General features: G+C 41.0%; 2 protein-coding genes across 2 annotated transcripts; both read left to right on the plus strand.

Moving 5' to 3' along the window:
- Window positions 1-11,888: 11,888 nt before the first annotated feature.
- On the plus strand, window positions 11,889-25,039 carry Rap2c (RAP2C, member of RAS oncogene family). Its single transcript, XM_051178811.1, has 3 exons — window positions 11,889-12,338; window positions 14,541-14,855; window positions 22,569-25,039. The coding sequence occupies exons 1-2, from the start codon at window positions 12,066-12,068 to the stop codon at window positions 14,817-14,819; spliced, it is 552 nt and encodes a 183-aa protein (XP_051034768.1). The 5' UTR covers window positions 11,889-12,065; the 3' UTR covers window positions 14,820-14,855; window positions 22,569-25,039.
- Window positions 25,040-26,266: 1,227 nt separating this feature from the next.
- Frmd7 (FERM domain containing 7) lies at window positions 26,267-121,522 on the plus strand. Its single transcript, XM_051178814.1, has 21 exons — window positions 26,267-26,380; window positions 29,734-29,865; window positions 30,031-30,155; window positions 37,782-37,863; window positions 79,625-79,726; window positions 85,379-85,497; window positions 88,879-89,008; window positions 90,058-90,106; window positions 92,405-92,531; window positions 93,686-93,815; window positions 104,089-104,193; window positions 104,981-105,023; window positions 106,738-106,816; window positions 109,883-109,980; window positions 115,363-115,477; window positions 115,677-115,824; window positions 116,976-117,071; window positions 118,354-118,517; window positions 119,125-119,193; window positions 119,279-119,354; window positions 120,369-121,522. The coding sequence occupies exons 1-21, from the start codon at window positions 26,267-26,269 to the stop codon at window positions 121,449-121,451; spliced, it is 3,186 nt and encodes a 1,061-aa protein (XP_051034771.1). The 3' UTR covers window positions 121,452-121,522.
- Window positions 121,523-123,291: the final 1,769 nt, after the last annotated feature.

Raw genomic sequence — 123,291 nt, forward strand, 5'->3', positions numbered from 1 at the left:
TTTTCAACAGAATAAACTTTCTTCATGAAAGTATAAAGGAAAAATTGGAGACATCCATACCATTTAAGAGGCTATTACAAAGTTTAAGATGTCACAGAAGTGTTTCTGAACATTATATGTACATATATTAGAGCCCACATACAATGGGACAGGATTAAGAAATAGGAAAGAGGATTTGCAAGACTTAATCGTTTTTGATTGTGGAAACTGAGGATAAAGGCAGACAGACTTGAAGTTGGTTTCCTAAGTTCTATTTTCAATACATAGGAGGGAACATAAAATGCAGTGGTGGAAACTGGGCAATAAAAGAAAAAGCTAGATATATGAATATAGATTGAGTATCCCTTATCTGAAATACTACGGCCAGAAGTATTTCAGGCTTCTAACTGGTTTTGGACCTTGAGATATTTATACAGACATAATGAGACATCTGCAAGACACAATCCAACTCAATGGGAAATTAATTTGTTTCATATACATCTTCTTCATCATGCCTGAAGGGATTTTATAGTTTTAGTGTACCTGCATTTTGGCTACAACTCTAGCAAGGGGCCAGGCATGGAATTTTCCATTTGTGCTATGTTGACACTGAAAAAGTTTGGCTTGTGACCATTTCAGATTTTCAATATGTTCAACTTGTAGCAAGGTTGAGGTGTCCTTGGGATCAGTTCTAAGTGCAGTCATTCCATCCACATGGGAAGTAAGTGCACTGGTTAATCAGCACTAGCACTATGATTGGTGTGAACATTGTACTACTGTGTATAAGGTAATTAGATGGTTAGTTTCCACACTCTTTCATAACTGATGCCAATGTTGTCTATAATTCCTTAAGCTATGGCAGTCTCCCTAAGGTGCCTGCTCTGAACAGCAGCAATCCAACTTTCTTCACATCAATATCATTATCGCCGTAAGCAAATACGCTGTGTCTTTGTTACAAAATCCAGGAAATGCATTGTTTTTATTCTTCTAAGAGCTTTGAAAAACTGAAGTTGACATTTTAATTCAATCTTCTGCTGACACCTAGTGCCAGAATTCTGCATATTCTGCTAACTGCCCCACAAAAAGGGTGTATGGGGAGGTAATCGGGATTTTCAAGTTACCTTTAATTTGAAACTAAAACGATGATCTATTTTACTGACTAATCCTATCTGGGTCTGGCTATATGGCTGAGGGAATAAAGGCACTAACTTGCCCGGCAAGCATAATGACTCGAGGTCCATCACCTAATGTGGTGGTGAACACCTGTACTCCCACTATTCTTAAAGCACAGTGGGAGGCACAGACAGTAGGGTCAGTCAAAAGCTCATTTGGTCAGCTAGCCTGTAATACACAGCACATCACCAAAAGCAAGAAAGACCTTAAATCTAAAACAAGATGTGGACAGAACCAATACATGGATGTTGTCCTCACACACACACACACACACACACACACACACACACACACACACACACACACGCACATACACACACCGTTTTAAAACAACAGACATACTAGCATACTGCCATGTCTTTACATCACTTTTCTAACATTAAATAACAGCCAGTAAAAGCAATTAGACATTCATCTTTTTGAATGCGCAAAAAATTCAGACTTCGGGTAATTTCCATTCTTAGTTTGGTTATCTACACCTAGAGACATTCAGAGTCCATGGAGTCCTACATCACAATTACACCTGCAAGTTTTGAAGCAGTTAATGTTAAAGTCTCCTTGGAAGTAATGTTGCCTGGGTTTGGAGTCCACAATATTTCCATAACTATACTTCTCAACAATTGAAGACCCCTCAAGTTCATAGTAAGAGTTCATACTAAGCAACAAAACTTTAGCCTGACACGTAATTATTATAAATATTAATTTACAAGGGAGAATGAAGATGGATGAGGAGGGGCAGAACAACTCCTGGAGAATGATGAGGCTTGATCTGTGCATACATTATTGAAATGGAGTTTGAAGTATTTGTAGCAATTAAATCATGTTGTCAGTAGAAACATTCAAGAGGATTATATTTGTGCTTGGTAATGTTATAGCCATAGAGGCAAAGAAAGAAACTAATGCTCTAAGGTATACACAAAATGAGTGTACCAGCCCTTTAATCTACCTAAACTCTGATACTGTTTCCTTATCTCTAAACTTGAGATAATGATAATATTACTTGCCTTGTGATGTTGTTGGAAGGACTGAAATGTTACACAAAACTACAGACAAATGGATAGTATCCAGTGAACATCCATTTGTAATAACAATATTGAAAATGGTGAAGCATGCCCCTGCTTCTACCCATGCAGTCAAATGCTATCCCAGGAGCTACAGGAGGAGACACTTTGCAAGAAAGCTTCCAGAGAACTTTGGAAGGGAATTGTGACTACCCCCAGCATTTCAGCACAAGGTGACACAGACCCAAGGTCAAGTGTCCTATGGCAGGTCATGGTGCCATGTTCCCTGAGGAGATTTGAAATTATTCCAAAGAACTAACCTTGTTCAAGGTTAGAGAAAGGGGATAACAAAATACAAATTATTTTACACTGTTTCACTGGCACGTAGGACCTCTGCTCCATTGGCACAGAACTGGCTGGTGTGGAGTGAGGTGGTGAATAAATACAGTGTAGGCTCTAGGGTCTGACTGAACTGAGTTGCAATATAAGGTCTACCCAGACAACCTGTGCAACTTTGTGCAAGTAAACTTCTCTGAGCATTCACTCCTTGCTTCATAAAATTGGGAGTGTAGAACTTGTAGGTGATTTTTTTTTACCCTTTGGTATTTGGGGACCCAAATGATTACACAGAGACTTATTCTTACTTAAGAATTCCCCAGACATAGTTTGGCTTGTTTCTAGCCAGCTTTTCTTAAATTAAATTATCCCATCTACCTTTTGCCTCTGTGCCTTTACCTTTCTCTATTCTCTATTCCTTTTTTACTTCCTACTCCATAGGTGCCTGGGTGGCTGGGTGAGTGGCACCTGATGTCCTCTCTCTTCCTTTCCCACTCCTGCCTCTTTTCTATTTATTCTCTCTGCCTAGCAGCCTTGCCTATCCCTCTCCTGCCTAGCCATTGACCATTCAGCTCTTTATTAGACCATCAAGTGTTTTAGATGGGCAAAGTAACAGAGTTAAGCAAATGTAACATAAAAGAGTGCAACACATCATGGCATCATTAAACAAATATTCTACAGCATAAATGAATGTAACACATTAAAATAATATTCCATAACAACAACTCTTAAGGGAATTGCAAGAATTAAATGTATATAAATCACTTTGCTGAATGCCTAGTATCTAATTTGTAGTCAATAGATGATTTCATATTATTTCATATTACTTTAAATCATGCTACTTGCTGCCACATATAATCTGGCCTTTATATTTGAAATATCCTGAAGTGTCCAATAAATTGTAATAATCAGTTTTTGAGGTTGTGTATTTTGTATGTGTGTGTGGAGCATGAACATATGTGTGAATGTTCATACATCTATGTATGTAGGAGAAGGCCAGGAGAAGACATTGGGTGCCCTGTTCTATCCCCTTTTACTTTATTGTTCAGAAACAGGGTCTCTCCCCAACCAGTCCTGATGTATGGATGAGTATAGATGTACACACACAGCTACAACAAGCCTGGGTGCTGGGGATTTGAACTCCAATTTGAACAGTGAGTGCTGTTATGCATAGAATCAGCTCCTCATGCCCTGAATTATAAAAATCTGGGAGTATGTCTTTAGTTTTTTAATGCTCATATCTACCCATTATTACCACGTGTTAAGCACCTACCAAATGTCAGATATTTAGGTAACGAGGATATCATTTGACCTTTACACCTATAGAAATGGAAGCTCAGAGAAGATAAGTAATCTCTTTTCAAGTACCACCATCAAATACTGAACCTTGGCCAGTGATGTAGCCCATCAACCTATCCTTAATGTAATGTATTCCCTGACCTTTGAAAAGATGTCTTTCATCACTTCCTACAGTATCCAGGGGAAGGGTCAAAACCTTAATATACAAGGCTACTTTTTTGTTTGTTTGTAGCTCCTATTAACCGCCCCCCACCCCGCTCTCCTCACTAGTAGTCTGACAACTTTCTCAAAGAAACTCCTCTAGAGCTCTCTGGTCATATCCCCATTATAGTACTTGCCAGTTTTCTCTGTAAATGTTGATTTCATTGTCTGTCTCCCTAACAATGCTAACAAAATGCTCAACCCAAGGTAGGGATTCATCAGATACATGTATGAAAATTAACAAATGAATCAACTAGGGAGGGCCCAGATATAAAGTTCCACCATATTCTAGAAAAAAAAAATTAAACTAGTTTAAATTGTGTAAGGTAATCTGTGTTTAAGGGTACTATGACAGTTTGAATGTAATTGGCCCCCATAATCTCACAGGGATTGTCACTATTAAGAGGCATGACTTCGTTGGAGTAGGTGTGACTTTGATAAAGGAAGTGTGTCACTGTAGTGGCGGGCTTTGAGGTTTCCTATGCTTAAGATACTGCCTAGAGTCTCGGTCCATTTCCTGTTGCCTGCAAGATGGAGCACTCTGGGCTCCAGCTCTGCGTCTATCTGCCTGCATGCTGCCATGCTTGCCATGATGGTAATGGACGGAACCTCCGAAACTGTAAGTGAGCCACCACAATTAAGTGTTTTCTTTATAAGTTTGCCATGGTTATGGTGCCTCTTCACAGCAATAAAACCCTAAGACAGGTACATACCCCGAGTTCTAAGAAATTAATTTTCCAACTGTCACACTTGGCAAACAAGGTCTGTGTCAATATAAGAATGTTTGCCTGAACAGGCTTGGATTGTGGATTATGTATTAGTCAGTCCCTCTCATGAAATCCCAGGGGATGGGTGAAGAATTCCAGGTGGGCAAGGTTGAATGGGATTAAACAGCAACTGGAAAGAAGACTTACTTAGGTAACCAGGAGGAACTATTCTTAGTGCTTTGTACAAACATAATATTAAAGCAAGAAATGTTTATCAAAGAATGGAATTATCTTCTGTGTGTGTGTGATCAGGGCTGTTGGGTGCATAATCATTAAACTTATTCATCACAGAAACAATTCGTGAACTGATGGTAAAATATTAATAGTGATTTTCTGTTACTAACATGACTACACATTTAACTTATTTTTTGCAGAGTATTAATCTTTATAATGAGAAAAAGATAAGGAAAATAAAAAAAATGTTCTGCACATCTGAGAAAAGTGAAGAGGAAACCCAGGAGACAGAAATCAAAAGGGAAGATTCTGGGACTGGAGAAGCTAGCAGGTGCTGCTAAGATCTTTGGACAGTACAGCCATTCTGGAGATCAGTATGGCGGTTCCTCAAGAGAATGGGAATCAGTCTACCACAGGACCCGGGCAATCCCACTCTTAAGCATATACCCAAATGATCCACATCCATGCAACAAAGACATCTACTCAATTATGTTCATAGCAGCATTATTTGTAATAGCAAGAACCTGGAAGCAACCTAGATGCCCCTCAACTGAAGAATGGATAAAGAAGGTGTGGCACGTCTACACAATGGAATACTACTCTGCGAGGGAAGAAAAAAAAAAAAAAAAAAAAAAAAAGAACAACAGAATCTTGAAATTTGCAGGCAAATGGAACTTAAAGAAACAATCCTAAGTGAGGTAACCAGGCACAAAAAGAGGAACATGGTATGTACTCACTCACTCATATATGGATTTTAGACGTAGAACAAAGGATCACCGGCCTATAATTCACACTGCCAGAGAAGCTAGGATACAATTTATGTCCTAAGAGAGACATACATTGTCCCTCTAAAAGGGACAAGATCTCCTGAGCATATTGGGGGGGGTCAGTGAGTGGAGAGAGAGTTAGGAGAGAGAAAGGAAGAAGAGGAGGGGAGAGGAGAACACGAGGGAGCAGGAAGATTGAGGCGGGAGAAGAATAGAGGAGAGCAAGAAAAGAGATAACCTTAATAGGTTTGAAAAGAAATCTGGCACTAGGGAAATGTCAGAGATCTACAAGGATGACCCCAATTAACAATCTGAAAAATAATGGAGAGGCTACCTTAAATGCCCTTCCCTGATAATGAGATTGATGACTACCTTAAATGCCATCATAGAGCCTTCATCTAGTAGCTGATGGAAACAGAAGCAAACACCCACAGCTAAGCACTGAATCGAACTCCTAGAATCCAGTTGCAGAAAGGGAGAAGTGATGAGCAAAGGGGTCAAGACCAGGCTGGAGAACCCCACAGAGACAGCTGACCTGAACAAGGGGGAGCTCATGGACCCCAGACTGATAGCTAGGAAACCAGCATAGGACCAACCCAGACCCCCTGAATGTGGGTATCAGTTAGGAGGCTTGAGCAGTCGATGGGACCTCTGACAGTGGATGTATCTTTGGTGCATGAAAGGACTTTGGGAGCACATTCCCCATGGAGGGACACTCCCTTAGCCTAGAGACAGGAGGGAGGGCCTAGGCCCTAAGCCAAATGACTTGACAGATTTTGATGATCCCTCCTGGAAGGCCTCACCCTCCCTGGGGAGTGGTTAGTAAATGGTAAGGGGATTGGGGGACATGGGAGGGAGAGGAAGCTGGGATCTATAAGTAAAATAAAAAAATAAAATTAAAATTAAAAGATCTTTGAACAGTCTCGATGATATAGTGTGGGAGGGAGGCTCCTGAAGCACTGAAAGGAAGAGAGACACCCTTCAGAATACAGCTCTAGGTGAACACTGAGGACACAATTGACTCATTCGTCCTAGTAACTCAACAATTTGAGGCCAAAAAGAAGGATGTCCCTGGGACATAGCTTTTCCTCAAGACCTCAAAGTACGTTATTTTTCACAGTTAAAGGCCCTAAGGACTGCAAGTGACAGAGGTATGGACTTGAAAAGGAGACAGGAGAGTTAACAGAAGTGAGTCACTTGTGCCTTAAGAAGACTGTTCCATAGATACTCTAGCAAGTAACAATAGCCATAGAATGCTAAAATTAGTAATACCTAGGATGGATTTACAAAGAAAGTAACATGGCCATACTTCAATGGTGAGATTATAAACCAGATGACCTTTCTGAAGAGCAACTTAGCAGTATTTTCCTAAAGAATTTTATGTGCAAGGACTCTTTGCTTCCATTATTGAACAAATAGAAGTTCTCCCTAAAGATTAAGCAGCAATGACATGTGCACGAACCATTCAGTGCAAGGAACTGGAAACAAAGATTGCCCTTCATTGGTACCTGACCCACAGATCCAAAGTTGCAGGATCTCCACAACATAGGACAACAACAGGATATCCAAGAAGAATTCCAGTGAGGGCCCAGCATCAATAGTGTAGCAGAAGCCACTGGCCTTGAGCCAGACCAATGACTCTTTGCAATGAACACTTGCAAATAAAGACATATGAGAAAAGGAGGTTACCACCTGACTCACTTTGCCACACTGCAGATTCCACTATCAGACTTTTAATTCCCCCCTTGTAATCTTCAGTTTTGTTTTATTGGGGGGGGGTGGCAAGGGCAAAAGGCAGGTGCAAAGAGACAGGGAGATGAATGGGATCAAAACATGTGATAGAAAAGAGGCATAGAATTAATAAAAGGAAAAAAATGATTGTCCCTCAGTAGGAAGGCAGTTTATTTAACACAGCAATGGAGGGGAAAAGAAACGGAAAGGAAAAGGTAAACTTGTATGCTCTGAAAAGGGAAAGAACTATCAAGATGTATCCAATGCAAAAAAAAAAAAAAAAAAAAAAAAAAAAAAAAAACAGGAGCAAGGTGTGGAATAGTGTAAATACTGTGTAAGAAGAGGACTGACAGACAAACTGGCGTGCAAATAATGTTTTAACCTGAAACAAAACCCAAGAAGCTTTTTAGCAGTATATGCCAGAGAACTAATTGGTGTGTGTGCGTGTGTGTGTGCGCGCACGCGTGCGCACGCACGTGTTTTCACTCATGCCATTTGGACACATTAGGCTTTTTAAATTTTTGTTTTCCAGCCCTACAGACTACAGCTAGGATATCTGAATCTTCTTCGAATCCCCCAAGACAGCGCCCCTTACCAGCAGGAAGTAGTTTGGAAAGAACGACGCCCAAATTCCCAAATATTGTGTATAAATGTTTGTTTTCATTTAATTGGACTTTGTTATATAAAATTAAATAAAAAACACTCTATATGCATAAAAAAATAAAAATAAAATAAAGTTAAAAAAAATTTTTTTGTTTTCGTCCCTAACATTTCATTTTTTCACTTTGTACTTTTTAGCAGGTTTTTGCTGTTGTTGTTTTGTTCTGTTCTGTTTTGTTTTTGAGACAGGGTCTTGTGTGCTTGAAGCTGGATTCAAACTCAACTGTGTAGGTCAGAATGACCTGGAACTTCTGATCCTCTGGCTTCCACTTCCCAGGGGCTGGTATTTCAGGAATGTGTCACTATGCCTGGTTGTATGAGGTGCTGGTGATCCAGATCAGGGCTTCTGCATGGTGGGCAATTTCCCTGCCACCTGAGCCACATCCCCAGCACCATCGAAGTTTTATACATACATCAAATGTGGGTGTTGACGTCCCATAATGTTCAAGGGGACTGCACACTGTTCGTTACCTCTAATTCCCATGTCAAACTCTTATCTCCCTTTTACAGGTGAGGAGCTCCAGGCTCAGAGCTTCAAAAATCACTTAAGGTTGTACAGCTAGATGGCTGCAGAGCTACAATGTGAATTTACCAGTGAGAGCACTGATCCTCAACTGCTAGTCCAAGCCCTTTTAAATTGTCTTTTTCCCCTCACTGCCTACTGAGAGTATGTTGGTGAACAACTGGGATCTTATCAGACAATTCATGAGAAATGCTTTCCTAAGGAGAGAGCCAACCAGAGAGGCAGACAGAAGGTTGGAGTTTTGTTGAAATTGGATAGACTGGTTCCAAAATGGTTGGGAGACTGTATTTTGAAACAGTGGTAATTAACAGTCTTATTTAGTTCCTCCTTTCAAAACATTCCAAGCATTAGGGCCAGCAAGATGGCTCGGTGGGTAAGGGCATTTGCTGACCAGCCTGGCAACCTGAGTTTGATCTCAGAGATCCAAGTGGAAGAAGAGATCCAGTGTTCCTAAGAGCTGTCCTCTAACCGCCACTTACACAATCACACATTCATATACACACAATAGTAATAATAAAATAATTTAAATAAAATAAAAAATTAAATACAAAAATTTCAGGGTTTGTAAATAAAATTAGTTGGAAAATCAAAGTGTACCCAATGATACTCTAAAGCCACAATTAATGGCTTTGTTTCCAAGCCAAAGGCTGTAGTGCACTCATATTTTACAAAGTGAGCGCAACTATATATTTGTTCATTATTTTTCTGTTTTTGTCTCCCACAGGCCATCTTTTCATACCAAAATGTACTCGTGCCTATAAACTACATAGTGTCCCATTTTTAAACATAGGCAATTCTTACAAATTACCTGAAATAACTTGGAATTGAAGTTCCTTCCGAGTCTAATTTCCTAATGTGTGGTGTAACTGATGAGCAAACATCCTTCCTGACAAGATTTGAGCCTCTCTTCAGACTGGGTGGAACACTTGTCAGTCCTGAAGTGATGAGATTTGGGAGTGAATCAATAGGTTCCTACTGCAAGGAGGAGTGTGTTTCTATATAAGCAAAAGCAGACCTCTTTCTCCCCAATGAGGCCAACACAGACACGTTAAAGTTGCCAACAGGTGAGATGGCCTCAAAATGAACGGTTTTGACGGTTTAGTGAAAGAGCACACACAACCTTGCTTTGATTGCTCATGGCTGGCTGGATCGTGGATCAAAAGAGGAATGTCCACACTCAGTTATAAGCGTGGCTCTTGGAGGGCTGTGGATTCCACCAGACAGTCTGGAGACAGCCAGACTGGGAGACAGCAGCAGAGCTCCAAATCTGGCAATAGCAAGTGTGGAAGGAACAGTGACCTGTGTGTAGGGAGACTCAGACCTCAAAGGCCAAAGCTCTTCCAGCAGAGGGCAGTGCCTTGGATAACAGGCAGGACCCAGGCTAGCTGGAGGCAGAGCTGGAGACTTCCCTAGAGAGGTTGCACCAGCTTGAGACTGAGGTGAAATTGAACTAAACTGTCCTTTGACCACTGTTAAGTCACCTTGGGGAATACTGACCAGGGACAATGGGACTTCACACTTCTGTGATTTGCCTATTTTCTAATGCCTAACTCTTTAGATTGGGTAATACTTCTCTTTATCCAGCTTGGACATTAGTGCTTGCAAATAGGGAAATGTGGAGTGACTTTAACTAGGCTGGCCCTCGATTCTCTCGGGTTTCTGAGTGTGCTTGAATAAAGAAGCAAGTGAAAAGCCTAAAATACTGCCCAGCCTTGTGGCCCCGTGGATCTGACACGAAGTATACAAATAGAAAGTTAGCAGTAACAATTTTCTCTAAAAATAGAACTCAGTTCAACACAAGATTATTATTTGCTTTTGAATTTCAAGGCTATGAAAGATGGCTTTTAAAACAGTTTCGTTGTGGAACAGCCAGCCGGGCAATTTGTTAGACACGCAGATGATAAAAAGATTTAATAAAATTATTCCACAGGCCTAAACATTTGCAACCAACTTTGTTGAATACTGGTTACCATTTCCGCTATGCGAAACAAAATAGAACAGCCCACCATACAGTGTACTTGCAATGCTGACTGACCCTTTAGACTTTTTAAAAAGAGTTTTGTGTTTGCTGAGGGAGGTGAGGCCGATACGGCAACTGATAAAACACAAAGTGGCATAGATGACTAAAACACCAGCTTAAAAAAAAAATTAGAGCCCCAACCAACTCTGAGGGTCGTTGGCATACAGTGCTCAGGAAAAATATGAAGTTGCAGAAATAGCAGCAACGAAAATCAACTTCCTCAATCGTTTTCTTTTCCTAGCAACTTCCAGCCTAGGGATGTTTGGTGTTCTCTGGGCCGCTAGACTATTGGCTGGCGAGGGCCAAGGAGGGAACTGGTCCTCAGAATCAGCCGCCGAACGCCTAGAAGCCAAGGGGACTCCGGCGGTGCAGAGGTCGAGAAAGATCGGCCAGTCGCTGCTAGTGTGAAAGCCCGGGAGCCTTCGGTTTCACTGAAGCGCCCTCCCTCAAGGCCATTGCCCCGACCTGCACCCCTGCCAGGCAGCCCGGCTAGCTCAGCAGGGCGCGGCCCCAGCGCCACCCGGCTCGCCCCGAAGAAGAGGTGGGACTTTCCCCACCGGAAGTGAACGCGTCCAGTCTCGGGGAACTGGGGCACCTCAGCCAATGTGTCAGGGAAACCCTTCCGGGTTTATGCTGGGGGTTGGGGGGGGGGTGGGGGTGGGCGAAGGAAAAAAAAAAGAAGAGGAGGAGGAGGTGGGTTGGGCTGGAGTCCCTGCGGCCGCCGCCGCCGCCGGTCGGCCCCCGCCCCCTTCCCGTCCCCTAGCATCAAGGCCAGGGCGGCCGGGTGGCCATGGCCTTGGCTTGACGGAGGAGCCTCCCCGGAGGCTGGGGGCGTGCGGACGGCAGGGTAAGCGCAGGCGGCGGCTCCGGGGGAGGCGGCGGCGCGGAGGTCGGGCGAGATCCTAACGATCGCCCCCCTCCCCGTCCTCCCCATCGCAGGCCCGGCGACCCCCGCGGGAAGCGGGGACCCAGAGACCCCGCCCCGGCGGCGGGCAGCACAGCCGGGGGCCCCGAGACTTGGGGCCGAGCGGCGCCAGCAGGAAGCGGGGGTCCCCGGGCCCCTTTGTGTGCAGGCCGGAGCAGGGGTGGCGGGCAGCCCCCGGCCGCGAGGCCCCCGCCCCTGCCCGCGTGGGGGGTGCTCCCCACCCTCGCTCGGCTGATCGCGGCCGCGCACGCCTCTCCCCACGCCCCCCGGGCCGGCCTCGGGTTCCTATAGGAAGGGCCTTACCCTCCCGTCCCCACCCACCCGACACCGGGCTCTTTCCCCTCCCCCTCCTGGAACTTCCTCCTCGTCCCCGGTTGGGCCCTCGGCTTCTCGGCGCTCTCCTCCCCAGTTCGCACATTTCCGCCCACCTTCCGCCTCGCCTGGCCGCAGCGCAGCTAGCGGGGTGTTATTTTCTCCCCCTTGGGTAGGACTTGCCGAAGGTGAGACTCATGAGGGAATACAAGGTAGTGGTGTTAGGGAGCGGAGGGGTTGGCAAATCTGCCCTCACGGTGCAGTTTGTCACGGGGACTTTCATTGAGAAATATGACCCCACCATTGAAGATTTCTACCGCAAAGAGATCGAAGTGGACTCTTCCCCCTCAGTACTGGAAATTCTGGACACCGCAGGAACCGAGCAGTTTGCCTCCATGAGAGATCTGTACATCAAAAACGGCCAAGGCTTCATCCTGGTGTATAGTTTGGTTAATCAACAGTCTTTTCAGGTAATCAAACCGAGTCTTGTAATTTCTTCGAAGGGGGTGTGGTAATCCTCCATGTACTTTTGATTTGCCGGGGCTGTGCGTTAATAAGTGTGTTTGGCTTCTGAAAGTTTGTCACGGCGTGGAAAGCACTGGATTGTTTCTGTAGAGAGTGCTAAACTAACAGGCATCGACAAATATTGTAAAGTTATTTTTAAGGGAAAGAAAAGTGAAAACGAAGTAGGTCAGCCTAGTATATTTAGCCTTCGCTATACGCTGAAGTTGCTTATTCAATTCAACAAGTCTCGATTAAAACGTGCCCAACAAAACATTTCATACACAGTCTCCAGTAAATGGAGCACGGAGAAAGAAATTGTTAAGTCCATTATCTCTTACACATAGATAAAAACCTGTGTGCCTGCTTTTCCTTCCTCCACTTCTCTGTTTGCTTCGAAGTTCCTCAACTGGAATCCTAAATCTCGGTGCTGCAAAATGAGTACAAGTCCTGTTTTCGTGGTTCTTGTACTTGGGGGAACGCAGCCGCAAAGGAAGTTACTCGTCTAAAAGACTAGGACCTAGGATTCATAACCAACAGAAAGTGAGAGTGACCCTCCTTTTCTGCCCTTGATCCAAATCGTTTCTGCCATCGTAGCCTATACTTACAGAAAATATGTGGGACTGGGAACGCTGAGCACGGGCAGATTTCTTATCCCAGTGGGGTAGCCAACCTGGATCTGGTCCAGTTGCTTGAGAAAATCCGTCCTGTCTTTTACTGGGAAACAGACTGAAGTTAGCGTTATTTTAAGAGATGCAGTAATTGTGCTATTTATTCTTTGAAAATAAATGACCTTATATTGACCCGTTAATATTGACCACCATTGATTTAGGAAACGGATATTTTTTCCCCCTGCATTTAAAGGTATGCACTCAATGTTGCTTACTTAGGAAATCTTAAGTGCTAGTTTCACATTCTTTAGGAGTTGAGGGTAAAGTGCTATATCGAGATTTTTCCGGTAACCTTGTAACCACTTTAAGAACTTCTTTGTAAAGATAGTAAGTTCTGGGTAAATGAATTCAAGTATGTTTTTGGTAGATCTAAATTCCAAACAAAAGTACCCTACAATCGTTTCCCCCAGGAAATACTAAGGATCTTTTCTATCTAGGGGATCCTCAGGAGATTTGTTTGTTATCAGCAGACTCTCCTGAGGCTGGGAGTCTTTGCAAGGGTGTTTCCGAAGGCTTCCACTGAAGCCACTTCTGTTAGACATAAATGTGGAATATGGAACTGTGGCATTTGTTCAACAGACTCAGATTCTTTTGAGGCAAAAGTTGGTATTCTTAGCTAAACTTGTTCCATCAGGGAGCCCAGAAAAGCAGTTTAACGATTCAGAGACCTGTGTGTGAGTATTCTTTTTACTGTAATCACTCAAATATATATTTATGTGTAAGTGCCCAGCCTAAACCTATAATATTGTCTGATATCAATACAGTTCTCTCCAAAAATTGATATTACTGGGAAGCAGCTGAGATTCTATTCCTTATGTGAAAAATCGGTAGGGAGGCAATAGGAAAAGAAATACATGACTTCTCATCCAGAGCCCACATGCATTGTCCTCGGGACATGTTCACTGTTACCACAGTTGTTTGACAGACCAATTTCAAGTGAAATATTTATGTGTATATCTGTTTTTAAAACTGGATTTCTAAGCATTACAAAATGGTTTGTTTTGGGGGGTGCTTTTTGGGTGTTTTTGTTGTTATTCCTTCATAAAACACTTTCTCTTAAGTCCTCTTGCTAAATGACTAGGAGTTACATAGACGCTGCCATCCTGTGCTGGGTTAACAGGTGTTACGAGGAATGATGACAATTAGGCAGGTTTAGGGAGCTGGCCTAACAGTGTGTGTACAAATGGATTAATCATATTTGGGGACTTGGTTCTTTAATTGAAATAGACAGAGGGTGGGGGCAGTGGTTAGATGAATTTTAAGGTCAGTGTGTAACTTGCATTTTATATTCCTGATGCAAAAAAGCACAGCTAGTTAGTGCCTGTGGAGATTATCTAATTCTCACTTCCGTGGGGGGGGGGATGACATTGTTGCCTTTCTGTCAGTGTGTGGTTTTAGGTTATATAATCACCAAGGAATGATTTTTATGATATTGTAACACGTCTGCTCTGGAATGCAAACATATAATTTTGTTCTTTTCCTTTGTGATTGTTTGAATAGGATATCAAGCCAATGAGAGATCAGATTGTGAGAGTGAAGAGATATGAAAAAGTTCCACTAATCCTAGTTGGAAACAAAGTGGATCTGGAACCAGAAAGAGAGGTTATGTCTTCAGAAGGCAGAGCTCTGGCTCAAGAATGGGGCTGTCCTTTCATGGAAACATCAGCAAAAAGTAAATCAATGGTGGATGAACTTTTTGCTGAGATCGTCAGGCAAATGAACTATTCATCCCTGCCGGAGAAGCAAGATCAGTGTTGTACAACTTGTGTTGTCCAGTAAAAAAAAGAAAACCTCAATCATGGCCATACCGAGCAGGTTAGTTGTTGGTGGAATTGTATGGGCCAGCTGGCCTTATGGTTTTGATCAAGTACAAAATAAACAACTGGTTAATAGTAATAATCCATACATTTGATGCCACCTTAAATTTATGTATTTTTAAAATAACATTTTTTCCCTCAGCATAAAACCATCATCATTCATTGCAGAAAACCTTTTTAAACTGCAGATAAGCAGAAGAAAGGTAAGAAGTTATGTGTATTGCTAGTGATGCAACTTAATGTTTTAAGGAGTGGCTTCCCAGTCTTCCTTCTCAGCCTTACTCGATCACATTTGGAGGGGAGGGGATGATTCATCCCATGGTATATCTTTCCCCTGTTCGGCAGTCTTAGTGTCCATGATGCACAGCAGAACATTCAAAAATACTATCACAAGATGATTAATAATTTCTGATGTTAATACTTTTATATTCTGGGCAAGAGAGCCACTATAATTGAAACCACCAATTTTCTAATCACTCGAGTACTTCATTTAACAGAATGATTATTTAATCAAGTTCATCTGTATCTTGCACTCGTAAAGACTTAAGTGACCTCTGGTAATAACAGATTGCACAGCCACAAAGTCCCTTCACTTCATTCCGAATACCTGATGAAATGAAAATCTGCTTAATTCATCTGTGGTGTGTCAGAAGGAACCGTCCTGTGCACCTGAGGCATTCTACTCAGCTTAATAAATAATGCAGCTAAGAACAATAAGAAACCCTCACACCTTATGTTAAATGATAGTAGGGTTTTTAAGAACTTTTGAGAAAATAAGGTTGTTATGCAAAACTTTCTCGAGCATTTAAAGATGAGATGATTGGATATGTGTGTTGATTTTTCAGCTGGATTGTAATCGGGCAAATAATCTCACTGAGAGTAGCACATAAATAATCATATAAACCACCAATCCTGTGGAAGACTAAGAAAACCATAGTAAATGCCAGAGTAGCAAGACAGTATCAGGAATGTAACTGACCTTTCTGAGCCAGGGCTGACCTCCAGTCTAGGAAGCAGCTTTGCAAATGGCACCAGGCATATCAGATGCAGACACGATTCCTAACCAAAGGTCTGCCTTTATTTGGGCTGCCCAGAGAAAGGACTCATGGTCCCTAATTTCTGTCTTTAGACAAGGACTCTTGTCAGGTAGTATCATCTTTGAAAATGAAGGATGACAATAGTGCTTTATTCAAAATGCTTTCACTCATCAGCCTTTAACTATTAAAAACATTGATGAAAACTCATTTATTATGTCTAGCTAAATCGGTTTTTTACAAACTCAGTGTTGGGAGCGTAGTGTAGCTTATGTATCACTGATAGTGTCGCCCATCCAGTGTAGTTTCCGAGGTGGGAACAGGCAGATATGTAGATGATTGAGTCCCACATTCTTGATTCTATAATCTGGCTTTTGAATTGTAAACCAGCTTCAGGTTTCAACAAGTTCTATATACTGATAGCATCTTTGCCATTAAGTTCTACTTTTCTCACACTTTTAAACAGAAGGCTTTTGATTGGATGCACTTTTACCATCTTTACACCAAATTAAGCAAATTTTATGGGATACCAAATCCCATAAAATATTTCTTCTTGCTATCAATGTAGGAAAGGAGGGTAAAAGCAAAATTAGTTTCATATCCATATAGGGTCAATTGTTACCCCTGTTGGAAATTGGATCAATCGTACAGATATCATTAAATTTTTTATTGTAAATTATGTCTGAGTTTGTTTCACGTTATGTGTTCTCATGAATTTAGTTATCCCACTACTTACAGGGATATGTACATAAGTGGGATTGACTATACCAAACCTACTATGTACCAAGCCTACTATGCTCATGTTTCTTGAGGAGTGACATATTAAACTCACATGTTATTGATACCAGTAATTACACATTTTTATTAAATGACTTTGTAATGATGTGTAGCTTTCTGCTTAATTTTTTTTTTTTTTTGTTCTTGTTCTTGTAAACAGTGCATGGCTGAAGGGGTGGCCCCTAAAATAAAACCTTAATCAGCTGGATTTCTGAAGGCTCCTTTAAAACTGTGCACTATATGCAGGGTTTTTTTTTTTTTTTTCAAACACCAAAATCAGATAGAACTGAGCGGTATGCAGGTCTGTAACCCGAGGACAGTGGAGGTTGTGGTTGTCCTTCCTCACTGTTACCTGAACAAGTATGTGATGGATTGTGAGTCCCTGTGAGTCATGGAGCCCTGAAGGCTGTCAGTTCTAGATCTAGATTGATGATCAAACTTTGATTAGTAAAGGTGGCTTGAGAAGTGTTTGTCCTTCATCTTAGAAAAATACTTTGTATGAAGTTAGAGGTAATAGTACTTAAGACAGAAAGACCATAGTTGCTGCTGTGTTTAGCTGAGGAGGGGCGATTTTATTAGTGCTCTAAGAATGGTTCCTGATAATCCCTCATTTATTTCCTAACACCCTTTAATTTGGGTCGCCGATCTGTTGCCCAACACCTGCTTCAGAGCCAGGCTCCCATGATTGTTTCTTCCCCTTTCTCCCTCTCATTGGCACACGCTTTATTGTAAATTAGGAAGTGTGGCAGATTCTTTCGTCCCAGCCAGCCGTCATCCTGATTTCCTTACTGACCCACAGTGGTTTTTAGCAAGCACTTTGAAGAACTGCCTCACCAGGCAGCCATAGTTTGATAAAAGCCTAGGTCTGTGTTGGAACACTTGTTTTAGTCCTTAAGACAGTAACTCCTCCATCTGGTGGCTTTTATTTCGGTTTCCAGTGTGCCGTTTGGACATAATGGTATTGAGAAGGAGGCCTGTTTTGTCAGTAACATGCTATAAAAGAAGAAAAGGAGAGCAGTGTGGACATTGAGAGGAAGGTGAAAGCAGAAATGCTGGGTACTCTGGGCTTTTGTTTTTGAGGGCTGCCCTATGTGAAGGGCATCAAAATGTTCAACAGTATCCCCGGCAGTTACCCAGTAGCTTTGATATTATGCTCCACTTTTGACAAAACATATTATCTCTGGAAATTGCAAAATATCCCCATGGGTGTGGGGATAGAAGGACCCCTGGTTAAGAACCAGTGAGCCTAAGTAGCTTGGAAACAGTAGCATTTGAGTTAGGCCTTGAAAAATGGATATGGTGCAGCAGATGGAAGGTAGAGTTTTTCCCTAAACATAAGGAATCTGAAGCAAGGCCATAATACTACTCTTAAATATTCCATCCATTTCCCCAAAAGAAGGGAGATGTGCACTAAATTATCCCTTATGTGATGATTTGGACTAACCTTTTGGCAAATAGAGTGTTTTAAAATGACACTTGAAGCAATCTTATGTGAGAGTCCAGTACTGATGAACGTTACAGAGGACAACTTAAAATACAAGGAGGAAAATGTATTCTTTACTGTGGCCTAAAGGTCTGAAAAATTTTCTACCGTTTCCCTCAGCATGATATGGAATAGGTTCTCCCAAGTACAGTAAACGGTGCAGCACAGTACCAAACACCAGGAAGCAAAGTGAAAGAACAAAGATCATTATTTATGTCAGCCCCAGTTCATTAGATATGTCAGTCTGAAGAAAAGGGAGATTCTTGATTCAAGACTAGCACGTCATTTCACGTGGCAGCAGAATGCCTGGGATGGTAACAAAGGCTCCTGGGTGGCTAAACCATCTATGAATGGGATTTTCTTCTAGCTGGGCTTAGCATTTCTTAAATGGAGTAGGATGGATTCAGATTCCCAGGGTTTTTAATAAAAATGTAGACTGATAACAGTTTCATCATACCTTTTGCTTTTTTCACTAAATATGGTAGTTTAGCAAATGTGAAAGGAAAATCCTGAAGATTGCATCACATGTACCTGAAAAGGCTGGCAGTTCATGTCCAAGGTAAATATTCCTCGGATGAGATGCCTAGGGCGGATCTCTGTTGCAGAAAGTGCAGTGCTGTCAAGGGGCATCTTCTTTCCCCTGCCCTATTGAGCATGCCACTTGAAGTGGGGAAACAGTCCCTTCTTCATGGTGTGAGCCAAAGGAGAGGATTTGCATTGGGGAAAAGTATGCTTTGGAGCCTATAGTAGACCTGGGGTACTAGGGATGCACAGAGCTGTTTTCCTTCCCTATCTCCCTTGATTATTCCCAGCCCTATTCACCCCACAAGGCTCTCAGTTTGACACTTATTTCAGAGGAGATGGGTGTCCAATTACACGTACGGTATGGGGCTGCCTGATTAGAAAGAGACTGTATACCTCTTTAATTACTTCCTCTCACCTCAACATTAGACTTTTATTGTAGAATGAAATGTATGTGAGCCTCTAAGTTTTAATCCATTACCTCCCTGACTTAGAATGAACTGTCAGTAGAATTAACAAAAATTGCATCATGAAGTTGGAGACTTGCCACTGAGAAAGCATTCTAGCCTTACTACTGAACAATTCTCCTCATGGGATTATTTCTCAGTGGAGTTGTACAAATCAGAATATATGCAACTAAGAAAAATTGAAGTCCTGTCAGTTGTTGGAAAATTGTATCCAATCAAAACCGTATGCACACATTCGTTGGATTAGCTACAGTATTGGAAATAGTGCTTTCAGAAAGTACTATTTACAGTCTTGGGGAACCGTACTTGGTCTGATTCAAAGTTAGCAATTGGAATTGTGTTGTTGGCCTCACACTATTACCAGTGGATGTGGTGACAGTATTCGAGATGTTAGAATGGAATTCATCATGTGAAAACATTTGGCAATTTTAGTTCTAGGCAATAAGAACAATATCCAAGCCCTTCCCTTTGACCCTGGGTTTATCGTACACACTCAGCACGTGTACTTCCCTTCCAGCATGATTCCACCTCCTTTTGCTGTCTGTTTAATCAGAGGCAATGAATACTTTTAATGATCTTTTAATGATTTGGCCTTCCTATTCCAGTGCCAATAAGCTTCATGTAAATTAGAGTAAAGAAATAAAACAAGATAGGTAGCAACAACAATAAAAAATATGCCGCTATGACGTAGCAGTTCCATCGATATAACTAATATTTAGCTCAAATATGAAAATGTCAAGTAAAGCTATAAAGAGAACTTTATCTTTTAGGATTGTTCCTTGCTTAAATCTTTAGCATTTCTTTTCAAATGTCTGAAACTAGGGGGGGGAAAGAAAAAAAAGTAACTGTGGTTGCACATCTATATTTGCCACGATTATGAAAATTATGGTAGTCAAAACCATTGTGTTTAAAAATGGAAAATCTATTAAGCTAAAAAAGACATTCATGAACTACTAGCCCCTCACAATCCTTTGTTACCATCCCGGGCATTCTGCTGCCTCGTGAAATGATGTGTGTTGTCCCGGATCAAGAATCTCCCTTTTTTTTTTTCAGGCTGACATAAATAATGATCTTTGTTCTTTCAGGTCTGTTTGGTACATTTGTGTACCAGTTTACTCTACTTGGGAGATCCTTTCTCATTTTCTGAGAAAGTATTTGAACTATTATTTCCTTTTATTCTTTTACTCTTAGTATTTTAAGAGAAAAAAGTACTAAATAAAACTAAACACTTTAGTGAGCATTTGAGTAGAAGCTGTCAGAACTAACATTTGTTTGCTGGCTGGTAGCTTAAGTATTATTTTATGGCATGTGGGACAAGGAAAGCAGCAAGGGTGTCTCAGGTGATAGCCTGAGAGTGAACATATACTATTCTGCCTGGGTGCCTTTAAAGAGTCTGAAGTGATTTTCTTTTAAGTGAATGAGAGTGTTAATAAACTAAACAGTTGGTTGTCATTTACAGCAAGGATATTTACATTTTCCATCTTGAACGTTCCTAATAAGAGAGACGCTGTTCTTTTGGCTTAATGAAAGAAGTTGACACAGAATTTATTGCTGCAGAGGATTATAATGTATTGCTCTCTTGAAAAGTGACCCTTATTACTTTGTTTAAGGGTATGCTCAATGTTAATATTGTTGATTGTGACTCAGATTTTCTCTGTGTGGCTGGATTTCATTGGAAGTGTGCAGATAGACCAAATGTAACTCACAGTTTTTTGGGTGGAAAGTTATGGACATTTAGTTTAGTTTTTATTTCATGTACAATGTGATTAATAAGCTGTTTGGTGGTATGTATTTTGTCACTTTGATGTTTGAGTATTAAACCGTCACATTTTATAACTTAAATATGATGTTATAATCATATCTGAAAAATTCAAGCTCTTGTATATTTATTTTGAAATATGCAAATTAGAGTTTATATTACACTGTTTTGAATTAATTAGGGGAAGTCTAATACTAATTAGTGAAAAGTCTAATATCGTATATAAATAATCAAATACTTTTTGGTGTAAAAAATATATGCGTCCTAACAGCTTGAAAAGTATGAATGTCCTTAGTGTAGATATCAAAAAACTGATGATCTGATCCTAGTGCTTTAAAAATCAATAACACAGTTGGGAAATAAAAGCAATTCCTCATGTTATGTACTCAGTTTATGGAGTGCCTTCACACACTGCCTTGTATGACATATATAGCAACCTGTGAGAATTTTTCTCGGTATTTTAATGATAAGGAAACTGAACTTTCTCAAACGTAATCCATATTCTAATCTAATATTTAGCTTTCCACATTTAAGTCTGACTTTCAAGAAGACTAAGTTTTTAAGATAGTTTTTAAAGAGATAGAATTTCCTAATACGTTTAGGTGGCAGATTTCAATAATGATGAGTGGGAAATTCTTTCAAAGTATCATGTTTATGATACAGCTAATTAGAACACATTCTCTCAGGCTATTTGAACACTAATAAAAGTATAGTTGTCAAATGAATTTAAAAGTATGCATTTGTAGACTTTACTAGAGCCTGTGGAGATCTTCCACCACATCTTACACCAACTTCACTTGGCTCTCTTTCATAGTTGCTTTTCTTTTGTTTCTGACTGTATGAACATTTTTTTTTACCTTCTACATTAAACAACAAACAAAATTTCATTCCTCTAGAAATCGATTGGTGACTCAGCCCAACTGAAAGACATACTGTTTGTCTGAGTGATTTTTTTCCCCCAGTATTAAATGGAAGGTAGAAATGTGTCAGCTATAAGGATAGAAACTGAGGAGTCTTTATTACAGAAACTCTTGTGACTGGGAGGGTGTCCATAGAAAGAGTAGATCAGAATAGGGTATGTGACCTGCTGCATGTCACTGTCAAGGTTTAAGTATCTACACTCAGAATCATACTAAATTTTCCACAAATCCAAACTTTGGAAGAAGTAGTGTAGTAACAGGTTAAGTCATAATGAGCATTGAAGTCTATCACCATTTCCAGTTATAATAAAAACAGATCGAGTTCAATGCAGAATTACCATTTGACCCAACTTGTGTATTGTAAGATCATTTTATCAGAAGTACCATTTGACCCAATTTGTGTATTGTAAGATCATTTTAATCAGTTCAAATGTCTTTAGTATCACATACGTATAAGGAGGAAGTGTCATGGTATCATAAGAACAAGTAACAGAGACACAGTGGGTGTATTTGATCTGGTACAGCCTTACTACACATCTGCTTTTTTGGTGATTCTTCTGGATCTGTTCAGAAAATTATTTTGTTACTTAAACTGATGGAGAACACAGTGAAATTACACCCTAAGATCCCATACTAGTGACCTTCAGCATGCATGCATACACACATGTGGAACTGTTGTCAGGGTAGTTTCTGGATAGTCTACTGTATAGCTTTAGGTTTTCATGAAATCTCTTTCATCTCACTTGCAGATAAAACTCAGAGGAAATTTGCACAGATGCTGCTTTGGAGAACTTTACAACCTGGGTTGCAGAACTGAGCCTTGGTAAACCTGTCTCTATTACAGCATGTTGCCATACATCTAATGAAGTGCATAAGGTCTTTGGCCCTCAAGATCCAAGGACCTTAACAGTAATGCTTAGCACGTTTACCATACATTTAAAATCGGTTCTTTATCAATCTGTCCTTTTCTAGCTTTTTAAGTTCTTATTGATGGCTAATATGAAAGGATTAATTTTTAATATGTTGATTTCTTTAATCAGTTTCTCACCTTGTATTTATTACTCAAACTCAGTATTACCTACTCAATGCCTTTTAAAAGAAAGATATAATGGAGAAAAAATTGAGCCTTAAACAATGGTTACTTCTGTATATTACCTCGTACCAATGCTTCATCCTATTTGTAAAATCTTTCTCCTTTAAATGGTTGGTTAATACTTTGAGACTTTGTTTACGTGTGGCAGTGTTGTAAAAAGAAACTAAAGATCACATTTTACCTGTATGGATGAATTTCCCTTTTCTTCAAGTGCAGTTTGTGAAGTGTTTTGTAGTTCCCAATCTAAAAGTTACAGGTGATATTGGGAGTTGACTGACTGTACAGCATTTACTTGAAGAGTTTATTCGATTCCATTAGGCCTTCACGTGTGTTAATCTCATTTGCAGCATTGAATTGAGGCAGTAACATTTTCCTTTCTGTGAAGTTCTAAACTTAGTTATGACCTATTTAGCAATGCCTTTGAAAAGGGATATTGTGTCCATGGTAAATTAATTGTATACCTAAACAGAGATAGCTCAGCTTTGCCTGGCAGGCTTGTCATTGACATCTGGTTGACTTCTGCACATGTAAAATTGAATTCAAATAAAATCATACACACTTTCTAGTTCTTACTATTTGTCTTTCTGAACAATAGTTTAAAGCAATATTTGTTAATGTTTTCTTGCACTATCACAACTGCTTTTTAGTCATTTTTCAAGAAGCATGTTCGTAGTCGAGACAAAAATCTGTCAGGAGGGAGAATAGCGCCGAGTCTCCAGCTGTTTTTTGTTTTCACGTTTGCAAATGTGCTTTCTAATAGCCATTGCCTTCCATGTTGTTTACCTAATCAGCACATTTTGTCTGAATACTTGAACATTTTACTAGTAACACAGGTATAGAAACAGAAGAAAACTTACAATGCGTAACCTTTTTGTTCGGTTTTAACATCATGAGCAGTGCTTTTTCTAGCAGTGATTTTTCAATTGTGTAAGTTTGACAGTATTTCGTTCTTGGGCTTTTATTTGGTTTTATTTGTGTGCTTTTAATTTGCAGAAGTTAGTAACTGCAGCTCACCTACTGCACCAAAGTTCTCCATTTTAGGAGCCCAGCTTTAGTCATTTGAACATGCTTCTAAATAAAAGAAAACCAAAACTATACTTTTGATCTATACTAATAGCTCAATAACTTTGTCAAGAAAAGTTCTACTATATGCAGTGATGGTTTGTGGAAGGGTGTGGCAGTTTTAAATTTGTATTGTGTGTGGTGTTCAAATAAAGTGATATCTACATTCATGTGATTTATTGGTCAGCATGGCCACTGATTAATGAGTAGAAAATGATTAAGCTTTGATTTCCTTTTTTTAAATCGTGTTGCATTTGATTCCTGATCAGATTCCCTCAAAGTGAGCTCTTGTTCTTCAATCTGGGATTGGATGGTAAGATTATAAGGGTAGAGGAGATTGAAACGTTGTTCCTTATTTACAAACTGCTTGAAATGAATCCTTTTAAGTTTGCACTTTAAAAACACACACTCATTTCAGAGTAGCTTAAGTGATGTGGCTCATCATTACTAGTTCCGTGAAATCCTAAAGGAATCAAATCTTTCATGATGACTTCAATTTTCTGCAGATTGATTTTTAGACAGTATTTCTTTCCTATGGAGATTCTTCCCTACTTCCCTTCTTCACCTTCTGTCACCTCTATCTCTATCACAGTGTTCATTGTCATTGACCTCAGCAGCAAATTTCATGTGGATTCACTTAGGATCACAGGAATCAGGGGAAAAATGACTTTAAAGGTGGTTTCTCCAGCACATTTTAAGAAAAGGGACCAAAAGTTATTTTAGCTTCCTCAATAGATTGCATGTTGCTTATTAGGGTAAGAAATGAATATTAAATGCAATATATGTCTTGTCTTTACTATGGCATTTGTTTAGGAGTTGTTCAAATCACTGCAGTAGGGCTCTGCAAATAAAATCATGTAACCTATTATCATGGGTCTAATGTACTGTAACTTTATCAGTGAATGGTAAAATCTCGAATAACAAGTACAAACGTTGAACAATTACCTATGAAAATTTGTAAAAGTTAAATTTTTCCAATAGATTTCATTCTTGTCATTTTGTAAGACGACCCTGCAGTCCACCTGTTTGTAACTTTTTTAATAAAATAGATATCTGTATTACTGAGATTTGTCTTCTCTTTAATTATTTAATTATTGATACATTGCTTCCTGTTCTAGATTTGCTAACTTGCATTTTCTTAGCAGAAAGTCATTATATGCAGTAGGTATTTAAAAAAATTAAAACTGTATTTACTTGTTCCCTTTTGACATTGTAGGGGGAATATTAAAATATGTCCTAAATTATAATGCGTAATCAATTTGAATAACTCAGAAATGATAAATAATGAGTAGAAAGTGCATACAACTTAGTCCATATGCAGAAAGTGGTCCAAATACAAATTTGTTGATTGAAAACTATCCAAAGAATAAAAATTTCAGACAATATTATGCATGAAGTTAAGTTTTGATATATCAAATTAGGAAAATTAAAACACATTAAGTTGTAGTTCTGCATTTGGGGTGCCATTCGTTTTGTTTTGTTTTGGCAATGCTTGGAATTGAACCCAGGGCCTTGTACACACTGGGCAAACTCAGCTGGATTGCTACTTTGTCTTATCTGTTTGAAATTTTTGCCAGCCAGTTAATTCTGTTGAGACCAGTATTTTTAACTTGAACTGTGTAGGTGTTTTAACCTTACTTTTTAAACTTAGATCAACTTTTTAAATTGGACAGACCTGAGTAGATAGATGCACGTGGACTACATTTGGGAATTTGGAAGAAATTGGCATATATGTATTCCTGCATCACAACATAGAGAAAAGGTTTATTGTTTAGTACTGTTATTATTGTTTATTACTGTCAGTCACCACGCTTCTGTTGGGCTCCAGCATCCCATGTATATGCTGTGTTAGACGTGCACCCCAGTCTTCTAGGGTTTGTTCAGCTTTCTTTGGCCAAAGGAATAGAGTAAGATCCACATTTCTAACCCAGTGAGCAGAAGAAAGAGGATGAGTGGTACAAGAAAGCTAAGAAAAAGTAACCAGATGAGCCAGAAGTAACATCAGGGATGACAAGGGGAGTATATCCCAGATCACCTTTACCTCCTCCAGGTGGTCCTGGGAGGCCATTCTTACCTAGGAAGACAGTTCATCTAGTCTTTACATTGCTTCAGGATGTAACATTAGGGTCGAGATACAAAGCTTTAAGACTTACTTAGGGTTGAAGTAGGGGCAGTTTTTCTTTTATGAAAAGTCATGTCTTAGGTGCATAAAGGAAAAATCAAAGGACAGCAAAACTGATTCTTTTGGACATGAATTCACCTTTGGCCCTACATCTTGTAGGGTCTAGAGAGATGACTGGACAGGTCATCTTACACCAGGCAAGTGTGTCATCGTCAGCACCCGCATCAGGTGGCAGCGATGCTGTAACTCCAGTCCCACCCTCTTCTGTTCCCTGTGGGTACCAGGTACACATATATAGTCTTCATAATTCAGGCACACATTCTTCACAGACATTACAGTTTTGAGGTTATGTTTTTTATAGAAACATTGAAGAAGCAAGATTTTTTTTCTTGAAGAAGAAATGGCAGTTTTAACTCAGTGTGACAGTCTATGTGCAATAAAGTACTAGGGGTCCTATTTAATATGTGTGTGATACTGCTAAGAGTTTATGTAAGACATAAGCTATTTTCATTATACCTATTTTTCATTGGAAAGGCAATGTCGTAAATCAGGAATTTGGCAGCCTTTGACTGCCAGACAGAATCCAGCCCCGTTAGTGCCAAAAAGAAGTGAAGTTTGATTTACCAGCTGTATCCAGAATCCATCTCAGAAATCAGCTGCATCCCCCCACCCCAGTACTTAAGCTTACAGCATTCATGGAGAACCAGAAATGCCGCTGGTCCCAGTTGCATCTTTCTTTAGTAGAGAGCACTACTTTCATGATTTTCAGATACTTTTCAGCCTCCAGGTTACCCTATTCAGAAATGAGATGCTTTCTGCCTTTGTATTTTAATTTGAGCTGCTTCCTTGGAGTGTGAACTCCAGGAAGTTTGATTAAGTCACCTGTTTCTCCTTGGTGCATATCCCTAGTTTGTTCCGAGTATCCAATAAATGTTTTATGAAATAGGCACTCACAGAGGTGTTTGCCCTTTAGGACCCAACTGCTATATTATTACACATTATATTGCATATATTATTCTGCTAAATAAATAGACACAGTATCAAACTTCCCCCAAAATTTGTATCTCTCAGACCTCATCAGACACAATTCTTTGTGCGGTGGACAGTGGTTTACATCGAAATCAACTGGTCAAAGTGCAGAGTGCTCAAACACAACTAGCTTCTCCCCAAGGCTGAGGGACCATCCCAAGAAGAGGGGGTGGAAAATGTTAAGAGCCAGAAGTGCTGCTGTCATTAAGTTACAGCAGCTGTGGCTGTGTGCACAAATTCAAGCCAGCCAACATTCAAGTATGGAATGGCAGGGAGGTTACAAGCCACCCTGCCCAGAAGGAGCTATTGACGGTTCATGGCTTCTAGGGGAGAGAGAGTCAGTTTTCTTTAAGGGTGTGGCTCTTGGAAAGTCAACCAATCCTCAGAGGTTGGCCCCGCACTCATGATTATTTGGGCAGCACAAATTGGAGTTGGTGGGTTACTTTTTATTTGTTTTTCAAAAGGAGAGCAGGTTTGGTGGGGGGGGGGGGGAGGAATGGGGGATGGGTGTGACTCTGGAAGGTGTTAGGGTGTGAATGGGGCATAAATATTAAACTATGGTCAAAAGACATTGTATGAAATTCTCAAATTTTTCCTTTAAAAAGTATAACCAGGAAAGCATTTGCTGCCCATCCTTGGGGTTCCTTTCCCCTCTGCCCCCAACTGCACTCAAGTCTTATGTCCAGAGAAATGTTCACATAAAGATACCCAAACTGTCAAATGTTTCCTTTTTAACGAGGTAACGATTTCCACTTTCCCTCTAAACTGTCAAATGATCTCCCACCTAGCCTGCTATAGTCAACTCCTCTGCCTTTCCTTTGTCCCTACCCCCATTTTCCCACAGTACTTGTCAGCTAACTTGTGCCTCGTTTAACTGAACTACTCACCCCACCCCCGTTGCCCTTTTCTGTATGAATCACTTTAATGAGTGATGAAACTCTAAAACTCAGTTCCCAACGCCTTTCACAACAATGGTTTTTTGAAACAGTTTGCTGCTTGTCCTTCAAACAGGCTAAGATTATCCTGGGGATATCAGTATGTACTCCAGTATTAGTGCTCTGTGCAGTCTGTCATATAAGCAGTCTCCCAGATGCCCCAGGAAGTCCTCCAGGACCTGGCTACTGAAGTTTTAGGTATTCCATACTCTGCAGTGAACACCATGGAATGTCCTGGTGTTTAAAACCTCTAGTTGAAAGCTCCAACAGGCTGCTAAGAATGTTTAAAAGTTGAGGATGGTGAGGTACAAGGCCGAGCCCATGGTACTCTTTCCTTAGAACTTAAAAGTGGACAGGTGTAATTATATTATTATCTCAAAAATTTAAAAAAAAATTGAGCTTGAAACTGCAAATTTACTCTGCATGAAAGAATATTAAGAAATACTAATGGAAACCTAGAGCCAAAGGAATTCATGAGTGTGATGATTCTGACTAAAATCATGTGGGCACTTGATTTTTAAAAAAGTGAACAGATGTGAATTCCACAGTTGAGAAATAGAAGTATGGCTGATGGTTCGAACACTTTATGGGAGAAGAGTATAGTGCTCTGTGGTTTCTCTTTTAGACATACTGGCTATCTTTAGAGGGAAAAAAAATCCCCACTTTAAGTATAGAAATAGTGTACCCTAAGATCACTCCCTCTAAGTGTGTTTTTAGTACTTTGCTTAGGTCCCAATATGTACAGAAGTGAAGGGGGAGGACATTTAAAGCACATGCCGGGCTTTATATGCTAATTGTTGGCCAGTCTAGTCTAAATATGTGCTTGAGTCCCTCTGGTGACTGTGGCGCAGCTGTTCCTGAGCCATAGATCTTTAAAATCTCCAGCTGGGTAAAGATAGCAGTTACCTTGATGCAGGAACGGAAACCTGGCCCAGAAAAGTGGTTTGCTAAAAGAGCAATGTCTTCATTTACCATCCATTGAGATTTTAACATGTGCCAAATATGGTGCTGCAAGCTGAGTATAAATGATATACAATATGGCCTCATGCTCCGATAGAGCTTGCATTCTAACCTGGGAGACAGGCTTCTGAACAACCATCACCAGGCAGTGTCATGTGTATTCTAATGATATCGGCATAAACCAGATGCCAGGGAGTCCAGGAAAAGGATTTCATCTCATTTTTGTGTCAAGGGAAGGTCAGAGGAACTTGCATTGTGAGTGGTTTCTTGAAGGCTGAGAGCAATTTACAAAACGGGCATTTCCAGTGGGCTTTGAAAGAGGGCTGTGAGCAAAGATGTCCTGGGAGTCCATGGTAGACTTGGGGGATGTACAACTAACAGATAACCACTAAAGCACTCTGGCTTGAAAAGTGGGACAGAAGGATGGAACAGGAGCCTACAAGCTTCAACAGATCGGAATGCCATGCTCTTTCCTGGGACAGTAAATTCTGGAAAATAGGCTACTATGATCCTGTAAGTGATACAGAGCAAGTACCTTGACTGGACACCGTTAGAGAAAATGATAGCAATACATTAAAATGGCCTTATGCGTCTATCACCTTTTTTCCAGCTTAAATATCTTTTGTAACTCTGGAACCCATCATACTAAGCAAGGACTTTCGCATTTCAGCATGGCCCATCTCTCCCAGTTCATCTTCCATGCCTTCTCCTAGAACGTAGGCTGTATTAACAATGAGAAAGCTGGGACAGAGCAGTGCAAAGGCTCTGTTCTGCTCTTCACTCAGCTCTGGACCTTAGCCCATTGGACAGTGCCGCCTGAGTTCATGGTGGCTCTCCTTGCTCAGGTAAATATCTTTGGAAATGCTCCTGTAGACACAGACTTCTAGGTATGCTTCCATGGTGACTTTAAGTCTAGTAATGCTGCTAATTCTTGCCATCCCAAGGTAGAAGTGGAAAACTGTGTCTTTTAGTCTGGACATTGGCCCTAAATTGTTTTTGTTTCTTTGTAGGTTCCTCTGTTTGGTCTCCGCTTTTTATTGGAAAAGGTTGGGTCCAGTGTCTTGCCATGGAGTCTAGTTTTGCCAAGAACCCTTCATCCTTCTGTCTTGGCTAGACCCATCCTAGAATTCAACAAGTGAGCCACCTCTCACACTCCCTCACCTGCCAGAACCCCTGCTTTCACTCTGGATATGTTGAAACCCTTACTGTGAGGCAACCAGACTAATCTTTTACAAAAATGTAAATACAACCCCAGCCTGATTTTCCCAGGTCAAAAGCTCCCTGGAGACTACTGGCTTATCAGGATCAAATTTGACTCAGGCTTCCTGGAAGGATTTGTCCCCTGCTGATTTGTCCTTTTTTTGTTTTGTTTTGTTTTCCACCCTTTACTCTTGATGACCCTTTCCCCCATTAGCAAATGGCTTTGTAGACTCTAGAAAATGTGCTTTGTCCTGCAAGTCCTTTCCCTTATTACATCTTACTTAGACACTGACTTTGTTTGCCTAACTGCCTCATCATGTACTAGTAACTTCTTGGACTAAGCAAAGAACTGAAATCAAGTAGCAGAAAATGGTTGTATTTTTGTACAGGACTTTTGTACAGAACGAGGAAGCTCCTGGCTAGGTAGGAGCAAGGGTATGTGTTGTAATTTTAACCTGGGGCCTGGTGAACCCTTGACAGGTGCTGAGGTTTATGATCCTCTCCAGGCACAAGCTCCTGTCTTCCATCCTTTCTTGGAATGACACTCTTAAAGCAGAGCCAGAGACTGTTTTCAGCCCAGTGAGATAGCTGTCAACCTCCCAGTTCACATCAGTGCAAATCTGGCTGCATGGGGCGGTAACACTAGTAGTTCCAGACAATTGGGGGGCTGAGATAGCAAGAGCTTGAACCCAGGACAACACAGTCACTCTCTCAAACAACTACAGCAACTATGCAAAAGTACAATCAATAGACAAAAGAAAGTCAGTGGAGCTAAATTTCTAGTCTCTTTGCTTCCGGCTCTGTGCCTAGAGATGGAGACTGGACTAGGGCAAAATAGATATGTTTATCTCTGTTGCCTTGAAGTGCAGTTGTAGCCCAAGTCAAGTGACACTATTAAAGGCATCCTCATCCCTGCAGCCCATGCAATTGAACTGAGAGAATGTCTATCCTCCTTTCCTTTCTTCAACCCAAGTAAATCTCTGTGCTTTAATCTGTTCTGAGCAAATGAAACACTCTGCTATCTTTTCCTTTGGGTGTGTATGTCAAGGCAAAAGTACCTTTTACTAATAGAAACAGAATTAAAGACTTCAGTTTTCTATGCAAGTTTTCTTGGGAGCATTAGAAACAAACATATCCATTCCCTTTGGCAAATAATTCCATTTCTGATACGTTTCTTTATCTGTCACTATAAAAGAATACCAAGAGGTGTAATGGAATCCAAGCAGAGATCCCTCCCTTACCCTATTGAGGACAGTCATTGAATAGTATGCAAGCTTACTGTCTTACACAAGTATATTCATTCTGTCAGATACTGCTTCCAAATGGGAGACCTGGTGATATATACTGCATAAATACATTTTTTTGTGTTCAAGTTTTTTTTTCTTCAGTGCTGGGGATGGAACCTGGGGTCTTCTTCCTCTTATTAGGAAAAGTGCCTTTCCATACCATTACAACCCCAGGCCTAAGCAGCTTTCTTTCATTCAAAGTGGAGGACTCACAGGGGTCATATGCATTGAGAGTGATGCACTTGTGTCATGAAAACAGAAGGAAGGGTAGGAAGGGGGCCAGCAAGGAGGGATAAGGTGAGAAGAACAAAGTGTAATAACATCTCTAACAATGTCATAGTGAAACCACTAGTTTGTATACTACATTCTGATATTGGATGAGAGCATATGGTGGCAAGCAGCGGCCATGCTAGCAAATAGCAGGAACCCGAGAACTCACATCTTCAAATGCAACAAGGAAGCAGAGAGGCCAAATTGGAAATGGCATGAGGCCTTTATCCTCCAAGTCTGCCTTACTTAATCCAGCAACTGCATTGTGTCCTTGTAAAATGCCACCAACTGGAGAACAAGTGATCAAATGCTGGAGATGGGAGTTGGGGAGGCAATTATCTTTCAGACCACTACAGTGGGTGTTATTATTAAAGGGTGAAAGCATGTACACCCAAGGCCCTTCAGTTGCAACAGATACCTTTCTGTTGTAGTTCAGTAGCACTTCGGATCCCGGGGGCCTAAATTCTATAGTCCAACTAACATCCCAGAAAGCCCTTTCTGCCTAGCAAAAGCAATGGGTATTCTTTTACTTGGGAGAAAAAAAGAAATACAACTGTTCCCGCTGTCCAAGCATATAAAAGTTCTGCCTCTACATGCTGGACTTCCCCTTTGCTATGACATGTGAAGAGAAGCCATGCTATGTTGGCCCTTGCCTCCTCTCTCAGCTCACTGAGAGGAGGCTCCCATCATCAACATTTCTCTGAATGGTTTTAGGGGGAATCTCATATGTGCTCATGAATAAATACTGACATTTTGTTTCCACATTGCTTTTGTGCTTTCTCTTTTTCCTATTCTTTGGGTCCAGCTTCTATCCTCTGAGGGCTGTTGTGTGATCTAAGCACAGCTATATTTTCTGGGCATAGTTGACACTTATATTGTATAATGAAGCATTTGGAGAATACTGTGCTATGTCTACTGAGCCTCAGCTGCTTCTCCTGGCTACTACAATTCACACTGGAGGCCACAGCTTACGTCTATGTTCCTGATAATAGCTTTTTGTAGATACCACCAAAGAGGCTTGGTTATCACTAACCAGCCTGTGCTTAGAGACAATAGAGTTTGGCTCCTTGGAGCCAAGGTCAACACAGACAATTATGAAGGCTATACAAGACACAAGGCATGCTTAGCTGAAAAGATAAAGAAACTAAAATCCAGCCAGTGTTTCCCTACCTTGCAGCATAGATGCAACATTGAATCCATCCCACAGGAGGTGATAACTACTTGATTCTATTGCTCTGACTCAGCTTTGGAGATACCTAGAGCATAGCAACACTGTCAGCTTGGTATGGAGTCCAGAAATGTCCGACCCTTGTAAGTTCATACCTCAATGAGAACTCCATCACATTAGTCACTGCAGTCTCCCTAGCCCCTCACTTAAAATCGGCAACAAAGCAGGGCTGAGTGTTTGTTGACTGAAAATGATGAATGAAGTAGTGGAGGTTCAAGACAGGCATGCATGTGCCATAACGATAACATGTTTATGCAAAACAACTTTAACTTCAATTTCTTTGGGGCCCATAAGGCCAAAACACTGAACCCATGAGACTGTACCAAGAGAAAAATTCAAGTGAAAAGTAGCCCCTGTTCATCAAGGCCTCTCTCTTCATATAGTAACAAAAGCTTTTTTCCTGGGCCAAGTATGCACTGTGCCTCTTTCTTCCCTAGGATAAATGCTCTCCCAGAAGCTCCTGAAAATTTCAATACAACCACACTTCTGCCAGGCCTGCCTAACCTGTTTTCCAGCCATGCCTGGGCATGTGTGGATGCCAGCATTGACCCAGCTTCCTCTCTAGTAAAGACCCTCCCTCCCGCAACTACGTATGCATACACAGCCACCTTGAAAGCATTCCTAAGCAGAACCAGGCACACACGCGCCTGTTCATGCAGAGGTACAGCCACCCACTTCTCCATTCACATACATGTCATCACACAGATCTATAGAAACAAGCATGCATGTGCATGTTTACAGACACACCATGCACATGCCCACACAGAAGCACATGCCCAGAACACCATTCTGACAGACTCATAATTAGATGTAGTCCTTTGTCAAGGAGTTTGATTTCACTGTTCAGTCCTGGGCTTTGAACTCAACTCTACCAAACTACATTGACACATTGGACCATCTATAGGGTGGATGGATGGTAATTCATCTCAGTTATCCTGGGAGAGCATGTATTGACGCTTGGGCTTCTCCCTTCTGTCATAACCACCCTCTTTCCCTGCTAATACGTTCTTTCTCTGCTTTCTCGTTGAAGTTTCAGTCAGGAATTTGTGGTTAAACCTCAAGTATCTCACAGCCGAGGCAGACAGATACATCCTGGCCTTGACAAATGAAACAAGAAAGCACAAGACAAGGGACAATGTATAATGAGCTTGATAAAAGCCAGAACACAGTGCTCCTCAGCTTCTGGAGATCTGTTGAAAGCAATACCACTTAAATTAGGCCTTGAAGGGTGTGGGACGTAGCTATGCTAGGCCAGAGGTAGTAAATTCCAGAAAGAAAAGAGGTTAACAGAAGTCCGGCGTTGGGACAGAGGAATAAACACAGAAACTGTAGTATTTTAGATATCTGCAGTAAGGGGACTGCCTGCATGGTAGGAGTGTGGAAGGTCATGTAACCCTGCTAAGAAGTTTGATCTCTAACTTTAGAAAACCCAGGAGGCAAAATAGGCATTGCTGAACTTCCAGGTATGATCGCAAACAGGAAGCGGCCTGTGTGAGGCAGTGAAAGAGCCAGAAAGTGAGCAGACAGACTTTGTCCCTAAAAGAGGGAAAGGAAGAGCTTATAGAAATCCTCTAAGGAAGTAAACCAATATGGAAGAAGTTGACTGAAGTGCGGAGAACTGCCAAGTTCACCGATAGAGGGAATGGCCAAAGCCAGGGAGGCCTGCCTGTTAGCAGTTTGTGCATGAGCCCTGGCACCATGTCATGACAGAGTGGGTGGAGTGCATAGAGACGGAAAGAGAGAAATGATATTACAAGAGTAGGTAGGGGACAGGGGGCACTAAGAGACAAGACTGGAGGGAGGGGGGAAGACCCAGGGTAGACATGACAAGGTATTGGGAAGCACTGGAAGGCATTTGTACAAGACGGACAGCTGGGAGGACATTGGCACTTTCCCGTGAGGGCTGTGACTGCAGTGTAAAAAAGATTGGGAGGGGAAGAAGAGAGGCAGGCCAGGAAGATGTTGCAATCATTGTGCAAGACATGCTGGAGGCCTGGCCTAGGTGGTGCCTGTGGAAATTGGTGTAAGCGATGTTGTAGACTGGATTCTGATGGCTTTGGATGGCAAACACATTATGAAAGGTTAAGAGTATGCCAGTCAATCTCACTGAAGGCTAATGTTTGGTTTGTATCAGGTTCGACAGGATAGGGGCGGGGGTATCATATTCCCTTAGAGAACAAGGATACTTGTTCCTTACTCATAGGAAGAAAACTGACTTTATGAGGAGACAGAGACCGAACGAACATTCATTAAGCTGATGTTTCTCCTAACCCCCTCCAATGCTCCCCAGCGGAGTGCAGCTGCTGCCTGCTGAACGAGCTTTGGGCTCTGAAGGCCATGATGATAAACCTGTACACATATTTTCATTTGCTTTCTGTACAAAAAGCCCTCTCCAGGCCTAGGAGAAACCAGCTATTCTCCTCAATGGAAAAATGAAGTCTCAGCTGGGTCAGCTAATGACCTGGTCCTTTGATTCAGTCTGGGTCACTTCAAGTGCATGCTCTATCAACTGGATGAGTGGCACTGCAAGCTCAGCTGCACACTCTAATCATGCGGTGAGTGTTTACTCCTTTAAAACAGCTTGATTGAGATGTGATCCATACAAGCTTCCCATTTCAACTGTCTCATTTCAGGACTCTAACACACTCACAGATTTGTGCAACCATCACCACAGTCCATGTCAGAGCATCCCATCACCTCCAAAAGGAATACCGAGCAATTCTCAGTATGCTATCAACATCCCAGTCCCATCCAACTCTCAGACTCACTCACTGGTTAAATTCCCGACTCCAAGAAATGAACAAGAAGCCAGAAGTGATTTCAGTACCCATTCACCAGCCATGCCATCTCTCCTGGTGATACATGGTTCTGGGAAGAGAAGGTTTGACTAGAATGTTCAAGGCTTGGAGCGCTTTTTATGATTTTCACAGCCGGAAACCAAGATGACAAATAGCAGGTTAGGTCATCAGTATCCTCCAAAGGGATCGCTTCCACACACTGTCACATTTCCTAGAATGATGCCATCCATGTTTTCTTCACCAGAATCTGGACAGACTGTGTGTTATATATAGTTCCTTCTGCGAAGGCAAAGCCTGTAGAGAGGAAGTTATCAGGCAGAAGGAACCAGGTGGAGATGCAACCTGGGTTTTGGCAAAATGTGTAGGGAGGGGAAATTGGCAGGAAGGAGTGTTTGCTTCTCTCAGCCCCCTTGTGCCCTCAGGCAGTTCCTCCACTTTCCTGCATGGCTAGAGCGTGAGGTATGTCTGCCTCTGCTGGTAGGGGACACTGGGGGTGGAGACTGCAGGGTGGGGGTGGAGGGTTATGAGGGAGGTCAAAAAGACACATCCTGGATTACATCATCCCACCCCAAGAGAACCCTCTGTGTTTGGCAGGACTCAGTGCCTAGAGGTTTACAGCTGAGGATCCTCAGAATATTGCCAGGAGTATGTTCACAACGAAAACCCATTGAATTCATTGCTAATTATGAATTCTCCACCCACATCATATTGCTTCCAGGTGTTCTCTCTGGTGACTGGTCTTCTTAATACGTTTTAAAAGAACGGCCACACCTACACCTTTGAAATTCCAGCCATTTCAATTTTCAGCATGTGGCATATAGTTTAGATATGCACGAAATTAATTTGTATACGAACATCACTATTTTAACCTTGAAAACGAATTGGAGATATTATTTTCTCTAGTTACATATGAGGAAGCAACGGTGGCTAGATGGTTTGTCTAGACATGCACCACTGGTTTGCAGCAGAGAAAGCACTAGAACTGGGGTCTTCTGAAGATATGCTCTTTCTGAGGTTAATGTCTACTGTACTCTGAAAAACATCTATTTTTGTGATTAGATTTATTTTCAAATGTCTCCATCTATGACTATATGACTATTAACAAGGGCAAAGAGTAAAGCAAATTAGTAAGATTCAGAAACCTGTTGAGTTAAAGACATGATTTGCAATGGAAGTAATTGTAACTGTTGTTCATGAAACCCATTTTAAAAAATAATCCTTATTGTTAGAGAAATTCTTACATGCTCACAATTAATTTTATCATACGGACCTCCAGCTCTCCACTTCCATTCCTTCTGGATCCTCCCTCAACGTGCCCCCAATATATTTATGTCCACTTAAAACAATTAGTCAGTGAGTCCAATTAGGGCCGCTCATCTACACACAGACATAGAGCCATCCACTACAGTGTGCTCACACTACCAGGGACCACAACCACAAAGGAAATGGATTCTTCCCCCTCAAGCAGCCATCAACTGCCAATGGCTCCTTAGCTAATTGTAGGGTCTTGGTATTCCCTCCTGTCTCCATTCTGAACTTTTTAAGTTGTTTAATAGTGTGCAGGTCTTAAGCATGTACCAAAAGCTGCCGGGAGTTCAGGGGTACCATGACCATGCCAGGTCCAGAGGACAGCATTTCTCAGCAATTCTCTGCATCCTCTGGCTCTAACATTTTTTCCAGCCCCTCTTCTGAGATGTTCTTTAAGCCCTGAGGGCTGAGCACTCATCCATTCTCAATATCTTAAGCAGTTTTGAGTCACTTTACCAATCATTGTCATTGCAAAAGCAAAAAAGGCCTCTCTGACCAGAGTTGAGAATAGCACAAATCTGTGGGTATGAATATAAATATTTAGAAGACAGTTTGACAACATAACCCTGTAGCAAACAAGAGTGGGTTCACCCCTAGGGCCTATGATCTCTACAGCCATGGGATTTTGATCAGGTTTATAGAACCAGACACAAATTCTTTCCATGGAACAGCCCTCATATCCAAAAGAAAGCAGTTGGCTACCCTCAGAATAGTCGCGATGCTATTACACCAGTGGACAGGAGTAACTGGCAGGTTAGTACAGTAGCATGCATAGGTCAGTGTTTAATAGGACCACCCAAGTTTTTCTCCCACAGTGACCTGAAAGCTAACCAGCAAGGAGGAAGTTCCCTAGTCAGTTCCAGCTTAATTTCTTCATGTCTTGCCATATGTAGTCTTACCATCTAATTATGGTGGGCAACCAAGAGCAATAGTGATAGTTTTCATTGTTTAGGGTCCTTGAGGTTTCCCTGACCAATTTTAGGGATGTATTCCATGGCTGAGATTTTTAAAATTAGCCCCTGTCTTCTGGAAACACCCACCATCACAGGGTATTTCTGTTCAAACTCCATTATTAACTAAAATTCCTTTTAAATAGCTTACCAAGTAGTGGGTCTCCATTGGGTTTTTTCATGCATTCTTAGTTTTGGTTAATTCAGAGCCTCCTCTCCCCATCTCCCTGCCCTAATCTCACTTTAATTCTCAGTAAATCTCTCCCCCACTTTCATATAATGTGTTCTACTAACTCTTCTGGTGTTGGTTTACTCTTTGTGGGGGGAGGAGGAGGTAGCAGCCACCCAGTTCTCAAATAAATACATAAGTCTTATTCTTGCTTATGAATGCCTGGCCTTATCTTGGCTTGTTTCTTACCATATTTCCTTAAATTATCCCATCTACCTTTTGCCTCTTGGCTTTTATCATTCTCTATTCTGTATACCTTTCTTTAATTCTTTCTCTGTTGCTTGCTGTGTAGATGGGTGGACGGCCCCTGGAATCTTCCTCTCCTCTTCCTTCTCTCCATCCTAGAACTTTTCCTGCCAGATTTCTCCTCCTATTTATTTCTTTGCTTGCCAGCCCCACCCATCCTTTATTGTGCCTTGCTATTGGCCATTCAGCTCTTTATTAGACCAATCAGGTGGTTTAGACAGGCAAAGTATTACAGCATCACAGGGATGCTCCCAGGAACCCACAAGATGACACCAGCTAAGACTCCAAACAATATTGTAGAGGGTGCCTGAACTGGTCATATCCTGTCATCAGATTGGCGACTTTCCTAACTATCATCATAGGGCCTTCATCCAGTACCTGATGGAAACAGATACAGAGATCCATAACCAAGCACTGGCCAAACTCCAGTAGTCCAGTTGAAGAGAGGGTAGAAAGATTGTACAAGCAAGGAGGGGTCAAGGATGAGGCGGGGAAACCAACAGAGACAGCTGATCTGAGCTTGTGGGAGCTCATGAACTCTGCACAGATAGCTAAGGACTCAGTATGGGACCAACCTAGGCCCTCTACATCTGGGTGACAGTTGTGTCTTTTGTGAGGCCCCTAGCAGTGGGACCAGGACCTGCTCCTGATGCATGAGCTGGCTCTTTCAAATCTATTCCCTATGGTGAGATGCCTTGTTCAGACTAAATGCATGGGGGAGGGGCTTGGTCCAACCTCAGCTTAATGTGCTATATTTTGTTGATTGCCATGGGAAGTATTACTCCATCTGAGTGGAGACAGAGGAGGAGTGGAATGGAGGGATGGTAGGGGAGAAATGAGGGAGGGAGCAGGAGGAGAGAAGGGAGGAGAAACTGCATTTGGTATGTAAAATAAATAAAAAGTAAAAAAAAAAAGATACAAATAAATAATTGACATTTTTTTTCTTTAAAAGTTCCCATTTTCCAACATCCTTGCCAGCATTATCATCCATATTCTTCTTGATAATAGCTATTCTGATTAAGATGAGGTGAACTCTCTAAGTAGTTTTAATTAGAATTTTCCTGATGGCTAGTGATGTTGAATACTTTCAAAAATACTTACTAGATATTTGTAATTCTTCTTTTCAGAATTCTCTGTCAGTGGCAAAGTCTGTTTTTGATTGGGCTCTTTTCTTGTCTGTAGGGAGCCGTCCCTGCATTCTCCATTACAAGATGGCGCCTGTATCGGGCTGGCGTTGAGAGTAAACAAGTCAGTGCGCAGGTGCAGGGTGATTTTCCCTCCCTTGGCCTCTGCCTCTCCCGTGGCGTCATATGGGCCGATGGGCTGCAGCCAATCAGGAGGTGACACGTCCGAGGCGAAGGTTGTAAACCTATATAAGGGTTGGGTTTTAGATGTTTGGGGTCTCTGCTCTGTAAGCTTATGCTCTCCCTCTCAAGATGCATTAAAGCTTTACTGCAGAAGGATCCTGAGTGTGCCGTGTTGTTCTTACTGGCGGGACGGTAGCGCGGGATACTTGGCGTTTGGTTTCTTAAGTGCATTGCATAGTCTAGGTGCTAATCCTCAGTTGGATGTATAGCAGAAAAGGGTTTCTCCCATTCTACAGGCTACCTCTTTATTTAAGTGATAGTTTCTTGTGTTGTATGGAGGCCTTTTAACTTCACAGGGCCTTGTTTGTTAATTATTGGCCTTACTTCTTGGCCAGTTGGATTTCTTTTAGAAAGTATTTACCTATGCCTATGCCCTGAAGTGCATCCCATAGATTTTTGTGCAGCGGCTTCAGTTTCATACCTTATGTTGAGGTCCTTTATCCATTTGACATGAGTTTTGTGCAGGAAGAGTGATAAGGATCTAGTTCCATTCTTCTGCATGCATATTATTTACCCAACACCATTTATTGAAGAAGTCTCTTCTCTAATTTTTGGGGGGGTATCCTTATTACAAAGCAAGTGGATATGTAATAGGGTTCTCTATTCTTTCATTAATGTATGTATCTACTTTGGGGGACAGTACAATGCTGTTATTATTAGAGGGTCTGTCCGATAACTTGAAATCAAGGATAGTGATTTCTACAGCAAGACTTTTTATTGTTTTGGCTAGTTGTTTAGTTTGTTTGCTTGTTGTTGTTGTATGTGGGTTTCACTATAGAATTTAATTTTTTCAAACTATGCAAAGAATTGCATTGGAAGTTTGAAGGTGATTGTATTGAATTAATAAATTGGTTTTGGTAGGCTGGTTATTTTTACAATGTTAATCCTACCAGTTCATCAGCATGAGAGGTCTTTCAATCTTCTATTATCCTCTTTAATATCTTTCTTCAGTTCCTTAACCTTTGCACTGTACAAGCCTTCCGGCTCCTTGGTTAAATTTATTCCAAGATACTTTAAGCTTTTTAGGCTATTGTGAATGAAATTGCCTCCCTGATTGATTTCTTGGTGTATTTGGCATTAGTGTATAGTATATAAAAGCCACTAATTTTGTGCATTAAATTTGTATCTTAATATAAATTCCTTTAGTCTAGTTCTATCACAGAAAGTTTTAATCTTCAGTTATGACAGATAACTTTGCTGGGTATAGTAGTTGTTTATCTTTCAGCACTTCATTGCAAACTCTTCTGGCTTTAAACATTTTAGTTGAATAATTTGGCATGATTTTGATGGGCCTGCCTTATATGTGTTTGGTGATTCCCTCTTGCTGCTTTCAAAGTTCTTTATTCTGTGTATTTATCTTTGAATTACAATATGATGAAGGTTATTCCTTTCTGGTCTTGTCTGTTTGGTCTTATCTAAATATCCCATTTCTAAATGCCATTTTTTCCCCTTAGGGCTGGAAAATTTTGATATCATTCCTTTGAAAATCTTTTCTATGCCCTTAGAATGAAATTCTCCTACTTTTATTTCTTTAATTTGTAAATTTTGTCTTTTAAGAGTGTCACATATATATTATCATTCCCCTAGTATCTTCTTATATCTTATCTTTGTTCTTGTTGAATGTTCCTATTTCTCCAACTTGTCTTCCAAGTCAGATACTCCGTGTTCTCTCTGTTAAATTCTGTTGCTAAAACTTTTCATTGAGATTTTTATTTGAATCACAGTGTTCTTTATGTCAGTGGTTTTCTATCAGTATTTCTATCCTGTTGTTAGAATCCTCTTCCATGTCACCCATCACCTTCCTTATTTCATTCAGTTGTTTATATCTTTGAGCATATATATACTCATGCTTTCCAGTTCTCTGGGATTTCATCTAACTTCCTTGCATTAGATGACATTCCTTAAGGTTAGTAAGTTTTTAGGGGTTACATTGTCTTGGCTTTTCATGGTTCTTAAGTCATTGCATTGGATTTATACATCTGTTGTTATTTCAGTTTGGGATTATCTTTTGTCAGCTATATTCTTTCAGTTGTGGTATTTGCAACATTCAAGTAGGATTCAGATGTAGCATAGTTGATTGTGCAGTTTATAAAATTATTTTTCAGTCCAGGAGCTTAGAGTGCCTGGTGTGAGTTTTTGTACTACCCTGAATGGAATATTAACTAGGAGAGGAACCACAGATTTCTGAAATTACCACTATGAAACTGTTATACCAGCTACCTAAAAACAGTGGTCTTCTGACTTAGGTAACTGTTGGAAGTCAAACATATAAGGGTAATGTCTTACTTACTTTCCTAGTGCTATAAGATACTATGACCAAGGCAATGTATAAAACAAAGTGTTTGACTTGGTATTGTAGCTTCAGAGGGTTAGAGTCCATGATGTTGGAGCAAAGGAACAACTGAAAGGTGCACATCATGATCCACAAGCATCACACACACACACACACACACACACACACACACACACACACACACTGGAATGGCATGGGTCTTTTGAGACCTCAAAGTCTTGGGGATACATCTCCTCCAACAAGGCCACGATACTTAGTACTTTCCAAACAGTTTCATCACCTGGGAACTAATTATTGAACTACTTGAGCCTATGAGATCATTCTCCTTCAAGACATTACAGACAGTATGGACTATACTAAAATTTTAGTTAATAAGATTAGGATTGGGAGGAAGTTGGTTGATAAGGATTACGTATTAGATCCACATTAAGAAAGAGGTGGGTAAAGAAGCTGGGAAAGGAATGTTGGTATACTATTAGAGCTCAAAGTTTCTAGAGCCTGTTGAAACTATGGAAGATGACAATTACAAATAAAAGAGGAAGGGCTACGTGTAAGAGAAGGAAAGAAGTAAGATTGAAGGGAGTTATATGAGGTGTGGGTAAAATGTATAGTGGAGAATTCCTTATAGTGAGCATTTGCAGAAACTTAAACAACAGCTCTAAACCTGATCAAGCAATATACGAACAAAAGGAAAATCATCATGTCCAATAGTGTAAGTTAAATAATAGAAAATAAGAACTGTAAAGAAAGAGCTGCAGGAGATTAATGACTACTGAAGGAGGGCTCCAGAGACAGGCCTCCTCATACATAACCTAATCTCAAGAGGTCATCTGTATACATGATCCATATGAGCAACACTAGATGAACTCAGCAGATTGTGTTTATAAATTCATATGTTTAACAAAAACATTTAAAGAATAAGAGGCCATGAATTTGAAGAGTGAAGAGGACATGGTAGGATTTGGATTAAGAAGGATGAATATGTGAATACAGTACTCATATTAAATTCTAAAAATTAATATTAAATATAAATACAAATTATATTTGTGAGTGAATTTCTGATTTGAAAGGTGAAGTTCTCAGATCCCTCTAGCTCTAGCAGGTTCCACATGGTTCCATGTCTTGGTGGAGTCAATGGGAGCTCTTGGTCTCTTCAGCCTCATTGTTCCTGGGGTTCTGGAATGTGAGAAAGGGGTGTTTGGAAATCCTTTTTCTGTAGTTCCCATGGACACCTACAGTGACTGTAGCCTCTTCCCAGGTCTAGCATGTGTGAAGAGCAGTAGGTCTCTTGCAGATTCTTCTCCACTTGGGCAGTTTTATTCTTGACAAGCAGGCCAAGGAATGGAGATGGGCTTTTATTCCCAGTATCTCTTTCTGCCTGCTTCCCTGCAGACATACATCTCCCATAGCTTGAGGCCCACCCATGAAAGCTGAACTATAAACCTATAAAAAGAAGAGAAAAGGTAAGAAACAGGAACTGTACTCTCCCTTTACTCTCACATACATGGATACATACATACATACATACATACATACATACATACATACATATTAGAAGCTAGGGTTCATTTGTAGATCTGAGAGAACATGATTACCTCATTTAATATATTTTTGAATTTCCTAACTTCATTTTCTTAACTGCTGAATGAAAGCCCATTGTGTATTTGTATCACATTTCTAGATATCTGTGCTGATTCTATTCCTTTATTATTGAGAATGGAGCACCATGGCAAAGGACATGGATGTGTGAGTACTTCTTTCACAGAATATAGCATCCTTTGGGTCAATGGCCAAGAGCAGTATAGCTGGATCTCATGGAAGATCTGCATCTACCTTTCTGAGGAATCTCTACACTGATTTCCACACCAGTGTACACTCCTACCAACTGTGAATAAATGCTCCCCTTTCCTCCCGTCCATGTCAGCTTTTTGTTGGTTGTCATTTTTGTTTATCTTAACCATTCCAACTGGGGTGAGGTGGCATCTCAAATAATATTAATGTTCATTTGAAGACTTAAGAATATTTATTGGTTATGTGTGTTTCTTATCAGAGTACTGCCTATTATGTTCACTGGCATATAATGCTATTGGCATATGTTTGTTATCTGGAAGTTTCAGTTCTTTGTATATTCTGGGAATTAGTCCCAGAATTTTCTCCTCTCTGGTAAGCTGTCTGCTCACTTTGGTCATGAATATAGAAAGAGAACATGGTTGTGGGAGGGTGCTTTGAGAAAACAGGGGGTGGAGTAGGTTGGAAGTGGGGATGGGTAATAAAACACATATTACATGAAAGTGGAATGGGAATAGTGGGGGTTGAATGGTACAGGTGGCAAGAAGGTCAGGGAACTGGAAGAGTAGCTATATGGGGGAAGTCAACATATGAAGTGCCATAATAAAATCCATTACTTTGTTTGTTACTTGAAACATAAATGAGTGGATGGGAAGTGAGATCCGTTGGCAATTGTATGCCATGGAATGTTTGATCTTCAGCAACCTTGTGAAACAGCAGGCTGCAGGATCTTGCTCCTGTCTTTCCAGTGCTGACAAGGTGGAGGCAGAAGGGTCCCTAGGACATACCGACCAGCCAGCAGAGCTTAATTTCTGAGTTCCAGGTTCAGTAATAGGCTCTATTTCAAAACATAAGAAGGAAAGTGATAGAAGGAATGAATATTGTGGACCTCTGACATCCATATACATACATATATATTTGCACACATGTGCATACAAATACACTCTTGAACATGTACACACACAATTCATAGGTAAATAATCAAATAGATAAAATTAATTCATTAGAAAATAATAGACATGATGGAGTTTATACAGGAGTGTGGATTCACAAGGTAGGTGGGACACACATTTTAAATAGAGCAGATTTTGTATATGTATATTTAAGTGCCTACCTACTACCAGTACTTGAAGATGTCATAAAGTCAAAATTTGGAGGCCTCCATTTCCTCTTCCTACTCCAATAGGTCTTTGTTTTTTCATATCTCAGCTCTTAGCACTGCATAATTGCTGAAGTCAAACTGCTAGTCATTCTAGATTCTTCTTTCTCTTTCATATCCTGTCGAATTTGCCTCCATCATATATCCTGCAGTTATCAGATTCTCTTCATCACCCTTGCTATTGGTCTAGCCCATGCTATGTGAAAGGGTTAGGGAAATTCACCATGAGGACATGACATTTAAACTGACCTTTGAAAAGGTGAAGCATTGTGATGTCATCTATGTCAATATCAGTGTTTCGTTTTCCTTCCCTTTCTGAACAACTGCATGCCCAAGTCATTAGTAGTCAGGGGCAAGGTCCATGGAAGGCACCCTAGAGAGTGGAGCCAGTGGCTCCTTGGGGAGCTCTAGCGAGACAGACACTCTGACAAGCGGGTGCACGGCATCAGAATCTGAAAAGGGTTGGCCATGGAGTGGTCAAGAGCCTGGAAAATGTGGCAATATTGCCCATACTTGAATGAGGGAAGAATCCATGAAGAGCAGCCTGTTTTCAGTTATGAAAAAGGAGTCCCAGCAGGATGAAGGAGTCCACAGAGTACTTATTACAACAAAGAAGAAAAGAGTAACTTTGAAGTGGAGAGGGCTGGCAGATGCACCTTACAGAGCAGATAAGGATCATCTTTGATGGGATACACTGAAGTCACGTGTTCCCTGTCAGAATTCAGCAAAGAAGCTAGAGCACTTCTATAGTGACCACAAGAAAAATCTACCACCTAGACTGGATAAAGTGACTCAACAACCATTAAAAGAGACGGAGATTGCTTCTGTTCTCGGGGGGGGGGGTGTGAGAGAAGGGAAAGCTGTGGGCTGGAATATAAAATAAATAGATGAATAAAAAAGTGACTAAAATGGGAGAAATTATATGTAATGACAGATTACCTTAGATTCTTCAGATATAACTGGAATCCACAATGTACTAGAATTTTGATTTTATTAATGTCTAGGAACTCATACAAACCTTAAGAAAGGTGGCACTCATGTTTAATCCCAGCACTCTGGAGGCAGAGACAGATGAACCTCTGTGAGTTCAAGGCCAGCCTGGTCTACAGAGAGAGTTCATAGACATCCAGGGCTACACAGAGAAACCCTGTCTCAGAAACCAAGAAAAAAACCTGAGTTGTACACTTCCGGAGGGTTCTTTTCATTCCTTTCACTTCCCAGAACCCTGTAGCCTCCCTTCATTGCCTGTTATCCTTCACAATCAATTAAATGTCTGTTGTTCGATGAAACAGGCCGTGCTGGTATTGTCTTTTTGTACCTGTTTTGTGCATTGCTGAATTTTTAGTATTTAATAGACAGCCTGACACACAGTTGTCACTCAAAAGAATATTGGTTAATTGCATAGTTGGAAGAAGAGGAAGAGAGGGTAGAGATGGGAAAAGGAGGAGAGAGGTGGGGAAAAGAATGGGAGAGAGCAAGTGAACTATTTGTTATGGATCAGGGACTGAGAACCCTGCCAGGATCCAGGAATGATGAAAACCATCCGGTCCACCCACCTGTTTTAGAGTCTGGCCCTAAAACACAACCTGGACCCTCAGCAGAATCCTTTTCAGTGCTGGCACTCAGAACAGGAGAAACTGGAAGACTGCCAGCAGGGAGAGCCAGCCTGAGAACTTGGCAGCCCTGTAGCAATCTCTCTGAACTAACATGTATCCGGAAGGGTCCGTGCCTACAGAAGGTACATTTGCTTTGCAGCTCTTGGCAGTGAGTGAGATGTTGGAACATCCCCCAGGGTGTGAACTACCATTGAGGTGCATCTCTCTCATCTTACCTTCAGAGAGGAGGTCATGACTGAGCCTTTGGAATCATTGTGGGGTGGAGAGAAGGTGTAGGGGGATGCACTCCAGGTAGCAAGTAAAGGTTAAGTAACCCTCCACCCCAATATTGAACATTGGGACCATCTAAGTATTTTGCTACTGTAGTTGGTAGAACATCCTGGAAGATTAAAGTTGAAAATGCTAAAGACTCTTCGCTCATTAGGGAATGTGGATATCACCAAGAGGCAATAGAAATCCACTGCAACAGTCATTTTCCTGTGGTGACATTTTCCCTCTGAGTGCTACTGGGAAATAGTAGGGGGTGGGAAGTAGACCACATGGAATGATTTTAGAAGTTCTTAGTATAAGAAGGGCTCTATCTAGTAAGAATCAAGACTCAAAGCAAGGCCAGGTAAGAGGCAGAGCTGTGGGCTAACTGAAGGGTAGATAATGTAGGCACATCTGCCAGATGGTGTTTTCATTGAGCTGGGCATAAATGAGATTTGTTCGGACAGGTTACATTTGAGAAGTCCACATGCATCACCCTTGTGAAACTTCCAGTCAGTAATTAGACACTTGTAACATGAGTTCTAATAGGTCTTAATATTAAAAGCCTGGAGTCAGATATAGGGGAAAATGCTGAGAGATCAGAGAGAAGGAACAAGCCAAAGCAACCTGTACCTCACCAGCTCCCCACCAGAAAACAGCAAATTTCTGTTTCCTCTCACGTATATTCCTTTCTTAGCTCAGCCACCTCACTTTCTGTGTGCCCGTACATACTCGAACCATAGAAGTACAGACTTCTATGGTTAGCTAGTGGCAAGCTCCACCATCTGATATTCAAACGCACTTTAGTTGTATAAACAAGATATCACCACAGATACTGGCTGTGGAGTTCAGGAAAAAGTCAAAACTATAGACAGACTTGGAAATCATTAGCCTGTAGAAGAATTCGTGACAGCAAATGGGATCGTCCATATTCTGTGGAAATCTCCAATGCTTAAAGGGTGGTCTTAGGGTGCACAACTGTTCCTTAAATCAAGGAAGGGCAGACTTTTTACACGTGCACATGCTAAATTGTATCGACTAGCCCTGTCCTGTGAATGGTTTAAAACTTAGTGGAGTGCATGGATTAAGAGGCAGTTGAGAGCTTTTGCCCTGGCTATGGGTATTGATCCCACAGCATCCCACATACTAGGCAAGTGCTCTACCACTGAGCAGCACACTCCATCCACCCTCACCGAGTGCCTTTCTGAGAATTCCCCAGGGGAAGTGGCAAAGCAAAATCGGACACCACTAAGATTCCAAAGGACATTTCAGTGGCCTTAACCCATTCTTTTGTAAATATGTAAAACCTTCAGAATTTGATGGGCAAATGTTTCCTAGTTTCAAATCCATGTTTCTCTATGGAGGTGTCCATTATAAAGAGACTCCGATTAAGACTGATGGCCTGAGTAGCCCGTAGTGTGAAGTCATTATTCTGTTAGCTGTGTTAGGTCCCCCAGAGATATGTATTGAAGGCCTAGCACCCAAGTCTCTCAGAATATGATTTTATTTGGAAATGAATTTGTGATAGATGGAATCAAGTCAGAATGGAGTCATACTAGAGGAGTCTCATAAAGCAAAAGTGATAGTGTCCTCGTGAGAAGTAAAGGAAGACACAGAGAAAGTGGGGGGGGAGACAATGTGCAAGCTAAGATTAGAATAATGCAGAGACTTCAAGCCAAGGTATGCCCCAAAACTAGCAGCCACCAGCAGAAGCCAGGCAGGGGCAAGGAAGTAATCCACCTAGTCTGTAAATTTCTGTTATTTTAAGCCACCCTTGTCACAATACAGTTCTTCTGTGCTCAAAGGTACGATACCCACAATTTCCATCTATCACACATTGAACATCTCAAAAAACAATTTTATCTGTACTGAATGGGGATGGATATTTTCTATTGCAGCTATTGCCTAAATGGTGCAGCATAAAGTTACTTAAAATGAATTTACATTGTGTTGTGGATTAGAAAACAGCTAGAGATGATGGATCTGGTGGTTTCAATGAAAAATGTTCCCCATAGGCTTGTGTAGTTGATCACATGGTCTCCAGTAGGTGGTGCTGTTTGGTGAGGTTATGGAAACTTTAGAGGTGGCCTTATTGGAGGAAGTATGCCACTAGAATTTAAAGCCTTGCCCTACTTTCAGTTAGCTCTCTTTCCTTTGTGCTTGTGATTGGTATGTGATTTCTCAGCTTCCTGCTCTGGCTGTCAAGCCTTCTTGCCACCATGTCTCCCATCTGGGACTATTATCCCTTTGAAAGTCAGAGCCAAAATATGCCCTTCTTCTGTAAGTTGTCTTGGCTATGGTGCTTTATATAACAATGGAAAACTAATACAGATGGTTTGAGCTCTATGGATACGCACAGGTTATACATGAATGCTATGCTATTTTATACAAAGGACTTGAGAATTCATGGGTTTGAGTATCCAAGGAGGATACTGGAACAGATGTTCTGTGAACACTTCGAGACTACTTTCATTTCTTATAGTCCATGCTAAGATGCTCCTACAGTTGTCAAGTACAAAACAGTGACATTGCTGTAACTATTGCCAATAGAAATAAAATGTCACAAAGATGACTACTGTAAAGGTCTCACTCGGACACAAACATCTGGTTGCTGGATAGAGCTGACAAGCTGAGGAGTGACAGAAGTGTGGTGGTGCTCTGAAGCTTTTAGGCAAGCTTTGGTCTTTGAGTGATTTAAACTGCTCAAGACTATATGTCTTAAAACTTGAACTGCAAATCAAAATTTGTATCTTTGATTTTTTCACAACAAATCAAAAATCATACAATTCTTCCAGAGATAATAAACAGCAGCAAGCACAAAATAATTAGAGGGAAAGTGCGATGGGGATGATGGCAAGTTTTTTTTCTTTTACTTCATTCTTCTGAGTAGACGTCATTTTTTTTTTACAGCACCTTTAGGTTTGCAACAAATCTGAGTGCAAACATAGCCTGTAAAATCACAGTATCTACTCTTCTAGTCCCTTATTGGGCACAGTTTCCTGTGTGTGTATGTGTGTGCACATGCATGTATGTTATATGCACAAATGTGTGTGTGTAGATGTCTGAGCCTATGTATACACATGGAAACCCAACTCTCTTGAGACAGATAGTTCTACTGAATTTGGTGCTGAGCTGGCAGCCAGGAAATCCAAATCATCCACCCCTCCCCCCCACACACAAACACACACGCCATAGTGCTGGTATTACAAGGGCACATATGACCAAGCCAGGCTTTTTACATGGGCTGTGGAAATTTGAACTCACGTCTTCAGGATTATGCAGGAAGTAATCTCATAAACTGAGTCATCCCCTCAGCCTGCTTGCCCTATTACTAACATCATGCATTAGTATGGCACAAGCTTTACAATTGATGAATCAATATTGTACATTATTACTAATCAGTTCTTAGTTGGCATTACTGTTTACTTTGTGTTGCACAGATCTATGGGGTTTCCTATATGCACAGCACCATGTATCCTCCACTGTGCTATCATTAAGAATAGATTTATTGCATGGAAAAATTCTGGTGCTTTACTCATTCATCTTCCCTCCCCTTCCCTTGGGATCCCTGATAACCACTTACCATTCACTGCATCTGTATGTTTTCCTTGTCTAGAGTACCAAAAAGTTGGAATAGTCTGTAGCCTTTTTGGATTGATGTCTTTCACTTCCCAATATTCATGCAAGGTATCCATGTCTTCATGTGGAGTTATATTTTTCTCCTCTTGGCTGAAGAGTATTCTATTGTGCCAAGGTTTATTACTATTGAAGGGCGTTTTGATTGCTTCTGAATTTTGGAGTAAAGCATCTGTAAACATTTCTTTGCATGTTTTTATGTGAGCATAAAGTTTCAACTCATTTGAGTAAATACCAAACAATGCAATTACTGGCTTGTGTGGTAAGAGCCTGTTCAGCTGTGTAGAACCTGCCATTCTCTCAAAGCTTTGAATGTTAATCCACGATGTTTTTAATACATGGGTTTAACAGTGGTTTGGGTTTTAGATATTCTGATAGTGGTATAGTCATATCTTGTTTTAGAAAAATAAACCTTTCAGGGATGAAGATTTTAAAGCTAGAAATTGACATCTCCAATATTCTGAAGATTACCACATGCTGTGATTTTCTTTCATAAATATGTAAAGCCTTCAGAATGTTACAAATAAGGTTACTTCAAAAATAGTTTCAGTTTGAGAAGAAATGTGAAAGTATGTTCTGAGCAGAGCAGTGATAATGGCTAGACCATTGCAGAGTTAGAGCCATCGTCCCATTTGCTGAGGTCAAATGATTACCTAGATTGGGCTTTGCAGTATCTAACCCATGTTCATCTCTAGTCACATTTTCCTTACACACTCAGCCTTCCACAACATCAATATGGAACTTTCCCAGTTTTTTTTCCTTGTCTCTGTCCATGTTTTAAAATCTCTGTGTTTGCTGGGCATGTCAGATCATACCCATGATGGTAGCACTTAGGAGTCTGAGGCAGGAGAATCTTTATGAGTTTGAGGACAACATGGGGTACAGTGACTCCAACACATCATTATTGCCTCTCTTACTACCTACTACTTGATGGGAGATGTCATTCTGTAAATATATTCTTTTACTCGTTAATGAATAAAGCACTTTTGGCCAATAGGAAAGAAAAATAGGCGGAACTAGGAGACAAGGAGGATTCTGGAAGTAGTAGGGAGGAGTTCCAAGATGGAGGACAGAGAGTGAAGAATGCCAGGCCTTCTCTCTGGTAAGATAAGACCACGGGGAAATACTTAGATTAATAGAAATGGGTTAATATTTAAGACAGAGCTAGCCGATAAGAAACTAGTAACTGGCCAACAGAAATATACCTAATGCAGAGTCTCTTGTGTGTTATTTGGGGCTGGCACGGCTCTGGTCCCAGGCTGGCAGGGAAAACCTGCTCCTAACATAATGGTGCTGCAATGTGGCTAATAAGAACTTCCACTTAAAACTTGAGAAAAGCTTAAGAAAAGGTTTTAGAAACAAAAGAACAAAGACAAGCAAGACTTCTTGGTAACAGCATTTTTCTCGGTTGGATTCTGTTTTGCTACAGACAAGCAAAGACTTACGCAGCTCCTTTAAGGGAGATTTCCTGACTCAACATAAGCGGCAAAAAACCACAGGGCTTTTAAAGAGCTCTGCTAACAATTTATTGGTGTGTACGAGAGCTGGCAATGGCAGTGACCACATCTCCAAGCTGGCAGCATGCTGCTGGATGGCAGCATAGACCAAGGCAGTGAGCACAGCTCTCAGTGCTGGCGGTAAAATAGCCGCCACCATCTTGGATATACCATGGCTAACACAGCTATGACTTTCATTTTAGCAGTGTTGTTGTTTACCAGATAAAAGACTTGTGGGCAGAAAAAGATAAAGATTTACAGTAAAGACAGATCCAGATTAAGAAAAACTGCTAAAGTGTGTTTTAAAATATACTTAGGCTTGAGAGAGAAAAAGAAACAGGATACATTGGTTTAAAAAAGAAAAAAAAGGAGTAGCTGGGTGTGGTGGCACACACCTTTAATTCCAGCACTCGGGAGACAGAGGCAAAGCAGATCTCTGTGATTTCAAAGTAAACCTGGTATACAGAGTTAATTCCAGGACAGATAAAAGTTACACAGAGAAATCCTGTCTCAAAAAATGAAAAAAGAAAAATAAAAGAAACAGAGTAATAAAGAAGTTACATAAAGATGGAAAGCACAGAGAGAATCTGGGTATTATAGTCTTGGTATCTTTTGACTGCTGAGGAAATAACAACTGTTAAAAGAAATACTGATGGATTAATTCAATTTATATATTTTTAAAATGTTTTGACTCCAAAATTTAAGTTCAAGGACAGGTTACTGGGGAAAAAAATTTCTATTTTTGTTTCCACAGATAATGAAAAGCTGTGGATTCCTTCCAGACTAACATGGTTTGATCAAGCCAGACCCCCTGAAGCAGTGTCCCAGGTGATCCAACATTCAAAACAGCTGGGACAAGGCAGCCTTGCACACTACAGCCAAGATTTCTGCATCTTCTTAGGATCCCCATGACAGCGCCCCCTACCAGCAGGAAGCAGTTTGGAAAAAACGACACCCAAATTCCTAAATACTGTTTATAAATGTTTGTTTTCACTTATGTGGGGTTGATTATAAATGGTTAATGATCACAACCAATATTTTTAAATGTAAAAAGGGGATTATAGTATAGATATGAATACTTTGTTTTGGAATGGATTTTCATTTATTGATACAATTTAAGGTCAATTTTGTGATATGTATATTTCTCCTCTTGTTTAGATATTGTGTTTATATAGCTCATTTAGAAATGTAATTTATAATTTAGTACAGATTATAGTTACCTATGATAGTCAAAACTTAGAGTTAAGTTACTTAGGTTTTCAAGATGTATTTGAGATGGATAGGCATTCTTCAAACCTTTCAAAGACCTACAGAATATGGCATTTAAAATGGTTTAGGGTTTTTCTTGACAGTGAGGCACAACTGCTGCTGGCAACACTACCTGCGTCAGAAAGGAAGATGGACATTGAAGAAACTCGTTATGGAGTTTACTTCCAATATGGCAAGATCAATCATTTAGACAAGATACTGCTCTTGTCTGGACTGTTCGCCGTTATGCTATATAAACTGGACACACAGGACCCATGGGAAAATGACTGCTTATACAAGATGGACATTTGCTACAGGGTTCCTGCTTCATGGAAGAGTCTGCCAGACAGTCTACAGGACACAGAGAAAAGTGACTGACAAACTACCAATACAGGTAGACAGTTTTGCTGAGGAGTCTGCCAGACACGCTATGGCTTATGGGCTGAAGATGGAACATTACAGAAGACCTTCGGGTGACTAACCAGGCAAGTTGTCTCTGTCAATTCTAGAGTTTATATATTTATCCTTCTGTGGTCTTTGATTCTAGAGTTTATATATTTATTCTTCTGTGGTCTTTGATGGACCCAAGAACCCAATAAAGCAACACATTTGTCTTAGGGTTTTTGCTGTGAAGAGACACCATGGCCATCTCGACTTTACAAAAGAAAACATTTAATTAGGGCTGGCTCACAGGTTCAGAGATTTAGTCCAGGGCTGTCAGGGTAGGAAAAACTGGCGGCATGGAGGCAGAGACATGGTTCTAGAGAACGCCCTGAGAATTCTACATTGGTATCAGTAGGCAGCAGGAATAGCGAATGGCACGGGGCCTGGTGCAGTATTTTTCAAATCCAACCCCCTTCCCCCCAGTGACACACTTCCTCCAACAAGACCACATCTACTCCAATAAGACCCCACTAATAGTGCCACTCCCTATGAGCCTATGGGGCCGTCTTCAATAAAGCCACAACATTTGTGCTGTATAGTATGTTTTTTGTCAACTTGAAATAAGCTTGAGTCATCTGAGAAGAAGGAATCTCAATTGAGCAAATTCCTCCATTACTCTGGTTTGCAGGCAAGCCTGTGAGGCATTTTCTTTACTGATCATTGATGTGAGAGGTCCCAGTCCATTGTGGTCGGTGCCATCCCTGGGTAGGTATCCCTGGGTATATTAGAAAGCAGGGGAGCAAGCCAGTATAAGGAGTGATCCTCCAATGCCTTTACTGTAGTTCCTGCTTCCAGGTTCCTGTCTTGAGTACCTGCTCTTACTTCTGTCATTGATGTATTGTGACCTGAGAATGGTAAGATGAAATATGTCATCTCCTCCCTATGTGTTGGTAAGGATTTCTTTGAATCCTAACACTCCCTGAGTTGCTTTTGGCTAAGGTGTTTAGCATAGCAATAGAAACTCCAAGAAGACAGCTTTCTACTCATTTCAATTTCCATGCCTCTTTTCTTGCTTCTCCATCTATCTCAAATGCCCTTTGGCATGGTATTGTATTACATGCCTGTAATCACCAGTACTCAAGAAACTGAGGCAGAAGGATTAAGAGTTCTAGGCTAGCCTGTGCTATGAAGTGAAGCACTATTTTTAAAAAGATATAAACAGACAAATATAAATCCCCAATATAAACAAAAATAATCATAAAACCATTTCTGCCACAGCAAAATAATTCTCATGCTTCCAAGCCTGTATTGGTTATCTACTTCCCCATGGAGTTTTTCTTGATCTCTTAACTAAATAATGTCCTTGACTCATTTGGAATTTTGGGGAACTTTCCTTATATCAGAAGTACCATGTTTATAGCTGAGAATACATGTTGCTATACCAGTACTCCCCCCGTTCCTTAACAGTAATTGATGTTTTAACACTAGGCACATGATCACCTTAAATTACCTATGCTTTCTAGCATCTTTTGGGGGTAGTTCTGACCAATTAGACTATAAGCAAAAGTTAATCCATATAGCTCAAGGGAAGTATTCTTAAAGGTAAAAGGGCATGCAATTCTTTCCTTATTCCTTTGACTTTGAAAATGAACCATGTGCATGACAAAACCATCACAAAGAAAAGAGTAGGGCTGGAAAGTAATCACTCATCAGTGGTTACTGCTCTTCTGGAGGGTGAGAGTTAGGTTCCCAGCACCCAGGTCAAGAGGCTCACAAGCTCCTGGAAGTCCTCTTCTGGACTCTGAGTATACTGGCTCTACATGTGTGCACATGTACCTCCCCCACCCCCCACAAATCTTTAAACACTGTTCATTTATTTAGAAAAAAAAGGAGCTTGATCTGTAACATGCAGACATATGGTTACCACCTCAATGATAGAGATTTTGTGTTTGAGTATCCTGCCTAGGCTTCTTTCCTGAGCCAAAAATCACTTATTTCTCACCTCTGGGCATACATCTTTATCCACTACCACAGTCATTATAAAGTGCCATTGTACCGCTTTTGTTTTTAAGAGTTATGAGGGTGAAATAGAAATGAAGTTCTGTGGTCTGGGGATTTTCTGCTGGTGGTGAGCTCAGCTAGCCTCATCTCACATAATCCCATATAGCTCAGCTCTTTCTGCTTTTTTTCCCTCTTGCAATGGTTTCTTTTATTTTGATGTATTTACTTATTTGCTTATTTTTGAGACAGTCTCACTCTATAACACAAGCTTCCCTTGAACCCAGTCTATAGATCTCACTGGCTACGTACTTGCAAACATCTGCCTTGCCTCTGTGTCCTATGTGCTGTGATTATCAGTTGAAGATTCCTGCATTCTCTTACAGCTGAAGTCTTGCCTCAATTCTCAAAAGCTACGCCAAAGCGTGAGAAAATGGATGGATTGATACATATTAACTGGTAGGATAATAAATGACATGTATCAGTGCCCCTTAGTAGCACACTTCGTTCTTCACCACACTACATTCTAGCTGGGAAGATAGACACAAGTCCAGAAAGGGCATCATGAACACAAAGAACATCTATCCTAGTTCGAGGAATCAGGCTAGACAATTGTACAGTAGGGACACCTACACCAAGGCATGGGGATTGAGTAATTTTGCCTGATGAAGAGTACTGGAGAAATGGGAGGAGGGTGAAAAAGCCCAGGTGTTCCGGTGGTCTCTGGCAGGGCTCAGATGCGCAACCTGTTGGACAACATTCCTTGGTGATACTGCAGCTGCCTGCATGGCAGAACAGCATGTGCTTGTCAACTGATAAAGAAGGGCCTGGAGGGCCAGGGACAGGAAAATACCAAGGGCTTGGCCTTTGGAAACAAATCTAATCCCTTGGGGAATTGCAGAATAGAGTGGCACTGACCAGAGGGAAACTGACCACCACAACCTTCATTGTGTCCTGGCAGGTTATGGCATCCTGGGTGACATTCTGGCAAGAAAAGTCAAGCAAGGCTCATGTAGAAATGGCCAAATTGCTTTTGCAGTTACATTTTCAAAGGTCCTTGAATACTTAAGAATTCATATTTGCTGTGTTATGTGAAGGGCTGAGTTAAGAGACCTCAACTGCTCCAGTGTATTCCTGGCATGTACAACCTTAAATTAGAGGGGCTAAATAAAGCTGTGGCCTGCCCTTTCTGAAAGTTTGCCAGCCACTGATACAGATCGTGTAGGACATGGGGCCTCATGTGGACTGATCTCCCGTCAGACACTAGGACTTACTTTGTGGCTCAAATCTCTGACATCAGCCCTCCATTTTAGTCATGTAGCTCATTTTCAAAGCCATAAAGGGCCAGGGGCCTTCAGGTTATGTGGATTTAGTCCTAAGCATGCCAAAGGGTTTCTTATGCAAAGAATAAATGATTGATTCCTGGCTCCAAGCAGCCTGCCCTACATTGTTCTTTTGTTTTGCATAGCCTGGTAATCTTCATGGCTTGTAGAGGTGCCCTTTGACTCTAGAGCAACATCTGAAGCCTTCTTGGAGTTTAGCATCAGTAAACACTTCAGACCTCCCAGGCAGCTCCAAGTCATGCTCCACATCACCTTGTTTGGAAACATCACCATCTGCTGGATTTCACTGCTTGTGCTTTCAAAGACTTGCCTGTGTTCTGCCAATTGAGGGCATCCATGACTTGCTGTTTCTGCTGTGCAGTGACTTGGGGATGGGTATTTGAGGAAACCAGAACTGGGGTGGGGGTGGGCAAATACGATGAAAGCCATGATGCCTGGAATTCCTAAGCTGAAGTGTTGGGTTGGCTGTCATCAGCAGCACACTGGGACTGCCTAAATTTCTTCTTCTAGGTCATAGCCTATGCCCCAAGTTAGATCTAGCCATAAATTCTCAAAAGGGCCAAATTAAAGGAGAAAAGCAGGGACAGGAGATTTGTTCAATGTGGCCACTGGGAAGAGGGACCAAGGGATCCAGCAACCCTTCCACCCTGAGGCCCAAGTCCTTCTTTAGGACTGTGAAGTGAAATGACAGTTTACATAGAAAGCCACAGACATAAACATTTAAGTAGTCTCAATCAAGGTAAGGTGTGGTCCTGCCAGCCAGGGAGTGACCTACCTATCCTTGTCTGGGGTTCATGTGCATCCACTAAGGTGGTCTGACAAGTTGTTAGAACGGTGTGAAATCTCATTCCTCCTTGGCTGGAGGCATTTTCTTCTCCCAGCTTGAGATTCCTAGGTGTGCATTGTTTTCAATATTGTGATTCTCATATTGAGAGACATGAGTATGTCTTTAGAATGTCTTCATTTTCTGTCAAGACCAGCGCACTAAACAGTCTCGTCTGTACTACTGGCAGCCTGGATTGCCTCTGCAGGGACCACGGGGAATTGTCAAAGGGTGGAATCACTACCCTTTGCTTCACAAGGAGACTGAAATTCAATCTCTGGAATCTGACAAGAGACTGAACCGTCTTCTAAGCAGTCTCCATCCTAGGAACTGAGTGGACAGCATAGCTGTGAATCTTGTCACCCTCACTTTAGCTAAGGCACGTACAATGTATCTTAAATACAGCCTTTGTTGGTAGCAGCATAAACAGCAGTACACCACATATTCTATCCTCTGGGGAACAAAATGTCTGGACTTTTGAGTCCAGACTTAGACTCAAATCCCTGCTTTGCCACACCCACCCACCTGTGCTTCAGCTCTACTTGTCTGTTTCTGACATTCCACCCCCCTGGTTGTACAAGGGAGCCATCACAGCAATGACGCAAGAAGGTAATTTTGGTATAATCAACCCCTTCTTACTAATTGTAAAAGGCAACTTTTAAATTTATTTGGGGCTTTGTCCCAAATATGCTGGCCTCGAACGTAACTTGCTTTATAGCTGAATATGACTTTCAATATCTGAACCTTTGCCTCTGCCTCCTGAGAACTGAGATTATAGGTAAAACAACACACCCTGATTATTCTCTGCTGGGTATTAAACCCAAGGCCTTGTGCAAGTTAGCTTTATGCTTGGTAGCAACGAAGCTACATACCCAGTCCTAGCTGGATTTTACCCAGTCCTAGCTGAATTTTTTTTTTTTAATTTGGTGATTTCATACACGTATACAATGTGTTCTGATTAATCTCTCTCTGCCTAACTTCTTTTATCTCCCTCCCATTCTTATCATCCCTTCCCTGCTACTCGTCCCTGGTATGTTTCCCAGATTTATGATTTGTGCTTTGGAACATCCCTAGTCAAGTAGCACAGCCTGCAAGAATGACACTGAGCTCTCAGTGAAAAACAAATACGCACCACAATTGAACAAGCCTCCTCTTCAAGAATAACATCTCAGCAAAGACAGAAGCAACATGCTTACTCCATTGCCAGCAAGTCATACTGGAGATTTGGATGGGTAACGTTAACAGGCAGCTTGATGGAAATGCACAGAGAAAGCTTTCCATCACCTGGGCCCAGATTCCACGGCATTTTGAGGAAGGTGCGCCTGTGTTTCTGCTTGTTCTTTTGCAAACCCACCTTTCCATAGTATTTTTCTTTTTTGTTTATTCTCTCATATATTTCATCCCAACCACAGTTTCCCCTCCCTCCTCTCTTTCCTGTCCTTTCTTCCTCCTCTTCTCTCTCCCAGATCCACTCTTCCGGTTCACTTCAGAAAAGAACAGACCTCCCAGGGATATCAACCAAACATGGCATATCAAGTTATAATAAGACTAGGCATAAACTCTCATATCGAGGCTGGACAGGGCAACACAGTAGGAGCAAAAGGGTCCCAAACTCAAGCTAAAGAGTCAGAGATAGCCCCCACTTCCACTGTTAGGCACAAGGACACCAAGCTGCACAACCATAGCATATATGTAAGATGCCCTAGGTCAATCCCATATAGGCTCTCCAATTGTCTGTTTAGTCTCCATGACCCCCTATGATGCCTGGTTAGTTGCCTTAGTGGGCCATTTTCTTGTGTCCTTGATACATTTGGATCCAACAATACTTCTTCCAACTTTCCTCTGTATTCTCTGAACTCCACCTATTGTTTGACTGTGAGTCTCTGCATCTGCTCCTATTGGTTACTAGATGAAGCCTCTCTGATGATGGTTATGCTAGGCTCCTGTCTACAATTATAGCAAAGTATCATCAGAAATTATTTCATTGACTTGTTTTGTTTTTCTTGCCAAGTGTGTTTGGATCTATCCCAGGTCTCTGGGCTAGGAAGTCTCTGGCTCTGTCCTTCCAGACTGTGTTGGGTGTGAGCTCCCTGTCTTGTCATGGGTCTTGAGTTGGACCAGTCATTGGTCGGCCACTCCCACAAGTTCTGTACCACTTTTATACCAGCACATTTTGCAGACAGGACAAATTGTGGATTGAAGGTTTTATGACTGGGTTGGTGTTCCAGTCTATCCACTGTAAGCCTTGTCTGGTGACAGAAGATGGCCAGTTTGGGTTTCATATCCCCCATTACTAGTTTCCTCTGGAGTTATCCTCACAGATTCCTGGGAGTTTCCATTGTACTAGGTTCTACCTTGCCCTCAATTTGCCCTCCAATTTCATTTTCTTTCCCAGTATTCTCTCCCCCAACACCCCTCATCTATTCCCTCCTATTCCTATCCCCGCCTACCCCCAGTCAACCAGAGAAATCTATTAACAACAGCTTATAAAATAGAAAAAAGATTTTTACTAACTCCATGTCTGACAGAGGGCTAATATCGAAAACATATAAAGAACTCAAGAAACTAGACATCAACAAACCAAATAGCCAAATTTAAAAATGTGGTACAGATATAAACAGAGAATTGTCAACAGAAGAATCCCAAATGGCTGACAAACACAAAAAAAAATGTTCAACATCCTTAGCTAATAGAGAAATGCAAACCAAAACAACCTAGAGGTCCATCTTACACATGTCAGAATGACTTAGAACAGTAACACAAGTAACAGCTCATGTTGGCAAGGGCGTAGAGTGAGGGGAACACTCTTCCATTGCTGGTGGGAGTGCCAACTTGTACAGCCACTTTGGAAATCAATATTGTAGTTTCTACCCTATGATCCAGCTATACCACTCTCGGGCATGTACCCAAAGGATGCTCCATCCTACCACAAAGACACTTGCTCAACCATGTTCATAGCAGATTTATTTACAATAGCCAGAATCTTGAAGAAATCTAGATGTCCCTTAACCAAAAAATGGATAAATAAAATATAGTACATTTATACAATGGAGTATTACTAGGCTTTTAAAAATGACATAAGGAAATTTGAAGACAAATGGATGGAACTAGAAAATAATCATCCTTAATGAGGTAACTCAGACCCACAAAACCAAACACAGTGTGTATTCACTTATAAGTGGATGTTAACTGTAAATTAAAAAATAATCATCTACAATCCACAGTCCCAGTGGGGCTCAGTAACAAGGAGGGCTTAAGGTGGGGTGTATAGACCTTATCTTCTAAGAGTCGTGCCAGTACTGTCGGGGTGTAGAAAGGAAGTGGATTTATTATATAGGCAATCAACAGAGTAGCTGAAAAATGGCAAACAGCCAAAGCTCATCTTTTTTTTAAAATTGTTGTTGTTCCTGCAAAAGTCCAAGTCCAAGACCAGTCATTAAAAGAGAAGCTATTCTCTTGAGAAAAGTAAAAATAGACTACCAGCTACACCACTGCTGGTATATACTTGCAGGGCTCTAAGTCATCACAGCACTGAAATAATTGCACATCTGTGATTATTATAACACTGTTATCAACATCTAAATGTGGAACTGGCTTAAGTAGCCTAACAACATATGCATGGATGAAGGAAGTATAGAATGTATGCAGAGTGAACTATTATTCAGTCACTAAAAAGAACAAAATCCTCGATGTGTAAGAAAATAAAAAGAATACACTCACAGAGGAAGTTATCACATGATTTCTTCCATATGTAGAAGCTTTTAGAAAAGACATAAACCAGTTAATGAACAAAGAGGCCATGAGTTTGAAGGAGAGCAGGAAGAACCAGTGGGAGGGTTTGTAGGGAGGGAAGGATATGATGTAATTAGAGTATAATCTCAAAAACTAAAAGAAGTAATTGTTTAAAAGACAAAAAAGTAGAAGGAGGATTATCAGAGAACAAGAAGGGCACCAGTAGGAGTAGAGTCAGGAGTAGGGATAATAAGCAGTACATGTAACAAACTATATGTATGTATAAAAAATCATAATGAAAATAATTAGTTCACACAATAAACAGACTAATAAAAATATACATTGTCCTCCATAGAAGCTCCAAAGCAATGGTCAAAAATGACCTCAGTACTTCCCCATGAACTCAGGGGCAAATATTAGTAGTAAATGAAGGCATGTTTTCAGTGATGTTTTTCAGAAGCACAGAGTGGGAGCTGAGAGAAGGACCAGACAAGGGTTGCAGAATTCCCTGGGAGGTAGGTAAACCGGGAGAGATGACAGAGTGCAGAGGTCAGAGTTAGTCAGCAGAGTCCTGCACGTGTGATCTGAACTAGTGCTGCCACTTACTGATACTTTATCTGTCTCAACGTCCATTTCCTCACGAGTAAAAATGGAATCATGAGAATTCTGGCACCACGGGACTGTAGGGAAGAGGAATGGAATGCCCTTGACTATGGAAAGAGTGCAGTGCAGTAGTGGCATGATTATTAGCGTCCCTAGGATTAACAGGCCAGCACAGACCGAGTGGGTTAGAAACAGTGGTAGGTCTAGTCTCAGTGGGAATGAGAAATTCACTTCTTGCTAAGTGGTTCCACATGTGCCTTGAAAGTCAGTCCATGAAGAGCCCACCCTTCAAGCAGGAAGCAGAAGAAAGTTCACTGGAGAGTCCAAGATTTAGCCAGGATCACACTTTCTGCTTTCTTGACTTACCGTGCTAACAGCGTGTGAGGGAAACAGCTGGCCTCAGCCCAGATGCCCCACTATAAACAGACCATAGGATCAAACTATGACTTAGTACACAATGCTGCAGGAAGAACTGGGTAAGGGCATGGATAGTTGGTAAGGGTGTGGACAGGAGAAGAAAGAAAAGTGTGGGGTTTCTAGTTAAGTCCCAGCCTCCTCTGTATCCTTCAGGGAAGCTGAGGTATGTAAATGGCACATGAGTGCTGAACTTCACTATTCCTGCAGCAGCCACTCATTGGCTAAGGACTTCCTCTCAGGCTCTTCTGGTTTCCTGTCCTTTCAAGAGAGGGGGCTTTAATCATTCCAAGGCAGACTTCCTAACAGAGTTGCAAATACTGGCCATTAAAAGCAAAACACACTGGAGAAGTTTGTCAGTTTCTTACCAAAGAAAACAAACCTTTTCCTTAGGACTTGGCCACCACACTTGTAGCTATTATCCAAAGGTATTGAAAACATACGTCTACACACAAATCAACACAAACGTTTGCAGCAACTTCGTTTATAATGGTCCAAACTTAAAAGCTCCCTAGTTGTTCTTGAGCAGTAGACAGAAAAATTAGCTAGTGTATATCCAAACGATAGAATATTATTCAGTTTAGAAGAGTCATCAAGCCAGGCGGTGGTGGCACAGACCTTTAATTCCAGAACTCCAGAACTCAGGAAATAGAGATAAGTGGATCTCTGTGGGTTCGAGACCAGCCTGGTCTACAAGAGCTAGTTCCAGGACAGCCTCCAAAGCCACAGAGAAACCCTGTCTCAAAAAAACAAAAACAAAAACAATACAAAACAAAACAAACAAACAAAAAAAAACAAAATAAAATCCATAGCCATCGAAGTGGTCATATCATTATATCATTTAACATTTTGGAGTGTGTTGTGGAACAACTTTGTGAGACTTCCACTTGCTTTACAGCATTGACCACTTGATGGAGTATTTATCATTTTACCCATTCTATGGGATCTGACGTATCATATCTTGGTGATTTGAATTTGCATTGTTTTGATGATTGGACTATAGTGAACATTTCTTCATGTGCTCATTGGTCGTTTCTATACTCATTATGAATATTTGACCTATATCTTATTAGGTTGTTTTACTTTTTTATTTCATTCTAAGACCTCTTTATATATTGTGCATAAAAGTCTTTCGTGGGCTATATGTGCTGTAATTAATTTCTCCTAGTCTCTTTATTCAATTTGACCTTTTGAATGGTACATTTGAGTGAATTTTAAAATTATTTTAAGGCTATCATAATCTCCTTTAGTAATTCATGTTTTTGTGATGTATCTATAATTACCTATAAAAATTTTTGATCCTCCAAATCGGGAATATTTTCCTCAAGGCATTAATTTTTGCATATGATTTGAGGTAAAGCTATGAGTTTGTTTTCTATATGAGTTTGTTTAAAAATGACTGCCATTCCTTACTGCATTCTTATTTTGCTTTGTACAAAGGTAAGTAAGGAAAGTGATTATTCATGAATGTGCGCTTCTTTTCGTTCTCCATTCTTCCCTTCATTTGTGCTTATAATATATGAAAACTTTTATCTTGATTAATATGATGTCATAGTAAGCTCTATAGTCAGGTAGTATAAGTCCTGGAAAATCATTCTTTAAAAAAAATAGTTTAAAAATCTCTATTGAGTCTTGTCTATTTGAGAAGGGGCTTCATGTACCCTAAGGCAGCCTCATATATGGTATGTGGTAGAGACTGGCCTTGAACTCTTAATTTTCCTGTTTCACCTTCCCAAGTGCAAAAATGGTGACATGAAAAGCATTTATTTTCTTATTTTTGAACTCTTCATCTTCCTGTCTTCACCTCCGAAGTACTGGGATTAGAGGCATAAACTGCCACACCATAATTTCTTTGCATTTCAATAGAAAGGGCAAGTTTATATTATTTATTTCTTTAAAAGTTCAGCCAGGAGTTTGAATATGGGTATCAATCCACAAGTGCAATACTGCATCTTATCATTCAGAGACACAAAATATCTCTCCACTTATTTACAAGTGTTGTTTTGCTCTTTAACATACTCTAATCCCTACTGTGCAAATATGACAATTGCTAAGCTTATTTCCGTGTATTGTTACTAATTTTCATTGAATTGTATTCTTAATTTCATTTTTCACTGTTGGTGTATAAAGACTGAATTTGTTTGTATATGATGTTATTTTATCCTGCAAATTAGCTTGAGTTCTTATGCCTAATAGTTTCATCCTTGGGTTCTCAAAAGGACTTTTGGTGTAGATAACAGCCATCTGTGCATGAAAAGAATTTTAGTTATTTCTTTCCAATCTGGATTCTGATATCTCCTTCCCTCCCTCCCTTCCTCCTCCATCCCTTCCTCCGTCCTTTTCTCCCTCCTTCCCTCCCTCCCTTCCTCCTCTCTCCCTTCCTTTTAATTTTCCCTCATTATACTGGCTAGAACCCCAGTACCATGTTGCATAGAGATGGGGAGAGCAGACATTTTTGTCTTGTTCCTGACTTTACAGGTGAAGGCATCACTACCACAGTTATCCCTACGATATAGAAAAATCCAATTTATATCCATAATAAAGTCAAGGTAATAATAAAAAAACAAAAGTAGTTTCTCATCTTGATTCAAGGTATTTATACAACACAGTTAATAATTATCTTTAAATTTTTAGGGTATCTATTTTTATGTGTATAAATATTTTGCTTGCATATATGTATGTGTACCATGTGTGTGCCTGGTTCTTGTGGATGTCAGAAGAGGGCATCATATTCCCTGGAACTAGAATTAGGGATTTTCATGAACTATTAGGTTAGTACTGGGAACAGAACCTGGGTCCCCTGCAGGAATAACATGCACTCATAACCACTGAGCAATCTCCACTGTTCCAACAATGCTAATGGTGAAGTACTCACTGTTTTTCTTTTTAAGGTCAGGAATAAAGAATAGGCTAGAATTGCAAGTAAAATGTTTCTATGCTTGTGTTTAGTGTTTCTGCATTACTGCTGTAACAACTAACCATAAACCTAGTGCCTTGAAACAGCAGATGTTAATTATGTTGTAACTCTGCACATCAGGTGCCCAACATAGGTCTCATTGGGTTGTAACCATGCTGCAACAAGATTGTTTCCCTCTCCAAGGTTTTGCTTTTGAAATCTGCTGCATGCTTTGGTCTGTGAACTCCTTCATCCTTTCTCCATCTTCAGAGCCAGAAATGGGAGGTACAGCTCTCTCACGTAGCATTTTTCTAGCTCACTTCTCTTTTGTCTTCTTTTTCCACTTTTAAGGATGCTTACGGTTACAGTGGACCAACCTGGATAATAGACAATCTCCCTATTTGAGGATTTGCCGGTCATCACCTGTAATTTCATCTGTAGCTTTGATTTTTCTCTTGACTTGTAACATATTTGTAGGTTATAGGGATGGGAAGACGAATACGCTGGAGAGAATGTAATTGGGCTGTCCATACAGCTCTCATAGGCGTGTCTCACATACAAGATGCATTCATCCCATCTACAGGTCCCAAATGCCTCATCCAGTTTATAGCAGTATCTACAAAGAATCAGCAGTACCCAAAGTTTGTCAGTTCTAAAATCTTAAATTTCATCATTTATATCAAGTGTGGACAAGGCTTTGGATATAATCCCTTTTTAGGACACGATGCCTCTCCAGCCAGCATACCTCTGAAAGTCATGAGACTTGTACTGGCTCACAAACTATGATGATGATCTTGAAAAATGGCAATATGCATTCCTATTCATGAATGGAGAATGTCGAATTAAATCAAGGCATCATTTTTTCCAAGCAATTTTAAAATCAAGGAAAGCAAATTCTGTTCATTTTCAAGACCTAGAAATAACAAGGCTAGTAGCTTTACTCTGTTGACCAGCTCTGAACTCTGGGTTCATGCTCCCATCTTAGTTACCCTTAGACATCCAGGAAAGGCACTCTTATATTTCCAGGTTATTATTTCTTCAGCCTTTGGATGCCTTCTGCATGCTGATATTTGGGCACCAGACAGTCATTTTTTTTCCACATAATACTCTGTGTCCTATTTAGTCTGAACCAGCAGTGTTTGTGCTCTCAGAGAGTTGTCAAGAACTGCATGCACCCTGCATTTGTCATGGAGGTCCACTCCTTTTGATGCAGGCCACCCCCACAATGATCTTTCTCAAGTGATAACTGACTTTAAAGATGCTATGATAACTGACTTTCCATACAAGTCCCAGATTAGCAGACTCCATGCTATCAGTAGCTAGTGATGACAAACACAGGTATGATGGATACACATTAACTAAATGGGTCCCTCTTCCCCTTCCCCTCCATTCTAAAGTCCACCATTCACTCCTCAAAATGTAAAGTCCTCTTTCCCTCCCTGGCCACCTGGGAGTTAAAGATAGCCTGATTGCCAGCATGTACCATGGACTGCTCAACAATTGCCTGGCATAGAACCAACCTCTTCTTTTTGGCTGAAATGTATAGACAGGGACCACCTCACCCTCCACAAGGGGCCAAAATACCTACACGGCCTACATTCTGATGTCTCTAGATTGTGTTATTATTATCTCTTCTGATAAATTTCTTAATGCAAAGACATCCAACTTGGTATCCTGCTTTGAGCTTCTATCCCAAAAGCTTTGACATCTAAATGACAGCATGATCACTGCAAAGAGCCGTCCACGTGTCTGAATACATCTTTCTCCTTTTATCCATGGGGGCTGCTATTCAATGCCCCTGGTGAATGCCAGAAACAGTGGAGTGTACCAAGTCCTACAGACACTGTCTACCTCTTTTCATACTGTTGAGGCCGGAAGAGGTTCATATTTTGGTGTTTGGAACATTTGCATGTGTATAATAAAACATCATAGGAAGGAGACTCTAGCCTAAGCAGAGATTCAGTTCTGGTTCATATATCATATACACTGAAGTGAATTTTGTGTCTGGAACAAAGTTTTGCAGCATGGACTTTTCCCCTTAAGTATGGTAGTGTTGCAAAGGTTTGGGTTGTGGATTTTCCATTTCCAGATGAGGATAAGTCAATGTATACTTTGTATCCCTTCTACTTAAACATAGTACAAGATTGTGGAGGTCAGGCTATGCCCTACTCCAAGTTACTCTGTGTTGTGTAAAAACGTTTTTATTTTCAGGTTATGTCCCATATCATAAGGAGTTTTGGAAGCTATTCTGAAGGTGGAGGATGGTTTTATGCCTGGGTAGGTGCTGTCTAACTTACCCTTGTAGCACTAACAACTCAAATGAAAGACTTTAAGAAAATAGAAATGGTCATCTCAGATTTCATAATAACAACAAAATATTTCCATATAAAACAGGCTTTTTGTTACTGGGTTGAAGTTAGTGCCAAAACTGTGTTCTTTTATAGGCTCTATAGGTGAGCCCATTTCATGGCTTTCCATCACTTCATGACTGTCTGTGAACTTTGGTTCACCACTCCCTATTTTGAAAGACAACAATGGCAGGTCCAGTCTTTGTTGTGGGGCATCACTCTGACTATTTTCATCCCCTGCACCACCTCTCTTCATTTTCTAAGAACTCTTTTGATTACATTGGGCGTACTTAGATAATCCAGAGAAACCTCTCCATTGTGGTTAGATTAGCAATTTTCATACCATCTATACCTTTAATGTCCCTTGGCCACATACTGTCACGTATTCATAGTTGTTGTGAATTAGAGCATGGACATATGAAGAGCCATTATTCTGCCAGCCACATGCATCACATTAATTGAGCTTAAATGTTAAACCAATGTTGCGTTCCTGGGATAAATAACACTCAGCCAGCTTGCATAATATGTTTCATACATTGTTGATTTCTGTTTGTTCTTCTTCAAAAAGATTGCTCTGTGATCCCCCCCCCCTTTTGCTGTCTTTTATTTATTTCCATATCAGGGTTCTACTGGGTTTTTTCCCTTCATCTAGTGGCTTCCTCGTCCTCTCCCCCTCACCTTCTTCTTACCCTCTTCTTCCATTCTTTAGACTGAGGCTGGATCTTGAATCACTCTGTAGCCTAGAGTCTCTGGTTTTCCTGCCTCTGCCAACAGAGCAATAGGAGTCCAAATGTTCACCTCTGTTCCCAGCTTTACACTAGGGAGAGCAGGCAAAATAGTTCCCACACTGTTTTCTGAAGGTATTTGTGAAGGACTGAGTGTTAGAATTTGCCAAATGACCACCCCCCCATTCGGGGCCTTTTTCAGTGAAAGATATTGAGTCTCTGATTAAAATTTTAAAATAAGGCAAATATGTGGGTAATCTCAGCATTTGGGAGGTTGAAGCAGGACGTTTGACTTCCTAGGCTACATAATGAGTTTCTGGCCTACCTAAGCTATGGAGTGAAACCTGGTCTTAATCCTACAAATAAAGTAAAAAATTTTATGAAGTAGTTATAGGTCTATTCAGATTTAAATTTTTCTTAAATTAGTTTTGGCTTTCTCAGGGTCATATTATTTCATCTAAACTATCGAATTCCTTTGAAATAAACTAGTTTCCAGTAAGACATCACAAGCATTTAAAGTCTAGACATTAGTAGCAATGGTTTCTCTTCCATTTCTCCTCTCTCTTCTTCATCAATCTAGCAAGGATTCTGTCAATGGGACCACATTTTCCCTTCAAAAGTCAACTTTCGCTTGCTGAGATTTCTGGATTTTTTTATTTTTTATATTTCATTTACTACTGGTAGGATACTATCTGTGTCCTGATTGGGTTTTTAAATTTCTTCCAGCTTTAAGCTTGAAGTTTGTTATTGATTTGGATCCATTATTTTTCTACAAAGATTTAAAGTTGTGTATTTTCCCCCAAGGAGTGCTTTAATTCAATCCCATACATTCATATAGATTGTGTCAAATTTATTCATGTAAAAATATTTTGACTAAGGAGGGTGTGGTGGTGTCCAAGTGTAATCTCAGCATTTTGGAAGCAGAGACTGCAAGATTTAGAGTCCAAGGCCAGCAGTGGCTACACAGTAAGTGAAAGGGCAGTCTGGGCTACATAACTCTGCCTCAAACAAAACAAAAAACAAATCAACAACAATAAACCAAAACCATGCATATGTTTGAGCTACAGAGCAGGTGGGTCTCTGTGAGTTCGAGGCTAGCCTGTTCTGCATAGTGAGTTCAAGACAGCCAGGACTACACAGTGAGACTTTGTCTAGCTATACTTTTAAGTCTTGCTTTGTCGCCAGTGTTATATAGAAGTATCTTGCTTAATTTCTCAACATTTGTATATTCTCAGATAACTTTCTGCTATAAATAGCTGATTTAATTAAAGTCATAATTACATAATTGACTTGAATCTTATTCAATGTAATTGTGACTTCTTTCATGGCTCAGTGCATGCAGAAAATGTTCTGTATATAATTTTTAAAATGTGTATTCTGTAATCACTGAGTGGAAAAATAGAAAGCCAGTTCAATTTGGCTGTAACAGTGCTATACAATCTATGCATTCTTGCTTCTTTTCTATAAGTTATTGGAGGTGAGATATTAACATGTCTAATCACTATCATTGATTCATCTATTATTCATTTTCTTCTGTCAGGTTTTAGTTTATGTTCTTTGGAGTTTTGCTGTCCAGTTCAAGTATTATTACAAATGTTTATCCCTCTATAGATGGCGAGCTTTTATGTACATTGTTCCATTTTGTTTCAAGGATCATTTATTATCTTAAAATTATTTTCTCTTGTGTCAATACAGAAAATGCCATTCTTACATGGTCAATATGTCCACGAGATAGGTATATGTTTCCTTGCTTACTTTCATCTTATGAGTGTGTTTACCCCTGAAGTGTGTGTCTTTTGTGGGGCTAACGTGTGCTTACCTAGTCTGATGATTTAGCCCTTTTAGTGGAGTGTTTGCATTCCCTCATTCAATGTACTTACTGATAGTTTGAATCTGGGTCTACCACTGTGTCGTATGTTTTTATTTTTCTCTTTGTAATTATGTGCATGCTGCTCCTTATCTGCCCTATGTGGACTAAACATTTTTACCTGCATAATTGTCATTCCTCTATTACTTCACTTTTAACATATTCTTTTCAGTGTTTTTAATGCTCTTTCTAGTGTTTACACAATATGTGTCTTGACTTACTATAATTTATTTCAATACCATAGTCACTAATTATTAAGATATGGAACTTTTCTCAAACATTCCTTCTTTGCTTCTCTCTCCTAGGCGACCCTGCTGTCATACAGCTTTACAAGTTACAAGCATGGTACAGTGTTACATTTATTGGGTGTACAACCATGTGGCTCTGTTAATTTTATATTTCATTCATACTTTCCCTGTTCGTCAAGATAGGTATTCAATACTATATTTTCAAATTCATTGATTGACTTGCTCATTTAAATCCTCTGCTGAGGCACTAGCATGAATTTTTTATTTTTTATTATTTTCTAATTCTCAGACTCATGGGTAGCTTTTTGGTGTATGACTTATATGTCAAGTGTCAGAGTCTCTATTCTCTGTGTCATTTTCATCATTTTTTTAATTCTTTACAAGTGAATGTTCCCTTCACTTTTAAAACATATTCATGATAGTTGCCTCAAAGACCTTCTCTATTCAATTCATCATCTGGAAATAGTAAGGAAAAGTTACTATCACCTATTTCACCTCATCTCCATGGGTATAAGTCACACCGTCTTCTTTGTGTGAATCTCTCCTAACTTTTTTTTTTCCTGTGTTGTACCTTTCCAGTAATGTAGTACAGCACTTCCAGATCCTGACTACTCTGCCAATGATGGCTGATGCTTGGTTTGATTTTGCTTGGTCACTTATTAGCCAGGTTAGAATAATTACATCAAATCCTTAAGGATCATTAGTGGACCTTTATAGTGTAGTTATCAACCAAATATTGGTCAGAGATTGCATTATAACATGTTGCACCTTGAAGACTTCCTCTGATGGTGACTCTGTGTGCATGGGAAACTATGGCCTGTTTTCAAGATTTCCCCAGATTTTGCTTCTTTCTAGGTTTTCTTAGAACTTCTTAGTAGGCATGTGCTGCCTCTGTGACATGTGAGTATGTGTAGGTCAGGGAACAATTTGAATTAATCAGAACTCTGCTTCCACTATGTGGGTTCAGGTAATTGAAATTAGGTAGTCAGACTTGGTAGCAAGCATATTTATACTCTTACCTATCTTTATAACCCTCAAACTTATTATATCTTATATGTACCTTATCAATCTTCTTATGATATCAAACAACAAAGGGCAGAGTTACTTGGTTTGCCCCATGATCTAGCTATCCAACTTTTGGATATACTTCCAAGGAGAATAAACGTGCCATATCAAGGAAACACATACACATATCTATCCGCTCACAATAGATAATATGTAGAAATAGTTGAGGTGTCCACTAGGCAGGTGAATGGAGAAGGCAAACGTGGTGTATATACACAATGGATATTCATTTAGCTCGAAAAATCTTATTATTTGTGGCAAAATGGATGGAGCTGGAGGAGATTATGTTAAATAAAATAAGTCAAACACAGAAAGACAAGTGGGGCACATTCCTTTTCTACGTATGAGGAAGCTCTAATAAACAAACCGAGTTCACAGGGTGTGTTGTGGCATGCTTGCAATGCCAGCATTCAGAAGTCAGAGTCAGAAGGATTGCCCGAAGTTTGAAGTCAGGTAAGTGACACCATAAATTCTATACTGTGGGAACTTAGCTAAACAAAACAACTCACAGAAGGTTCAACCAAAGGTCTAGCCATAGGAGAAGTGCAGAATCATGATTAGAAACTAGAAATGGTGAGGAGTAGGGGGACAGAGGGACATTATATTAAGGGCAGAAGAGAATAGTTAGGCAGGGTCGTTGAGTTTTAGATGCTTATTGTTTTCTACTCACATGCACTGGGAAATTCTTATGTAACTCTAGGAATATATAATAAGTATGCAAATAAAATATTTGTTGATAATAAGCCATGAAGACATCTATTTCAAAAGAATTCTTTGTTATTGCCTTAGTGACTATTCTTATTGCTGTGACCAAATACTTGTCAAGGCTAACTTAAGGTTTATTTTGGTTCCAGGTTTGAAGACATAGGCCCATTATAGTGGCGGTAGACGGATGGTGATGCCACTGGTCAAATTTCATTCCCACTCTGGAAACAGAAACAGAGTCCATTTTTATTTAGTCTGAGATCCCAGACTGGGATGTGTGTTCCCTCCTCAGTTAAAATACTCTGGAAAAATACTCACACCAAGAAGCATGATGCCTAGGTCATTCCAGATCTAGCTAAGCTAAGAATGAAAAGTAACTTCACACATATACATAAACTTCTTACAATTTTTTAAACATGAAAGCAAATTTATCAGCTAATAAGACGGATATACTTGTTCATTTCAAAGCGTTAAATCTTGAATGATAATTGATATGGTGGCTATAGAGCATATTCAGTATTTTTCATACTTGACTTATATTTTGATTTTATAATCAGCAATACTAAGAATGCTGTTTTGCAAAAGCATATATTACAATTTTGCAGAAACCTGCTAAAGACCATTTTAGACACTGTTGGAAACTCTGTCCTAATCGCAAGCCAAAATTTACTTAAGTTTTTAAATGAAACTCAAGCCAGCAAGCTAAGCAGCAATTTGTAAAATTAAACACCCCAATATTCTAATATAATAATCCAAACATATGCTAATTTGACACATACTGAGTAATGATAGGTTAAAAGTACTAAAGTTTGCTTTCTGTAATTAAATCATTATGAGAAATAATAAGCAATAAGTGCAGAAAACTTTATGTGTACAGTACAATAAAAACAATATAATTGGTTCAGTAAGAAGGCTCAGTGATTAGCAGTGCTTGCTGTACAAACCTGGCCATCTGAATCCAATCCCTGGAACACTTGTAAAGATGGGAGAGAAACGAACTCTATAAAATTGTCCTCTGACCTCCACACTGATATCACAAGCATGTGGACCACTCCTCCAGTATCATAGCATGTGGTCCACACATAGATCATGCACAATAACAAATTTAAAGTTCTTTTGGAATGAACACTCCAAGGCCAACAAGACAGCTCAACGGGTAAAGGCTTGAATTTGATTTTCAGGACCCACATTGTGGAAGTGGGAAATGGATTCCCATAAGTTGTATTCCAACCTCTGCAAGTGAGCCTCGGCACACACATGTTGTCTCCCATCAACAAATTAACGTCATGAAAAAATGTAAACACTACAATTTATTGTGCAAAGTACACACATGTTCAGAACCAAGGTACCGTAGTGCAATATAACATGAGGGCTATAGTTTCTACAACTCCAACATTTATTGACATGACCCCTTGTGGTGTCATGATCCTCTCTTTGAAATTCTGTGTTCTATAGCACAGAAGGATGAATATTTTACAATGATGTATTACATATTCTATGACCAAGTAGATGAACTGAGTTTGAAGGACTATGGGAAGCAGTCCACAATGTATTCATATACAAAAATATCACACAGAGGATATTGTACATACTATGCATAGTTATTATGTTAATGAAAGTATTTTGTGCTAAAATATTAGTATTTAAAAGAATAGGGTTTGGGATGTGGCTCAGTGGTAGGACATCTGACTAATGGGTTCAATGACCTAGGCTCCATGTTCAATACCAGAGAATAACAATAAATTAAGTCAAACGTGGCCCAGTAGAAGCAAACAGTACAAAGACTGAAGCTCAAGTCACTCGTGCCCTCGGCCTGTTTCCCAAACCTTCAGATACTTCTGTAGACATGGCAAATTCCATTTGTGGGCTTCAGTTTGAAAGGACACACACACACACACACACACACACACACACACACACACACACACGACCTACCTGGAGAAGTAGAAAGATTGAAGGAGCACAGGACACTTGTATCCTCCTATAAGATTGTGTGACAGAAATGTAACTAATACAACCACCATGCCCAAACCAAACTGAATGAGTTTTATGCAGCCAGGGAAAAAAGCTGCTTGGGTGAGGTGCATGCGGTGGACAACAGAATGCGTGCTAACACTTCTTTAAACTCGGGGCATTCTGTTAAATGCATACATAAGCAGTAAGACCGAATGCTTTCAAGAACCCTGGCACCTAAACATGGAATCCTACTAGTAACAGACCTTAATCCACAGGAATAAGGGTCTAATGATGAGACGCCAAGAAGTGGCACGACTTTGGCTACAGTTCTTAACTTCAGTTTTTCAAGAAGCATGGCAGACCACTAGGTTAGAAATCGGTTGTGTGGTGCTTTGTTGTTGTTGTTGTTGACATCTCGTTTCTTTTGAAATAATAATCATAAACTCTATGCTGACAGATTAAATCTAACCGATTTGCTAAGGCGGGAATGGAATAGTCTCTCTCCTGCGCTCCTCTCCTGGCTGCCTGCCCAGCTCTCCCTCTCCACCTCTCTGCACATGCAGAGACTAACCGAGGACAGACGGGCTCATGTTTCCAAGGCTGAGCTCAACTTTGGACTTTTACTCTAAAACAGAAGTGAGTTTTCTTTAGAAGGCCTTCCTGTTTTGGATCACGGTTTATTCCCGAAAATTTGACAGTAAAAACCAAAGGGATAAAGTCTAGGTGGAAAAGAGAGAGAGAGAGAGAGAGAGAGAGAGAGAGAGAGAGAGAGAGAGAGAGAGAGAGAGAGAGAGAAAGAGGTAAATAACTCTTTACTGATCATTTAAACTTCAGCCGCAAAAGATTCTGTGTCAATGATATTTATTTTCTTGGCATTCACCTCTTCAGCGAACATTTCTTTCTTTCTTTAATTTATTTATTTGTTTATGGTTTTTTGAGACAGGGTTTCTCTGTATTGTTTTCGAGCATTTCCTGGAACTCACTCTGTAGACCAGGCTGGCCTCGAACTCACGGAGATCTGCTTGCCTCTGCCTCCCTAGTGCTGGGATTAAAGGCGTGCACCACCACTGCCCACCTCAGTGAACATTTCTTGAATTGCCTGTTGCATGCAACCACTGGAGTATGTCTTTGCACTCATCTCCATAAGTGCTCTTGACAAACATATGCATGGAATCACCTCTTTAGTGTAGCATTAGGGACCTCTGTGGCTCGGGGAGCTCAAGTGACCAGGTGACTTTGCTGGTTAAGATACAAAATAGACTTTGCAGTCACCAGAGCTACTGCTCTTGCTATCAGCCTTGCAGCTGCCTTGCCGCTGGCAGTTGTTGTGGAGACTGTGCTGTGAGCTGTCAAAATATTAACAGAGGTATGCACTCTTGTCCATCAGAGGACATTTCATTGGTCTAATTTTACCAGCCTATTTATTTAGTGACATAGAAGAAGTTGGCTCAGTATAGACAAAGGGTGGTGCATTTGGCTTCTTGCCTAATCCAGCTCAATGTACTTTTGAAGATGCCACTTTTCAAAGCCACTGTTTTACTTACTGAGGAAGCACTGGGAGATTTCCCACACAAGTTAGGAGAGAAGAAAACAAGAGGCTTGCTATTGTCATTATTGTTTAACATCTCACAGGGACATTGGCCAAACCAATTAGACAAAAGAAAAAGCAAGTGTTACAAAACTGAGAAAGGAAGAGATCAAACATTTCTACTTAAAATAATAGAATTGCATTATGCCTGAAAATATGAGTCAAATGAAGAACTACTACAAACCCCAGATAGAAAATAAATAGGCAAATTGGATTCCTTTCTTATATGTAAAGAGCTATTAATCAGAAGATCACCATCTCACAAAACAACCAAAGAGATGATAAAGTATTATGATATATAGTAAAGCCTACATGAGAAATATTTTAAAATTTTATTTGTAATTAAAATAATATTCCATCTTCCTCCTTACAACCCGAAGTATGTCCTCAAATCATGTCCTCTTTTTCTTAAAAATAATCAATGTTTATAAATAAATGTATAACAAAAACCTGTGGAGTCTGCCTACTTGTGCGTTGTGTGTGTTTTTAGGATTGACTACTTGGTACTGGATCCCAAGGGGGCACATCCTTAGAGAAGACTAATTCGTTGCTCTTCTTTATTTATAAAAATATGTATTAGACACACAGGGTTTTAGGAAAGAAGGAAATAAACTAAGACCTGAACCAGAGGCTGGCAAGATGGCTCAGTAGATAAAGACATGGTGATGTGAGTTTGATTTCCCAAACCTATAGTGTGAGGAAAGAACTGACTGATGGAATTTGTCCTCTGGGATCCACATGTGTGCCTATACAATACATCAATAAATACAACAAAAACCACACGGTTAAACAGTAGGCCTGAACAAATAGAAAAACATAGCCTGCCAGTCAGCATCACAAAAGTATCAATTATCCTTAAGCATAATTGTAATTCTAACATAATACACAGCATTTGTTGCCTGACACTGGATGAGGATATGGTGTAAAGGAAAAAAAAAAGCAAACAGGAATAAAATGGAAAAATTGTGTAAAAGAATGTAAGGAAGCATGCCATAACCTCACTATATATTAAAACATAATCTAGAGCATCAAAAACTAAACTGAGATATTTGTGAATGGATAGAAATGAATAAAAGCTTCAAATAGACCAAAGTACATATTTTTGTATTTGCCAAACACAGCTTCCCAAGTCAATAAAAGTAGAAATAAACCTTGGGATTAATAATGTCTGAAACACTGGATATCCATTTGGGAAAAGATTAAGTTGAATAAACCCCTCACACCATACATTAGGACAAAGCCCAAATAGATCAAAGATTTAAGTTAAAAGAAAACCATTTAATTACTATACTGGCTGGTTTTGTATGTCAGCTTGACATAAGCTGGAGTTGTCAGAGAGGAAGGAGTCTTAGCTGATGAAATGCCTCTGTGAGATCCAGCCATAAGGCATTTTCTCAATTAGTGAGCAATGGGGGAGGGCCCATCCCTGGGCTCCTGGTCCTGGGGTCTACATAAAAGGGGGCTGAGCAAGCCATGGGAAGCAAGCCAGAAAGCAGCACCCCTCCATGGTCTCTGCATCAGCTCCTGCCTCCAGGATCCTACCCTGTTTGACTTCCTGTCTTTGACTTCCTTCAGTGATAAACAGCAATGTTGAAGCGTAAACCAAATAGACCCCTTTCTTCCCCAACTTGTCTTTTGTTCATGGTGTTTTGTTGCAGCAATAAAAACCCTAACAAAGAAATTACCAAAATCAAACTTTGAGACGAAGAAAGTGATTTAAACTATTATACACAGTCCAGAGGCTGGGGCCAGTAAAATGTCTCTGTGTATCACAATGATTGTCACCCAACCTGATGACCCAAATGTGGTCTCCAGAGTCTGAATCTGCATGGTGGAAAGAGAGAACTGACTCCTACCACTTGCCCTCTGACTGCCACATCTTCACTACAGTTCTCTGTCTGTTTCTTATACACTCATATAGGCATGTGCGCCCACACACACACACACACACACACACTATAAAATTCAGAGACTATTTTTAAAATAATTGAGAAATTTAATGACACACAATAAAAAATGTCCCATGAAACACACAACATAAGCAAAATTAACAGAGGACAAATGAATGAAAATGTTTGCAATTGATGCCAATGACATATGACAAATGTTTGTGATTTTATTTATTTATGCACTTACTAGTTTATTTGTTTTCTCATGTATTTGTTTTGCTGTGCTAGGGATCAAACCCAGATGTTCACATATGTTAGACAGGCACTCTATAACTAGGCCACATATTCCTTAACTTAAAAAACAAATGTTCCTAGAAGTGGAGGAGAAAAGATAGTGAAGTTATTTTAAAGTTGTTCACTCCCCTAAATGGAATTGATGTGTACTAAACATTTTAATGTAAATTAATTGACATTAAGGATTATACTGAGATTTTTTTTCTTGTCACCTTCCGGACTGTGTAAAAACTACAGCACTGTCTTCCATTGCTTAGCGGACTGCAAATCATACAAGCACGACATTATTTGCTGCACCACCAGAGTGAAGTACCCCAAACCTGGAGACATAAATAACAGACATTCATTTTTCTCATAATATCAGAGGTAGAAGTCTGAGCTCAAGATGTTTACAGGACTTCTGAGATGATTTTGCAAGGCTTCTAGGTGTCCATGTCCTCTTCCCATGCCTTGAAATACTTAATGTATTATCTATTCTCGTTTCTGGCTCTGAGTCAACTCAGCTCCATAACCTTGTTTGAATTTAGTGACCTCTTACATTCCCAAATTTCTGGAATGATTGATGTTTTGGGCGAGAATTCAATCAACAGCCCTTAGGAAAAGAAACCTAGAAATGATGAGCGAAATTAACTTGGTATTACTTTTGATCAGCAATCCCACTTCTGGAGATCTGTTAGAGAGACAGACCTACAGTCACATGAATGGCAATATTTATTTCAGTACTGTTGCGGCAGAAAGAAGGATTTCAGAGCAATCGAGTACACAGTGGTTGGTCTACACAATACAAAACACCACTGTGTGAAGAAAGGAGGAAGCTCTGATGAACATCTATGGACTGTGAGGTAGGAAAGGTGAGGAGCGAACAGCTTAATAGCCTGCTGTCTGCATAGGAGAAATACATTTGGATTAGCTTGCATGGCATTTGCATAAACAATGAATGTAAAACAATTGTAAGAAAAGGAAACGGATCAATTTGATTGCTAGGGGTATGTGGCATAGGATGAAGCAGGGAGGGGAAGAATGGAAGCTTTGTGTATTTTCTTGGCTGCATGGTTTTCATTTCTAAGTTGTGGGCGTTCAAAACTACTGAGAGCACATATGGGACATATATGGATAAATGATTTCTAAGGATAAAGATATCAGTTTTCACTTGTAAATCAGGTGAATTCAAAATAATCAAGAGATTATTCTTAAAGTGTAAGGCAGAGCTAATGTGACTTCTTAGCTCAGCCATGGAACTTCTAGATTCTGAGAATGGCTATTCTCAGCTTCTCCAAGTTTCATCAAGTGTTTCAAAATCGCTCTTTTGAAGAAAAGAGGATCACAACTGTTTCCTCGCTGTTTTCTTTTTCTTTGTAGGAAGGCAGCGCATTTAAAGTCCAGTTGGATTTCACTTGGACCAAAGAGGAGGCTGCCCGGATGCTATTGATCCCCAGCACTCAGCAGTGCAAACGCCCTTGGGTGTGCTTTACTTCAAGCAAATAGAAGTGGGCCCCCGCTGAAAGTAGGGATGCCTGGCTGGGGGTGGGGGGACCCGAGTGCTCAGCATCCAGCTGGGAGTGAGATTCCTGGAGAAAGCCCCCTTCCTGTCACAGCACCCACAGCATTCTGAATCTGCTCGCAGCTCAACGGCCTCGCTGAGGATGCTCCATTTAAAAGTGCAGTTTTTGGATGATTCCCAGAAGATTTTTGTGGTTGATGTAAGTGGAAATCGCGTCACTATTATTCCTTTATTATTTATTCAATAATGGTCATTTGTGGACAGCCTATTAGCTAGGGATGTTATGTCTTCTTTAGAACCGAATGAAGGAGGACTGTGGTTTTTAGATTTGAAAAAGAAGTCTGTATTTAATGTCACGATGTGGCTCATGTTTTCCCATTAACCTTTCTTCTAGAACATGCTCTCTTTTTCTCAAGGGACATTGAAAACAGATTTGAAAAATACGCTAAATATTTGTGAAAAGGCAGCGACTTAGTTCTTCTACCCAATAAGGCATTATTGTTCATTGAAATATTTATCTGTGAGTCTGAGGTAGGTTCTGAGGGAACCCTGTGGGTTATGGGGAGCAGAGGTACAGTTCCAATGAGAACTTCAGGAAGGAATGACATGAATGAAGGGGGAAAGTGGGATAAGCGGCGATTTAGTTTGATTTAGTACTTATAGTTCAGGGTTCTTAATGTAATTCCTAGCTACAGGATGGTTGCATACAATTATACCTCAGCTCTTCGAGAAAGAACAAGCCTAGTGCTCAAACTCCAGCATCCTAAGATCCGTGCAATTTGATGTCAGGATTTACGTATGAGCATTTTGAAAAGTTCTACTTTTCTTTTTATTGGAAGCCAAAGTGCTGTTTCCTGTGATATTTACATAAGCTACTAACAAGGAACAAACAGTTCGTTTTACATGAAATTCATACAAAGACATTGTGTGCTTTTTACCCCCTTCTACACATAAACTGACAACTACTTTAAGCTCAGCCGTGATGCACGGTGTGAGGGTAGCCAATTTTTTCCAGTGAGGGTTTCATTTTTATTTGAATCGTGTTTTGTTGGTGATGGCTCTCTGGCCTCAGCTGCTATTTTGCTGTCTCTTCCTTTCAGTTTTCTGTGCAAAAGGCATTTCTAGTTCCACGGACCTGAATAATTTGTTTCGTAGCAAATGGATTCCATTAGAGTTATGGGGCAATTCCTATTCTTTCTTGGAAGTAGATTTCAGGGGTGGAAAATGTCTTTTGAGTAATTTGTCCATTTGCAAGCTGGTGGTGGACTGGTACGGTGCTCCAGAACCCAAATTACTGAGCTGTATTCAAAAGGTCTTGCTTTAGGCTAAGTTTTTAATGGCTACTTCAGGCATGTCAAAGAGAAGTCCTTGACACAAAGTGACAGAAGAGTTTTTATGAATGTGAAGTTCTAATTCAGATCCAATTATATGGCGAGTGGGGAGCGGGGCCCTGTAGCTGCACAGAACTCACCTCCCTAGGAGCCAACCCCAGCAGTTTGAAGCCAGCTTGATTTGGCTTCAAGTCAGTTTGTGTCTTTCCAGCTGCAACCCATTGTGTTCCTTGGAAAGATAATGAGAGAGATTTGATACCCACCAATTCGGCTGTCAAAGCATCAGATCCCTTTTACACTGGGAAGGCTGCACCGTGCACAGTGATCATGGTGCCTTCCTGAGTGGGAGCAGCACAGGTTGCAGTGCTATAAGCAGCTTTCTTGTGAGGCAACGGAACTTGACTTAGCACTGGCCATCTAAAATGACAGTGTTTCCTTACCAACAGGGTGCACAGTGAAGATGGTGGAGGTGGTTGGTGGTGATGATGAGAGAAGGGTCAGGGGGTACAGGACCACTGGATAGCTTGTGTACTATCACAACATAGTATATAAGTGCAGAGTGGGGGTGTTGAATGTAGACCCTCTCAATTCTTCCTTTTGCAACTGGATTCAGAAAACTCATCGGTCAGTACTTGTCTAGGCCCAAAAGAATGCTCACAAACATTATTTTGTATTGTCCCATAGAATATATAATTTAGCATATAGTGAATACCTGTGGCTTTTGTAAACCATTAGCAGGTCCTTCTTTCCTTACCCATGGAAGAAGAAGTATACAGTAAGATGGTCCCTGGAAATCAGGTCCATCATAATGGAAGGTTATTCACTAATGTCGATGCCTAAGAACAACAGAAGTGGTATAATCCTATGACCTCCAAAATGCTGGGATTATGGATGATCATCAGCTACACATTAAGTTTGAGGCCAGCTTCAGCTACATGATACCCTGGCTCCAAACAAAAAACAGAAAAGCAACTGGAATAAAGGTCTCCTATGTTAGCAATTTTTAGTTTTTTTTTTTTATATTAGCAATTTAAACAGCTCAAAGCAATGCATGGGATTATAATGAAGAGAGTGTATTCATAGCTAGGGAAAGCTATGTGATAGGGTTTCTGATAGCAAACTGAAGTGTGAAGAGGTTCTGATCTTTCCAAGGGGAGAATGTCCTTTAAAGATAAGATTCGAGAAAATAATTTATTGCATAAGCTAAAATAGTGGCCAGGTAGGCATCTGGTTCAATTATACAGCAAGTATAACAGGATAAATATAAAAGGACGTATTATCAGATAGAATAATGCCATCCAAAAAAAAAGGTCAATAAAAATTCAGAATCATTCATCCAAACTCTAGTGGCATTCATTATCTTTATCATATTCTCACTATTCAAGATCCATTTCAGGCCTGTAGCTTGAGAAGCCTGATTTGTTAACACTTCACAGGAACTGAAATCAAAGACTGGTTATAAATCTCAACGCCAAGGTCACCATTTACAGTGAGATTATATACACTAGAATCTTCTAATTAAACACTGAGAAAGAAGGCCTAATGAGGTCAGAAAGTCAGGTCTCAGGAACTCGATATGCAGCTCTGATGTTTAACAGCTTGGTAAGTCATCTGTAGCCACCAAAGCCCTGTTATTGACACTCGTTCATTACTCGTTCATTAATGTAACTATTTAGTTAAAATTATTATTGAGGATCTTGGAAGTCCAGGTCCTGTTCTGTGCACAAATGACCCTATCACAGGGGTAGGTAAAGTTCCTTGAAGCAAGGGCACTAACTTGGCCTGGGTGACGCCTTTTCCCATTGTTGAATTGTCCATGTGATTAGTGCTTTGTCCTATTCTTTCTTTAGCTTGTTAATCCCTTTGGTTAGATTATTAGGAAAAACATCTGGCTCCAGAGACATCCTGTTTGTTTGATGGGGTTTTTTTTTTTGCTCTAAGGCAATGTGTGTTGATTGTACAGATGAAGAGTCTGAAAATATTAGTCAGCTGTTTCCACTGATTTTACAAGAGTGTTAAGGGAGTGTGGGCAAGGCAGAGAACTTCAGCACCATCAGAATGTGCCTGCAAAAGCATGAACCAAGAAGGCACACACAGTGAGAACTTCATCTTGTTTGTCAACTTCCCATATATATTTCATAAAATTGATCATTGTCAACTTCTGGCATCAACCTTAGGTCTTCTGTTAACATCCTTAGAAGATCAAGGGTAGCTTTTAGAATGATGAGAGTAACACATGGTTTAACGAGTGATTACAAAAGGGCCAGAAAAAAAAAAAGAAGAAATAAAGGGTATGACTAACACTATACTTTCCTGGGCTGTGACAATAGAGCTTTGGTTTGGACATTGATTCCGAATCCCAATACACTGCCATATACACACCAGTAGGAGAGATGAGTGTCTGTACAGTGCAACTTCCTTATACCTGGAGCTGTTTGTTCCATTTAGGTTTGCACGGAGAGCTTTATAGAGCAGCTGTCCGGTCACCACAATTGGTCTGATGTCCACACACTCCCTTCCTCTGCTGCATTCTTGTCTTCATTAAAGTTATTGTTTTTGGATTTTCTAAACCACATTTCGCTTGATAGTTTCTAGATGCTAACATCCAAACAAGAGGTTGAAATACCTCTGCTCTTACAGGTAATCTTGCAGGCCACCCAGTGATTACACAGTAAGACGACATAGTGAATCAGCTCATCTGATACCCTCAGGAGTCCACAACAAAGGCCACTAGGTCTCATTTGCTAACAGAGACAAAGGGTAGGGAATGTCTAGACTGAGCATTATCTAAGGCAAATGGAAAAGCAAAGAACTGCCTAGTGACTTTCTTTTTTAATCAGCAGTGGAATTTACTTTACAAATACTTGTCTAGGGGTATCTTTTCCAATTTGTAGTGATGAGGGGACTTTCGTAATTTGGTCAACAGTGAATTGGACAGTTTCTTTCCCCACATTACAAAGCTATGTTTTTCCAACTCCAGTGACAGGGATTGCTCTGGTATAATTAAATGCACCTGGATTTTAGGCTACAAAACCTGTAATCTTAGGCCAGTCACGTATCCTCTTTGATCTTGAGTTGTTGTGAGGAGTAACGTAAACGTGATAATGTTTATCTGAAGTCTGATAAACCGGGATAAACTGGAATCCGCACTTACAAGCTGTGGAGCCTTGAGGAGCTTATCTGAATCTCAGCTGACTCACAACTGCCAAAACCTAGACTTAAAAACACCAGGAAACTTCCCCTCAAAGAATAAGCTAAGGTGGTTGTTGAGTAGGAGTACACTGAGAGTAAAAAGTGGGAGCTAGAATGAAGGGGCAATGGTGAAAATATGAAGATACGTATGTAGAGGAGAACCGAACATGGTCTTTTCGCAGAAGGAAAGGGATAGTGTGATAGATGGAGTTGAAAGGAAGGTAGGGATTGACTGAAAAATCAAGGTTCAATAATGATTACATTGTCCAGGCAATATAGTCTACCTGTGATGAGTCTGATCTGTCTTCTGAAGGTGATGGAGAATTGGGGAGTCTATCAAGCTCAGAAAGTGAGGACACCAGCACCTGTTGGTTTATTGAATTATCTATGTAGTTGCTCAACTGATATTTAATAAAAGCTGTGTGCTAAGAACTTGAGATAGCAGGTAGAATCTGGGTGACAGTATCAAGTTTAATAGCTCCAATTTTAAATGGGCAAAGCACTTTCTAACAAATATAAGCCCAAACATCAGTATTCTAGCCCTGATAAGGATTGAAGAAGTTAACAACATCTAATCTCGAAATAAACCAGACTGGTCAATTGATTATGTCAAGCTGAAATCAATAGAGGACATGTAACTTTGGGAAAGGCCATTTGACCTGTGATCTTTCAGGAGGGATGGCCTTCACCTACCAAAGCTGGAAAATGGCCTTGGTCACAAGAGACTGGTCCTTAAGGCTTCAGTGACCTTGAGTAAACAAACTCTGAGTAAACAAACCCTTATCTTCCAGTAGTGATTACATCCACTGCCATGTATATCTACATGGATGGCCCTAGAATTTACTACCCTAGTCCAGATACCAATAGCTTCTTTGTTCTTTGTCTAAATAGTAGAAGTGTTCTGTGCTTTGATCATTTCTTCAGAATTCTCTGTTGTGAAGACTTCCATGTACATGTAAAATTAACAACTAACATATGTATTTAGCCAGCTAGTGTGTTGATGGGGTTTCTGTAACCAGCCAAAGGGCCCACACAAGAACTGCAAGAGGTAGAGGGTTCCCCACACCTATTTTCCACTCCCCTATAAAGTGTGAATGCAGATTACAGACAAGAAAGAGGCTGGTTCCAAGAGATGCTAAAGAAGCAGAACTTTTAGAACCATTTTATGACTTCTGTTTGGACATGGAAGGAAAGTGGGAAGGGATCCGGTGAGAAGGAATGCAAATAATCTTCATGTTTCTAGCTGACTAAAAACAGAGTGAGCAGAGTACACTAAGGGTGACAACAATACTTTTTCCATTTTGATTTATTGATGGAATTATGGGATGAAATGTATCTGGAGTTGGTTCCACCTTAATTCTAGTCTCAGCTCTTACAGTTTTGAGAGGAACTTCAGGAAAGTCACATCTCCCGTGTTCTTAGCAGTCAGATGGCCATAGTCATAGCACCCAGCTTGGGAGGCCAATGGGAAAATAAATGGGATAGCAGATGTAAGGTTCCTGGCACAGGGCAGGAACTAAAGCGTGTTTACCTCCCATTCATTGTTCATAGAACTGCCATTTCTACCCTTTACAAAGCAACACAACAGTCTTCTGTCCCCAAGTTGGAATTTGTTTTGGGAATCCTTGAACTTGTCAACCACTTCCATTGAGCAAAGCTGTTCCCCTAGCTCCTCACTTCCCCTGGGGCTTTCAGGGAGTGCTTAATTTGTCCTGCTCTTCCCATGGGATTTAGGTCATTAATACTACAAGGGTCAATAATAATTATCTGGTATTACTTGACATAATGCAGGGTTTCCTTTGAGGAAGTAGATGGCAACAGCCAAACCCGTTGCACTTGCCCACATTGTAAATGGTCATAACTGCTAATGATGCTAACCCAGTCAATAATAGCAACAATATTGCTGAATAATTGCCATAGATAGGTCGACCAACTGTCTTATCTAGACATGTTCTACATGCTCCATGTTGCATAATTCTTACATGAATCAAATACAGTGTCATTATCTAGTATAGTTCTATGACTTCTCTGTCACTCAAGTTTTGTCTCATCTATAAAAGGGAATATTATTAGTCCCTACTCCACAGAGTTCTTACAAATTGTAATAGAGCAGAGCCAGTAAGTCTACACTGAGGCCCGTGGATGTGACTCTGAGTGTCATTTATTATTAAACTTTTACTTATTACTTTTGTTTGTGTTGTGTGTTTGTGTGGATGCACACATATGCCGTGATGCACACGTGCTGTCAGATGATAACTTGAAAGAATCAGTTCTCTCTTTCCACCATATGGGTCCTGGAGATTGAAATCGGGTCATCAGGCTTGGTGGCAAGTGATTTTACTCACTGAGCCATTTCACTGGTCCATCCAAAATTAAATGTTGAACAGACATCTGGAGACTTATGTTCCAGCAACAATAGCCCAAGCTGTTGAGGTCAGGAATATTACGCTCCTGTCCATTTATACAGGCATGTAAATAGATGCACAGAGAGCTTAAGTTTCCCAAGATTCTACTGCTGCTTAATAGGTGAACCAGGACTCCGGTCATAGACTCTTGAGCTTCAGACTCTTGGCTGCTCTGTGCATTTAGGCAGACTTTCTCTGGAATTATGTTGTGAGCAGTGAAGTTACCCAAGTTTTCAGAAATTTGTAATCTGCCCCTAAGACCCATGTAGACTTCCCCATATTGGGTCCTCAAAACTCAAAGTTTTGCTGATAGAAAAACAGACAGACTGGAGCAGCTCACTACCTCTCCCAACTTGTGAAAAGAAGGCCAAAGGAAGGAACTTGGAAGGTCAGGTCACAGAAAATCGGCCTGGAATGGTAAAGCCCCAGCCTAGCCAATATTAGCAGTGTCCTTGCCAGGGGTTTATTTGTCATTACAGGGGGCCAGTGCTACCCGGTGAACACTTTTGTTTGAACTGAGTTTTCTCTCGCCTGCCCTCCCAGCCTAAGGTTTATGGATTCGGAAAATAAATTGAACTGAAAAAGAAAGAAAACGCTTGTGTTCTGTCTGCCAGGCAGCCAGCAGGCCAAGTGTGGTTTGGGTTCTGCTCATCCCACCATCACCCACCCCCCTCAACTGGAGGGAGGCTGCCAGGCTGCTTTCCCGCCAGAATTCTGAGGAGAGGCCTGGCCTGCTGTCCCCTCCCCTCTCCTCACTCCCCCTCCCCCTCCCCAGCCTCCTCACTCTCCACAGCTGGAAGGAGGAGGGAACCAGTCCCAAGAAGATCTGAAGGCAGCTTTATGGGGAGAGGACAGGGGAACTGGCTTTGGAGTCAGGTGGTGGTGGTGGGATGTTTCTTCAAGTCTGCACTCGTGAGAGCCTCAATAAAGCGTTTGAGCTAGCGAGGCCTTGTCACCCTCTCACCTCTCATCAGAGCACAGGGCCCCTGCCTGCTGTTCCTGCCAGCCTGGTGCTGAGGAGCCCTAGCTGAGGCTCCCCTCTCTTCACCAGGCACTCTGGTACAAACAAGCAAGAGTCCTATGAATTCTGTATGCATTTCTCTCTTCTCCAGGAATAGCAGTCCTGTGTGTTTCAACATTGTCTGACCTGTCAGACACACAAATATGTCACAGTCTTAAGAACGTTGTGCGCTTTTTAAGACAATGAAGTTGACAAACGACAACAGAGAAAGAAAAGTTTCAAAGTGACTGAGGGGAGTCCAATGTCTTGGGGGTCAAAGGGGTATGGCCCTGGGGTCAGAACTAACTAGGGGTAACAGGAGTAGCCCAGCTATGTCCTATAAGGGCCTGCTGAAGCCTGCCAGCCAAGTGTCAGAGAGCAGTGCTAGCCTTTGTGATAGTTGGTGTCACTCAACAGTTTTGGTCCTGACTGACAGAGCTGGAAAACATTTGGTTAGAGCATTTCTATCACTGAGAGACCCAGCCTTCAGAGTTCATCTGTACCCCAGGAGGTAGGGTCCATAGGCCATTAGGACAAAGCACTCCTGATAGATCTGCTGAAGGCTGCAAGGTTAGGAACTCTGGGAAGGTGGCAGGCATTTGGGGAGAATTTCTGCAGGCTGTGAAACTGGCCAATGCATAGCTTGTCTGCTTAAAACAGTGCTAGGTAAAGCTCATGCTGTCACCCCTGCCCCCAACGCCACCAGAGTCTTTTTGCAGGCCACTTTTCTTTATTCCCTCTTTTTCTCTCTCCCCAACTTCCTCCCTGTCTTCTGGGTCCAAGGTGTGGGGCCAGAAAATGGGTTTTGTCTAGAGTGGGCTGACCCCAGGCCCTTGGAGCATTTAGGCATGGCGCCTCAGTGCTAATCGTAGGGCTTAGCTGTCTTAAACAAGCAGCCCTTTGTCCTCAGAGATTCCTTTTACGATGATGAGATGAGGTTCACCTTTCAGCAGACTTAGGGAAGGACAAAGGTTCTCCAGAGCTCCACACTCAGGATGTTTTAAATGATTGAAAAGTCCCGTCACCGAGTTACTGTCAACTGCCTTCGAGGCTAGGAGATACCATTCATTTCCTCTCCTACCGAGGCTCCTGGAGGTCCCACTTATTTCAAACAGTCACCGCTTAGTAAGTTTGGAAGACGGGAACTGTTGCACACCTTCATCCATTTATCATTCATTTCACAGGAACTTAGGAGTTCTTACTAGTTCCAGGTACCGCAGTGGCTGGGAAGGAGTTCATAGCTTGGTAGAAGACTTCAAAACGCACATACTGCGGAACCTGCACAAGACATCTACCGGAATAGGCTTTGCCCCGGTACCGTGGAGGTGGTCACTGGGGGCTCTTGAAAGGAAGCTGTGTCTGACCTGAGCCCTGAATGACCAGTGCTAATTATTTTCGCATGTGCTGAGGAGTTGGGGGTTGAGTGATCAGAGTTGAGGATGATTTAGAGACAAAGGAGGAAGTCAGGGTAGGTGCGTGGAGTGCTCTCAGGCTGGCAGAGTCTGAATGGAGAGCAGAGAGTGCTTGGAATTTTGAAAGTGGAGGCAGTAGAGAGAAACAAGGGCGGGGGGGGGGGCGGGCAAATGAAGAAATAAGCGTTCAGCAAGGTCACATACGAGCCCAAGGTCATACAATTACATGTAAAGACAAGCAAGGAGCTAAAGGCAATGTGTTGATTGCAGCACTGCCCATTGTGGGCTCAGAAAATCCAGTCACTATTTGACAACGAGCAAAGTCACTCACTACCATGAATGTCTCCTTTTGGCAACTTGTAGTTGGAGTTCAGCATTTGAAAATGGATTTTAAAACGTGTCAATTTTATTTAGCTCTGTGTCTCAAGCAATGCTAAAACAACCAATAACAACAACAACCCAAACAGCCCTAAATTGGCTGAGGAAATTGAATTTCTGGGAAAATGTATCCTAGGGGCACAGTTAAGGCTGTGTATACTTCTTTCTGTGCAAATATATTTATCTTCATTTTGTTTGCAATCACTAAGAGGAGAAGACAGCTTACATGGCATTCAGGATACAGTACTAAGCTTTTTAAAATTTGTCACTAAAGAATTAGGTGACATACATTGAAAATTCTTTAAAAAGCTTTACTATAATGTCCTTAGATTGGCTGATGACACTATGAATGCATAATTCTTCTTTTCTGTTTACTTTTTTCCTCATTTCTTTTTGAGAGAGGGTCTAATCTACCCCATGTTACCTTTAAGTTCAATGAAATCACTATATAGCTGAGGGTGGTCTTGAACTCTTGATGCTCCTGCTTCTACATCCCAAATGCTGATTCTCCAGATGTGTATCACCATACCCAGTTCATTCCAGATTTCTTTATCCGTTTTTTTTTTTTTTCAGATAATAACTTACTGTATTTCCAGAGCTGATCTGGAATCCTTAGACTCAGGTGAGTCTCCTAAGTACTTGGGACTTCCTAAATAGTTGAGACTAAAAGCCTGTACCACCATGCATCATCGTGCCTGATGCCCCGATGTTTTAATAAGCACATATTGCTTTGGAATAAGGCCAAATACAGAACCAAAACAAGGGAAACTTCATTTAAAAAGCTGTCCCAGTGATAAATATGTGAGGTAATGCATACGTTAATTAGCTCAAATTAATCATTCCACAGTGTATACATATTTTAAATGCCATGTTATACATGATAAATATGTGTAATTTTTACCTGTTCATTTATAAATAATAAATTTAAAACAGTTGCACTATAAAGTCTTTTCTGCATCAGCCTCACAATAGGTATTCCTCCTCAGGTGGTAAAGCTGCTTATAGCAAAGTCATGTGCCCTACAGATGTTCCAGGTACCTGCTCCTAAACACCAATCCATTGCTCACTAGCCCACAGTAACCCCTGAACTCTTTTCCAACCTAAATTATAATAATAATAGCTAGTATGTATTTTAAAAAATGTTGATTGTGTTCTAGGTATTAGGCTAGGAATTCTACACATTTTTTCTAATGAAATCCACAGTAAAATAGGTGCTAGCAACTTTCCTACTTAATGGATGAGCAGCTAGGAGAGGTACAGAAGCAACATGCTCAAGGTTGCAGACTAGTCATGCCTCTAATTCCAACTGCTTGGGAGGATAAGGAAGAGATATCTCAAGCTCAGGGCCTACCTGGGCACACAGAGAGAGTTCAAGGACAGACTAGGCAAGTTACCAAGATCTTGCCTAAAACTCAAATCTAAAAAGAACTAGGAATGTAGCTCAATGGTAGACTGCTTGCCAGACACACGTGTAAGGTCCTGTGTTCAATTCCTAGCACTAAACTGTCTCTATCTAGTTAAGCAGTAGAAACAAGCTTTGGATGGGGTGGTGGTATGTGTGAAGAGCCTATAAGTTTGATCACTTTACCTATTCTTTAAGGCCTGTCTTTTTAGAGCCACTTTGTGGGAGTTAGCTATCATGGGTGTAGGGAGTGCTGGTGCAGATAATAGCCAGCAACTGGTAGGAGACAATAGCTTAAGAAAGCAGTCTTCTGTGGGTGCTCAGGGAGCTTTCACAGGGCAGATGAGCAATGTAAACAGTTCTGAGACATTGAAAAGGTATGTGGCATCTGAGCATTACACGGGGACACAAAGAACGATGCTTTTGCTCATGGGGGCCTCTCGGTGGGTAGGAATAAGTCCAGACAAAATGAGGTCTGTTAATTCTGTAAAGGCAAAGTATATGTGATGACTTAGCAATCTTAACCTGGGACATAGTAGATGTTCAATAAATACGAATCTATGAGAGAATTTTATTCATACTTTCAGCTGCTAGGTAGCTACTCCCAGCTCAGATGGGTTAGTTAGCAGACCAAATGCCAGTTTGCTGCTTTTAGGAAGCAAAATCTTCAGGCAGGAGGGATGAAGCACACATAATTTACATAGTAGAGTATCAATTTTTTTCTATGCAGATGTGTAACTGTGTGATTTCAGTAAGCCTTCACTGACTCTTTGAAATGGAGATAACCAGAAATGATAAGCACCCTGCCTTAGGCTCTTGTAGAGAACAACAAAGAAGAGAGGTCATCTGGACTCTAATAATCCACAAAGGCCCCGGAAGTCTTTGTGTGGATGCACCAGGAACACATTTCTGCATTTGAAACAATGTGGAGTAGCTAATGTCAAATTTAACATTCAGAGGAGGAGAATATCTTTGGCTTTGATTTATAAATAGCAGTGAGTCAGCTTAACCAGATCCTTCTACAGAAGTAATTCCACCTAAGCAATCAAAAGAGAAAGGTATTGGGGATGGCTAAATTTTGAGACCTGAAGGTTAGCATCTATTGGGATCAAGTTTCCCACTGAACATTACTCCTAACTTAGACAGTCTTCTCCGCTTCCCCACGGTGTCACATTTTGCAAGTCAAATCATGCTCCCTCTTTCTTGTGCATTGGGTTTTTTGACATGTAGTATTTAAAGGAAATATATGAATTAAAACTGCCCTGGACGGGACCGTGCTTGCCCCTGGGTATAACTAGAGAATTCTAGACAGCAACTTTGAGTTCTGATACACTCGCTTACAGTAGAGTGCCAGTATTGAAATGGTGAGGTGGGAAATGGCAAAGGTCAATCGTGATGGGACCAAACCCAGGCTGAGAAGGTTGTGTTACCCCTAGGCTCTGGTTGTAGAGTCTGGGCTACTTTCAACCAACCTCTCAAGCATGAGCCAGTCCTCAGGCTGTTTAACTGCCCGTTTAGGCTTCAAGGAGGGGAGCAGGAAGTTACAGGCAGGCTCTGGAATGAAATTAGACCTCAGTGGCCCAGGTTTAGCAGATCCTTACAAGGCACCCACTGTGTGCACACCATATGCAGCATCCAGTCAGAGGCAAGTAAAGCTAACTGGATACCAAGTAGCTGCTATATTCTATCCAAGTCAGCACCAAACAGCCAAACCCATAGGAATAGACTAGATTCTCTGGGCTCAGGAACTCAAGCGCAAAGGAGTGAACGACAGGCCGGCCTTAAATGAGTTCCATGAGTGTGGTACTTGGAAAGAGTCCAAATGAGACAGAGGCAAGGGCTTTCTGCTCCAGGGTATAGAACTGCTCCCTTAGTTTGGTCCTCAGTTGTCAACAAGCAAATACACCTGGCTAATGGGAGGGTGTTGAAAGAATAAAGGAATGAGACACATTGTCCCCGAAAGAGAATGATAGTTCATCTGATCTGTCATTGTGCCACCCAGAGTCCCCTGAAGGGATTTTTCTCAATTAAAAGAATTTTATATTCAGTTTCCAGAAATGATAGAAACTAAGCTAATTACAAAAAATACCAACATTTTTGGTCATTGAAAATAATAATAATAATAAAAAGTAAATTTCAACTATGATTCCTTCACCCACCCAGATTTTACTAGTTTTCCTGAGGAGAGTGAAGTAGGAGAATTGTGAGTTCAAGGCCATCCTGGATTCTTTCTCCAAAGACCATACATTCTCTGGCCTGCTTCATCATTACACACACAGAGACAGAGACAGAGAAGAGGGGAGACAATTTTCCTTAGCACTCCTAACATGTTAGGGATGGGGCTCTGTGGGAATTCACAGCCCGTCACAACAACCATGGCTTGCACTCAGCTCACAGTCCAGCTGGGCTGTTCAGCTAAAATGAGCAAAGTCGATTCCAGGAGGGAAGAGATCAGAACCAGCGGCAGATGAGGAAGGATGTCATGGAAAAGGAGAGGCACCAGAGTTATAAGCAGGGGAAAAGAAAGGAGAATCAACAATACAGGAGCACAAAGGTGAGGAAGGTGGGTGACAAAGGATGATGGTGTCAGGGAGTCAGACTGAATATGAAAGAGGAACCCAGAGGAATGGCATTCAGATGTTGGGATGTGGGCACAGCTCAGTAGCAGAGCACATTCATGAGACCTTGCTTGTTTCTTTCTTATCTTTCATATGCTTAGCTGTGAGTTTTCTCTTTATAAAGGACAGCTTGGTGGCCCAACATGAACACATTACCAGCAGTCCCGGGTCCCATTCCTAGGTGGGCTCCTCACTTTCTGATCACTCCAGGCAAGTGTCTTATTTGGGCTGGCTCTCAGCCTCCACCCTCTCAGAAGGAGGCTTTGGAGTGCGGAGTTTCGAATGGCTTCCGTGGTGTCCTGTTGTACCTCGTAAGTTGATAGAGAATTGCTTTCAAGTTTAGACGAAAGCTCCAACAACCATTTGGAATCTGGATGTGCCTCATGCGCACTGCATGGATTTAGTGCTAAGCACTTCATGGAAACAAACAATTATAATTGTTTTAATTGCCCAGAGTAGCTAGTAATTTTGAGACGACTTGGGAGCTCTGTCTTGAGAATGCTGCTATTACCCTGTCACTTTGCAGCAGTCTTTCCAGTACAAGCATGATAATTTCAATGTCCCAGGAGTGGGGGCATGGCTGCTGTTAGGGTGGTAATCTTGTGGGTTGGTTTTTTTCCCCCTTTTTTCTCCTCTTAGTATAAAGGGTGACTGAGTGGTGAGAGTCAGTTTGCAACTAATCTAGAGCATTGAATCAGATGCACCCTGTCCAGGTCACTGCCAGGCCTCTGTAAAGCCCCGGGCAGTGATGCCTTCTCATTCCCATGTAGCTTTCAAAAGGTGCCTGCCAGAAAGTATCACCTATCAGATACTACACTGTGGAATCCCACAGTTCTCTTTGCAATTTGCTTTCTCTCAGCATCAATATGGCCCAGGGCAAAGGAGTGATAGGCAGCTGCTCAATTGAATCTCCAGGACCCCCCAGGACAGTGAAAGTCACATGGCCGGAACTCTCTCTGAGCGGTTAATCCTGAGCAATTTGAAGGCTCCCATCTTTCACACATGCAGCACTTTGAACAGCTTTGTGTTTTCCAAAACCAAATGAAAAGTGCTTGTAATTTGGTGTGAATTTCACACAGGCACAAGCAAATCTAAGCCTCGGTCTCTCTCCTTGCCCCCATGAGGAAATCTTAAGTACCTAGTTAAACTGCTTCCCTCCAGGGTTTATGGCTGAGTCCAGTGGGTCCAGGGGAAAGGGGCCTCTGTCGACTTCCTACTTTGCCTTTGTTGTTTTATGTGCAACTAACTGCATCTTGCTGGTCACCAAAAGCTAAAAGACAAGATTGCCTGCTAAGCAGCGTTCCATTTTAGAAGGAGCTGCTACCGCCTGCTAATTAACTTCTCCAGGCTCTGGCAGTTCTCTTTTTACTAGGAATGAACCCTTAGAAGGGGACGCTTTTCTGCCCTGCCCTAAAGAAGCCACCTTGCCTACATCTCTAGGCAGCTTCCCCAGTATGAATCCCCCTTCTCTTTTCCGTTTACTTCTTAGAACGTATTAGAAATTAGATTGCGTCTGATAATAGGAAGATGTATGCCACACTTCTTGCAGTATCAGAATTAATAGTTTTAATCTCCACTGCTCACTCAGCCTCTCTAGAGCTTTAAGAAATATTTATGAATTTATTAACTAAGTCATTGTTTAATGATTGTAGGTAGAGAGATATAGATAGAGAGTGCACATTCACACGCCTGTACATTGCCATGGTGCACAACTCAAGGCAGCCCATTTTTCTTTTACGGTGTTGGTCCCTGAGATCCAGCTCAGGGCATCAGGGTTAGTTACAAGTCGGGGCCCAGAGTATTTGTATTTTTGATGAAAAAGTGAAAGTGTTTTTTTTTTTTTAATTAGAGGCAGTACTAGAATTTAATCTTCAAGGCGTCCTTAGATTCCTGGGTCAGTAGAGGCTAAGAAATGAGAAGGCTTTCTCTCTTCAGGGGCCGTGAGGTCCAGTATGGATGAAGTGCCTGCCACGGTTGTTTCTCGGCAGACAAAGATGGAAGGGAGAGAACAGGACAAGACTGAAGGAAAGCCTCACTGGTGACAACACTGTTTAACTCAGAAATGCACCAAACAAGGCCAGGTGCGGAAGTATCTTCAAACCTCTTGTTCTACTTAGAACATGCCCCAGCCTTTACCCAGAGTTCTCTGCTTGGCTCTGGGTTCCAAAAAATGCTATATGGAAACAATTCTCACCCTGTGGGTTATGACCCCTCTGGGCAGGAGTCATATTAGGTATCCTTCATATCAGATATATACGTTATGATTCTTGTTTTGTTTTTTCACACAGGGTTTCTCACTACTGAGCCTGTCTGGAAGTTGCTCTGTAGACCAGGCTAGCCTCAAACTCACAGAGATCCACCTGCCTCTGCCTCCAGAGAGCTGGGATTAAAGGCGTGCATCAATACCACCTGGCACATTACAGTACTTAACAGTAGCAAAATTACAGTTATGAAGTAGTAATGAAATAATTGTATTGTTGGACTCACCACAATATGTGGAACTATATTAAAGGATCAGAACATTTGGAAGGTTGAGAACCACTGCCCTGGCTCAGGAATGAAGAAGTTCAAGAAACTGAAAGGAACAGAGTAGCCAGAAGGAACAATGTCGCAACAGTCTCCAAGAGGATACAATGTGATTATACTGCCGTGGTGAAGGCAGCTGATCTGGAGCAGTTCCAGAGGGGTGGACTAGGTCAGCTGACAAAGAGATAGGGAACAAAGAAACTCTGAAATTCATCCCAGGAAACAGGAAAGAAAAATATCAGGTAGAGTTAGCTACTTTAAAAGCAGAGTGAATAAAGGAGAGGGTTAGCTATTTTGTCACTATGCCAGCAGAGGGCATAAGATATGATAAAGGTTGTTTGTCTTTTTAGACTTGGTGCAAAGAATAGTGAGTATCCAAGGAGGGAGGGACATGGGTACACGCATTTATACATCACACACACACACACACACACACACACACACACACACACACACACACACACAGAGGCACATATTTAATTATAAAAAAAATGAAAAGAAAAACCCAGTAGACTGCAAAATGTGCCTAAGTTTGGTTGTTGTGTCTGCATACCCTTACCCTGGCAGGAGACAAGACCATATGGCTCGCAAAGAGAATGCCAGCAGCAGTTAAACTCTTTCCTCCTTCTCTGCCTCTGCTCTCTTGTGTCCACTACAGTGCTAAGTCTTACATCTGGCTCTTTGTTGTCGTGCCTATGACCTTACTTCACATCTATCATCTTCACCTTCCACAACTATGATGGTACCCCAAAGCATCTTCTTGCCACCAGTTTGCCCCATCCCTTCCACCTTTGATTATCCCAGGCAGCATTTCTTCCACCAGAGGCCCCATAAGCATCAAGAAACACAGATGCTCAGGCTTCAGCCAAACCTACTGAATCAGATTACTTTTGAATAAGATACCCCAAGGGATGCATATGGAATGTATACATTGGGGAGCTGTGCTCTACTTCCTGCCTTATATTTTTAAAATGAGATTCTGACCATGTCAATATCTCTTTTAAAGCCATTCATGTCTTTTGCTTCCCCCTCCCCCAGCCCACATTTGGGGGCTTGGCTTCATGTGCCAGCAAACTCTCTGGTGTGCATGGCTCCTGCCTACCTTTGCAACTACAGAATCTCACTTTCTTTCCTAACGACAGCAAATTGCTTGATGGATCATTGTCTAGACACGGTTTTCTAATCCTTGTTGCTTCTGAGACTCCTTTTTCCTTGTTTTTACCAGTTCTTGCTCTGTGTACTGTTGGGTGTCCCCTCTGCTGGAAGTCCCTTGTGTTATGTACTATCCGATTTAGGGGCAGGTAGGTGCACTGTGGATGAGAGCTCATACTGACCATGCATACATTCCTATTCAAAGGCACTTGCCCCTTCACATTGCTGAGATTATCAGTGTGCCCACATTGCCTGTCAGTCTATGTGTTCTTTCATAGCAATGCCTATGTTGCTCATATCTGTCTTAATGCACAGTGGGAAAGCACCTTGCACAAAGTAGAGTCTCAACAATGTGAACTGAATTGAAAAGAAGGTGGAAAGGGTCATACTGGGTAATGGTATATACAGAATGACAACAGCAAGTGGCTCAAAAATAAGCTTAGAGTATAGACAGCATGAAGATCACATAACCAAAAGAACCCAGACAAGAGAATAGATAACAGAGGAATATGCTAAAGGAGGGGTGAGGTGGACCTTTGAAATGTTAAAGTGATGAGGACAGGGGTAAGACTGGCGAAGCAGTTCTCTGCTCTCACCATCATAGCCCATACATGCGGAAATGGAATCACAGGACTGTAATGAGCAAATGATCATTCGATCATTCAATTGCCAGTGTGGGAATGACCAGCCGGCATTCATTACTATTAGGGGAAAGAAAATAATCATGTAGGTGAGCCCAAGTGTTCCAGATTCTGAGAACACAAGGAAATACCACTTCTGTGAAAACAGACCCTATAAGCTGCCCAAATGCTAAGAGCTATGTGACCACACAGCAGGGTTTGTTCAAGACAATCCTGGGTTATACCTATTGTGAAACGTGAAACTGTAGTTATTATTAGTGGCCCCTGTCAACCTTAAAAGCATCCAAGTATGGCTGATAAATTATGTGATCGCTGTACAAACAGTCGGCACTTATTGCAGCCTTCTTTCATCCAGGTACCCTATAAAGTACTGCAGAAGAATATTTTCATGAGCTATTCACCAAAATTCTTCTTGAAGTTAAGATTGCAATTCAAATACTAGAAAACTGCTACCTTTAAAGTACACAAATAAATGGTGTTTAATAGCTCACTATGTTGCACAGCTATCAAATCCTATATAATTCTAGGACATTTCAATCACTCAAAAAAGAAATTTGATACAAATTAAGAGTTCTTCCTCATTCATCCCTCCTGGCCATTTAGCTCCTAGAAACCCTGAATTTGTTTTCTGTCTCTATGGATTTGCTGAGTCTAGATACTTCACATTAATGGATTTATACAATAACTGGTCATCGTGCCTGGCTTTCGATCTTCTAATTTTCCAATGAAGGAAACTAAAGCTCAGGATAGACAAAGCAGTCTGCCTAAGATAACTCCTCTCCTGGGAGAAAAAGTCAGAACTAGACTTAGGTGTGTCTGGCTGCAAACTCTGCACATCTTGTCACCATGATGCTCTGACTTCCCCAATGCAAGGTGAGTGCTCATCATATGCTTTTCCCCTTGGGCCCTCTGTAGGTGCCTTCTTTTCAAAATGCTTACAAATTTTCATTGTCAGAGAGCTCATTTAACATTTGGGAACAGTAAAGAATGAGATTGGTACAGTGGCACACATCTGTAATCCCAGTCAGCCCTCTGGTGAGTGAAATGGGAAGATTGTGAGTTCAAGACCTTCCTGGGCTACATAGGTAGATAATGTCTCAAACAAACAAGCAAACAAATACAAAGTCAAAAATGTCAAATATGGCAACTTATTGGGACAGTGGCATGGCTCAGTGGGTGAAAGTGCTTGCCATGCAAGCCTGGCAACCCACGTTCCAACCCCAGAAACTATGCAAATTTGCAAAGAGAGGACCAACACTAAAAAACTGTTCTTTCATTTCCATAAGCTGTAGCACACTTACTCACCCAGGCAAACATCATTTGCACAAAATCATATTATCAAGCTGGCTCATAGCTATTGACTGACTTGTATCCTTGCAAAATCCATATGTTGAAAATTTCATCCATGATGTGACTGTATTAGAAGGCAGAGCTTTTAGAAGATAAAGTTGAGGTCAGAAGGCTGAGGCATTATCCATATGGTTAGTGGTCTTTATAAGCAGTACAAGAGAAACCTCCACCCCTTCCTCTTTTCTTCTCCCTTTCTCCTCACATGTGAAGAGTTGGCGAAAAGGTGCTCTTACCAGGATGTGATTGTACCAGTATCCTCACGGTAAAGTGTCAGGTTCTAGAACTGTGAAAAAGTTCATTTCTACTGTTTGAGTAGCATTTTGCTATACCGTACACAACATGCAAAAGACAGTCATATTTTGGGATAAAAATGGGTGTGAACATAAAATAGGATGAATTAATTATCACTTGTGATATCAAGAACAGTTTTCTAAGGAGAGTATAAAAATATTTTGAATGCTAGAGTCAACAGTAGAAATGGAAAAAATCTAGAAGATACTTTGTGTAATATCCTACTTTTTAACTTTATTACATCCATTGAAATTCTCCAGAAAATATAACAAGTATAAAGCAACATTAAAAATTAACTTATTATAGTCTATTAATGTGCAATATGTTATTCTAATCTATCCTTTTCTGAAAGCTTAATTATGTAGTCTGTATGTGATTAAATTATTGAAGTATGCACTCAGGGGGGATATGTGAGACACCCTTTCTCAATCTTTTCTAAAGTGCTTGTTAGCCTGTTAACTGATAAGATTTTGCTGAATCAGAGATTAGTAATAAATTATACACACATACACATTGACACATTTCACATTTATATACATGTGCCTACAATTCCCCATAGGGGCAAAGCCTTCCTGTTAGATAAGAACTTCAGACTGTGCTCTCCATTGTCCTTTTCCCATTTCTTGTTTAATATGGCAAGAGAATGTAGATGGTTAGGGAACATCAGTGAGGACAGAATTCTGTCAGATTTGATATATTTTCTTCTCTATTACTTTGCTTTATTCATGTCCAAGACAAATTGGACAGCACGTGGAGGTGCCCCTTATGCAGTCTCTATAAGGATTGCTTTAATTTTCGTAGAAATGACAGTGATAATAATATAATATGTAAAAATGAACATATGCATATAATTTAGTCAAGTTGCCTAAGTATAGTAACAAGTCACACTGTCCAAAGTATGATGCAGAAAATAGTTACTAATAAACATGGGACTTGATTGTTATACAGCAGCACCCACACTCACACTAGTGAAGCCTATTATTAACTGTGAGCTTTTCTCATACCATTACATGTGTTGTTGTTTTAAAGAGGGAAAGGAAAACATGGTCTGTGCTGTTAAGCGGAGTTCGGTCAAGAGAATTTCTACTGGCCTTGCCTATTTAAAAATAGTCAGCCATATACAGAGCAAAAATGGAAGGACCCCCCAATCCCATTTTCCCTGAAAGTGTAATAATTCTATTGTAGTTTGGTGTGTCCTATTCCATACTCATTTCATTGTATTTACCTCTACATCATCCACATCTTCTATACACACTTACATATGCTTGTATGTTATGTTGTGCCAAGCATCAAACTAAGATCTCATTGTGGATTATTTTGCTTAGTTCTCATTATAATCCTCTGAGATAATTTAATGAATATCTTCTCCATTCCATAGACTAGTAAAGTGAGCCTCAGAGAGGTTTGCTCATTTTTCCCAGATCATGCAGTGTTTGTTCTCCTCATGAGAGGGTTATCATACTAATGTACACCAATCAAATTAAATGTTTGTGTCAACTAATCTATTTACTCAGTAAATGCTTATTGACTGTGCATCTAGATATTCAAACCTGGGTACATGATTTGTCTCCATTCATCTAGTCAGAATTGAGTAGAGAAAGATTACAATCCAGATGCATTTAGCAATCTGGTTATGACAACTCTAGACACAAAGAAAGTTTAGTTACCTGAATTTAATAGAACTAAGCACTTAGAATGTTATTTCCTTCGTGAGATGATGAGTTTGGAGCCTCTAGAAATCAGTGCTAGTGGTTATGACCCAGTAAATTGGACACCATATAACTAAGTTCTGAAACATTTGCATAAACTACCACAAGGACTAAGGATGTAACTCAATGGTACAGCATGTATCTAACATGTCTGATACTCCAAGTTTGGCTTCTAGTCCAACAAAAGTAAAAGCTCTGCTTAGAAGGCAGGCAATGCTTTGCTTCTATACAAGGGAGATGTGAGAAAGGAGACTGACAGATGGCAGAGATGTCCGACTTTTCAAAAGACCTTGATTCGAATGTTATAATGTGCCATCTGAAACAAGAGCAGACAATTGTACAGAAAATCAAAAGTCCTAAAGAAGAATATAAAAAGTTGTATATAAATAGATATTCTGAGAAAGAAGTCAGAACACAAATGTTGAAGAATTGGATCATAATGGTAGGAAAAAAAATTAAAGGTTGCATGTTGAGACAGAACCAAAATCCTACCTATTATGTAACACATTCCACAAGGCTGGCCAATTTCAACGTACACCAAGAAGGGAAATGCCTGTCCCGGAGATGGGGGAGTGCTTGAGCCACAGGAGTGCCCAGACTCCAACTGCAAAAATGCCAATGGCTTCAAGAACCATTTGGCAACATTTGCAGGGATGAAAGCATCTTTGGATTATAGTAATAAACATGGTAGGGGATCTGAAGGAAGGGAGCAAAAAGAAAGCCTTACTTGTAACCCTTCTGTGAATGGCTTTATATTTCTGTGACTACAGAAGCATGTAAGTAAACACATGTATACAAACATATACAGTATGGTAGTGTTGATAGGGAGTAAGCGTCCTGATGAAAAGTCAGAATAAGAATGAAGAGAGAAAGAGGTAGGAAGAAGGGAGGGAAGGAGAGAGAGAGAGAGAGAGAGAGAGAGAGAGAGAGAGAGAGAGAGAGAGAGAGAGAGAGAGAGAGCTTTTCAAACTGTTTGCAAAGAAACTGGAGTCTATGACGGAATCTCGTCCTCGTGACAGAAATGGTGTTGGAAAAAGTATTGCTGTCATCCCTCTCTTTAGAAATTCTTTTTTTTTTTCTTCTTCTTCTTAATAAAATTCCCATGGCAGCTCCTTGTCTGGAGGACTTTAAAAATAGGAGCGATTTCATCTGTCTGGAATGGTCTGTGTCAGCACTTGCCCTAGGCAAGGTTGCCACATAGGCACCAAACACCCCCACTCCCATCCCCCTCGCCAGCACTTTCCTCTCCCACTAGACAGCCCCCAGGCCCTTTGCACCCCCACTTTCAGCTCCAGGCCTGCCTCCCTTTTCTTGGCCAGTAGCTTCAGCATGATCTCCCACATCAAATCAAACTCTCAGTCTGGCAGCCTTCTCTCCAGGTGCGAGGGGGTGCCATCTCTTTTTTGCCCTCTGTGGCCTATTTGGGTTTAAAAATAGGACCCTGGTTAACCCGAATGAATCTTAAATTGGAGCTCTGTGCAGTGCAAGCAAAGGAAGAGAGGGCAGGGGCGGGGGAGCACAATTTTGGCCAGCGGGGGAAGTGATGGCGAGGTGGGCTGCCTTTCTGGAAGCTATTAAATCCCAGATGTAGGCTCTGTTCCCTGTCCCACTGCCTTAGAGTGACCCCTGCCCTCTCATGGTTGCTGTTAATTCTATGGCTCAGTGACTTCCAACTCTGCTTCCACGCACCCACACCTGGCTTCTCTCTCAGCACTCTGAGCACCCTGGGACTTTGCTCATTAGGAGTTTTCAAAGGCATGTTTTTGCGCGGAGGGTCCAATTTTCCCATCGCCATCTTCCCTGAAACAGCGACACTTGAGTTCAGCAATGGTGGCCGTTAAAGCCATACAGAGCTCAACCCGGATTTGCACAGAGCCCTCTTCAACGTGCTGGTTTCCAGAGAAGCCTAAGAAAGGCACCTCTTTGTGCTCACCGCGTGTGTGGCCCTTACGAAGAAAAATACATGTGGCTTATGTGAGCAGAATTCACTGTATGCAGATTCTGCGGGCAAAACTGCAAAACGAACTTGACTCAAAGAACTCTTATGAAGAATTCGGTCAACTTTCTGTTAGAACAACAACCTCTTAAGAGCCTCTACGGTACATCAAGCTCTGAGCTAGACTCGGGGAGGAAATTTTTCAACTAAGAGGGAAGCTAGACAAGCAGGCTATGGTGTGTCATGTTGGAGGTACACTGGATGACTGGGAACTCAGGGTCCACCTTTGGTTTAACCTGCCGTATCAGGAAAGCTTCTCCTAGGGCAACGACAACCGAGCTGAGTAGGAGTAAGCCAACCTAAGGAAAGGTGGGAAGGGCAGGCAGGCGTGGAGAAGGAATGACATGAGCAGAAGCACAGAGGCACGAAGTGACTTGACATGTCAGGGGACGTGCAAGCAAGCTGCCATTAGTAGAGCAATGTGTCAGGGAGAGGTGGAAAGAAATGCAATTGGAGAGGCAAGCAGACAGAGTGAGGGGAGAGAGCAGCAGGCCTCCCTGGCTAACCAGTGAGGCTCTACCTAAAGGAGAGCCCCCTCCCCTCAAGGATTTGAAGTAGGGCTATGGTAAGGTCAGATTTGCATCTTGATTAAACTGTCTGTCAGTTTGGGGGAAATCATTCAAGCTGCCTGCACTAAATGAATTAAGGATTTTTACGTGAAGGATGAATGTGCAGATCCAGCCATGGCTGATTGCACAGCTATCTCTTCCAAGAGGGCTTATCCTTAGGCCAAAGAGTTTTGGGGGATGAGGCTAAAACCATCTGTATGTAGATTTGTCTGTATCTGTAAAGTTCTTAACATCTTTAGGGGGCGTGCAGGTCCTCTAAATGATGGGGTTTGAAGAAAGGCATTGCTTCTCTCCTTTATCATGCATTTTATGCTAGGAATTCAAACTGTGCTGTAATCTGTTTTGTTTAGCAAAAATCATCCGGGAAGGCACTCTTTAACCTGAGCTGCAGCCATCTCAATCTTTCTGAAAAGGAATATTTTGGATTAGAGTTTTGCAGCCATTCTGGAAATAATGTAAGTGGGTTTTATTACATGGTTCTGTGTATCTAGAAATGCTTCAAAATGCTGCACCTAAGTACTCAAGGCTCGATACAATATTAAAAATACAAAACCTATTTATACCTTGCCAAATGACTCTATTTAAAACTGTCTTCCCTCCCCCTGCCTTGTTCATTAAGCTGCCTTGGTCTGCCAACAAATCCTTCTGCCTCCTGATCCTTTTCTGTTACTCTTTGACCAGCTATCAAAGCTTTATCTATTTTGAATGGTTGGACCTTAACCCCCAGAATTAAGACTCCTGACCTCATGACTATTTAGGGAGATTTCTTTCCCTGTTTCTTGGGCCCTAACTTTCAGAAGGTTCTTCTGCTGCATCTTGCCTTGGCATATCTATGATCTCGCACCTTCCAAGAAAGGCTCATTATTAAGTGGGCATTGGCAAGGGGGGAAGGGTCATGGGACTGTAGGACTCCGATGTGATGCTAAATGCCTTTATGAGTCTTTGTAGCCACTGATGAGCCTTGCCTGTGACACCTCTATCATCCTAGCAAGGCCGGGAAGCAGTGATTGAAATGTTAACAACACAGTTTATAGATCAACAGTGTTTACTGTCGCAGGAGAACTATGACTGGACTGAGTAAGAATGGTGATGGCCGTTTGTTTCCAACTATCTTTAGAAATCTAAATAGTCCCAGTGTTTGCTCATTTAATGATGACCTTTATCTGATACCAAAAAAGAAAGAAAATGAGCTGTGTTCACTGCCACTGTGTTTTACCAGTTGTTTCACTGATGCTATTACAGGTTTGGTTGGAACTTCTGAAGCCCATAACAAAGCAAGCAAAAAGTAAGTATGGAAGATTACTCAAGGAATGTAGTCCTCAGTGGACGCTTGAAAAATACTCCTATAGCCCCACACAATTCCTCACCATACTAAAACGGGGGAAGGGGAGGCATCTTAAATAAATTGCATCAGCCCATCATCTGGCCAGTTAAGTTTAGAAATCGAGAAAATTGTCTTAATTTTGTCTGTGATGAATAAGCTCATGGGCTGGGTCTTGGGGTACATCTGAAGAGTTCTGGTAATGATACCACCTGCAGATTGCATGAAACTCTGGGCCCTGAGACTCTTCAATCTGCAATAATGTTGACCTTCTGCCATCACAAGCCTTGCCATTTGCTTCAGGTTATGAGTGAGTGATTCCTATATCTTATACTGGATCTCATTCATGGGACAAGGGTCAGGGGGCATGTCCATTTAACTAATTCCACAGGCGCGCACTTGCTTGTGTGTGTGTGTGTGTGTGTGTGTGTGTGTGTGTGTGTGTGTGTGTGTTTGAGTGGGTCTTAACACTTTGAGAAACCTTGCTTTCAGTTTCTCTTCCTGGTTCCCTGGTCCACTCACATATTGACACATCTTGTGACTCTCCTTCCCCAGGGTTCTGTGATTATGTCACACAATTCCAGTAGCTTTTGAACTGATTTTCTCCAATTAAGCATCCATATTACTCTCCCAGGGATTGACTGAAATATATAACCTTCACCACATGTTACTCCTGCTTACCTCTAAAGTCCAACCTTATTATCATGGTACACAAAGATCTTGACTATATAGAAAGCACTTTGTCCCTGCCTATAGCCCTCTGCTAACCTACTTAGCTGTCAACTCCTCCTGGAAGGCTTCTTCAATATAGGCTGTGCGGTACTCAAGTTCTTCTGTTTACTTATTTGTCCCTCCAACAAGACTGAGGATACTTGAGTGTCTTTTAATTTCTACAGTATCTGATTAGAATAATATCCCTCACATGAAGGACATTCAGAAAAGCTATATTTAATGAATGACACTGTTGCTTCTTGTGTGTGGTTACTTCTGATCTAACAAACTTTATTCTTTTTTTTTTTTTCTGGTACTGGGGATGAAACCCTAGACCTTGTACATGCTAGCAAAGTATCCTACCATTGAGCTCCACCCCCCGCCTCAACTTTCTCATTTTCAAATGCAAGTAGGTGTGAAAATTTATAGATGTGTTTTCTTATGGGTATGTTTTTTTTAAACATTGATAGAGGTGTTGGTCCACATTGTTTCTCATTCCTTTTATGAAAGAAATCCTTAAGACATTCATTCATGTGTTTGAGCTGAACCTGGGTCCTATTCTCAGGCAGAATTGAACATTCACAGATAGTGAGTTGTAAATATAGTCTTTTTGAATAAACCACTTCTTAGAAAGAACAGACTAGGCCTCAAATTGGCATATCTTTACAAAAGAAACCCAAAGGGAGAAAGGATGTGAAAGGGGAATGAGTTGGAGATTTTCTCATAGAGTCACAATCTAGAAATGATAGCAGCATACATATGAAAAACTGAAATGTAAAATAAGTCTATGGGAAGGGGTAATAGAACACTGTGTGTACGTGTGTGTGCCTGAGTGTGAGTATGTGTATGTGCATGAGTGTGTGTGTGTGTGTGTGTGTGTGTGTGTGTGTGTGCATGTGTGTGCATGTATGGTCTTAACTGTTGTAATGAACATTTAATAAAACTTATGGAGATATTGTGTTTTAAGATCCTAAGGAGGTTGTTTTCAAATTTATGGTGAAATTTTTCCCAGTGGACCCTGGACACCTTCGGGAAGAGCTCACAAGGTAAAGTGTTTAACTGTGTGTATGCTGAATGACATTACTTGAGAATACCCATTCTCTAGCTATTGAAGAAGGGCTCTGGTTCCTTTTTTGCATGGCTTCGGTATAAGTCACTCTCTGAGACAAGGTGAGGGTCTAGAAAGATGGAGGATCTGGCTGTTCCCCCAAATGTTAATCTCTTCAGATTTCAGAACTAAGAATGGATGAATGGCAAGCCTGGGTGGCATTTTCAGGCTTAATCCACTAACTGCCACAAGAGTATGCATGCTGTTTCAAGCCATCTGTGTTTCAGTCAGGATAGCTTTGAGGCCAGCCAATGCTCATGATCACTGAAAATGAATGTGTGTACAGATGTATCCCACAGTCAGAAAGGATCCATTTTGTAATGATGATATATGCTTATGAAAATGTTCTTTATATTTGCAGTGAAAATATACTCAGCAAAATGACATTGTCGGTAGAACGCTCCCTGAAAACATGGTCTGCTTTCTAGACTAAGACTGCTACATGCAGAAAAGATCTAGGTCTTTAGGTTATAGATAAGGAACATGTCCTGGAAGCTAAAGTTGACTGAATTTAAAACCACAGGTTCATTTCCCCGGCTTCTGCCCCTACCACATCATGCAGATTGACTTACTCCTTTGGTGTGGAGTCTTTGCACAGTTGCTTGCCTCGCCTTCCCTAGTTGTCTTCACATTTGTCTGTTGTCAACCACTTGCCAAGATAGCTCAATATCCTGCTATGTTGTCTAGTTTGCATTCACTAACTCTTTGTAGTTGAGTTTTAAACTATGGCCAATTATGATGGAGATGAACTTTCTCAAAAATGTGAGAAAAATTAATTTGGTGATAAATGTTTCATCAGTTATTCAGAGTAAGGGTCTGTAGCAGCAGTTGCCTTCTTAGGTGATAGACCATTACTACTAAGGCAGCATGTTGCCTGCTTCCTAGCAACAGATAATCAAAGGGCAAAAGGCTTCCTTTCTCCTTGCCAAGAACAAACTTCCTTTTGCAATGGGGCTAATTAATACCATGTACATCTACATTTGAAAACAGGCAATGGTAAATGTTAGGATTACATTACGTTTTCCTTGTTGTTCCATTTAAGACTACTTAACTGAAAGCTGGGTGTTGATGGCACACGCCCTTGATCCCAGCACTCGGGAAGCAGAGGCAGGCGGATCTCTGAGTTCGAGGCCAGCCTGGTCTACAGAGCTAGTTCCAGGACAGGCTCCAAAGCAATACATATAAACCCTGTCATGAAAACCAACAACAACAACAATAACAACAAAACTCACAAACAAAACAACAAAAAAGAATACTTAACAGAGCAGGTGTGATCACTCATGCCTGTAATCTCAGCACAGGTCGAGGCAGGAGAATTGCCATGAGTTTGAGGGTAGCCTGGAATATGTAGGGAATTTTAGACTAGGCTGGGCTACAGTGAGGGACTTGGTTTCCTTTCTGTCTCTTTCCCTCTCTCCCCCTCTCTCTCTCTCTCACACTCTCTCTCTCTCTCTCTCTCTCTCTCTCTCTCTCTCTCACACACACACACACACACACACACACACATACACACTAAAAGAAATAAAAGCTACCCGTTGTAGAGATTAAAAATATTCCTTGTTTGGGGTCAATGCATGGACATCTGAGACTATTATACAAAATAACTGTTTTAACTTAATCATTTCTAGTACATAAGAGGTACTCACAATTTGAAGGGACATAATGGTTAAAGCTTCCATGAGCTGAGTAATCACTTGACAAGATTTTTCAGAACAGATTTTCATTTATCACCTGCAACTAGTTATCTTTTATTCCATTTCCTTCAGGGCATTAATTAGCTACTGAAAACTCCACATAGAATTTAGTCTGGAAAATTATATCTTATATAGGGAAATACAGTGTGTAACGCATGTTTTTGCATATAGAAGAAAACACTGGAACTAAAATAGACAATGATGGAGCCTTTCTTATACGTTTATGCATCAAAATGTGGGCCCTGGGCCTGGAGAGATGGTTAAGTTGAAAAGCATGAGCCACACAAGTGTGAATACCTGAGTTCAAATCTCTGCAATCCATAGAAATGTGGGAACTGGCATCTATAATCCTAGTGCTTCTGCATTGAGATGAGAGGTATACCTCAAAGCTTGCAAGCCAGCTAGACTAATGTACAAAGTCATATTTTACATAAAATTAACATAAAATAGGATTTGTCCATTGTACTTTGTACTTTGGGACTGATACCCAAAGTTCAAAGTCGTCCTCTGACCTCTAGACACACATGTATGAACAAGAACATACACACACAAACACACACACACACTTAAAAACACAAAGTGACTTCTCTTTTACTAAAGCTTTAAGTGTGTGTGACAAATGTTCAGTTCAGCAGAGCCCTAAACACAAACCTGCATTTTATGGTCCTCAGTGAAGGTTCTGCATCCCTGAGTTCATCAACCATTAGTTTCACACCTACTGTTAATAAGTGCTCCAGTCAAGAGAATAAGGTGGGCACAGGCATGGCTTGATGGCCTTGATTCCTGAACTATGTTCTTTGGTTAGGTAGTCTAAATTCAGTGGCAGATGTTAAGTTCTGAACATAGTTTCAGTATCTTAGAGTGCTATGAACTGGTCAGAATGGCTTGGACCCTGTCTTGGTATCATGGAGTGATTGCCTGCTCCACTAACCTCTGGAATTCTTATGGCCCTGTCTACCTGACAGTTCTTTGCATCCCCCAGAGTCTGCTCAGGCTTGCTGAGGTTCCTCTTTCTCTAGCTCAGGGTGTGGTTGTTTTCATGGCATGAAGGACCAGAAGAGAGTTGGCTGGGTCCCTCAAGCTGGGGGCAGCCTACATCCAGGACAATTCCGAACTGTTGCAGAACCTGCCAATGTGCTGGGTCAGCCAGATGAGGGCTGGGATTGGTTTGATTCTGAAGCAAAGTGTATGTATGAGTCACCAACCCAAAAAGGCCCCTGAGTGTCCGGATGCTGTTCCTTCCTTCAATTATCTTGGATCTTCTGTCTTCCTGCGTTTTTGTCAAGCTCTTTTCCTCAAATCCTTTGCAGATATCTTTTTACTCTTCAAATAAAGAAGGATTTGGCTCTGGGAAGGCTTCCATGTAGTGACAACTGCACAGCGTTAATGGTGTCACACATCCTACAATGTAAGTACCAAAGCTCTACTTCTCGGCCCGTTCACCAGGGATAGAGCCAAGCGAAGGAGATAAGCAACTCCAATTTGCCTGCCTGACACTGTATTCATCATTAAGGGGCAAAGGGGCCTGGTTCAGACACAGTGATGCGACGCTTCATCACATTCATTGCGATCTTAGTGAAGTCTTGCCCCTATCTTGCCGTTACAGTAAAGCAAGCTCCCTTATTTCTCTGAGCCTGGGTGTTCTTGTATTTCAATAGTGACAAAAATGCCATCTCTTGGAGGTGCTTTTGATGGTTAAAAGTAAATGCTGGTTTTATCCTACCTCATTCTACCAACCCTGCTGTCACTGTTCCATGTTTTCTGCACAGAATAAATCACGAGTGGAGAAAGTGGGTAGAGGCTAAAAGACACCAGGCATGAAAGAATGTTCTCCATTAGCAGCCAAGTAGTTTGACTAGAAAGAACACGGAAGGTAGACTGAAGGAGGCCTGAGGAACAGTGGGGGCCTGCCTGGGCGGGAGTTACACAAGACAGACCATGCTGTTCCTGAAGCCTGGAGGGCAGGGTCTAGGCAGGGGGAGATAACATCTCTTCGAAGGCCAGCTGGACTTTCTCTTTTTTTGAAATGGCCTCCAAAGAATACACTGTTCCTTGATAATCCCACGAACCATAACTTCAGGTTTTTTTTGTTTATTTCATAAGTTCATTTCTGACCTTTGATCATTACCTTCCTACCAGTCCATAAATGGTAGATTTCAGGTTTCGCTGAGAACAATACAGTGAAATGCTTGGATAGGGACTGCATCCTAGGCAGTGTATCAAGTGACTCCCAGCTGGTAAAAGAGAGCTCTGAACTCCCAGAAAGGCAGTAGATGGAAAATGCCGTAAGAGTCAAGGAAAGCTGATGGAGGAGATGGATTTTGTACTGAAGCTTAAAGGGATACATGGGAATTGAATGTGAAGATGGACAGAGGAAACAGCATAGAAATGGTGGCAGGACATCATGTGCAGGGGATGAAGAATGACCACACATAACTCAAGAATAGTGTCTATCCAGGAGATATGGTTATAAATAAAGCATCATCTTGAGTGCTGAGACCACAGGCCATGTGCCCAGTGTCATACAAGGCATGGGGGTAGAACAGATAGAAAGAGCATCCTTCTCCATTAGTTGTCTCTTCAGATAGCAGTTGAGGGTGGGGCTCCAGGTGACCTCTTTTAAGGGAGCTCAATTTTATTAACAGTACTGCCTTATGGAGTTGGACATTGCCTAGTGGCCATTTCAGGTATGACCCAGAAGGTATGTGGTGGAGATGGTTTTTTTTCTTTTCTTTTTTTCTTTTTTTTTTTTTGGGTGGAGAATGGGCTGTGGCTCTAGTGAATGAGCATTTCACAGTCAATGCCAGTCAGGCTCAGAGACCTCAAGGTCAAACCACAGAATCACAGCCCAATTGCTCATTTAGCTGTCAATGTATCCATTCACCAGTTCAATATTTGCTAAATGCCTGCTGTAGGCTAGACATTCAAGAACCTGAGCATTCTGACTGTTGCATTTTATTATTTACACTTCTTTTATGCACCTCTAGCCAGATAGTCCCTTCCAAACATGATCTGCATAATTCAAATGAATCTATCATTTTAGAAACTCATAGTATAGTCCTGCTTTGTTAGTCATTAAACAAACATAATGGAGTAAGTGCCACCATGACAGATTCTAGAGTAGATATTGAGAGCACAGCAGTGAGCTACAATACCAATCCTTGTCTTCACGGAGTTCACATTTTGGCAGTGCAAGAGAGTCAGACAATGACCAAAATAAGAAAAAAAAATATAGGATGAATATTCAGAGTGATGAGAGCAATGGGGAAAAACGGAGCATAGGAGGGAGATGGGGGAGTGTTAGGGGTGGGTACTGGGTTTTTCAACCAAGTGTGTGGCAGGGGGGATGGTAAGCTGACTATAAAGGTAACAGTTCAGTGAAGGTTTGGATGAGTCCCGAAGGTAAGCCAAGGGGCCAAGTCCAGTGACAGAGAGGTCCACACATGGAGAACACTATGAAAAAGTCAGAGGGGCCGAGATACATGTGGTGTTTATGAAACATCAAGAAGGCTTTGTGGCTGGCTGGAGCCTTAGTGAGTGAGTAGAGGGGAGTTAATAGTCCATTGAAGACCTAGAGCACAACTCTCAATGAGATGGGAAGCCATAAGGGCAGAAGACTGAGGTAGAAGAGAAAGATCATTCCCCTTTAATTTTCAGAAGCACCTCTGGTATAAGGGATTCTTGGCATCCATTCTAAATATAAGAACAAAATCTGAATTAGGTTTTAAGAAAATCATACTGGCTGCTTTTCTAAAATCTAGAACTTAGAAGGGCGTGGTGGTAGTAGGAACAATAACAGAAGATTTTTTAGGAGAGATGATAGGAGTTGGACCAGAAAGGCCTAACATTGAACACAACGTTTGTTAAAACTAACAATGAAAATTAAGTGTACAAATTCATGTATTTCACTATGTTGTTTTCGTGTACACACGTCATCCTTTGATCAAGAAGGTCTGAAGCTTCTAACTCCTCACCTTCCCTAATATTTGGTATTATGGCTATCCTAATATGTATAAAGAGATAATCAATCCCATTACCTGTATAACTAGCATTTTTCTTTATTCTTATTCTTTGTTGAATCCTACAATGAAATATGGTCAGACCTCACTAGTTTCCCACTCCAATTCCCTCTGTATGCCCCAAAAGAACCCCTCCCAACTTCATGTCTTTTATTTTGTTTTGATAACCTGTCAAGTCTGGTTAGTACTACCCCATGGGCATGGATATGGGACCATCCCCGGAACCATGGGGAACCTACCAGTGGCTACACCTCAAAACAGAATGATTCTCCCTTCTCCAGCAGCTGTCAATTTCCAGTGGCTCCCCACTAATGCCTGGGGCCCAGAGAGCACCTCCCATCTCTAACAGAATTTAGGCTGGTTTGATCTTGTGCAGGTAATCACAGCTGTTGCACTAACCCCTCAGTTTTCTCAAGACAGCATTTCCCAGCACCCATCCCCATCTTCCAGACCTTTTGTTCTCTCTGCCTCCTTGCCATGTTCCTTGGACTATGGTGGTGAGGCCATCCCATTTAGATCCCATTTAGAACTGAACACACAATCTCTTATTTACAGTACTTTGACCAATTAGGAGTCTCTTCATTGACAGCTGCCCAATGCAAAAGGAGGCTTCCCTGACCAAGGTTGAGAGGCATGGACTGGGGGGTAAAAACATAAAAATTTTAACTAGCTTTTTTTTAATTGCCAACCAATGAGGCAGTGCCCATTTAAATATTTTCCCCATTTTAAAATGTACTATCTTACCATTGAAAATGGTATCTTACCATTTGAAAATGGATCTTTAAAACGAATTCTGATAGCCACAGATATTCTTCTCCTTAGTTTTCTTCTAGATCTTTTCTAGGTCAACCCCTTAAACTTAGGTCTTTGATCCATTTTGAGTTTATTTTTAGTATGCTTGTGTGGTGTGATGCATGAAGTCACAGATAAACTACCAACTATTTGGAAAGGCCAGAAGGATTTGTGTACAAGAGATTCTGGTAGAATTTCTGGGTACTTACTAGATTCCCAATGTTCAGAGTGATGATTTGAATGTAAATGGTTTATATTTTTCACATAGGATTCCATTTGTTCTGGAACAATTTATTGAAAGGATTTTTATTTCTTCATTGCATTATCTTGACACCTTTGTCAAGAACAATTGTGAGAGTTAATTTCTTGACTTTTCACTTATGCTTCCCTGTTCTCTATTGGTTTCTTGGACTTTTATCAATATTGGATCTTCTTTTCATTTACATTACAACACTTTTACATATCCATTTCTCATCAGTATGCACTTACTATGCTTATGAGTGCACTTCTGAGTGATGGAACCAAGGCAAGCATTGTTATCTTATTCCTGATTTTAAGGGGAAGTCTTTATCCTCTTGCCATGTGATATGACTATTATTGTGAGCCACGAGTTATTTTCATAGATAACTTTTATCAGGTTAAACATGGTTCCATCAATTCTTTATTTATATAGTGTTCTTAGCATCGTGCTTGCATTTTACTCAAAATAAGAACACCACAGGATTCCTCAAGAGTGCATTATTTTTAAACATTATGGCCTACACTATATATGTATATACATATATGCATGCAACACCAATTAATGAAAAAAGAGGCCATGAATATGAAGGAAAGTAGGGGAGGATATATGGGAAGCTGTGGAGGGAAGAAATTCAAGGGAGAAATGTTATAGTTATGAAGTTAAAAAAAAGAACATATATGAGTAACAGGTGTGGTTTTATCTCCTTTTGCCCAGTTGTCTTAGATTAAAAGTCACAATGGAGAAGGTGTTCTAAACTTTGACTTTCAGAGAAATAAATAATCAGAAGGTAACTCACATGGATCTTAGACACAGAAAAAGCATAACAATTCCAAAGAAGACAAAAGGAAAAGACGTCTGAGGCACTTTGCAATAGGGAAGAACAATAGGGAAGGATGCATCCTGCACTAGTTGTCCCTAACAATAAACTGGAGATGTCTGAAAAAGAGTAAATTAGGTACACAGATAAACTTTCAGCTATTTGGAAAGGATGATCTGTCTATTGGGGGGTTCAAATTGTTGGGGATTTGCTAAATTCCCAGAGTCCAGAATGATGGCTTGGCTGCAGCTTGCCTGTACTCAAGTTGATATTTTATTCTTTGCTTATGATAATGGATAATTGCAGTGGAGAGAAATTTGGGGATGTGTTAGGTTTTTACTAGGTTTATCATAGGAAAATGCCAGAGACTAAATGAGAAAAACAATTTCTCACCATCCTACAGGCTGGGAGTCTAAGATGAAGGTGTTGGAAGGTTTGCTACATTTGGAAGCCTCTTTCGTCAGCTTGATAAAGGCAGCCTTCTTACGGTGTCCTCACACCATTTTTTGTTCTGAACACTCATCCCTAGAATCCCCGCATGCCTGGCTTTCCTCTTTTTAAATGGATGCATGTTAGGCTGGACTGCAGTTCACAGTACATAAATTCATCAAAAAGAGAATAGAAGATGGAAAACCTAACAAAATATTCAAGTGTGAATTTGGAGCTTTTAATGTATGTTCTGGGTGTGTAACCCATGACACAGGCTAGACTTCACAAAAACCCACTGCTTGTGATGTGACAACAAGTCTGTTAGTTTCCCCCTGTACAAACAGAAATATTCATAAAGCATGAGGTGGGAGGGGATTGGGTTACAGCACCTGCAGAGAAAAGGCTTTTAGGGGCGAACAGGAGGTTTCTTAGGTTGCACGTTGTTTAATTCCTCAGTGTAGATGTGAACACTGCCACTTTTCTATTGTACAGCAGAATTAGGAGATTTTCATGAAGAAACAGTTAGAAAGCATCTAGGACAAACCCGGTATTTACCAAGCCAAGACTATTTGGAGAGCAAGATCATGCAGTTTCATCAGCAGCACATGTAAGTACTTCCCCAGACACCTGCCTTCCCAAAGGAGGACCCTGAAGCTAAGACGTGCTCTTTAAGGCAAGCCTTTAGGTCTGAGAAGCTTCAGTCTCAGGAAAACACTCAGCTCTTCGTGCATATCTCAGAGGAAAGGTGTTGGGGGGAGGTGAGTTTTCCTGCATTTTTCAGGCTCATTAATCTTTTCCTGTTGCAGTGGCCGCAGCCCAGCGGAATCAGACATTTTGCTACTGGACATAGCAAGGAAGCTGGATATGTATGGCATCAGACCTCAGCCTGCCAGTGATGGTGAAGGGATGCAGATTCATCTGGCTGTTGCTCACATGGGAGTTCTGGTGTTGCGGGTAATAACTCTCTCCTTTAGTATCCTTCAGTGTTCTTGGAGTGCTGATCATGGCTTCCACGCGAATATCCGTTCCCCTGAGGGTTTATAAGACTTTGTCTTACCACCAACTAGAAGGGAAGTAGAGCCTGTAAATGGTGTATATAACTATAGCCCTACTATGTGCTTCGCCTCTGTGTGTGGTCATCAATGTACTGTTTGGGTTTTGAGGCCATCACGCCTTAGATTAGGCCAGCATGGATAAGTGATAAAATCAAGAGGCTTGTGGGGACTCTTAGACTGTAGATTCAGATATCCAAAAACCTGCATAGTACTTTCCAGACGATTAAGAGGCACCCCAAGTGATCCAAACCATGATGTGCCCTTTTTACATTGGAAGTGATCAGTGCCAGCTGGTAGGGAAATAATATTGAGTCCTGCCAGCAACTGTTGCTGTTTACCACATCATTGTTTTCCAGGGATTTTTTATTTCAAGTTAGAAATCAACTTGAGCTGCTGTTGTCTTCTATCATCATTCTCCCCCTAGCTGATCTAAAGAATTCTGGCTTTCCTGGTCTGCTTAAAACAAAAATTCTTTAGAGGAGCTAGAAATGGGGTGTGTGCTCCTGCTATCAGAATGTCCAAGGCAGTGTGCTATCAGCACTGGTAAGAAGTTTGATGATGCAGAAGGCAGTTGGGGCAGGAGAGAATGGGCAGGTCACAGGAATGAAGGTACACATGTAGAAAGAAGTTTAAAGAAACAAGCAGTAGGAGAGATGACTGTATATTGAACAGTGAAACCCAAGCCACATTTGATGATGTGGCCAGCGAGGAGCTACTGGAAATGTTTGAGTAAATGAGGCAGCAGGAGAAATGGGTTGTTCCTTTTAGTGCCTGTATGTGGAAACCGGGAGGGAGGGTGAGATCGCACAACAATCCATTGTGATCCAGTCTCATTGTACTGGCTTAAAAGTCTCCATTTTGCACCTTCTTGCTTATGTACTGAAGGAACTTATGTCCTGCCTGCAATACTTAAGGGCAGCCACTGCCTCTCTCTGGATAAGGGTTAGCCTCAGGGAATCTTCAGAAAGACTACTTTCCTTCACACTTGTACGGTGGCGCAATGTGACTCGTGCAAATGTGTTCTAAAACTGGCTATGTGTTTCATTATAGGGAAATACAAAGATTAATACTTTCAACTGGGCTAAAATTCGCAAGTTGAGTTTTAAGAGAAAGCATTTTCTCATCAAACTTCATGCTAATATTTTGGTGAGTACATTTCTAATACATTCTATTTCTATTCCTTTGGCATTTTGTCGTTGCTCTAGAAATGGTTTTAATGTAAATGGTGAAAGGTACTTGGCCCTGTGGGGTGATGGGCCCCTCTTTGTTCTTTATATAAACTGAGCTGAGATTTAATGACACTTTGACTAAAGACAAAACACTATGACATCTGATTTGCACTTCAGAATAAATGATACAATTGGACAATGAGGCAGCTAGACTGAAAGGTAAGTCTCTGTGGATAGCATTTGTGAGGGATCTGATGAGTCAAATGGGGGCCACCAGATCTAGGACAACAGAAATAATTATTTGATGTTCTTTCATATCTTATAAAGTGTTCATATAAGCAAAATACGTCATCCTTAGGTGACTTTTCACTGCATGAGGTAAGAAAAATGTGTTAGGATATTTTAATGACTAACCACAAAGTGGGAAAAAACTATGTGTGTATCAACTAATTTTGGGCCCATAGAAGATCCACTTTGGATTATATTGCCTAGATCTTGGTATCATGTAAAGGTGTTCATTTGGATAGTTCATGGGACAGACCAAGTGTGAAGTTTGTGGGGGGCCTCAGGAACCTGGAAAGGAATGAGAGGAGGGGGCACTGAACTCTGAGGGCTGGTGGGGCTCCCAAAAAGAGGGCTTGGAGCATGCCATAGAGCCTTAGGCCAATGAGTATATGTGTTGACTCAAGACGGGAAAAGCTTGTACTTTAGAACTATAAATCTAAGTTCCCTTAGGGCACATTAAAATATGGACTATGCGAAGAGAGAAATACAGAGTGGTGTAGAATGAGAAAGTGTATAGAGGAAGGTGTATTTCTACCTGGGAGATTGAAAACACTTGTATGCATTCAATCATCCTTATAGAGGGAATGACCTCTCCCCCTCCCCCTTCCTGGTGGTCATTTATACCTTCTTGCCACCTTGAAAAGAAGCCCTTTGATATTCATTTTAACCTAATTTACAACTTCCTAAGATGTTTCTGGAAGCAAAGAGGCAAGGCAGAAAAGCATTTAGAGTGAGGGGCATGTGGAAAGCAAACCGGGCTCCTGAGACAAGGCTCAGTGTGTGAGTGGAGGCAGTGTCTAATCTTCAGGAAGGTGCTAATCATTTGGTTTCAGTGGCTGTGGAGCCTGTAGGGAGCCAAACAGAAAATCAGACACTGCATGGACTGCTGGACTGACGGTTTAGAAGGCATTGAGTTTGGGAGGTCATTGGTATTCTCGCAGGATATTTTGCTTGATAGAAAATGGTTTATACAGGTGTTGTGCAAAGACACTTTGGAGTTCACCATGGCTAGCCGGGATGCGTGTAAGGCTTTCTGGAAGACTTGTGTGGAATACCACGCTTTCTTCAGGCTTTCCGAAGAGCCCAAATCAAAGCCCAAAACACTACTCTGCAGCAAGGGTTCCAGTTTCCGCTACAGGTAATTAATTGCACACTGTGCAAGGGAGGACCATGCACACTGCTTCTTTTCAATAGCATGGGAAGCAGTGGGAGGAGTCTGAATTTCAGGAGCAAAGTAAAGAATCCATTCCACTCATTTGAGAGAGTATAACTATTCTTTATCTTTACTGCTCATTCTTGGTACATTGCATTAGGTCAGTATTTAGCAACCAAAGGGGTTGGAACAGAACCCCAGTGAGGATGCAGGGTATCAGAGAGTGCTTCAACTCCGGCAGTCAGCTAGCGTTCTTTACAGATATAAGCCTACCTGCAGTGATCTTTTTCTATTGTTTAGTTAGCTGCTTAGCATCCACCGTGGATCGGGAATCTAAATAAATAGCCTCCTTAGAATGAGCTTGTAAAATAGAGACAGTAGGTATTTTACAGTTTTTTTTAAGTCTATGTTTTGGACAGTTGAAATCGCTGTATTGTTGGTGTCCAGATAAGCAAATATAGCCATCAATATGATAGAGATTGATGACATGTGCCATTCATCCGAACACTGTAGGCTTCAAACAAAGGTGAGAATTTTAGTGGCATATAGGCTTATGATGGAATTAATGATGTTTGTCTCTTCTTTATGATAGTGGAAGAACCCAAAGGCAACTTTTGGAATATGGGAAAAAAGGGAGGTTAAAGAGCCTGCCATTTGAAAGGTGCACCCTTTTCCTTCTCTCTTCTCATACTGATTGGGAGTTGCATAATGAGCATCTCAATGACTTTTCTGTTTGGGGATTTCAGGAAACAGTATCCATCTCAGTATCACGAACGGCAGTGCAGGTCATCACCAGACATTCTCTCTGATGTGTCAAAACAAGTAAGGTTTCGGAAAAGCCCTACTTCTTTAGATAAGTATAAGTCATCCAGTCTTCCAATGCTTCCAAGAATCAATTTTGCCACAATCATCCAATGTGTACCAAGGTCACTCCATGGAGAGGTCTTGGCACAGTCATTCTTGCTAATAGGCCATTTGATAAACTACAATTAACCGCTTACTGTGCACAAGGGAAACCCCTGGTGTGCCCTCAAATTGCAAACTGTATTATCAACATCTTGAAAAAATTAGATACTAATACATTTCCATGACATCATAATTTTAAAATTAAAAGCTCTGTTATTTTACCAGGGGAAACCATAAGGCTTCAAGAAAGGTATACAGTGTTGTTTCTTAGTTGTGTAACATGATTTCTAGATGCAGTTATGCCACTGGGAGTGTAAGATGACAGCCTCATTACAGACTTTAATCAGGAAACTTGTTGATCACTTTGCTTTGACACTGTCTACAAAAGTTAGTTGGAGGTGTCATAAACTTCCATGTCACAGATGGCTTTTATCCAAAAGACATCAAAGGTAAACCAATGAAAGAGACTGTCTAGATTATGAATCTCTCAGGCCATTCACAGCTCTCTTCTCTACCTTTTATATACAGAAACTATAGAGGGGGCTGGGGTAGGGGCATTAGACTGTGGTCCACACAGTCAAAGGCAGACAGGGGGTAAGACTCCTACCTCATTGATATAGTTACCAAAGTGAACTGCTTGAAATACAATGCTACCTGAAGGACCCATGAAATGTTGAGTTCAGAAATTGAGCGTCACTGAGAATGAAGAACACTGCAGGTATTATCTAACACACAACTTGGGACATGGTATAAGTCATTACCCTTTCAGTACATATACTTTTATATGCTGTGGGAAAGAACATAGATTTAAATAACTTTGTGAAATCAGCTTTTCATAATAGGATATTAACTGCAAGACACTCCCCCAAGTCCAACTAAACAGCTGTTTATTTTTTTTTCATCTGACATCCACGTGTTTTGTTTTTCAAGGTGGAAGATCTGAGACTTACCTACGGCAGTGGTTACTACCGAAATGTGAATGGAGTGCATGCATCTGAGCCTATGCTAGACAGTAGGAGGAGGAACTCGGCGGTTGAGGTGACATTTGCAGCCGAGCTGGAGCGTTCCAAACCAGAGGCAGATCCCACATCACTCCACCCATCCCAAAGCACTTCCTCTTTCACCTTTATTTATGCAGATTCTGTCTTTAACACTGACCCTGATCCCATAGACTTCTTTGAAGAACGGAGCCCTCTAAGCTCCTTCCAAACAAACTCTAAATTTGTGGACAATCACTTAAGCACATCCACTGGTTTCACAAGCCAAGTGAGTCCAGCAAGGCAGCTAACATACACCGATGTGCCCTATATTCCTTGTACTAGTCAACAGGTTGATATTATGCCTCCCCAAGTCTTTTTTTATGTAGACAAACCACCCCAGGTACCCAAGTGGTCTCCAATCATGGCAGAGGAAAGTGTGAGATCAGACAGCTCTATAGATCCCAGTGCAATAAAACCAGCCAAAAGAAGCCCAAGGAATAGCAGGATAAAAAGCTTACAGCAAGACCTTCAAGAACTCCAAGAAGCTATGGCTAGAACTAGTGGTAGAAGCGCTATCAATGTAGACCTAGGGGAGGAAGACCCCCATTTAGATGATGCATTTGCATATAACCTTCCAGAGCAAACTCCTAAACGATCTCAGAGCCAATCAGACATGAAAGCTATCCGTTTTCCTTTTGGGTCAGAATTTAGACCTTTAGGGCCTTGCCCTGCTCTGACTCGTAAAGCAGATCCGTTTACGTGTACATTTGTAGATCAGGAATTCCCCACAGTTCTAATGGACCAGAGCTCAGCAGAAAGGTATATAGCTAGTGAGTCAAGTGATTCAGAATCAGAGATTCTTAAACCAGACTACTATTCTTTGTATGGCAAAGGAACAAAGTCACCTAGGGCCCGAATACGCTTGTCTTCTGGTAGTCTGCAGCTAGAGGAAGAGGATGAAGACATGTCCTTCATCACGTCAGGTGCTGAAGATAGGACTTTGTTAAAACCATGCAATTATTTCTTAGCTTAAAAAGAGCGGACTCTGTGAATGTTCCTGGCCAGTTCCAGGTTACCACCTTAGGTAAGACATAAGCACCTTTTTGATGCACCTTTTCCTTGGTCATTTTCATTGATGCTAAGGGCATCATTTCAGGCACCAAGCTTATGAAAGATCAAGTTGCTGCCTCATTCTATGAGCTTCATTCTTTTATTTCATCCAAACAGACTCTGGAACATGCCTTTTCCTTGCCAGCACCATGGCAGTGTGGAGGGAAGTGTATGTCATCACCCTTATACATTTTTGTGAGCAGATAATATAAATGAAAACCTATTCTTCAATACTGATGAATGATAAATGATGATGATGTAGGTTGTTGTATGGGAGCGGTTTCTAATGCTGCTTTGTGATTTAGTAGTCCATGATTATGTTGGGTGTTTTTTGTGCTTACATAACATTAACTGCGGTTTCTCTCCTCATGACTTGTTTGGGACCCAGTGAATGGTCTTATTATATACTAAGATTATCAATATATGTAGGTGAGTGACATAGACCCTCTCAGCAAAACATGTTTAGAATTAATAGAGGATAGCAGAATTTTCAATGATGGAGATTCGTGAATTAGGCCCATTCTTCAAGCCAGATGTGTGCCTGATGAAGATATTATGGTACTGATTTCTAATTTCTCTCTTCTTAACTACTTATTATATATGGTGGGAATCAATGTTAACAAGCTTTTTTTATTAATATCTCCTGCTGGTATTTATTTTTGCCATATCTTGGTTGCATGCATGTAGGCTAGGGTCTGAGGTATTATTTAATAAAGAGCAATGGAAAAAATCACTCAAACCTAAGTTGTAAGTATGGCCTTCTTTTGTTTTAATAAAATTCAGAAGTAGATGCCTCCAGTCTTATATCTATAGGATAGGACAGTTAGAGAATGGAAAAAGGACAGGGACAAAAGAAAATGTTTGGCCAGGGGTGAAGTAGAAACAAGGGATGGCTGACACACAAGGAGACAGCACTGGCACCAGGCTCTGACAGGGGATGAAAATTGTGTGGTGTGGTTGTTGTTTTTCTCAAGAAGCCAAGGCTGGTCTTCAACACATGATCCTTTTGCCTCAGTCTCCTGTACGTTGGGGGTTATAGTGAAGTAACACAGTGTCAAGTTCAATTTGTTTGCTTTTAAAAAATGGTATGTGTATGAGCATATGACTAAATGCATGTATACACATCATATTCATGCCTGCTGCCCATAGAGTTCAAGTGGGATCCCCTGGAATGGGAGTTACAGACAGTTGTGAGTCACAGTGGTACTAAGAACCCAACCCAGGTCTTCTGCTGAAGTGGCTAGTGTTCTGAAGTACAGAGCAATTTCACTAACTCTCAAAATTTGTCTACCAATACTCCTAGAATACTATTGAAGAACTTTGTTGATAATCTTAAATCCAATGTGTTTACAAGACAATGTTAAATATGAATGTCAAAGAGTGAAGTGATGTCATAAACAATTTTATATGTGACAGAGAAGGGGTAGATAACACATTTCTTTATTCCTTCCCTGCCCCCAAGACAGGATTTCTCTGTATTGCTTTGAAGCCTGTCCTAGTACTAGCTCTTGTAGACCAGGCTGGTCTTGAACTCAAAGAGATTCACTTGCCTCTGCCTCCCAAGTGCTGGAATTAAAGGTGTGCGCCACCACCACCCACTCATTCCTTTGGTATGCTTCATTCCACTCCTTTTTCTGTTCCTGGACACAAATCCATCAAATCACAAGCACAGAGTAGTTATTTAAAACAAAGAATATACTGAAGCTTGACCACCTATACAAAATTTATATAATCTCTATTATTTTTAAAAAATTACCTGTAAT

Source organism: Phodopus roborovskii, unplaced genomic scaffold (assembly GCF_943737965.1).
Source record: "Phodopus roborovskii unplaced genomic scaffold, PHOROB, whole genome shotgun sequence".
Classification (NCBI taxonomy): Eukaryota; Metazoa; Chordata; class Mammalia; order Rodentia; family Cricetidae; genus Phodopus; species Phodopus roborovskii.

Coding starts and splice junctions, on each gene's coding strand:
- Rap2c (XM_051178811.1), top strand. CDS start 12,066: ATGAGGGAATACAAGGTAGTGGTGTTAGGGAGCGGAGGGGTTGGCAAA. Junction 12,339..14,540: donor TTAATCAACAGTCTTTTCAG/GTAATCAAACCG, acceptor TTGTTTGAATAG/GATATCAAGCCAATGAGAGA.
- Frmd7 (XM_051178814.1), top strand. CDS start 26,267: ATGACTGGACAGGTCATCTTACACCAGGCAAGTGTGTCATCGTCAGCA. Junction 90,107..92,404: donor TCTGGAATCCTTAGACTCAG/GTGAGTCTCCTA, acceptor CTGCCCGTTTAG/GCTTCAAGGAGGGGAGCAGG. Junction 92,532..93,685: donor TATGCAGCATCCAGTCAGAG/GCAAGTAAAGCT, acceptor TCCCATTCCTAG/GTGGGCTCCTCACTTTCTGA.